Raw genomic sequence first — 144,179 nt, forward strand, 5'->3', positions numbered from 1 at the left:
CAGTACTTATTTTTGTGGTTGGATTAGTAAGGATGCTTGATGGTTCAAATGCTTATCAGCCATCGTCATGCTTGCTTGTCCTATTCTTAATGTTTTGGCTATTTTTATTACAGTGATTTCCATTAGGATTTTCATTAGGGTCAGTCTCAGGGAGATAAAAGTAAGAATCCATGTGTCTATTTATGTAGTGATTGGCTAAAGAAATTACATTTTTTCATTGCTATTTGATTTACCTAATTTCTGTTCTTTCACAGATATTTACTCTTCTGATTGTGCTAAATTGCACTACTGAAGTGAATGTTAAATCACATCAGGAATCCTGGTCAAGAAGAAAGGTAATGGCTACCAAAAATCCCATTCCAAAAGATCTTTTTATCCCACCAAAATAATCATATAGGGATTTTTCACAACTTAGGAAAAGAGAAGCTAGCAATATGTAGAAATTAACTTTCTGAGATGCATAAGAGAATTTATGCATAAATGAGAGACATGGGGATTATGTTTAGAAAATCCAATACTACACAGTCACTTATCTAGAGATGACTCTCAAACTTTGCCAAAAAATTACAAAGGAAGAAGGAAAACATATTAGCAAGGAAACTGCATCATCAAGCCCCCTACTTTCTTCTCATTTGAGGTATGAAATGACTCTTAAGCCCTTACCTGGGACCTTTTGGACTAAGAATTATTATATAAAAATACCACTCATTCCCATAAGCTTTGTGCTGTAGTCTAGGTTCTTACACACAGTAAAGGAGAAACAAGCGTGAGAATGCACAAGATAACAGACCCACTGGAAGTAATAAGGAGTGATAGATAATAACCAGACAGACAAGGGCCTGTCTTCCTTAAAGGAGTTGTGAAGGACTAGAGGAACCAGAATGGGGCTATTTGGTGAAGTGATTGCATGCAGCAGTGTGTTGCACTTCAAATGATCATTGGCCGTGAAAAGACAAAACAAATCGTGATTCTTGCATCTTATTTAAGTGGTTGTTGAATATGTAAAATACATTTAAATTCTATCAAAAACATCTCTTGATCCTTGATAGGGGAAGCTTCACTTTACTGGAAAATTCACTTATGTAGAAAATCTCATTCCCCCAATATTATATATGACTGAGATGTGATTATATTTAACAGTATTTAATGTTAATTACATAGTGTGTTGTTTGAAGCAATGTTGCCATGACTTTGATGTAGAACCATTATTCTTTACTGTTCCTGTGAAAGACAACCCAGGTACGTCAGATATTTCCATGCAAAGAGGGGAGCCTGGGTGGCTCATATGGTTAAACATCTGTCTTTGGCTCAGGTCATGATCTCAGGGTACTGGGATCAAACCCTGCACCGGGCTCCCCACTCAGTGGGGAATCTGCTTCTCCTTCTCCCTCTGCCCTTCCCTCTGCTTGTACTCTCTCTCAAATAAATAAATAAAATATTCAAAAACAATTACTTCCATGGAAAGAGATCAAATGGTTCACATCACCATACCTTCAGTAGTTAGATGGGATGTGGCAACAGGTCTAACTGTATGCCAGCACTCTCCCAACCCCTTCCTGTAAGACCCTCAACCATAGTCCTGTTTTCATTAAAAGTAGGGTAGGAAAAATGTAGAAAAGCAGCAGGAAGAAATGAACCTGGAAGTCTTATAGCCAATTATTACTGTTGGCAATCTCTGGGCAATCTGCAGGAGGTCAGTTGCCTGTTTGTTGAAGTGCTGATTGAAACTCTGGGACACCGGTTCTTTCCCTTAATACAAAACCAATTTCAAGCCAAGTCACTTAAGACCTTTTGAAAACCTTCTCCAAAATAGCATGTGATATCCTGAGGAAAAAATAAACCATGATTTAGTAAACGAAATGATCCACGTAGTAAGGATGGCTTTATATGGTGTTCTCACAGAAAGAGAAGGCACAGATGGTCAAGTGTAGCCAGGAAAAAAAATCTTTGGCGCACCCATGTGAGTTCCAACTTGTAATGGACTTCTCCAGATTCCCAGCCCTACCAGTTCTGGGAAATGGGTGGAAGCCAAGCCTAGGAAATAGAAAGTCCACTTACCTGATGATGTTCTTGGAGAAATTAAGGAATGTTTATGGCATTTCATAGTGACCATGGCATTAACTGTTGCTTCTTCAGATTGATTTTGCAATAGGCACACTGTCATTTCCCTCCAGATGGCAAGTGTCAAAGCTGGTGAACAATGCTGGCCTAAGATTCCACTTCAGTTTAATTGATGATAATCATGATGAGAAAGACAACACAGTAAAAAGAAGGCCCACAGTAATGAAGATTTGGCTTTATGGTGGTTGGCAGTTGACTCCTATCCTCTGCTCAGGCCCTGTTCTCAGTTAACCTTACATAACTTGACCTCGACCTTTTATTTTTTTTATTTTTTATTTATTTATATTTTAAAGATTTATTTATTTATTTATTTATTTATTTATTTATTTATTTATTTATTTATGATAGACATAGAGAGAGAGAGAGAAGCAGAGACATAGGAGGAGGGAGAAGCAAGCTCCATGCCAGGACCCCGATGCAGGACTTGATCCTGAGACTCCAGGATCACGCCCTGGGCCAAAGGCAGGTGCTAAACTGCTGAGCCACCCAGGGATCCCCCGACTTTCTATTTTTTTAAAGGATTTTATTTGTTAATTTACTTGAGAGAGAGAGAAAGAGAGAGAGAGAGTGAGCAAAAGAGAATGTGAGCTGCGGAGGAGCAGAGGGAGAGGGACAAACAGATGCTGTGCTGAGCACAGAGCCCAATGAGGGGTTTGATTCCATAACTCTGAGATCACAACCCCAGCTGAAATCAAGAGTTGGCTGCCCAACTGACTGAGCCACCTAGGCTTCCTGACCCTGATTTTTATATGAATGAACATTTTGGGCCTCACTTCCAGTGTTATACATCAGAGTTGTTCAAGTAGCAATGATGATGACAACACTTCTTGATTGTGCACTATGTGTCATGCATTTACTGTGTGGAGGCCTTCACAGAAGTTATCTCATTTGGGGATCCCTGGGTGGCGCAGCGGTTTGGCGCCTGCCTTTGGCCCAGTGCGCGATCCTGGAGACCCGGAATCGAATCCCACGTCGGGCTCCCGGTGCATGGAGCCTGCTTCTCCCTCTGCCTATGTCTTTGCCTCTCTCTCTCTCTGTGTGTGACTGTCATAAAAAAAAAAAAAGAAGTTATCTCATTTAATCTTTACAACCACCCAGATGCAAATCCTCTAATGACTTCCCACTGGACTTAAAAACCAGATCCCAAACTGGGGCCCCTAAGGCTCAGCATAATCCCACCTCTCTCTACGTCATGTCCTGCTTCTTTCCTACTTACTCTGCCTCATTCTGTTCTTGAAACACACCAACGCAGTTCCCTCCTTGGAGCTTTTCCATCAGCTCTTACCTCTGTCTGGACAGCTCTTCTCCTAGACCTCAGCATGGATGGCTCCTTCTTGTCATTCATGTTCTGGATGAAATCTCACCTCCCAGAGAGGGTTAGCCTGACAACTCTGTCCAGAGTACCTCCTTATACCTCTGTCACATCACTCTGCTTTATTTTCACCCTAACACCTAATTCTCCCCAAAAATGTTCATGTCGATTAATTTCAAAAACTTTCTATCTCCACCCATTTGAATGTAAACGTCCTGAGAATTTGGACCATATGTGTTCTTTAATTTGTTCCCAGCTCTTAGAAGAGTGCTTGGCACATAGTAGGTATTCAACAAATGAAGAACTCCAGTTTCCAGAGCAGGAAGCTGAAGCACTGAGAGGTTAAGATATCTGCCGTAGGCCACACAACTCCTAAAGGCGTATGAAGGATTTATCCAGGCTCAATTCCAAATCCCATTTTCTTAACCACCATGCTATGACATAGATTAATAGATCTCTTTACATCAAACCTGGACTCATCTAAAGGTTAGAGTGAAAACAAAACTTAGATGCCCAAGAGGGAAATTCTGGTTGTGTTAATCTACTAAGTTAATTGAGTGAGTTAAGAACTTCTTTATTGAACCACTATGCACTTTTTAATGAATCACTATTAGCTAATACCCATATTTCCCCAAAGTGCTGAATTTCAAGACTGTGCCCTCAGGAGAGAGCAGAGCTGTGAAAATATTTCACTGGTGTCCTAATAACTCTGATCAAGATAGATGCTTTTATTTTTTTCAGTAGTTTATGCAAAGTGAACCTTAAATAGACACACAATGTAGGCTGTTCAAATATTCTTGATTAAGAAGTTTAAATATAAGCATAAGAAACAGCAATTAATAAATGCTATCATCACCTTTGTTGCAGTCTCCTGCATTTGCTTATGTTAAGACATGTAATCTGTATCTGACAAAAAATACGCAAGTTTGCAGCCTTGCACTACATTTTCATCTTGTTTTGAATTATGTGTAAGGAATAAATATAATTTCTGGGTTCTTCCAATCTCCTTTTCTAAAGCTCTCCTTAAGTTATTTCATACCCTGCAAAGTTTAATTTAACCATGCTAGTTTTATTTGATAGGTTAAATGGAATTAAATTGGTTTTATAATAAATTATGCTGCAAATAATAAAAATGCTAATAGGAAATATATTCCATAACACTAATGCTATATTTCTTGAGGCTACTGAAGCGCAGTTATTATTATCATTACAGACAGCGTTAGCCTACAATTGACCAATTTATGGTTGGATTTTGGTGACACAAGGAAAAGTGTGTATGCATGGGCGTGTGTGTGTGTGTATGTGTGTGTGTGTGTGTGTAGAAGAAGGCAGGACAGTCTACGTTTTGTGGTTCTGCTTTCTCTGATCCCATGAAGATGAGAAATTTCCTTCATTTCTTTTGGTCTCTAGTTTGGAAATCTTGGAGTGGGATTGTCCCAGTGAGCTAGCTTCAGTTCTGGGAAGTCTGCTCATACTGCTTGAGAAAAGAAGGACGGGCTCGTGAGAAACCAAGTTGAGCCTCATATTTGTCTTTTCCCATAAGAAATACTGATATTAGTGATATATTACTGTTTGATGAGGTAGAAATCATGGTGTTATTAGTGTAATGTGTATTTGTATATTTGCAAACTTGCCCTGGGAAAAATGAGAAACAGATTCCCAATTCTAAATGACCAGTGAATAAGCTGCCTTTGGGAAGATAACCCCTTCCTTAGTTGGGGGCTGCTTACCATTATGCACTTGACTCTACTAAGTTTGTAGCTGGTGAATGTTTGTGGTCTTACTGCATCTTGATCTTGTCTGTGAAGTTGGGCTTAGAAACATAAAATGACATATTAACCTCATGAAGACATCATATAGAAATAAGCAGCATGCCTCTCTAAGTTGAATTTGACCTTATGGCTCTGTCATAAGAGAATTACATAGAATTTATCTAACAGGTGTGTCTGGGGGTTTCAAAGAGTGAAAGAAAGAAAAAAATGAAAGGAAAGAAGGAAGAAAGGAAAGAGGGCAAGAGGGAGGGAAAGAAGAAAGGTTTGGCATGACCTAATACTAGTTTCTCATTATCAAACCTGTTTTCTTGCCTTTATTTTCGTCATTATTGAGTCCATGGTGAAAACTGTAAAAGTAATAATGTGAGATGCAATTCATTCATTCATTTGTTCATTCTTCATTATTTTTATAGACTTCTTCACTGTGCTGATTTTTTTTTTGTCTGAGTACAGTATTGATCACACATGACAAAGTGGAGCTCCCCAAGCTCCTCCCCTTCTTCTGGGGGTCTGGGGTGGAAACTGTGGATGTTGGGAGATTCTCAGTATGTTGGGGGAGGAATTGGGGCAACAACTTTCCAGCAGCTGAGGGTCTCTCTCTTCCTCTTGCTGGGGCTGGTGGTCTAGGGGGCTCTTACTCTTTGGAGACCATGTGGACCATAAGGTCCATCATCCCATTGCTGTAGCCAAATTTACTGTCATACCAGGAAATGGGCTTGACAAAGCAGTCATTGAGAGGAATGGCGGCCCCAGCATTGAAGGTGGAAAAGTAACTGTCACTGTTAAAGTCACAGGAGACAACCTGGTTTTCAATGTGGCTGAAGATGCCCTTGGGAGGGCCCTCTGATGGCTGCTTCACCAAGCTCCTTGATGTCATCATATCTAGCAGCTTTCTCCAGGTGGCGAGTCAGATCCTTGACTGACATGTTAGGGGTGGGGACCCGGAAAGCCATGCCAGTTATCTTCCCATTCAGCTCAGGGATGACCTTGCCTTTAGCCTTGGCAGAGCCAGTAAAAGAGGGTATGATATTCTAAGCATCCCTTTGGCCATGATGCCACAACTTCCCAGAGGGACTGTCCATGGTCTTTTGGGTGGCAGTGATGGCATTGACTGTGGTCATGAGTCCCTCCCTGATGCTGAAGTTGTCATGAATGACCTTGGTCAGAGGGGCCAAGCAGTTGGTGGTGCAGGAGACATTGCTGACAATCTTGAGGAAGTTGTCATACTTCTCATGCATGGTTCATATCCATATCTGCACATGGGAGCATCAGCAGAAGGGACAGAGATGATGACCATCTTGGTCCCATCCTTCAAGTGAACCCCAGGCTTCTCCATGGTGGTAAAGACCCCAGTGGACCCCATAACATACTCAGCATAGTCATCACTCTATTTGATGTTGGCAGGATCTCGCACCTGGCAGATGGAGATGGGCTTTCCATTGATGACAGGTTTCCTGTTCTCAGTTCTGACTGTGTGGGGTATTTGCCGTGGGTGGAATCATACTGAAACATGTAGACCATGTAGTTAAAGTCAATGAAAGGGTAATTGATAGCAACAATATTCACTTTGCCAGAGGTTAAAAGCAGCCCTGGTAACCAGGCTTCCAATATGGCCAGATTCAAATCCGTTTACTTCAACCTTCACTATCATGTCTTGGGGTCACAGGGCTGATACTGCACCAGAAGATGGTCTGTACAACCAGAGGAGCAGAGCCACTGCGCTGATTTGTCTTTCAAAATTCTACTAAATATCCTGCAGAGGGTGCACTTTCCTTAATTTAGGTCCTTCCAACCACTTACCGACCAAAAAAGGACAAATTGTTTTTTAAGATTAAAAATTGTTATCTTGTCATTTATGACAACATGGATGGACCTAGAGGGTATTATGCTAAGTGGAATAAGTTAGACAGAGAAAGAACAAATACCATATGACTTTATTCACATATGGAATTTAAAAACAAGACAAATGAAAGAACAAAAACTAGAAACCGACTCATAAATACAGAGAACAAACTGGTGGTTGGGGGGGTGGGTTAGGGAGACGGGTGAAATAGGTGAAAGGGATTAAGATGTACAAATTTCCAGTTATAAAGTCAATGAGTCACAGAGATGAAAAGCACCGCATAGGGAATATAGTCAATAATATTAGGGACGCTTGGGTGGCTCAGCGGTTAGGTGGCTGCCTCCGGCTCAGGTCATGATCCCGGGATCCGGGATGAGTCCTGCATGGGGCTCCTGCGAAGAGCCTGCTTCTCCCTCTACCTATGTCTCTGCCTCTCTTTCTCTCTCTGTGTGTGTCTCTCATGAATAAATAAATAAATCTTTAAAAAATTATTATAATAATCTGGTATGGTGACAGATGGCAACTACACTTACTGTGCCTCATGAGCATTGCATAATGTAAAGAATTTTGAAATCCCCATGCTGTACACCTGAAACTAATATGATATTATATGTCAACTAAGTGTCAATGATAAAAATTTAAAAACTATCCAATAAAAATAGGTACAAGTTCTATTTTCTTTCCTCTACCAAATATTAGAAAATGAAATATGTAAAAGGCAAAGGAAATATAGTCTCTTTTACCCTTTTGCTAATAGAAAAATCAGTCTCAGTATCTTCCTTGGTTTATGTGGGGCTACGATCGGGAAGCCTGTGTCCTCCCTCATGAACAGAGGCTTTTAAAAATTTGCTACATCCTTGCAGCTTCCTTTCTTCCTCACTTCTGTGTGTATATGTGTATTTCCCTAACTAAAAACTAGCAGAACACAGTGTACTACAAAATAGTGCTATCTGTGCAGGGACTCTGTATGTTTAATTATCTACTAATTTGGAAGCAGGAAACAAAAGAAATGGCCTATGTTCCTCTGAGAGACTTATCTACAAGTTCTGAGAGTTTTTAAACAGAATATAAATGTTTCTTAGCTGGTCAGTTTTTAAGTGGCTCTCATTCCTTCTGTCAGAATATGAGGTATAGATTTTAATCAAAACTTTCAATTTTGGGGGTGCCTGGGTGGCTCAGTCAGTTAAGTGGCTGCCTTTGGCTCAGGTCATGATCCCAGAGTTTGAGCTGCTCCCTGCTCAGTTGGGAGTCTGCTTCTCTCTCTGCCCCTCCCTCTCCTTATGCTCTCTTTCTCTCTCATATAAATAAGTAAAATCTTTAAAAACATCCTTCACTTTTATTTTTCTGAGTGTTGATTTTCAAGCGTGTAATAACAACCCCCATTTATTTCCTACTTCCTATGTGCCAAGGAGTGTGTGCTCATTATTTATCTGTATGATTCCATTTAATAGTTACAATAGCCTTTTGGGCTGGGTACTATTACCATCACCTCTATTTTAAAGACGAGGTCACTGAGGATAGGAAGGGTTGGGAGTTGTCCTGTATGGCCCAACTCACACAGCAGAACCGGGATTTCATGCTAGGTCTGAATGACTCTAAATCCTGGCTTTTTAAATTTTATACACGATGTTTCCCAAGGTGTGGGTATATTAACTACAAATTTAAGATGTTGGTAAAAAGTATTATACTCACGGAAGGAATCCTAGATTTTCTGTAGTCACATATCTCTGCTTTATGGAAAAAAAAAAAAAAAAGCCAAACCTGATGCCAAAGCAGGTCTTAGTGGTTTCTCCATTGAACATCCAGGACCAGAACTCAGGCCTTCTGACTCCAGGCCCAGTGCTCGTTCCTCTGATTAGAAATGTTTCCAAATTTAAACTTCAGTTTATAGGACCATTAATAATCCTCTCTAAAGAAGAGGCAAGAGGTTTCAAATTCTTCTCAGAGCAAAAAAGAACTGACATCAAAAGGTTTCTTTGGGGTCATTTGTCTCATTGTGACTTTGATTTGGCCTTGATCTTTATTTAGAATTTCAGTTTTATGCTCTGCAACAAGTTTGGCCTTGTTGGAGGACCGTCCAAAGGTCAGCAAGTTGGCTGCTGGTGATTGGATGCTCACTCAGAAGCCAAAATCTATTACTGTGCCCATGGAAATCCCCAGTTCGCCTCTGGATGAGTATCACATCCATTCTCTGGAAGCTGTGGGCCTTGCGGGCTTTTTGCACACTGCTCCCTAGGAGCCTAATGCTGGTTGAACAGCACTTCATTCTGCAAGGCCGGGTCACAGCGGGACAATGGCTGTTCGGCCTTCTGGATTTTCTCTTTCTTCTCTCAGTCAGCCAATGATTCTGATTCTGTTTCATTTTCTCCAAGAAGGTGTGGTTTAGAGGAGAAAGAATCTTCCTGACTTTGTTTAGCTGTGTTATTTTGTTGAGTACAAACATCCCCAGTATCTCCAAGGCTCACAGAAACTGTCACAAAGATTTTCTTTCCAAGTAACAGCCCATGCTATCGATGAATAGGCTTACCCTACTCTTGCATACACAGCACGTTTCTTTTTTTTTTTTAGATTATTTATTTATTTATTCATTTATTTATTCATGAGAGACACAGAGAGAGAGATAGAGGCAGAGACATAGGCAGAGGGAGAAGCAGGCTCCACGCAGGGAGCTGGATGTGGGACTCGATCCCGGGACTTGGGGATCACGCCCTGAGTCAAAGGCCACCCAGGTGTCTCCAACACATTTCTTATATTGAATATTCTGTTTAAGTGTTCCTACAACGATAATTTCTCAGCTAATATTGAATTTGTTCTAAAAACAATGATATTTTTCAAGGATAGAAATAGTCCCTCTATAATCCATCTAATAAGATGTTTCTCTTTATTTTTGAAGAGGAAAGATCTGGGCTTGAGTTCCACCCCAGCTATTTAGCAGGTAGTGGTCTTGGGCACAGCAAGTAACCTCTTTGAATCTCAGTTTCCTTATCAGCAATAGAAGGGTGATGATAATTACCTTCTGCATAGACTAATGTGAGGACAAGTGACATATATAGGAAAGTGCTTTGTAAACTATCAATGATTCAAACCTTAGTTTATGTCACATTGTCACATATCTGTGAACATTTGAATGCTCATATGTTATTGACATGATTGTTTATATGTTATGATTTAGGCTTGGACTAGTCTTGGATCATAGTTGTCACTCTGGGGCAGTGGTTCTCAACTGGGGACAACTGTGTCCCCAGGGGATATTTAGCCTTGGAGATTTAGTCTGGAGATATTTTGGGGTATCACATTAGGAAGATGGCGCTGGAAACTAGCAGGTAGAGGCCAGAGACTCATCTAAACATCCTACAATACATGGGATACCTCCCTACAACAAAGAATGATGTGTCCTAAAATGCCAATTGTGCTGAATTTGAGAAATTCCCCTCTATAGCGGTGCCTCTCAAATTTTAGCATGCATCAGGATCACCTGGCGGCTTGTTCAAACACAAATTACTGGGCCCCATCCCAGTAATAGGCATTTTCTGATTCAGAAAGTCCAGGATGGGGTCTGAGAATTTGAATTTCTAAGAAGTTTCCAGGTAATGCTGATGTTGATGATCCAGGGACCACACTTCGAGAACCATTGCTGGAAACAATTCCATCAATAAAAATTGGTTGATTTGATATGCTTCTTTGCTTAGTCAATGCAGCAAAATAATGTCTTTACTTGTTAAATGGTGTAAAATTCATATTAGCTAGTTTGGCTCCAGGTCTAAATCCTTTGTGTGATCCATGTGTGATTATAGGCAATGACAAGACTTTGCCTGGCAGGCCTCATGGAGGGAAGCTGCTGTCCCCACATCAGAAATGGTACACAGCCAGTGTGTTACAGTTTTCAGGAGGGAGTAGCGTTTGAGGACTCAGATCCCCCCCATTCCTCCATGCTCACATGCATAGCCACTTTCCTAGCTCAGATGCCTCTATTTACTGCCTTTACTAAGACACTTCTCCTGACTCATCTTTCTATTTCTAGCCTTTCCTATCTTCTCCCCAGCTTACGGGGCTGGGAAGTCCATGAGTGGAGCTGGCCCAAGGGGAATGACACGAAACCATCAGGGCTGCCCCTCTTAGAGGTATCAGTTTAGCTACTACAATGAAAAGTGCATAAAATCCCATAAGAATTCTGATCCCATCATGTGCCATTCTAGGCCACTGATTATAGCTGGGGAGTGGGAGAAGTACTGTGATTGGCTGTCCCACCAAAATCACAAGTGAGGGGCAGGGATATCATCTTAGGAAGAAAGCAGTGGCAATTATCAGACAAAAGGGCAAAATGGGGATCCCTGGGTGGCGCAGCGGTTTAGCGCCTGCCTTTGGCCCGGGGCACGATCCTGGAGATCCGGGATCGAATCCCACGTCAGGCTCCCGGTGCGTGGAGCCTGCTTCTCTCTCTGCCTGTGTCTCAGCCTCTCTCTCTCTCTCTCTCTGTGTGACTATCATAAATAAATAAAAATTAAAAAAAAAAAGGGCAAAATGATGCTGGACAGACAGAGCCAAAAAATCTTCAAAGCATCTAATAGGAATATGGATGGAGTATGCATGCCATGGTAAGAACTTGGACTTTTAATGCAGCTTAGGTGATAAGTTTGGTTTTGAACACATTGTTTAGGTGTATATGGACTACATGGTAGCCAACAAATATTTGGATCTTGCCTAAGGAAAATAAAAAAAGAAAAGAAGAAAAGGAAATTGGAGAGATTACTATTATGCATAAAACATGAAATAAAACAAAATTAAAAATTTCAATTTTAACAATGACCACTGCTATTCCCTGTAAGTCAACCTTGAGGTGTCTGCTAAGTACCTGCGGTGTGATGAACACTTCAGTTCTTAGGCTAGAAGACAGTGGGATTTATTTCCAGTTTGTTTAGGTCATAGCCATGCTTCTGAATCCTCTTGAAATTAATAATTTTTCCTATAAGCACCATGGCCAAGCAACACGATATACAGTTTATATAGCAATTGACTTCACATAATTTAGGCAGAGGACCAATATTTCAGTTTAATCAAAACATGTAGAGAAATAATTTTTATAATGATCTTTACAGTTGGTCAAAATATTTTACCCCTTAATATTATGATATTGTGATGAACATCAGTGGAAGAGTCTTGATAATTTTTTCCTCAGGTTTTCACTCAGTCAGTAGGAACTGGTCAAATGGTTAAGATTGGACGAGATCATAAGAGTGAATGTGTATATGGAAGCAAATTGTAGTTGCTGTAAATTGTGTCTGTATAATTTGAAGGAACTATAGTGGGAAACATGTAGGGGGCATATTACCCAGACTTGCACTGTCTAATATGGTAAATATATAAACTTGACCATAGTGCCCATAGGAAAAATGATTGATTTCAAGGGGATTCAGAAGTAAGTGGGGGAGGGGATCAATGAATTAGGTAAGAGACTAAGAGTACACATACCATGATGAGCACTGAGTAATGTATAGAATTGTTGCATCACTATATTGTACACCTGCAATTAATATAAAACACTATATGTTAACTACACTGGAATTAAAATAAAAACTTAATAAAGATATTAAATAAAATTTAAAAATCAATTTCTTAGTCATACTAGCCACACTACAAGTGCTTAAAAGGCTTATGTGGCTACTGTCTACTATATTCAGCAGCACCTGCATAGGACATTTCCATCATCACTGAACGTTCTATTGGGCAACGCTAATCTAGACAGGATGGGGTCAGTTCCCTTTCTTTGGGATGAAATAAGCTAAATTTAAATTTTAACAGGGATTTTTCTCTTTCCTGGCGCCCTAAACTAAATCCTGTCAACCCTACACTTAAAACACATCCCAGATCTACCCGCTTCTCTCCTTTTCCACTGATATCATCTGAGTCCAAGCCACTAATATCTCCCTTTTGTAACTGCAATAGCCTCTGGACTTATCTCCCTGTTTCCATTCTTTCTATTTATATATGGTCTCCAGAGACCACTCGCTGAGCGCTTTGTACGGCTCCTGGTACTCCAAGCGCCAAGCAGACTCCAGAAAGCCTGAAAGGCCATCATGGCAGTGAAGCCCAAACTCCACTATCCTAATGGAAGAGGCCGGATGGAATCCATAAGATGGGTTTTAGCTGCCGCTGGAGTCGAGTTTGATGAAGAATTCTTAGAAACTAAAGAACAGTTGCAGAAGTTGCAGGATGGTAACCACCTGCTGTTCCAACAAGTGCCCATGGTTGAAACTGACGGAATGAAGTTGGTGCAGACCCGAAGCATCCTCCACTATATAGCAGATAAACACCACCTCTTTGGCAGGGACCTCAAGGAGAGAACCCTGATTGACATGTACGTGGAGGGGATGCTAGATCTGCTGGAACTGATTATCATGCATCCTTTTCTAAAACCAGATGACCAACAAAAAGAAGTGGTTAATATGGCCCAGAAGGCTATAATTAGATACTTTCCTGTGTTTGAAAAGGTTTTAAGGGATCATGGGCAAAGGTTCCTCGTTGGTAACCAGCTGAGCCTTGCGGACATTATTCTACTCCAAACCATTTTGGCACTAGAAGAGAAAATCCCCAATATCCTGTCTGCATTTCCTCACCTCCAGGAGTTTACAGTGAAAATAAGTAATATCCCTACAATTAAGAAATTCCTTGAACCTGGCAGCAAGAAGAAGCCTCCTCCGGATGACATCTACGTGAGAACCGTCTACAATATCTTTATGCCATAAACATCACATACATCTGTGAGTGAGAGCTAGCCCCTAGAGATTGCTGTGTCCACAGTAGCATCTTAACTGATGCCAGGCTGCCCTGATCCCAGCTCTGTCATGGTGCTATGTATAACTGTTCCTCAGTTGGGTCTTTCATGTCAAGATCTTTTCTAGAAACATTGACCTTTTGTTTTGTCCGGTGGATAATTGTTATGCAACTTTTATCTGAAAGCCTTTTCGGAGAGGCTTGCATTTAAGTTAGATCTGATGTAGTTATTCATTTCCTGATAACCAGAATGGGCAGGACCTTGTATTCTCCCTTGAGCTTTTTCTCCCCTGCTTCTTATCACTGTCTAAAAGCAGTATCCTAATTTTTGGTGTTTTGTAACAACCCAGAATATCTAGTGAATAATTCCTCTCAGCTATGATAAATCTGTGGTAGTAATGAAGGCAGTCAATATTAGCCAAAATAAAGAATTTACAAATCAAAAAAAAAAAATATATGGTCTCCATAGAGCAGTCAGGGTGATTTTTAACAATGTAAATTTCTTGAGAGAAAAAAACACACAAAAGAAGAAAATCAAGCATTTATTGAACTCCCACTATTTGCACCACTGTGCACTGTTCTATCTTCTTTAACCTTCACAAAAATACACGAAGAAGGTATCATAATTCCCTACTTCTTGCAAAGGTGGAAATTAAGGCTTAGAAGAGGCAAATAACTTGTCTGTGTTTGCCTAGCTAGTAAGTAGCAAAGCTGTCGAAGAAACAAATGAATGATCAGACAGCACAATCCATAAGTTTCCAACTAGACTGCCTTGCAAAATACTATTAAACCCTAAGAGAGATTTGTTATGGGGCCCCTTTATCTACCTGTTTGTTTACCTGGGCTTTGTGTCTTCAGTTATGAGGAGAGTAGTCTCCTCATCAGGTTAAAGTGGAAGTTCTTTATTCCTTTAACTCTCAAAGATACCAAAGTGGCAGGTGGAGTTTTGATGTGGCCTCTGCTGAAAGGTCCCCTCCCTGACCAAGTTGGGCCATTGTCCTAGGGTTTAGCAGGGGCTTCCGTGTTATTGGATTTGAGGTTTAGCTGAAAATGCTGGCTTTTGAAAGCACACTGGTACAGATTCAAGGATTCAAAACAGAACACACACAAAAAGCCAGTAAAAATGATAGCAAAGTGTGATAAAGTAAAACAGCATCTCGGATTGTGTAAATTGGGGCACCTGGGTGGCTCGGTCGGTTAAAGTGTCTGACTCTTGGTTTCAGCTCAGGTCATGATTTCAGTGTCCTGAGATTGAGCCCTGATTTGGGCTCCGTGCTGAACGTGGAGCATGCTTAAGATTCTCTATCCTTCTCTCTCTGCTCCTCCCTCCAATTCATACTTTCTCTCCCTCTGTTTCTTAAAAAAAAAAAAAAAAAGAAAGAAAGAAAGAAAGAAAGAAAGGAAGGAAGGAAGGAAGGAAGGAAGGAAGGAAGGAAGGAAGGAAGAAAGAAAGAAGAAAGAAAGAAAGAAAAAGAAAGAAAGAAAGAAAGAAAGAAAGAAAGAAAAAAGAAAGAAAGAAAGAAAGAAAGAAAGAAAGAAAGAAAGAAAGAAAGAAAGAAAGAAAGAAGAATGTGTGAATACATCTACGGTTATCACATTGTTGATGATGGTGTCCTTCTTTGCCACTATGCTACCTCTTTCTCTGCGTTGCTTCACAATATTCCGTCTATCACATCACTCTATTAAGAGTATGGATGTGAGTTGCAGCAAAAGTAAGTTTTATTATTCTCATTACATTTGTTGCAGCTAAGGGATCTCTTTTAGTCAAAGTAAAAGCTTCTTCCTTTCCTCCAAAGAAATAGATCTCATCTCCCATTTATCCTCTGAGTGGCAGCACTGGGACATATGGGAAGCTGTTGGCATCAGCTACAGAAACGATGGAGATTTGTAAGCCTCAGTGGTTTTTGATTCAACGAATTTCTTCAGCTAAATCAAGTGATCTTCAAACCCTCGCCCCTCACCCCCAACATTCTCTAGCATAAAAATCATTGAAACTCAGTTCTTGGGCTGTGGATAAAGCAGAGGAGGGGGGTGAAACTTTATAATATTAGAGATGAATAATTTGTTTCAGTCTCTAATTTTACTAAGGAGGAAACTAAGAGGTTGATGTTACTTGTTCAAGGTCATAGAGTTAGATAAGGGGATAACTTAAGTGGAAAAGAGCGTGGATTTTAGAGCCAAACTGGGTTCAGCCTTTGAATCCTGTTATTTACTAGCTGTTTAAACCTGGGAATGCCATTTAAATATGCTGAGCCTTTCTTTATTCATCTGTAAAACTAGGATACGAATACCTAGATTGCAGGGTTGCTTGCTGTTGCAAGTTAGGGGATATCTATTAAAAATCACTTAGAATTGTCTATTAGTTATCTGTGTTACAAATAACTCCCAGACTTAGCAACTTAAGACAGCAAACATTTTTTATCTTACAGTTTCCGTGGGTCAGGAATCTGGGGATGGCTTGGCTGGACACCTCTGGCTCAGGATTTTTACAAAGCTGCATGATATGTCATGCAAAATGTCATTTACGTGGATGTGAAAAGTAGGAGCTGGGGACCATCTCAGAGGTTGCCTAGGATGGTCTTTCTGTTATAGAACAGTTGATTTGGCTTAGATGCTAGGTCAAATAGTATTAGTACCCAGTCAGCCTATTGGATCAATGTTCATCTCTAGGTTGTATTCTCAGCTTGGCCTTATTTAAAATTTTTATCAGTCACTTAGATGATGATATAAAATAATAGTCTTTAATATTTCTCGATCATGCATCTATAAAAACTTCTGAGCATCTACCTCAATATACATACATTTATTTATAAATGTAAACATCTACCAACCATAATTTATAAACATCAACATTAATTTGTTAACCAATAGTAAGGCTTAAATTCTTTCTTTCTCTAGATGAATAAAAACCCCTAGAAAAAGTTCTTTTTTTTTTTTTTTTTTAAACCTGAACCTGAGAGTATTGTCTCATGTATTCTCTGGGTATATTTAACCCCCCGACATAGAAAGGGGTGGAGACATAGGGAATGTGGTGAGTATCAGAGTCAGGATCCAAATAAATCTCAACAGGCTGGAGTTACAGACAAATATACCAAGATTGGGGACAAATCATGCAAAAAATCAACATGCCCGGTTGTAAGTCACCTTATCTAGATCCTTGCACAGGTGACCTTTCCAGGCAAACGAATGACAAAAATTGTTTCCTTCTTCAGGGAATAAGACCTGATGAGCTGAGTGCAGGAAGGATTTCAGTCCCAGTTTTTCATCTCATCTGGACCCCTTACACAGTGTACACACTGTACAACCATGCATGGCAGACCTGTGGCTTCTCAGTAGCACATGTAAAAAATAGTCTTGGGGGATGCCTGGGTGGGTCAGTTGGTTGAGTGTCCAGCTCTTGGTTTGGGCTCAGGTCATGAATTCATAGATCATGGGATCCAACCCCAAGTCAGGCTTTGCACTAAGCAGGGAGTCTGCTTGAAGATTCTCTCCATCTTGGGAGTTTTAGGTCAATTAACGGAGGCCCAGGGAAGAAAAATCAAGTTCATGGTAGAAATAGGCTTCAGGAAAAAGGCTAAATGTCAATTATTAGAAATGGTGCACACATTTGGCCGAAGACATTGAGACTGATTTGATGCCATCATCTTGTTATTTTTATCTTTTGACCCCTTACACTAGAGAGACGCTAATTCCCTACCTCTTGAGTGTGGGCTGGACAAATGACTCCATTCCAAAGACTAGGATATGGCAAAATATGTATGATTTAGTTGTAAAACGATGGAATGGCTTTTCCTTACTCTCTCTCTTGGGTCTCACATTCTGGAGGAAGCCAGTTGCCATGTTGTGAGGACACTTAAGCAACCCTATGGGAGGTACACGTAAAGAGGCGTCTTGCTAACAGCTATATGAAGGAGCCGTCTTGGAAGCAGATCCTTCAGCTTTGATCAAGACTTCGGATGACCACTGCCCCAGCCTGACTGCTGCCTCATGAGAAACTCTGAGCCAGAACCACCCAGCTAAGTTGTGCCCAGATTCTTGACCTACAGAAACAGTGTGAGGTAAAAGACCTTTGTTATTTTAAGTCAGAACTTGGCAAACTATAAATGGAAGGCCGAATCCAGCCTGCTGCCTGTTTTTGAAAATAAAGTTTTATTATTGGAACACAATCATTATTGGAACACAATCGTGTTTATTGATTTATATATTGTCTATGGTGGTTTTCCCATTACAGTGGCAGGGTTGAGTAATTGTGATAGAGATTATGTGACTCACAAAGCCAAATATTTACTATTTAGTTCTTTACAGAAGGAAAAAATTTTCAATCCCTGCCTTACTGTTCATTTTTGGAGTGATTTTTTAAAATGCAAGAGTAGATATGTAAGACAAAGGAATATGTCAAAGATTGCTAAGAGAGATATACAAGAATAGACATTTTCTTCTTTTAAAGATTTATTTATTTGAGAGAGAGAGTGTGTGAGCAGAGAGAGAGAGTAGAGGGAGAGGGAGAGGGAGAGGGAGAGGGAGAGAGAATCTTCAAGTAGATACCTCACTGAACATGGAACTTGACCCAGGGCTCAATCACAGAAGCCTGAGATCGTGACCTGAGCCAAAATCAAGAGCCTGCTGCTTAACTGACTGAGTCACCCAGGTGCCCCAACATTTTCTTCTTTATATTGACTTTTGTTACACCTGGCCATGACCTCTGGAACTGCTAGTGCCATCTTGTGACTATGGCAAGAGTCAGTTGAAGGATAAAGCCAACATAGTGAGAATAGCAGAGCTTAAAGATTATTTATTTATTTATTTATTTATTTATTTATTTATTTATTTATGAGAGAGAGAGAGAAAGAGATAGAGAGAGAGAGGGAGAGAGAGAGAGGCAGAGACACAGGAGGAGGGAGAAGCAGGCTCTATGCCGGGAGCCCGACATGGGACTCGATCCTGGGACTCCAGGATCACACCCCAGGCCAAAGGCAGGTGCTAAACCGCTGAGCCACCCAGGAATCCTGAAGAGGCAAAACCCACAAGAGACTCTTAACTATAGAGAACAAACTGAAGGTTTCTGGAGGGAGGTTGGAGGGGCATGGGCTAAATGAGTGATGGGCATTAAGGAGGGCACTTGTTGTGATGAGCACTGAGTGTTATATGTAAGTGATGAATCACTAAATTCTATACCCAAAACCAATTGTACCATATATACTAATTAGAATTTAAATAAAAACTTGAAAAGAAAAGAAAGAGGAGCAAAACCTGGGTGTCATATTAATTTAATGTATCAACTTGACTGGGCTCAGGGATGGCTAGATGACTGGTTAAACATTATTTCTGAGAGTCTGTGAAAGTGTTTCCGGAAGAGATTAGCACTTGAATCCGTAGTCTAAGTAAAGAAGATCACTTTACCAATAAAGGGGAGCATAATCCAATCTTCTGAGAGCCTGAATAGAACAAAAAGGGGGAGGAAGGAAAAATTTGCTTTCTTGCTTGAGCTGGGATATACATCTTCTCCTGCCCTTGGCCTTTGATGCTCCCAGTTCTTGAGTCTTCGTTTCAGCTTGGAACTTACATCACTGCCTTGTCCTTTGGGTTTGGAGTGAAGTTGGGTTTTTATCAACTTCCCTGGGCCTCCTGCTTGCAGATGGCAGATTATGGGACTTCTTAGTCTCCATAATTGCATAAGCCAATCTCATAATAAATCCTTTTGATGTATCTATATGAATCCTAGTGGTTCTTTCCCTCCGGAGAATCCTGACTAATACACTGGTCTGCCATGAAGTCATCATGCCACTAAATTAATCAACACTGGAACTAGTCTACCTCAACTCTACAGATTTTCTTACTGTTTTAGTTCTTTGAGTTGGGATTTTGGTTATACGCAGCTTAAAATAATCTTAATTGTATCATTATACAGTTGAACAAAGTAGCTCTGCAAGCAAAAGGAGCCTAACTCCACTCAAAAGCATATTAATTTGTCTAGGCAACTGGGCAATGGGTCAGCGGAGCTTGATACATTGTAGGATCCTAGTAGCCGAACCCAAATTGCCTCCACCTCACACTTTCCATTGTTTCCTCCTCCCCTCCGAATCTGCAATGGTCTCTACAGGAAGAGAGCCAGAACATACTGGGCTGCCCTGGATTCCTGGTGTCTTGTAGGCCATGAGCCTGGGAGAAGAATGGACCCAAAAAACATACTTACTCACCTATGGCATGTCCGTTGCTTTCAGGGTGGCCTTAACACCTGTCTGCACTCTGACCAGTGAGTGGTCTAAGGAGTGCAGAGTGGGCCTGATCTCTACCAGCATCAGAACTGTGCTGTGGGGACCCACTCCCACCTTTAACCTGGCACTGACCAGGTGGGGGTGGGCTTTGTATTTCGTACTTCCTCTTTTCATTTCTTGGATTGGTGTTTGACACAAAGCAGCTCCAAGGTTCTTTCTCTTGCATGGGGCATCTCTTGCCCGTGTTCTTGGTAACTGAGCTCTGTGGGTCAGATGACAAAATCAAGGTACAGAGGATATTTCTATATGTCTCAAGTAAGAACTTTCGCCCAATTCCCTTGTCTTTAGGTACTTATTACTACGTAGCAAGTTAATTCTAAAGGGCCATCCTGGTCTCATCCTTCATGGTTTTCCAGCCCACTGGCCCACTGTGTTGAATTCCTAACAACACAAACTCCAGCCATGATGCTGTTTGCATTTTTTCTTCTTGATACATATTTTCTTGTAAATCATTGTCCGGGCTTGTGTGCCCCAAGGCTCTGCTCCTCAAAGGTGGTCCTTGGACCAGTGGCATCAGCATTGCCCTGGATGATGCTTTATTATTTTATTATTTTAAAAAGATTTTATTTATTTAATCATGAGAGACACACAGAGAGAGACAGAGACACAGGCAGAGGGAGAAGCAGGCTCTCTGCGGAATCCTGATGCGGACTCGATTCCAGGATCCCCAGAATCCAGACCTGAGCCAAAAGCAGATGCTCAACCACTGAGCCGCCCAGGTGCCCCCCAGATGATCCTTTAAAAACAACACATTATTTTCCCTTGAGGTTCCCTCTGTTCTCCTTCCAGAAGCATTCTTCAGGTCTCCTCTCAGCCAGAGCTATGGTTTACAATTAAACTATTGTCATCCAGCAGAACAACCCCCATTCCACGATTCAGTGTGTCCCCTTCTCCCCTTCCCACTGTGTGGGGTCATTTCATCCTCAGCCCCCCTGTGGTCTGAACAAGCAACTCCTCCACGGGGAGGCGAGCTTTGCTGTCTTCCACTCCTCACTGACCTGTCTCACCCACATACTGTGAATTTGAGAACCTTCTTTGCCCAAAGGGAAAGCTTGTCTGGATTAGAAAAAGTCCTGCGTAGAAACTTGACACTGTCCTGAGCCGGGAGTATTTGGAATCACACACAGGAAAGGGCTGCGAATTTGTTGACCTGCCCAAATGTCAGAATGTGTGTGTGGTCATCTCTAATTACGGCACTCCCGGAAGCATCACCCCGAAAGTACGACTGCTATGAACCACAGCACGTCCTCCAGCTAATCCTCATTAACCGAGGTGGACATTCTCTTTCTGCACGCCCTGGCTTCTCAACCGTGCCCTTCCTGCAGTCTTCTCATGCCTTGGGGACTCATTGATGTCCTCTGGGGGCACACGTCCCTAGCTCTGCCCCCGACTAGATACATTTAATAGTTTTTTGTAAATAACCAGCTCTCATCAGCCAAACTCTGGGTCCCATTGAAGGACCCGTGGGTGGTCCTTCAGGCCCTTCTCAGTGTGAGATAGGACTTCTCACACTGAGAAGCACCTGTTCTCTGATGAGAAGGCAGGAACTCTCATTGGCTGCCTCCTCTTGTGCCAGGGAGCTTTTGATTTCCACCCAGGTATCTGGCCTCAGTTTAGGGGTGCCACCAGTTGCAGATTATTAGTCTGGACCAGGCCTAATCTTTTTGCTTGTTTTCTTTCTTTCTTTCCTTTTTAAAGATCTTAGTTATTTATTCATGAGACACACACACACACACAGAGGCAGAGACACAGGCAGAGGGAGAAGCAGGCTTCCTGCAGGGAGCCCAATGTGGGACTCGATCTCAGGACCCCGGGGTCATGACCTAGGCCAAAGGCAGACGCTCAACCACTGAGCCACCCAGGTAGCCCGCTCTTTTTGCTTTCTGTCTGTGGGACAACACCACAGGAAGTAGAGCTTGCCCTGGGGGATTCTATGCTTAAAGAAGGACTTTCTCTCTGATCTTCCTTGGCCTTCCTGGAGGTGTTCATCCCTTCTCTTTCATGCACCTGCTGGCCATCTGTACCTCTTCTTTGGAAAAACATCTACTCAGATCCTCTTCAGACTGTGCTTCACAAAGTGACAATTAATTAAATGTATCAAATAATGCTCTCCCTTTTTGGAAAATAAAACAATATTTTCCCTATGAATTAAAAAAACCACTCCATACATCTATACATCCATACATCTATGTATAAATGAATAATTGTGATCAAATCTTGCCTCCTTATTTAAGTACATTTCTTTTCTTTCTGGCTTGGTTTCTCCTCCCCCCATCCCTAGACTCCCCACTGCTCCTCCTCCCAACCCATGTTAATGAAAGTGTCCTTTCATATTTCTTTCCATGCCCATATAATCATATTCAAACAGAGCTATGCATAAGCCTATTTATGACTATGTATATGTTTTATTCAAAGATATTGTATTATACATGCTTTTCTGCATCTTGCTTTTCCACTCAACAACCTCTGGAATAATCCCTCCAAGCTAACTTCAATGGCTCTAATTCATTCTTTTGAATGGCTATATGACAATCCTTTGTATGACAATACTGTGATTGAATCAGCTTTCTCCTGCTGATGGGCACTCGCTTTGTTTCCATTTTGGCCATTATGTACCATGCTCCAGTAAACGATCTTGTCCTTGTACTCTCTGTACTGTAGTTTTCATTTTTTGTAGGGTCGGCTCCCAGGAGTGGGATGTTTGGATGAAAGGGTGTACAGAATCTTTAATTTTAGTTGATATTGTCAGTTTGCTCGCCAAGAAGACATTAATCTAGCAATGCACAGCTGTATGTTTTCCCTGCAACCCTGTCAACAGGAGACATTATCTGTTTTTAGGAGGTTATCAATCCGGTGACGTGTAAAGTGATATCATATTGTGTATTTAATTTGCATTTCCTGAGTCAGCAAATTTGAGCACACTTTCACTTTTCCTCAAAACTTCTACAACTTGTACCCATTCAAGTTTTTTTCTTTTACTATCTTCAATTACGTCTTGGAGCCAGAAACATCTTTACTTTAAACACAAAATTCATCTTTTTCCCTCATAAAAAAAAACCCCTCACTTTCATTATACAAACACACATTCATGTTTCTTTGCCATTATGTACTTTGATCACCCATAATTAATTAGTTGTACATCTTAACTAAAGCCCTTATCTTTGAGGTACATTTTCTACTTTTTCACTTCCTGGAACTCCTATAGTCAAACGATGGTGGGATTGGTGCTCTAATTTTCTTATCCTTCACCATGTTCCATTTTCCATCTCTGTGCCTTTTTGTTCTACTTGCTAGTAGGCCCTTAATTTTCTTTTCCACCTTTTCTATTGAGTTTTTCATTTCTACTTTCATGTTCTTAATTTTTTTAAGTGAGTTTTACACCCCCCCTGGGGCTTTGAACTCATGACCCTGAGATCAAGACTCACACTATTAACTGAGCCAGCCAGGCCCCCCTCATGTTCTTAATTTCAAAGAACTTCTTTTCCTTCTCTGAATGCTTCTTTGTTTTATACTATCCTATTTTTCTTTCATGGATGTTTCATCTTCTTTTAAATCTGCATATAAATATATATATATATTCTGAATATATATATCAAATCTGAACATATATATATTAATTAAAGCATAAGTAACATACAATGTTATTTTAGTTGTATTAGATGTACAACATAATGACTCAGCAATTCTATACATCGCTCAGTGCTCATCACAATAAGTGTACTCTTTTTTTAATAAGTGTACTCTTAATCCTCTTTATCTCTTCCATCTATCCCCTCCCACCCTCGTTCTACATATATTTTAAGACATATTTTTTTCCTCTTTCAGTAGTCTCTGCATCTTCCAAATTGCTTTAGGCCTTGTTTGTTTTATTTTGGTTTTTTTTTTTGGTCTTTATTTTCCATATAGAGATGTTCCTAAGGTGTCTTGTGATCTCTGGTTCTCCGCTCTCATTTAAAAATAAGAAGGTAAATACTGGCTGGAAGCTCTGAATGCACAGGCCTGCCTTACACTGAAGGCTGACCTGGCTATTATACTTGTCGGGAGCTCCTCCTCCTCCTGATATCAGAATCTTTAGACCTGTCTTCTTGGGCCTGGCAGATTTTCCTAAGTAGAATCTTCTAATCTCCTTCCTGCCTGTACTGTGGAAGGGAGGATAGAAAGACCTGTACTTTCACTTAATTCACACCCACACCCCCTCACCCCCACTCACCCCTGCCCTGCCCCACTTCCAGGCAGATATTCCAAGTCATCTTCTCTTCTTTCTCTAGAGAATAAGACACTACTGTTCTACTGGTAGTATGGAGTAGAACAGGAAATTTAAGGGTCTATGTCTCAAACAAATTTCAAGCCATCCTCCTTATTTTATTTTCACTTTATCCTTCCTTTTAGAGGTCCCTGGGGCCACCAATTTGTGAACCTTTGGAGGATTCTGTTTTGTAAATCGAGTTGGTTTTTGACTTTCCCTGTTGATGGCTTATACCTTCTCTGTCATTCTCACATCTGGATATTTCCAGACCCAAACTTTGTGTTGCCTCCTTTCCTTCTCTTTCTCCTTAAGGTTCCATGCTCATTCATGACAGAATCTTTTGCTGTAGTTCTGGAAGAATTGAAATACAATACTCTATCCGTATGAATGCAAATCTTTCTTTTATGTGTCTTCCTTGTACTTAGTCCATACAATTAGGATTTCTTTGTTGACCCAATCTGACATTCTCTGCTTTGTAGTTTAAGGATTGCTGCATTAGATTTTATTTCTTATAACTGATTTTATAGCTATCTTTTTTTTTAGATGGCTATTTTCTCTTTTTCTTTCTTTAGTAGGTCTGATCAAATTGTAATTCATTCTCTTTCCCCTGATAATTACTATGCTTTTCCAATCTATCTTCCATTTTTGGTTCTCATAATTATATACCTATTTCTCTACCATTGTTGAAAACAAGACATCAATGATTTCCCTTATCAAGATGCTCTTTATACTTCACCATATGTCCCTGCCATCTTGATTAGCTGACTCTAGAATATTTTTACTCTTCCTTCTGCCTTTACTCCAAGCAAATGAGACCTTTGGAACTTTTACACTAAAATTTCTCTACCCTCCTCCCCCTAGATTCAACTCTCAATGCCAATATTTTTTTCATGGAACAGTTAACTTTTGATTGTATGCTCTTGTTAGAATTTCCCCTTGCAGTATGTTTCTTCTTCAAAAGTCCTTGAGGACAGTTCAGTTCAAGTTTTATTGCATTTAAGAACTTAGGATCTGGCACCAGATTCCCTGGGCTTTGATACTGGCTTTGCTTCTTTCTTGTTTTGTGTCTATAGGTCGGTTACTTAATCACTCTGTGTCTCACTGTCCTTCTTGGTGAAATGGGGTTAATGCTAGTATATCCTCATTAAGATTTTGTGAGGGTTAAGTTAGTTACTGCACGACAAGTACTTGAAACACTGCCTCTTTCATAGTCTTTTTTTTTTCATAGTCTTTTTTTATCATCATCTTTCTTTTTAAAGATTTTATTTATTTATTCATGAGAGACACAGAGAGCGACAGAGAGAGAGAAAGGCAGAGGCACAGGCAGAGGGAGAAGCAGGCTCCATGCAGGGAGCCCGATGTGGGACTCGATCCCAGGTCTCCAGGGTCACGCCCTGGGCTGAAGGCAGACACTCAATCACTGAGCCACCCGGGCTGCCCTCTAATCTGTTTTTGGACCCAAATCAGGACTTAAATACCGCCCCCGCCCCTTGGCATTCTCCTCCACCTCTATTTTTCTTGGCATGTGCTAAATTGGAACAATCTGATTCATTGCTTTCTCTCTCTCTCTCTCTCTCTTTCTCTCTCTCCTGAACTTCCTTATGTGTGTGTCTGTTTTTCTTTGTCCATTCACTGTGGCAGTTTTGCTCATTGGGGTCTCCAAATGGTGGCAGCCAAGTCTTGTGGGAAAGTAGAATAGACATAGGCAGGCTGCTCACCCATTGCTGAGACACCTGGAGGGAAAATCTCTCTTCCTTTTCTCTTAGGCTTTCCCAGCTTCCAGGTCAAGGAGGACTTAGCTCATTACTTGAAGGACCAGAAGACTGTTTACTGGGCGTCCATAGATCCATGCAGGTTTAGGTGGGTCCTCCAATGCTCATTCCCACATCCTCTCCCACCCCATTGAGAAGAAAGCCTGCACTAGTTCTCTGCTCTGCAATTCTCACAGAACCAGAAGCTTTCCTTGTTACACTTGTTGATTATGTGGTATTTGTGCCATCAGGAGAGACAAATAGGTTGGAATTGGTTGTGGAGGGGAGAGGAGTTTTGATTACCAACCCCATGAAAAGATACTTCAAATATCAAAATGTTGATAAAGTAGCTTCCTGGAAGTGAGAGGGTAAAGGAGAGATATTTATGGGGTCTGGTTGAAGGGGAGTCTTTCATTGTGGCAGAGATTGATTGGGATTGGGCAAAGTTTGTTATATGATAGTTCAGAATTGGCAGAAAAGCTGAGAATGACACCTGTCGTGAGACATAAAGAATCATCTGATGAGTCTGGTTGAGGTGGTTATTCATTGTAATGAGGACCAGTGAATGGTTTAGCGTTTGAATGAATGAATTTTAGGGAAGTTCCTGAAATGCTCAAGTTATTTACAACCTCCTCTTCCAAGTTTCCTGGAATAATGATGTGATGTTAATGAAGACTATGACCTGTGTGGTTGCAGATGGTTTTCATGTTCAGGGATCCAGGTCAGACACCGTCCTTCTAAGCTTCCCTGCTGCCAACTATGGCCTTCACAGGTGCATCCTCACCTTTGCTATTTTTAGAGTCATTGCTTCTGACTTTTGGTTGTACATGAAACAATGACGTCACTGAAAGGAATTCCAGGAGGGACAGGTTATCTGACACCAGCCCAATGTAAAATGGATGTGGGGACAGAGAAGCATGTTTGGGAATCCTTATGTGGTCCTTGGTAGTTCTGAGCAGGGAGACAGAAGTTGGGGACTTCCTAATAAGACTGTTGCTGGCTAATTGACTAAATATTAGAAAGTGAAGAGATCTTCACCTTCAATCAGAAAATCACAATAGTCTAAGAACTATGGGATCCTGTACTGGCTTTACATACTCCAATGAGAAAACATGCAGCTTTATCAGAGAATTCCAAGCTTCTTGAAAACCATTCATTTTATGTAAAACTACACTATCAATTACTGGATTTCTTCAGTCTTGCTCGCATGGCTCTGGTCTGTACTGGGCATGGGCAGTTGGCAATAAGGAGTGTGCTGGGTTCTAAGTAGCGGTTTCCAGTGTTCTCTTTGGAGATATCACTTCTACCCGAATCTGGGTCACCTTTTTATTGACCAATTTCGGAAGTTAGTTTTGAAATTTGTAAAATAAAAGAGTTTTATTCTGATTTTAAAAAAATCAAACATAGAACACAGACAGAAAACTAAACAACAGCCAATAATAATAATGATAATAACAATAATAACTCTCAGAGTTAATTGGTCTGGACCAGGCCTGGGATTAATGGAGAATGTCTGCAGTCCATCCCCTTGAGCTCATAGATTTGAGGCAAAATGAAATACCCACAGTTACCTTAGATAGAAGATGGGGATGGAAGAGGGTTGGCAGGAAACTCAGAGAGCCAAGGAGGCCAGATGCTTCTCTCCACAGGAGACTTGACCTTTGCCTCAGAGTCCCCAGGATATCTTGACCCTTTTCTTTAGTATTTGATCCTCAGCTGATGCAAACCTTTTATTTATGTTTGCCCATGGGGCAACAGGGCAGTTGGGCTGTTTTCACTTCTATAAAAGGCAGCACAGAGTGCTCCCTTTGATGTGTTCCGCCTCTGCTGTGGCATTGCCATTCCCAGCTAACTTGGTCTTTCCCATGTAGGGCTCTGGATCCCACTCCTAAAAGCTCTAATTTGGGGATCGGAGCCTGAAATAGCCCAAAAGGTATCTTGTTTAGCCTGTCATTTAAATAGCTAAGCCCCTGCCATGACCCTTTCAAACCCTCTCACCTTTCATTTAGCTAAGCAGTTCTTTTTTCAATTTCGGCTTGTTTGTGAACGCAACATCTCTTTTTCTTTATCCATCACAATTCTGTAACTATAAAAAGCCTTGATTGGAGGAGAGAAGAGTGAAAGCCACATTCTTTTTAGTAAAGGACCTAAATTAGAATTGAAGAACCAGCATAAGGACCCAAGCATAAGGGCTTCCAGCATCTCCCCAGGGAGTTCAGAGATGTGCAGGGTATGAACCTTGCTTCCAGTAAGGACCAGCTTTTTGACCTTGGTCACATTGCCTAATCTCTCTTTGCCTCAGTTCCTGCATCTGTAAAATGGAAGTGATAATAGTTCTAGCACTTCATAGACAGCATTAGTTACATAATTTATGGAGCCCTTTGCTCAAATTTCAGTGAAATGAAAATGCTGGGCTCCTTATTCCAAGTTCAAGATGGCAACAGCAGAACATTGAACCAAGTGTGGGGTCCTTCTGAGGCAGCTCTCTATCACTGCCCAGAAAGCTGGTCTCATTATAGGACTATTGTAATGAATTATCTTAAATTAAAACTCTTTTTAAAAAAAGATTTATTTTAGAGAGAGCGAGTGAACACAGGAACAAGGGGTGGGGGAGAGGAGAGGAAGAAGGAGAATCCCAAGTAGGCTCCACACCCAGGGGAGCCCAAAGTGGGACTCGATCTCACGACCCTGAGATCATGACCTGAGCTGAAACCAAGATTCAGATGCTTAGCCAGCTGAGTCACCCAGGAACCCCTGTATTTAAAGCTCTTATTTTTTTTATTTTCATTTTTAATTTTATTTTATTTATTCATATTTATTTATTTATTTATTTTAATTTAAAGCTCTTAAAGCAGCATTTAGCATATATGCAATCTCTGTAAATGGTAGTTAGATCTAAAAAATGACAGTTGGGTAATCTGAGAACTGAAGAGGTTGTCACTACTCGGTGAGTTGATGGTAAATCGAGGCTTAGGCTCTTCCTGTTTAATTGCTTCCTACATGGTTTATTTACATATGCTCTATGCTTTTCTCAGCAAAGGTCATTCATTCAATCAGCATTTTTGAATGCTTTTAATATTCTATGCACAGCAGTAGACCGTGGCAATATGCAGTCCATGAGTTTTGTTTTTTACTTACAGTGCTATAGGACTCTAGAATAGATCTCAAGTGGTACTTAGTGACTGTCATCGGATGAGCCTTGGGATTCTCACCTAATTAAGCTATGTGAATTTAGAAGAGTCAGGTAAATGACATTGGGATCTTGTCCTCAAATATGAATAGAACTTCTAAGTTCAAATTATTTTAAAAAGATAAATGCAAATATAAATGATGGACGAGTCTCTTCATGGGTTAAACCAGGAGGTGATTTAGGTTATTTAAAAGAAATCTAGTTCTAGCATTAGTAATATAATCACATGTGCTCCAATTCTTTGTTAATGTTCACGGAGACACAATTGGAAAAACCTAGTTAAAGTTACTCTATTTTTTACTGGTAATGTGTTCTTAAAGGAAATTATTAAAAACACCTCAGATCAATGGCAAATAATTTTTTTAAAATCCTTGTTTAAAAATGTAAGTGGAATACAAAATACTTTTCATTCTATATTCTCATTAATCTTCATTTACTCTTTTTCTTGGTAAAAGGGAACATAATTCATGTTCATGTGAATTTCAGAATCTAAATTTGAAAGGGAATTCTAAAAGCATGCTAATAAGGCTCTGCAGAGAGTTCTTTAAAAATTCGAATACATCTATTTGGTGAGCACTGAGTAATGTATAGAATTGTTGAATCGCTATGCTGTATATCTGAAACTAATAGAACATTGTATGTCAATTATACTTCAATAATATATTAAAGGTTTATATATATATATATAATTTTAGCATCCAAAGTATGAAGTAGCTACAGTTAGTCCAGAGGACATTTTATTTTATTTTATTTTATTTTATTTTTTTTAAGATCTTTATTTATTTATGATAGTCACAGAGAGAGAGAGAGAGATTGAGAGACAGACATAGGCAGAGGGAGAAGCAGGCTCCATGCACCGGGAGCCCGACGTGGGATTCGATCCTGGGTCTCCAGGATCGGGCCCTGGGCCAAAGGCAGGCGCTAAACCGCTGCGCCACCCAGAGATCCCCAGAGGACATTTTAAAGCAATGAACGTTTTTCATGTTCAGGAATGTTTTCCTGATAAATGGCTTCCATTTTCATGGAACACAGGCCATAAAGGACCCTGTCTAATTTGAATTATTTGGATTAATTTGGCAACCTGTGAAGTATCACTTAGATTCTTATCTTGGTCCTGCTAACCTTGAGTAAGGCTTTTTGTTAATGATAAATGCTCTCACCTCAAACACAGAAGCATTTGTGAAAGCTGTCCTCACTACTGATAGGTTTCTCATATTTAATATATTCTCAGATCTCAAAAGGAGATCATCTTCTATCCTTCACTGGGATTTTTCTGTCCCAGGAAAATGTCAGTTTCTATTTGTAGACTCTTCTAGGAAATTTTCCTCATTCTCAGCTAGAGCAATGATGGGAAGCTGTCCCTTCTCTGATGGACTTGGCAATGCTATTTCTGTATCTTATTGGAGAGGCTAGGCAGCCATTCATTTGTGGTTAATACTGTAATTCTTAAAATGTATTTTTAAAGGAGAGGATGGAAATATCTGACACTCCATTTTCGTTTGAATGCTATCACTGCATAAGCACACACAGAACTGTCAGCAAAATGCTGTTTGTGTTGGGCAACTTCTATGAATTGAAAGTAGCTAAGCTAAAAAAAGGGAAATTGACAGGTGTCTTATTAGGCTTTAGCTATTAGTCATTTTTTATCTGCACAAGTAATTGACACTCCACTTCTAAACAAGGATTGTGCATTTGCATGCTTTCAGGAAGAAGTCCCGCTGGGTGATTCTAATCCACTATTTTAGGATGTGATGGCTTAATTTGAAAAATGTTTTGATGAACAAAACATGATCTCTTCCTTGTCACTTTCCTCCGGTTTCACAGTATAATCAAGGACTGAATGGGTTTTGCTGGGGTATGAAATATCTGATGACTAAATGGGTTTGGCAGTAAAATTGGGGGTGGTGTTGGTAACTGGCTTCAACAGGAAAAAGGAGAGGGATTATCTTCATTCTGTTCTTTTCTTGACAGTTGCTGTAAAATGTATTTTTGGTTTATTACAAACCAGTTGACCCTTTACTGAATTAAAAGTGGGGAAGGAATCTTGAGGATTTTTTTTTTCACTTTTGGGGCTGCTCTACCTACCAAAATGAAAGAATTTGGAGTTATAAGAATTTTAGAGAGCCTGAATTTTAAATCTCTCCCCTCCAGAGCAGGGAAACTCTGGCCCTGAGATGTAAAGTAACAGTTTCAATGCGGTTCAGTGAATGAGAGACACAGAAAGAACGAATTGCTAAGCCATATCCTGCTCTCTTCTTTACTTCACTTCTGAGTCATTTTACTTTTCTCCCACCTCTGAAAACATTGAGTTGATGTAAGCTGTTAATGAAATGGAAACGTTTGGGTTGGTGATCTGATTAATTAAATATCTCCACCATCAACAACAATGTTTTTCCAATACCAGCAGCTTCCCATTTAGATGAGTCCTGCAATTCTCTGTGTCATTGGCCTTTGTGATATCATTCAGGAATAGTGTCATACTCCAAAGTGGCTGAGCCTTTTGGATAATCTCTGTTGTCTCCCCACAAGCAACTTAGAGTTCAGACTCACTACTTTTTTTTTTAAGATTTTATTTATTTATTTGAAAGAGAGTGAGAGAGAGAGCGTGCATGCGTACACAATGAGCAGAGGAAGGGGCAGAGGGAGAGGGAGAAACAGACTCCCCCCCCACCCCGAGCAGGGAGCCTGGCATGGGCCTAGATCCCAGGACCCTGAGATCATGACCTGAGTCAAAGGCAGACACTTAACTGCTTAACCTACTGACCCACCCAGGCATCCCCAGTCTCACTACCTTTTTACATCCTCAAAGTACACATGTCCAAAAGCACTGGTGGATGAGGTGGATTTTACTGTATGTTTCCTAGGGAGACAGATCATACTTCCCCGAAAAACGTAGACTGTCCCTTTGGAATCTCATGTTTTTCTTCTTGGCATCCTGTTTTCTGGTCTCTTTGCTCACTTCCTCTTTCTCACACAGCTTTTTCAATTCCTTTTGTTTTCCATTTAGCTCTGGCCTGAAGAGTGTATGGTAGTCCCGCCTTATTATATTCCAAGACCCTTGTGGATGCCTGAAGCCATGGATAGTATCTAACTAACCCTATGTATGCTACATTTTTTTTTCAACTATGCATATGTACCTAGGATAAAGCTAAATTTATAATTTAGGCACAGTAAGAGATGAACAACAATAACTGAGAATAAAATAGCACAATTTTGACAATATACTGTAATAAAAGTTATGTGAGTGTGGTCTTTCTCTCTCTCTCTCTCTCTTTCTCCCTCAAAATGTCTTATTGTATTATACTTACCCTTCTTGTGATGATGTAAGATGATAAATGCCCATGATGAGATGAAATGAGGGGAATGCCGCAGGCATTGTGACCCAGTGTTAGGCTACTACTGACTGACCTCCTGATGATACGTCAAAAGTAGGATCATCTGCTTCTGGACCATGTGGTGGCGGTGGGGGGCGGGGGGGACTACTGTGTGCTCCTTGGCAAAACAAAGGCCTCTGGTAAACAATCACTGGTATGTTCTTCAAGCATGACTTTTAGGGCAGGGGTGCCTCCATTCATTTGCTCATACCTGTGGCTTTTTGACTACTGATTCTTCACAAAAACAGGTCTAAAGTTAAGAGGTTGACTTAGATTCAGGCCAGGCAGTAGATAAAATTAGAGATACTGGCAGGGTAAACAGATATCTCTTAACTTCTCTCCTGAGATCCCTGGCTTCTCTGGGTGCCTTCTCCACTAGACACTTGGACCCCAGATTCAATTCAGTTCCAGAAATATTTATTGAGCTTCTGCTATAGACCAGGCACTATGTATGTGTCTTTGCTCTAGCAGTTTCATGGGGGAAAGGGGCCCAACCTGTGAAGAGATGGAAGCAACGAGTTGTTGCTGAGTGCTTTAATGTGCAGATGCTCAAGGGGCTTTGGGAAGAGAAAGCTTGAATGGCTACACAGAAGAGGTGACAGCAAAGATGACCTTGATCGCACAAAGCTGGCACCAAGGTTGGAGTGTTTGAAGGCACTGAGGGCTCAGTGTGGCCACCTTGCAGGGAGAGTGGGTCATAAGCTGAGCCCAGAGGAGAAGAGGCCAAGTTGAGCGGGGCTTCAAATGCCGAATGGTATCTTCTAGGCAAGACTCAGTCCATAATGGAAACTTGGACATCTTAATTTTTATCAGAGTTTGACATGCTCTTATACTGAAGAGCCAAGTAGTTCTGTAAGCTTTGTTGAAAAATCCCAACAATGCTCAGCCCTCCTTCCCATCCTCTTCATTTCAGAGCATCCATTTTCTAGAATGACATTGGTCTTTACCTCCCACTCCTACACGATGTGTCTGCCTTACAATTTCTTGCTTTTATCTATCTGTGCCATTATTTGCTGGCTTCCCCTCACGGAGGGCGAAGATTTGGCTCTCTTCCCCCTGTACCCTGGTGCCATCACACATACAAGTGTCCTTCCTACACCACCTCTTTTCAACAGTGTGAGTATAGTTAGATCAATATTCAATATTTACCTTATTAAGGTCATGTCAGTGCTATTCACAGCTGAGGCAAATGGTCAACCACAGTTCTGTCTACTTTGCTACAGGCGGCCCCTCTAGTTCATATTCTTGTTTGTTTGCTTTTTCAGTTCGTGTATTGTCACTCATGCAACCTTAATGTCTTGCCCTTCTGCCAACAGTATAAATCTCTTCTCATATGGTGCCAATAAAGTCTAATCATTTCTAATTCCTAAGGAGCTGTTCCTGTGGCCTTTAGACCTGGCTCTGTGGGGACTGGACATAGGTTGCCCTCTGCTTCTGGCACAAAGGATCACTCTTTTTTTTTTTTTTTAAACATTTTATTTATTCATCACACACACAAACACACACACACACGCACACACACACACACACACACAGAGGCAGAGACACAGGCAGAGGGAGGAGCAGGCTCCATGCAGGGAGCCCGATGTGGGACTCGATCCCGGGTCTCCAGGATCACGCCCTGGGCCAAAGGCAGGTGCTAAACCTCTCAGCCACCTAGGGATCCCCACAAAGGGTCAATCTAATTTCCTTTACTGTCATCTTGAAAGTATTCTACTCTCTTTGTGTCTCTTGTGTCCCAGGCCTCCTATTTCCTGATTTTTACATGGGTTGCTTTCTGAGAAAAGTGCACAGGATATAAATTATTGTTTTAAGATGTTGATCCTTGGTCTTGATGGAAAGTTTGGTCAGATATGAAGTTCTAAGTTAGAAATGATTTTCTCTTTAGAATATTCAAGACCAACTCCATTTCCCTGTGGCTTCCAGCATTGTGATAGAGAGCCCCAAAAACATTTCTGACCACTGAGTCTTTTATTTTCCTGTTACAAATATTATAATCTATTTTGATGCTCAACTTTCTTTGCTAAAATCTGATTCAGGCATCCCCAGGCTAGTAATAACTTCTTAGGATCCTTCCACCTGCTTTCCAGCTTGCAAAACTTTGTTCTTATTGACTCCTTTCCTGTTTTCCCCATCCTTGTGGATTTATGCCTAAAAGCAAAAACAAAACCAATAAAAACAAAAACCAATTACAACAACAAAACTTTACTATCATTTTAATAGGACTTTAAAAATAGAAAATATTTAAGCTGCCATCTTTACCTGGAAGCCCCTTTAGAGATGGAGGTGTGAATTTTGGGTTATTAGTGCTCGAAGCTCATGAAATATTGTTGGAGAGGAAGTCTAGAAAATTGTGCATACCCTCTAGACCACACTAATACCACGAGATGACCAATGGCTCTGCACGTTGGTGAGTTGTCATGCTGTGAGTTGGCATAGTGGGCAGTGGGGTAATATTGGAAGCCATTCTTACACCGGCTCAGCCAGACACATACTCTGTACTGAGACAGAGAGCCACATACGTATATGGATAGTCAACGTATCCCCAACTCAGCTTCCCTTTAACCAAATTTCCACTGAGACTCCATTTCTTTTCTTTCTTTTTTTTAAAGATTTTATTTATTTACTTGAGAGAGAGAGAGAGAATGCATGAGCAGGGGGTTGGGGCAGAGAGGGAGAGGGAGAAGCAGGCTCCTCACTGAGGAGGGAAACCGATATAGGGCTCAGTCCTAGGACCCCAGGGTCATGACTTGAGCTGAAGTCAAATGCTTAACCAACTGAGCCACTCAGGTGCCCCCACAACTCCATTTCCACTCAACACGAGATGTGACAGAGGGGCAGTTGGGTTGGTAAGAGATGGAAATCTTAACCAATGTAGTTAAAGTATTTCACTTTTGCAGATTTTATAAAGACATATGACCTTGTGAACCCATTGCAAGGGTCCCACCCAGGCTCTTGGAAGGGGTCTGTGGGAGTCAGGGTCCCCAAAAGCTGCCTCTAACAGTTGCTTTTCACCAGAGTATGATAGTGATTTATATCTTTCTTTTTAAAGGAAGGTAAACAATGATGGCTGTGCGCAGATGAGCTAGAGGAGAGTCAAGGTAGGAGTTTTGGTGATGATGTCACCTCCTGGATGTTGTGAAACACATCTCGGAAGATGTCACCCAATTTGGTGATCAGTTCTGCACGAAGAGGTGAGGGAAAGGATGTCTTGTCTGAGAAGGATCAGTGAGATTAGGAATTTCTCCAACCTCACTTCTGCCTTTCTTTCAAAATTTATATGTTATAAATCCCTACCTTCTTAGAGTCCTATTCTGCTTTCAAAGGTAATATTTGGTTGGTATAACTGTACTCCTCTATAAGTTGAAGCTCTAGAAGAGAATGATGCTGTTGGAACAGTTGTGGACTTTTAGCGCTCATCTCCTTTTTTGTTCTCCAGTTCAAAGGCATACCCATCTTTTTATGGGCCTCAGTTTCTCCAAGAAGGAGTTGGATTAAGATCCTAGTCCTGTCTAATAGCCTGTTTCTCTGACTGCTGACTATGGAGCCTTCATATTGATTCCTTGCACAAGGAACAACTCATTTTTATTCATTGAATGAGGTGACCAGATTTGCATCTGTTGAACAAACTTTGCATTTTTTGAGTCTTTGCATTTCTCCTTCATAAAGAAATGACTTTTTGAGACTCTCACTCTGGCAATGGGAAAAGGCATCTCCTACAAAGGCAACTTTAGCTATAGGGCTTCAACAGGATTTTAGTTTGTAGAAGAAGAGATTTATTTTGACAAAAAAAAAAAAAAAGTCTAGTACTTCATTAGCTCTGGAACTCTGAGCAAATTACTAAAATTTTCAGAGTCTCGGTTCCTCTTTAAGACAGAAATGACAGTAACTAACTTAAAGTTTTTTTTTAGCATTAAATGATGTCAATTGTATGAAAAGAACTTAGCCAAATGTCTGGAATATAGTTTTGCCCAATCAAGCTCCTTTTCACCACCATCTGGAAATCTGGGTGCCTCATGGGATACTGATATATCCTAATTCCAGAGGTATTAGCATAAGATTTTTTAAAAAATATTTATTTATTTACTTATGATAGACATAGAGAGAGAGATAGAGAGAGAGAGAAGCAGAGAGACAGGAGTAGGGAGAAGCAGGCTCCATGCCAGGAGCCCGACATGGGACTCAATCCTGGGATTCCAGGATCACGCCCTGGGCCAAAGGCTGGCACCAAACCGCTGAGCCACCCAGGGATCCCAGCATAAGATTTTTAAGTGGCCTCTTCTTTTCTTTATTTCCTTCCCTCCTTCCTTCTTTCCTTCATTTGTTCTTTCTTTTCTTCCTTCTTTTTTTTTTTTTTTTTTTTGTATACCAACATCAATTATCAGTTTGGGGAATAATTCCCTGCCCAATTTTCTGGGTAAGGTTGTGAAGCAGGCCTTAATTGTACAAGTACTTTATTCCTTGTCTGTCTGACCACAGTGATGGATATTGCCAATAATTTGGCAAATGACTATTGTACCAAAGTATTCTGGGGAAAAGATATTCTCTTTTGATTGGGCTTTTAAAGCTGATAACCATAAGAAACTCGCAACTGTAGGAAACAAACTGAGGGTTGCTGGAGGGGTAGTGGGTGAGTGGGGGTGGAGGATGGGGTAAATGGGTGATGGGCATTAACGAGGGCACTTGATGTAATGAGCACTGAGTATTATATACAACTGATATATCACTGAACCCTATCTTTGAAACTAATAATATACAATATGTTAGTTAATTGATTTTAAATAAAATAAAAGATGAAAAAAATAAAGCTGATCGGATGTGAGTTTAGATAGCTGATGGCCCCCTCATGGGGAGACTCCATTTGAGAGTGGAGTTAACACAAGAGAAAGATGACCCATGAAGTGAAGAGAGATTCCTGATGTCTCTGTGCCTTTGGATAAATCCCCTACTGAAATGAGAAGGTCCTTGGGGTTCCTAGTTATGTGAGCCAATAAATACCTTTTGTGATTTACACCAATATTAAGTTGATTTTTGACTGTCATCCCCAAAAGAATCTTAATTTAAATCCTAATTTAAAGCTAAAATTTCTTTTTATTTTCCCCTCAATCACATGGGAGGTTTGACTGGCATTTAGTCTGCTCTCACAATTGGAGGCTTCCAAAGTAAAGACACACACCAAGAGGACAGACAACCATGGTAATTTATGGACTGTTCAGCTCAGTGTTTGAGAGTTTTAGCAATAGTTCGCCGAGTTTCTCTAATAATTTCAGTAAAGATGTGACTTTAAAGCTAAAGCTCATTTGAGAAATGTCAGAAAGGTATTCAGGATATATCTGTTTAGGCCTTCCAATTTTAACAGGCTGTGTTCATGGGTTGATATGGTACAAAAGCAACAGTTGGGGTTAGAAAAAGAGGAGACCAAAGTCTGCAGACGCCAGGTGCTGAGCACTTTCTTCATCATGCATGCTTGTGTGTGCAGGGCAAGGATGTCACGGGCACCAGTGAAGCATGAGTTTCAAAGCAGGTCACAGAGGAAAAGCCCCAGAAGCAACCAGTCATCATGCTTGTAGCAGTGTGGACAGGAGGAACCCTTAATGAATCATATCCTACAAAATGAGAGCTATTTTCAAGTTGCACGCACTTGCTTATTTTCAGGAAAGCATTCTGTTACATTAAGTTAACGTGGTTAAGTAGTGCTTTATTTTTCTTTATTTGCATTTAATTTGTAAATTTGTTTTTGTAAGTGCTTTATCAATTTGTTTTTAATAAGAGTTTCATAAGAAGCTTACACATGGTTTTATGCTTGTACTTAGGTAACATTATTATCAAAAGTGATCTAAGTCAATATTGGAGAATATTTTTTCTTTTTAAAGAATAGTATTCACCGCCTATGAAGTAGTCCTAGGGATATAACAGTGACTATAGTTAACTGTATTGTATATCTGAAAGTTGGGAAGAGAGTAGTTCTTAAAAGTTCTCCTAACTCTGGGAAACAAAGGGTTGCAGAAGGGGAGGGTTGCAAAGGGTTGCAGAAGGGGAGAGGGATGGGGTAACTGGGTGACAGGCACTGAGGAGGGCACTTGATGGGATGGGCACTCGGTGTTTTACTATATGTTGGCAAATTGAATTTAAATTAAAAAATGTAAAAAAAAAGGTTCTCACTACAAGAAAAAGAATCAGTAACTATGTGTGGTGTGGACACTAACAGGATTTCCTGTAGTGATCACTTCACAATATATACAAATATTGAATCATTATGCTGTATACCTGAAACTAATATCGTGTTATATGTCAATTATATCTCAAAAAAAACCTTAAATATCCAAAAAGGAATAACATTTGGTGACATTTGGAAATTATATGAAATACCAATTTCATTGTCTAGAAGTACAATTTAAGAGCTTGGCTCTTAAACACTATACACGGTTCTGTCTCTTGCAATGAGGAAGCCACAAGGCTCAGGAAGGACCCACTGAATGGTTTAAAGTTTCTCATCCACACACCCTTCTCTTGAGCTTAGTGATGTAAAGTTGATCATTCTGCTATCTTAAGCCTGAATTCTCCCCCCTGACAAAATACGGTTGACCCTTAAACAACACAAGTTTGGACTACGCAGGTCCACATAGATGCAGATCTTTTTTTTTTTTTTTAAGATTTATTTATTTATTTATGAGACACAGAGAGAGGGGCAGAGACATAGGCAGAGGGAGAAGCAGGCTCCCTGCAGGGAGCCTGATACAGGACTTGATCCCGGGACCCTGGGATCACACCCTGAGCCAAAGGCAGACGCTCAACTGCTGAACCACCCAGGTGTCCCAAATGCAGATCTTTTTTGATACAGTTCTATACCATATGTATATTTCCTCTTCCTTATGATCCTCTTCATGTTTTCTTTGCCCTAGTTTACTCCATTGTAAGAATAAAGTATATAATACATATAACATAAAAAGTATGTGTTACACAACTGTTTATGTTAACAAAAAAGTTTCTTGGCAACAGGAGGCTATTAGTAGTTGAGTTTTTGGGGAATCAAAAGCTACATGTGGATGGTTGACTCTCAGTAGGGGTTTCGGCAATCCTCACCCCCATGTAGTTCAAGGGTCAGCCATTTCAGGACAGTGAAATAATTAGTCTTCCCCTAGAACCTTTGGTCAGGAGTGTTTTATAAACCATTCTCTAAACACTATGCATAGGTATTAGTATTTCTTGTTTACAGTTGCAAAACCCCAGGGCCAGTCCCAGCCCTCACTGCCATGGGCAGGGCCTGGGAACAGATATTGTTAAAAGGCATGAACCTAGTAATGAGGCAAGTTTGGGAAATATGAACCAGGAGCATATTAAATCATGAGGGGCACCTGGCTGGCTCAGTTGGAAGAGCATGCAACTCTTGATCTCAGGGTTGTGAGTTTGAGCCCCATCTTGAGTGTAAAGATTACTAAAAATCAATCAATCTTCAAATGCTTATTGAATTGTATCAAGACATTCAGACCACATTAATTGCAACAATGACCTATCCCATGAGCCTCTGTGCCTATTATAGACCACAATTCAGAAGCAAGTCTAGATTTCACTTTTTGAAAAGCTCCTTGAATACTATTAAAACTAACTTTTCACCTCACAATAAAATACATTTATTGCCGAAAAGAAGAAAATAAAAATTATACATAGTACTTTTACCCAGAGACATACTGTTAATCTGTTATTATTATTATTATTATTATTATTAAGATTTTATTTATTTATTCTTAAGAGAGACAGAGAGAGGCAGAGACATAGGCAGAGGGAGAAGGAGGCTTCCTGCAGGGACACTGATATGGGACTCGATCCCAGGACCTGGGGTCATGACCTGAGCCCAAGGCAGGCGCTCAACCACTGAGCCACCCAGGTGCCCTAATCTGTTATTATTTAGATGTATCCTCACAATCCTTTTTTGATTGAATTAGTACAATTCTATTGAATTCTTAAAATACCATGTAGTTATTTTGGGTTACAGTTGTGGGAAGGGATTTCACTTGGGTTTCAGAGTTGTTACTGTCTGGGAAGTGTTTAGATAAAGAGCCAAGAAATACACTGTTGCTCCTATGGGAATGGAAGAGCCAGTGAATATAAATTACTGTTTAAAACCTTGAATTTATATGATGAGATTTGGACAGAGCACATTTAGAGTATTTGGATGTATTCTTTTTGTTCTTTTCTAGTTGCTGTCAAATTATCCTTTCATGAAATCTTTCTCTTATAGCTCTTTACCAATTGGGCATCAACATCACTATGTTTTTTATTTTAATTTTATTTATTTATTTGAGACAGAGGGAGAGAGAGAGTGAGCATGAACAGGATGAGGAGCAGAGGGAAAAGTAGGCTCCCCTGCCAAGCAGGGAGCTCAATGTGGGGCTCCATCCTGGGACTCCAGGATCATGACCTGAGCTAAAGGCAGACTCTTAACCAACTGAGCCAACCCAGGCACCGCTCCCCCTCCGCCATCACTGTTGATGTAATTTTTGATGTTATGAGGATGGAGGCATTGACACCAAAGCCCACGAACTAGACAGTCCCCAGGATTGCTCTAACTGATGCTGGAGAATTCTCTGCATAAAGATCTATGCTACATCTGTCAGGTGCTTCTGACAATGTTATAAAGGATTGTAGTTCTACTGTATTTAATGTGTAACTTTCCCTTTCTATCTCCAACGTGGTTCCTCCAGAGTTTTGGTGATAAGGGAAGAGGGAAGGTGCTGCCTCATTCTGGATCTTTCCATTCTGAAGCGTCAGCTTCACATGAATCCAGACGCTCCCAATTGCTGATTCCCTTGGCAATGATGATGTGACTGCCAGCTTTTCTCAAGGTGCACTCAGGGGTCGATTTGGGAGCCAGTGTGGTTGTGGTATCCACTTTGCCATCAGCATAGATAAGATGCACAGCTTTGATTTCCTTGGGGTGTCATGATAAGTATGGCTGGTGTCAGATGAACCTGGATGCCAGACCATTGAAGAAAGTTATATATTTGTCTCCTCCAAGCCAAAAGGTAAGAGTCAGACATCATGAGTGAAACAATTCAGTCGGATATTTCATACAGAGTGCATCCTGGTGTAGTGGAAATAGCATGAACCCCAAATTAGAAAACCTGAATCCTACATGTGCTTTTATTCCATTTAACTTATGCGTGTTACTCCTTTTGTCTGAGTCTCAGTTTGCTCATCTGTCAGATAGGGATGACAATATTGACCATGGTTGTGTTACAAGATTACAGGGAAGATGAAGATGATAGTGAATAAGACTTTTGATAAATTATAATGCATTATATAAGGTAAAATAAAACAAAATAACGTTAGAAGAGTAATAACGATTCCTGAAAAAATTTGCAGTTAGAAATGCAAATAGGTTTATCTGTGAATGCTCTGCCTGAATCTGTGCAGTTTATTGCTGTGGCTATCACACCAAAGTAGCCTTTTTTTAAAAAAAATGTAGGCTTCATACCCAGCATGGGGCCCAATGCAGGGCTTGAACTCACAACCCTGAGATCAAGACCCGAGCTGAGATCAACCGACCGATCAACTGACGGAGCCACCCAGGTGCCCGAACAAATTAACCTTTTATTCATTAGATCAAGAGAACCTGCTATGTCCTTTTACTTATTTTAAAAATCTTTTTTGATCAATTTTAGGTTTACAGAAAAGAATGAATGAAAAGCAAGTTTCCATTAGGTCCTCAAATTGCTTCTTCAGGCTCATTTCCCTTTGTATTCACATCTGACATTAGTGCTGTACATTTGTTAACAATTGAGATAGGTACATTATACAGATACATTATTATTAACTAAAGTCCACACCTTGGGTTAGGGTTCACTCTTGGTGGTGCACATTTTGTGGGTTTTGACAAATGTATAGTGACACGTACTCACCATTACAGTATCATTCAGAATAGTTTCACTGTCCTACAAGTCTCTCCTGTTTAACCCTCTCTTCTTCTCCACTGAACCTCTGGCAACTACTGATCTTTTTACTGTTGTCTTAATTTTGCCTTTTGCAAACTGTCATGTAGTTGGAATCACACAGCCCGTAGCCTTTGCAGATGGGCTTCTTTCACTTAATAACATACACGTAAGTAAGTTTCCTCCGTGTCTTTTTGTGGCTTGAGTGCTCAATTCTTTTTGTCACTGAATAATATTCTACTACCTGGATGTCCCACTGTTTATCCATTCACCTTCCAAAGGACATCTTGTTTGCCTTTAGGTTTTGGCAATCGTGAATAAAGCAGCTCTAAACATCTGGCTATGGTTTTTTGTATGGACAGAAGTTTTCAACTCCTTTGGGTAAATACCAAGGAGCCGGACTGCTGGATCATGCGGAAGAGTTCACTTAGTGTCTTCCAAAGTGGCCGTGCCATTTTGCATCCTCATCAGTATTAGGTGTTGTCAGTGTTTTGTTTTTGGCCATTCTAATATGTGTGTGGTGGTGATTTGTAATTCTCTTATATGGTATTTAGCAGCTTCTTACGCACTTATTTGCCATCTATGCCTCTTTGGTGAGGTGTCTGTTGCAGATCTTTTGCCCGCTTTTTAGGTTGGCTTGTTTGTTTTCCTACTTTTGGGGTTCTTGTCATATTTTGGATACTAGCTCTTTTTCTGATACTTAATTTGCAAAGACTGTTCTTCCCATCTGTGGCTTGTCTTTGCATCCTCTTAATACTTGCTTATCTTTAATTATTTAATCTCAGCAGCAGCATCCACCTCTTTTAAAGTACTCCTGACCTGCGGGTTTATAGCTCCTCGAAAGGATGGACAATTCTAAGGCTCCTTTCCTTTTCACCATCGACTGGTTTTGCAGTCGGGTGCGTTTGTAGATGGGATCAAGTCACCAAGCCCATCAGTGGCTCCATCTCAAACCTCACGTCCGTAGCCGGGATCGCTGCAGCTCTCATCCGAGAGTCGGCCCCTGCCGTCTGTCCAAGTTGGCCGGGTCTTGCTGAGCTGATTGGAGCTGCCGACATTTTTGCTGACCGGAGTCATGCTATCTTTGCCAGTTTGCTGGAATAGACACAGACACCGATTGGGTCACGCTGAAGACATTCCTGTCTTGTGAAGCAAGTCTGTTTGTATTTTAGGTTTGCCAGGACTAATGAATTAAAACATTTGGACTCTCCACAACTTGCTGTTTATCCATGCCTCTGACAGGAGGAGGGTTTTCTTTTGCACTTGCTTTTTCTAGAAGCATGACAACATCCTGGCTGTTGGAGAGGCAAGGAAAGGAGAGAGGGGTTGTGGAGGGAAGCGGAACAGGGGAGGCCCGTGGGACGCGGGGGTCTGGGGGACAGCAGGTAGCAGTGGACTGCCCTGACAGCTGTCACTGCTCCTCAGATTGTCAGGGGCTGCTATGTAGCAGGTGCGGCCTGCGCTCTTGCTAGGTCTCCACTCCACAAAGGCAACGACCGGCCAAGGCAGTGGCTGGCCCTGGATTACACAAGTGCAGACACTCAACTCAGTGAGGTAAGGCAACAGGTGTCAACACCGACCCAAACGCTCGGGGCACCAGCAACTTAGCCGAAGCTCTGTCGCGGCCCGGAGGAGGGATCAGTGGTCCCTTTCCCCAGGCGGTGTGATGAAAAGGCAAGGCGGTTTAGGGGCTCTCCTGGCCGACACCGTGCGGAACTCGAAATCCACCCCACTTGGCTGCTGTCATCGAGGCCGACAGATGTTCCTGGTTGTGTGGAGGGGAGGGGCTCTAAACGAGCTGTGTCTATCAATTTCGTTTCCCTGCGCTGGGAACCTCGAGGCAAATTTCCACCTCTGGAGCTTTATTTCTAGGTGCAGGAAAGTGCTGGGAGACTGAGCCAAAAGAGGAGCGCTTTGCAGCCTCAGATGTTAGGATAAAATGGGTTGGTGATGGTGCAGGGCATAACAGCAAGACTTTTTTTCTCTTAGCTACGACTTTAAGGGTTGTTTTTTTTTTTTTTTAAATTGTTTGTTTTGTTAAATTTGAGACAGTCTGTTCTATTCCCTAGGAACAGGTGGCTAACAAGATGGTTGATTCTAAGCAGAGGAGACTACACAGAAATGTATGTCAGAGCTAAGATAAAACAAATCCTGAGTCAAGTAACAGCAATTTTATATTACCCTTTTCTTAAGTTGAATGTTTCATGTTATTTTCTCTAACTTAGAAGGACATGCCTCAGAGTGCTTTATGGTTCATTGCTATTTGTGGTTTTAAATGAATGGGCCAAATATGATTCTTACTGGGTGATAAACAGCTGCTGGTTTTTCTCCAAAGCTATACTAGGTGTTTAATATAAGCCTGTTCTCTTTCCATATATTGGGTAGGATAATTCCATATGTATATATGTCTAAATATGTGTGTGTATGTGTGCATATATATGCATTTGAGTTTGCTCTATAAATAAGTGTAAAAACAAAATTCAGTGTTCTAGACACTATTTTTAGATACAAAAAAGTTATGGGAAAGAGTCAGAAACCTTGCTATGAGAAAATGTCCTGCTAAACAGTTCCCAGAATCTTGCTGAGGATGGTTAAAGAGATGATTTATATTTTGCCATTTTTAGGCACGTTTTCCTAAAAATATCACTCGGAGGTTTTGGTTTTACTGTTTACATGAAGAGGAAAGTAGAGAGTTTAGGGAAGCATGATTAAAAATGGAAGAGTTGCACATATGTATCTAAATAATGAAGATATTGTGTATTTATAACAATCTCTTTTCCTTAGTCCCATTGAATAAAAATGATCAAATATCTTGGTTAAAATGTATTTGAGCTAAATTCTATTCTTATGGCAAGGAAATATGCATGTGTTTTTATCTGTCTCAACTATCTGTAGGAGGTTTTCCCATTCATTCGATCTTGGTTTATTAATGATAATTTAACAGGTACAGTAGAACAGCAGTAGGATGTTTTCAAGTTTTGTCTTTTGCTTGTATCATACATTGTTAACATGTATAATCTGATAAATGTTTGATAGATTTACAGGTAGTTAGTTAGATATTTAAAGCATATAATATTCATAATATAACTGTGGGATATTTAAAAATAGTCCTTGGTATTCTTGAAGTGGTCCTATGATATTCATCCTTTATCACTCGATAATTCAGATCAATAATTCAGGTCCAATTTTGGCTTTTGAGTGTGACAAGCTAATCTAATATGAAGTTGTCTGATGCCCTATTAGGACTTCTTTATCCTCCTTGATTAAAAATAAAACACTATAGAAGACCTTGAAGGGCCAGGATTGGATTAGTCAGTGTGAAGGGATACTAAAAAAGTGAGGTGGGTGGAGATTTTGCTCCATCTTGTATATGTTATTCTAGATATTGTATTTTCCAAAACAATTTTTTTATGAGCCAGAAAAAGAATTTTAAATGGGGCAGGTGAATGTTTTCCATGTAGGGAAAGAAAGCCAGGGACTGGGAGTTTCTTCAAAATAAGAAAGCAATGCATACTAACTTTCCCTCTAATTTCCAAGATCCTCTGAGTATTTGAGGGATGACTCGGGTAAGTGACAACGGCTCTCTCTTGTCCACACAGCTGGAAGACCCAGGGGAAGGCCAAGACTCAGGTGCCCACATGATCAGCACAGCCAGGGTACCTGCGGATAAGCCAGTACGCATTGCCTTCAGCCTCGATAATGCCTCAGGTACGCTCTGCACCCAGGGAGAGGGCCACCTCCCTGCCCGTCACCACTTTACTGTCATCTTTTCCTGAGGGTGTGTTAAAAATGCATGCCTGGCATGACCGAATGATGGGGTGTGTGATTTTTCATCAAGCATTGTTCAAGCGTGGCTTCCAGAAATGCCTCTGGTGATACTTCCTCCACCTCCAATCCTCTAGTTGTTTTAGCACATTTCTCCTTCCTTTTTACTTTCCCCATTTAACTTTCTTTTATTATAAAATTCACAGAGCTGTAACAATATCTAACGATTCCAATGTATGTCATCATTGAAACTGTGTGAAGAGACGTTTATTAAAGTGCTGGCAGTTGGTTAGGTCATATAAAAATATCACTGTCCTGGTTCCAACAGCATTTCCTGGAGCCCAAGTTGCAAATGCTGGTTTCTTACTGGTGCTCCCACACTTCTGGCTGAACAAACAGACTTTAGCCAGAGTGATGAATGGGACAGGTGAGGCAGGCTGTCTTGAAATAGTAAGGTCTGAGGTGAGGCTGCCATACTTAGAGCCCTTTGTCATGACTCCCTTCTGTGACCTCTTAACACACATATTGAATTACACCACCTATGACGGGGACCTCAGGTGGTGTGAGGTCACAGACATGAGGAAGGGAATGCTTGGATCTCTTTCACTGGCATCAGCCTTGGCTCTCAGTCTGTCATCTGTTAAAATCCGTAATCACATGCTCAAATAACATTACCTTTTCAACCTTGAGTCTTTAGAGGGCTGATTCTATTTATCTATCAGTCAATCAATCATCTCTTTTTCTTCCTACACTGTCCATGTAGGGATAATTGAAAAGAAGCAAGTTTATTCCTAAAATAATGCAAGATCTGGGCTCTGCGAAGTCTTTACACAGCCAATTCAGGCTTTCCTATACCAAGTGATTATGGTGGGATACATCTGGCCCCATTGTCCTGGACTGTGCAGCCCCCAGGGGAGGATTTGTTCTAGAGTAAGAAGAGTGAAGCCTTAGCTCTTTCTCATCTCTTCTTTCAACACTCTTTCATTGGCCTGCTGTTTTATATCTTCACTCAGGTGTTGCCTTGAAACACAGTGGTGAAGGGAAATCCTTCCAAAAGGCAAACCAATTCATTCTAACAAGAAACGACAGCCAACATTAATTGCATTCCTCTTTTGTATTAGGAATTCACATGTATTATTTCAAATCTTTAAAATAACCATGCAACGTAGGGGGCACTTGGCTGGTGCAGTCGGTAGAGCATGCGACGCTTGATCTCGAGGTCCTAAGTTCAAACCCTACAATAGGTGTAGAGATTACCTTAATAAATAGGTAAATACTTTTAAAAAAATGACCATGCAATGTAGACATTAGTATTGCCAATTTGCAGACACAGAGCTTGAGACTATCTTGTCAGTAGGTAACAGAGTTATGATTTAAATTCAGGTCTCTAGGCATATGAATCTGAATTGTCTCTATTATTCTATATCACTTCTCTAAAAAGAAAAAGAAAAGCCCTTCCTGCTTTTATGCATTTCATAAATGTAAGATTTTGAGGATATGGTTGATGCTTAAGTGGCTAGCTTTCAAGACAGATACATGTAAGCCCCAAAATCCAGGGAGAAAAGTAAAATTTTCGGGATCCCTTGGTGGCTCAGCAGTTTAGCACCTGCCTTTAGCCCAGGGCGTGATCCTGGAGTCCCGGGATCAAGTCCCATGTCGGGCTCCCTGCATGGAGCCTGCTTCTCCCTCCGCCCGTGTCTCTGCCTCTGTGTGAGTGTGTCTCTCGTGAATAAATAGATAAAATATTTTTAAAAAGAAAAGAAAAGTATCATTTTCTTCCTTATGATCATGTCCCATGAGAGCAGAACAAGTCTTGAAGTCTTGTTACAATCAACAATCTTACAAAGAAAATTTCAGAATATAAAGCTTATTTATTCCAAGCAATATTATTGTATCATAATTTTGGATGAGACAAATAAATATACTGTTTCCTCATCTTTATTTTAACAAAATTCATGTACAGAGAAGAGCCATGGAGAGGGGGATCTTGATCTTTGGGCTGCAAATAGACTCTTTCTTGAAGTCCAAGAGATACAACTTGTAATTAATTTGCCACCATCTTTTGAGTGATACTGGCCCCTGACTAGGAGTTGTTGCATGTTTTTTTTTATTTTTTAAAGATTTTATTTATTTATTCATGAGAAACACACAGAGAGAGAGGCAGAGACACAGGCAGAGGGAGAAACAGGCTCCATGCAGGAAGCCTGATGCGGGACTGGATCACACCCCAGGCTGGAGGCGGTGCCAAACTGCTGAGCCACCCGGGCTGCCCTGTTGCATGTTTTTTATCAGGCAGTTTAGATTGATTTGTTTCAATCTTTCAAATGTCCTAAAAATGCCCATTTTTTGAAATTCATGGTTTTTTGATATGGTAGTTTCAAAAAAGGGTTGTCATTTATTTCATGTAATTCCTACTCTCTAATTCCACAAACAGATGCTTGGGAAGATTTCTAAAGAAACTGCTAAAATTAAAAAAAAATTTCCCATGTGTGTCCTTATATCTCTAAAAAGGCATTGAACTAAAGAATCAAGGCAGGAAGGGTTTCTGTGTTTCTCAACCTTTCTTAAAATAATCATCTGAGAGCACTCATCAAAAATATGTGTTCCAGGGCACTACTCCTGTATATTCTGATGCAATAGGTACAAATGGAGGTCCAACAATCCATATTTTTGCACGTACATGAAGTTGCGAGTGTGTAGAAAGATGCTTTGCAGATATTTGGAGACACTCCCTCTGAATTCTTGAATAAGGAGCCTGTTGAGTGTCACACGGAGCAACACTTGCCATCATGCACACTATGCATGCCTTTTGAATTCCAGTGCATTCTAGACCACACATTTGGGGGGAAAACAAAGGCAAACATCCTAGATTTCCATAGCAAATGGGGAAACTAACATGGAATATTGGGAAGTAAATCTACACTTACGGATTTATTGTTGAGAGGTAAGCAGAGTCCATGGGAAAAGACACATCTTTGCCTATTAATTAATTTATTTCTTATGAACCTAATACAGGGCTTGTTTCTTTAGGCTTTTTTTTTTTTTCTGAGATGATTCGGTGTAGAGGTTAAGGACTTAGGGCTTTGGAGTCCTCAAGATGTGGTATCCAGACCCATTCCATCACTATTTGTATGATCTTGGGTAAGTCACTTAATTTTGCTAAACTTCAGTTTCCTACAAGACGTAAATAGTGATAATTTACATAGTGGTTGTAAGGATTGAAGAATACTACATAGGTAAAGCATTTAGCATAGTGCTTGACACAAATTAAGTACTCAACAAGTGTCTGGATATCATGGATATCAAGTATCCATGATAATTGATGCTGGAGTATTAAGGAAACTATAAACGACATAAGCAGTTTTATGTCCTACCTACATCTTTCACATCTACTTAATGTCAAGGTAGAATTTATATTATAACTGATCTGAGATTATTTAGAGACTAGTTATCCAATTGGTAGATTTTAGGATTCCCTGCCTCTCCTCTTATCAATTAGCTGAATTTAGTTTCTATGCTTTAGCGCTCCAAAGCTGGGTGAAATGTGCAAATGCAAAATATGGCATGATGCATCCTATGGGTTTCATAAGGCAAAGGGATTTGGGGAGAAATCTGAGTCCCTCAAGCAGATAGGAACGGCTTCTTGGGAGATGTGATGGACAACCTGCTCTTGAAGACAAGGATAGTATTGAAAGGGATTGTAGGAAAGGTGCCATATCTGGGTTGCAGGTACAAAGAATGGGGGCCATACAACTAACAATTCTTCCTTTTCCTTCCAAACAGAAAGGCTGAGCAAAAACTAAGAGTCAGGAAGAGCATGATATATTCAAGAAATAGTAGAATTCTTGTCAACTGGAGCAGAAGTCTGAATAGTGGAAGAGAGCCCTGCTTTAAGCTTTACCTTGAATATCTGCTCATATTCTAGACATAGACTAGAGTTAACAATATAATCCTAAAAGTTCAACAACAGAGTTTAGATTTGATCAGGAATAATCGAGTGTCAAAAGTTCTTGAGCAAGGGAGTAATAGGATGAAAATGGTAAATGTTTGATAGGTGGAACAGTCTGGAATGTGTAGAGATGAGAGAATGGAAGAGGCTTTGAGTACAGAGACAAAGTATGCAGTGCCTGGATCAGATGATGGTATGGGATGACTGAATTCAGAGTACATTATGAAGGAAGGGCTGAAAGGACTTGGTGACCACCTGGCCCTGGATGGGGAGCTTATTGATAGTAGAATGTGCCACAAGATTCCAAATGGACTATGGACCTCCAGGAGCTGAAATACAGGTAGCAAATTTTTTAGGGGGAAAAAAACCCCTTTAAAATACAATCACCACTTCCAGCCTATCATCAAAATCTGTCATTAAGTGGCACTAAGCTAACCACAATTCCTGGAGGCAGCAATGACTATTTTTAATAAACTAATGGTATGATTGACATTACTTCTAAACTAGGAATTCCAAAGAGTTAACTTTCTAAACTGGGACTTTCATGGAGTTAGTTTTCCCAATAGAAAATATGCAGAAGAGAAACATGAATCCCATCTCTTGGGTTATTAGAGAATCAATGGCTCTTCTCCAGTTGGAGAGAATTTAGGGTTGGACTGCCATGAGGATTTCATGTTCATTACTTGAGTGGTTTCTTTATTTCAGTCAAGCTATAAAATCTACACTCAACTGTGAATTTAGATCTTGGCTTTGGGGTTCTTTTGTTGTTGTTGTTAAGTTTTTCTTTCTTTCTTTCTTTCTTTCTTTCTTTCTTTCTTTCTTTCTTTCTTTCTTTTTTTTTTAGAAAGAGTCAAAGATACTAGTATCAGTAGCTTTCAACATTTTGTTTTTAAAAAATTCTTTCAGGCTATTAGATTTTTTCATATCTGGGCATGGATTAACCATATGTATGACATTTGGTTGAAAAAAAAAAACCCAAGACCTGTTCTGTTGGTATCTCTTTTAAGTAATATTATTCTCCTCACCTATCAGGGTGTTTGTATGGTGGTGGGAATCATGTGGAGCAACTGAGATAGCACCCTTTGAGTCTAATTTCACTGGGCATTGTGTGAACGTCTAGTCTGCACATGCAAAACTGGTTTTCAGCAAAACCAGTTGTGATGCAGGTGAAGTGTCTCTTGTCACTGTTGCTTTCCTTCAGCTTTTTCTACCCTTGGTACCTTTGGGTATTATTTCCCTCTCCCTCTTCAGGGCCCTCATGTTTCCTGTCTTCTCTTTGCTCCATGCTCTCAATCCTTGTTTTCTAGAAAGACTCCGAAAAACCTCTTTCACACTAAGCATTAAATGAATGAGTACTGAGATTTATTTATTTATTTATTTATTTATTTATTTATTTATTTATTTATTTATTTATTTAGAGATTTAGAGATTTACTTTTTAAAAAATCTCTCAGGGTGGTTTCTTTTTTTGCATACCTACAGCGGAATTGATAGGAAGTCAAGGGTTAAAGTTCCCCCTAGAATTTTGCCAGCTAGTCAGGGGTGAGGATGGCCTTTGGGAGAATACAGTCTAGGGGAACTTTTTGAGCTCTTTCAGGTCACCTTTCCTAATTCTGACCCTACCTCCAAAGCTGTCTTAGCAACCTGTGGTAATAAGTGATCAAAATCCCTTATAGATCTGGTGGGAGTGGAGAGTGGAAGGGTTGCCTATATTTTTACAAAGCACTGAATTGAGAACATAGTAGAAACATAAACATCACATACTATAAAATCAACAATACAGTATCTGTAACCACTTTGAGTTTGTCATTCTGGTATCAGATGAAGGTTCTTTGAGATACAGCTGGATTTATTGGTTGGTATCTATTGCTTAGGGCCACAAAGACTGGAAGAGAAGTCACTGTTTGTTGAGTACCTAGATGCTTTTACTTGTATCATTTCATTAATTTAGACTGGAACAACTCTGTAGGAAGATGTCATTATACCCATTTTACAGATGTTGACCATTGGCTGAGGGAGGTTAAGTAACTTTCCTCAAATCAAGCAGTTAATAATAAGTAGGAATGGATTCAAAGCCAGGCCCTTGGGGGCTGGTTTTGCTTGATCACCCATTTGAAGGTAGGGGCTATGTAATGAGAGGGGAGCATGATTGTTTCTGACCGCAAAGAGCTTCCTCAACAGTCAGGGGAAATGGTGGAGAAAGGTTAGTTCTGATATGTTTTCATAGGGCAGGAAAGAGGGAAAGTAGCAGTAAGTTTTATTTGGTGATGTGCTGAGGAATAAATATACCTCCAGCTGGCTCTTTTTGAAGCAACTGTTTCTGGACAAATATGTTACAAGCTAAATAAGTAAAAATATTCTTACAAAAGAATAAATTGATAAGATTCACAAACTGATAGCTACAATAATAGTGGCTAGATGAATATTTCTAAAAAACATAAAACCTGTCTTTTAACTGAGTCAGATCTCTCTGTGTGAAGAAATATCATTCAGTCTGTTTGATGTATGATCTTGTTTGTAGGTACTGGCTGAGGCGACATGATGATTATTATTGATTACAAAGAACTGGCAATCTGCTAGGTGTCATACTAAATTGCTGCCTGGATCTGTATCCATATCTATACTTTTAATTTTATGGGCCCTGAAAATCCAATGTGTATTAAAAGTTCACATGTCCAATGCTTAACCAGCAGAAGGCAAAGTTTCAAAAAGCTTTTGATGTGTCTCCAAACAATATGATGGTCTAACAAGAACCAAGGTATACAGGCTTTTTAAAGAAGTTTTTTTGATATATTAGTAATGTGAGTTGGCAGCCTTGTATCACTTATTTCTAAAAATAAAATATGAATCTTGATTTAGATTTATTTTTTTTGTTTTTTAAAAGTTTTTATTTATTTATTCATGAAAGACATACACACACACACACACAGAGGTAGAGACACAGGCAGAGAGAGAAGCAGGCTCTAAGCAGGGAGCCCGATGTAGGACTTGATCCCAGGACCGTGGGATCATGCCCTGGGCCAATGGCAGGCACCTCAGCGCTGAGCCATCCAGGCATCCCTTGATTTAGATTTAAAATGAAAGTACTCAAAGACCTTTCATGCATAAGTTAAAAAATAACTTTTTTTTTACAATATTTCATATAGAAAGTGTTTGCTTTGATAGGGAGGTAAAAGGGAAACCCTTCTTAAATTCAGATTTAAACGAAGAGAAGGGGAGCCTGGGTGGCTCAGTCAGTTAAGTTTCTGCCTTCAGCTCAGGTCATGATCCCAGGGTCCTGGGATCGAGCCCCACATTGGGCTCCCTGCTCAGCGGGACGTCTGCCTCTCCCTTTCTCTCTGCTATTCCCTCTGCTAGTGTTCTCTCATTCTGTCCAATAAATAAAAAAAAATCTTAAAAAAAATTAAGGAAGAGAAAAAACCTCCACGAGACCTGAGGTTGTGGTTGTACCAGCGAAATCTCTCTTAACCGGAATGAAGGGAACTAAGCAATCAGAAGCAGTGATTCTCACCCTACCTACTGTCTGTATTATCAGATGAGGAATAATACCTTCAACGCCCCCCCCCATCATTCTCCTAATCTCATACGCACACATTCACACACAGGTGACTTGCTCCCCATTACTCCTTTGGCTGGGTTTGTGCTGAAAAGGAACCCAAAGTAATCTCAGTTATATTAAGCATCCATTATTATTACTGATTATTTCCTAGGTGCCAGGCTTTGGGTGAAATGAATGGACATGTGCATTCTTTTACAAATAACACATTTTTGAGACAAGAGAGCAGAAACCAAGTCTCAAAGAGATTATGTTGGTTGTACATATTAAAAAGTGGCTGACCTGAGCCCTACAGATATTGACCGACCCACTATCCTTAGTGGTTAGGAGCCTTCACAGGCAAACAGTTCCAGGAAAATTTTTGCATGAGGCTTGGCACGGTAACCATTGCCCCATCCCATCTGCCTCCTAAGTGTGAATTTTCTCCCTGGTGCCCCGAAGGATGATCTCCAGAACATCAGCAGGCAGGATAGCTGCGTAATTTGTGAAGGCACAGTACAAAAACTACAGGGCTACTTGTCCAAGAATTTCAAGTACTCTAGCTAGAGCATTCGACCAGGAGCAGGGTCCCCCTGCGGAGGAGGACTCTGTGTGACTGTGTGGACACATGCCCATGCTCTGACTGCAGAAAATGCAGTCAAATGGAATGGATTCTGGGCAGGGCTGCCTCTTGAGTTTCTGGTTGGAGAGTGGGGTGGGGCCTGGGAATGTCCTCTGAGTGTGTCCTGAGGGCTTCTCTGTGTGGAAACCTAAACTCTGCCTACCAAGGGTTTGCCCCCAGTTATGCCTGGCTTGGAGACCACAGTGGGAGGGGGAGAGAACTGATTCCAAAGTCCAGGCTTTGCAGACCTGGTGTGGCTTTGATGAAGTTTTCACTTCTCTGATATAAAACAAAAGAAATAAGGGCACAACAGTGAGGTTTTCTTGATGTGTGTTTGCTTTTGTCTCTAAAGCGAAACGTATCCATTATAATGGACTCTTTTCTGATTATGTTTGTCTTGAGATTTGGGGACTAAAGTGTTCTCTGTCATCAAGAGATACTAATGATACATGATAGTTGTTTTGAGTCATCTTCACTAGCTGAATAAAAAGTCAGACACTCTAAGGCATAGTTCCCAATGTTTTGAGGAGAATTTCACTGTCTTATGAAATACAAGATCTGGGAGCCCATGGATCAGAGAGTGAAGAGGAGCAGAGTAGTATAGTGAAGAGCCCTGGGCTGGGAAACATCCCTTTAGTCTTATGAGCCTCCTTTCCTTTGTTGAGACCCGTGTCCTTGGCTTTACACCAAGTCCTGGACCAGAAGATGGCTCAGCCCCTTCCAGCTGCAAGCATTCTCAGAAGACTCCTACCACATAGCTCTCATTGCTTAAGAACAGTGAAGATTTTGGATTACACACCCAGTGGGTCCCACTTATCTGATTCACGGAGACAACAATTTAAGGAAATATGCAACAGAACAACCACAAGAGCAATTTGGCAGCTGCTCTAAAGATGCTGAGACGAGCCCATCATAAAATGTACTATGGCATGTCATAATGGTTGGGATACCAATAAGAAAGTTCTATCTTAAGTACCATTGACTTAGTCATGTTGTGTTTTGCAAAACAGACAGTGAACATCTGCTTATCCAAAAAAACACAAAAAACAAAAACACCCTTTAAATTCTTTCCTTAAAAATTCCTTAGGATACATTTTACTTGGTCCATTAAAGCCCACAGTGGCATTTTGAAAATGAAGCGGATGAATTATTTTTTTTTAAATAATACTACATTAAAAAAACATGATAAAGTCATTTGCCAATTTTGCAAGAGCCTCAGTTCCTGCCTTGCACATCATAGGCATTCAATAACTATTTGGTAAATAAATATGTTTTTATAAAAACGTACTTGCATTCTGATTTTGTTATATTACAAGCATATCTAGTAACTGCTCTCCTTAAAAATAAAAGCTGAATTTGCCAGAGAGAGGGTCTCTTGCATAGCTACTGTACAGTCCACTTTGTGCTTCTGAATTGTCAAAACAAACTTAACTGCTCCCAGGAACTCCGATCCAATGTCACTGTCAAAATGTTTTACAACGATTTGGCCAAATGTTGGTGGAACAGCTGTGCTACTAGTCTGCCTGAATCATTTTCCTTCTTTCCTTTTGGCCCAATCCTGTGATTCATCATTCTGCTTTTAGAATACTTGCCTATTTTTAAAACCAGTCAAAGAAGGCAGCCACTGTTTAAAAGTAAACACACCGCACATCAACCCAGGGCAGCTTTGTAAGCAGCTTCGTAAGCCCTGAAATTTCTGGCTGGCAGGGATGCCAGCTGAACCAGATGGCATCAGGCAGTGAAATGCAGGACTGGCTTTCAGACTCAGTAGTCTCCTGACATCTGTCTTTGGTTTTCTTATTTCCGCTGCCATTCCCGCTTGGATTAATCCAAAATCCAACGTAACCATTCTTTCGTGAAAGTCTTATCTTTATTTTGCTTGTCGTTACAACATCCATTACATGTTTCTATGTCAGTTAGTTAGGAGCTTTTTTTTTTTTTTTTTTTTTTTTTAACACAAGAAATCCAATCTTAAAGCTTACCTGCAAAATTACCAGCATACCTACATGTAAGTGCCAAGGTTTGACTATGGATAATGACACAGATTTCTATATTGCACTTTATGAATTCCGGGTCATACTGGTATTGGCTATTTATTGTGGTAAAGTAATTGGATAACTTTCTTCTTCTTCTTCTTCCTTTTTTTTTTTTTTTTTGTAATTAAGCAGGAAGGAGTGTGACTTGATGACTTGACAGGCAAAAGTGGATTAAATCCCAGGAAGCCTTGAGCTTCATTCCTGGCTGTCTTTTAGAATTCTAGAAGGCACTATCTGTTCTGGTACTTTACAGAAGTGGTTTCTCCTTCTAACGAGTGCTTGTTCATCTATGATTATTAGGGTTGGGATGCCAAAGTATAATGTGTTCCCATTTACCCATGCCAAATTATTCTGGCCATGAACTCAATGAAGTGACATAATCATCGGGTCTGGGTTACTGATATTTTATTGAAAGAAATTTAAATGCGCCCTAGACCAAAATCAGTTTTACAAACGGCGAGTTTCATAATGAAAGGCTCCCTGTAAAGGGTCAGTAGCAACAAGTGAATATTTCTGTCTTTTGTCCAACTCTTTGCAGATGAAGAGGTGGATTTAAAGACCCACAGTGTCTGGCGGAAGTTATTCTGAGTAGGAAGAGAGCACTCAGAGGGCTTGGGAATCTGATCTCCTTGTGTCCTCTTGATTCAGCCCTCCAGGCCGCAGCAAGGGTCTTGGGAAGATTTCCCCATTTCCACTTACTCTGTGAAGCTGAGTAGTGCTAGTGAACCTGTAGGCATCTGTTGTCTGGCAGAAGTACAGGAACAAGTGGATTCGAATTTGGTGATGCGTTATCATTGTCACAAAGCCACTTTTAAGTGGGAGTATTATTACATTGGTCTTGACTAAAATATACCAGAGGCTATTAACTGCTTGACCCTTAGAGGTGTTTGGCAGTGGCCAATATTGTCCTTGTTTGGATTATCTTTCTGGTAATTATCTTTGATGCCTTCAAAGAATTGTAATGCCTCAGAAGCCGGGATCCTGCTTTTTGGGTGATGTGGTTAATTCTGGACTGTGCTATCATTGGGTATGGCCCATATCACTTGCTCTTGTTCAAATAGAACAGAACATTTTTATGAACAGATTTGGTTATGATGGTGAGGACATAAAAGCCGTGAACTTTCCTTTCTTTGCTACAGTTTATTTTATTTTTAAAGATTTTGTTTATTTATTCATGAGAGACACGGAGAGAGAGACAGAGACAGAGGCAGAGGGAGAAATAGGGTCCCTGCGGACCAGGATGTGATCCTGGACCCTGGGATCATGCTCCACCACTGAGCCACCCAGGTGCCCCTCTTTGCTACAGGTTAAAACAGATTTGGGTTTTAAACCATTCTTTGGCTTGTCTTTTGCCTTGTTCCCAATAGTCATGTATCCTGGGGTAGGTGCTGTTGGCCTAGAGGGGATAGGAAATGAATGGCCCTGCAGAGCCTGGACATACAAGGTTCTGCCAACAAGGGGCTGTCCTCTAGTAGCTAGGCAGACTCACCGTATGTTCTCCAAGACATTTGGGGGGTGATTTGAATATTTTAGGTCAAGCTCCTCTCAGGTTTCCTCCGATGCTTCTGAGAATATCTTTTGATCCAGAAACACCTGCCTATTGCCAGTCAGCTGAAGGCGGTTGAGGACAGAATGGCCATGACTCCCGTCACTCGGGCTTTCCCACATCAAGGCCTCAGGTGGGGACTGCTGCCTGGCGTGTGGGGAAGAACCGCTCTGATTGGGTTGCTGCCTGTTACCCACTGTCACCCGGAATGAGGCTCTGGGTGACTGCCTGGCGGTGGTGGTTTGTGGTGAGAGCATTAAAGCTTTGCCACCGTTAGAGTCACTCAGAGTCGAACTTCTACTTTTCACTAACACATTCTTCTGTCCCATTGAGGTTGTTCTGGTCACCCCATTAGCGCCTTGTTAAAGCACTTTCCTGCATACCAGGGAATCTGGTTCTGGCTTCCATGAGAATATTGAAAGACAAGCAGTACTTCTTAATTGTAGAGCTACCAGACTCAACAGTTGAGGATTCTGGTATTTATTTGCAAAATTTGGGGCAGGCCAACTATGCTCTCCAAGCTTCTGTTTGTACCGGAAATGAACAAGATCACCTTCTGTATTCTCTGTGTCCCCACCTGAAGTGATGGGAATAATTGAAGATTGTATACTGATGATTTAATTGTGTCAGTCCAAAGATGGTGAGGGCAGGACACCTCCCAAGAGAGAAAGAACTCTGTAGTGAAGAATCCTTTTATTTTCACCTTTTAGATGATACACCTCCTGAAGATGCCATTCCTCTGGCCTTTCCAGAATTAGACCAGCAGCTACAGGTAAGGATCTATCCAGTCTTTCCTTTTGTCCTCCTTAGTTTCACAAGATATAGGGAATGCACAAGAGGCCTCACTGAGAAAAGACTGACTAGGAGACAGAGTGGGGATGTTTCAAGTCATCAAGGCTTGCATGTCTAGAGCTCCAAAGTCATGCCACTCACATGTAACATCCCTGTATGAGTATCTGGCTATAGCACCAGAATATCAATAAGTTATAGTATAAGCAAGCTCCTACTTTTAAGGAGTTCTGGAGCCTGGAACAGGGCTGGTCCCTGCCCTCCTTCACTGGAAATGTCTCTGTGACATTGCACTGGTGGCCCATTTTGAATTAGTGATTTATTGGTAAACTGTGCGGTAGTGACTAGTTGTGAGTAGGGGGTATGTGGCGGAGCAGGCTTCAGAATAATCTTTCTTCCACTCCCTCATCCCAACCCCTCCCCAGTTCTCTGCCAATTTTTATTTTATTTATTTATTTATTTATTATTTATTTATTTATTTATTTATTTATTTATTTATTTTTGACAATTTTTAATATAATATAATTATTTTAAGTTAAACATCCTGAATGCTGTCTGGTTTGATCCACTCCAGACCCCCATCTGAGTTGGGTCAGATGCGTTCAATCTGCAGTCGCATTTAGAAAAATCTAACAGGGCTCTTAAATTCTGCAACACAGACACTTACTTAGTCACTATTTTTTTTTTTCTCTAGGTATTGATTTTGAAAGCTTTTAGGAGGGGTTTGTAACCCTACTTCCTGTCAGGCCTGATGTTCTCCCATGGTCTTACACCCACCAGCTTTTCCCATTTGCCAGTGTGACTGGTATTCAGAAGTCATTCACATTTGGGACCTCTGGTCCTGAACAGCTCTCAACAGAGGTGGGAAGAACCAAGAATGAGCCCTTGTGCAACCCAACACAATGTTCTTTTTGGTTGATTCCAGTTCTTATCTCAGTACCCAGTGCGCTGAGTTAAAAACCTGGAAGTAGTCAGGTCAGATCTGAAGAGCTAGTGTAACAGTCCTGGAGTGGACTCTAAAAAAATCAACCCTGTATGACTCAGGTGTGACTAGGCTTCTTGACTAGGAGTCCTCATTCTTACCTCTGCCACAGTTCTTGGCATTGTCACAGCCCTCCAACAGCAAGCTCACTCAACAGAACTGGATCAGTTATGCAGAGATTTACTAAAGATTGGCCAGCAGGTGGGAGGGTTATACTGATCACCACACAGGTGTCAAAGGACAGCTCTGCTCTGCTCTGCTCTCCTCTAAAATTTCCTCTTCAGTTATCAGCCATCTTATCTCCTCCTTCTCTTGCCCCCATGCAGGGTCTTCAACCCAGTTCCTGATATATAACCATAACCCCAAAATCACCCTTTTTCACCATGGATGACGACTCCGCTCCATCTGCTTTTCAGTCTGGCATGCTCCATGACACATACAACTTTCCTCACTTATATTCTGTTCTCGTAGAAGGACTGTGTATGTGCTGCTGGTGGTATAGTTGGGATTATAAGATAAAAACTAGATTTCTTTCCCAGTCCTAGTTTCTTTTTTTTTTTTTCTCCTTTATTTTACTGTCACCTCAAAGCTATTTTATCGTCATGGGGGTTAGGTGAAAATAAGGAGTATACATACATGTTTTGAAAATAAAACAGTAAAAGTATATTCAGGTTCTGGTTCCTCCATCAAACTATGGATCATTAATTCTACTCTTTTGTATTGACAATTTTTTTTTTCCTTTGGGAACACTAATGGCCTTCCTTCCCTGGCTCATGGATCGTTCTTCACAGGCTGCATAGCACCCCTGGCAATTCTCCAGACAATTTTTCTTTTAAAGCATCCCAAGATCCATTTGGATTTTATGGTGTTAATTCCCTTTGACATATATTGCAAATTAAGTTTATATAATTATTTTAATCCAGGAGACTATTTCATCTTCATTGATTCTTAACAAGATAAGCAGTTGAGAGGCTGCTTTCTGGCACATGAGCTTTGATCCCCCCAGCTCTTACCCTTAGAATATGATATTGCTTTATGTCTTCATGAATGGAGGGAACATTTCCAGCTTCACACCTAAAATCATTTAAGTAAGTGCTTGTTTGTTTGGTGAAGGATATTATTGAATTTGTGATAAACATTTGCCAGTTGTCAAGCCATTTGGTTAGGGTCGCCTCTGTCTGGGGCTGTAGCTTACTTCCTTTATTCTATCTCCAGGGCATGAATGACTAAAAAACAAAACAGTGGGAATTGAGAAGGAAAAGCTAATACAGAATATTACATCTAAAAGCAGACTCTTCTTTCCATGCTTAGCGTAAGCATATAAATTTAAACCATTCTGCAGCAGGAAGTCTCTTTATTGAAAGCAATGAAAATGCTTTATGTAAGAAAGAAACAATCCATTCTGTGGAGCAGGACATCTTCACAGTCAGTGTCATGTGCTTTCATCACATAGTAATGGCTCTTGGAATTTTACCGACCATCATAATCCTCTACAGAAGAATAAAAGTTAGGTTACAAAGGCACATGAAGTGCCTTTTGGTTGTCACTATTTGCTTGAGGATAAACTGACTCTTGATTATCTCTACAGGAGCCTTAAAAACTTGCCAAATGAAAAATAAATGATGCCAGGTGATTATTGCCAGCCCTACTCTCTGCATAGACTCAGATTTAAATCCCACCATGCACATTGAGAATCGCTAGGCAAGAGACACTTCCCTGCAAATAATCTCATTTGAGCCTTGCTGTAGTTGTGTAAGCGAACTATTGTGTCTCCACTTTAGAGATGAGAAACCTGAGGTCATATTTTGGTCTAAGTAAATTTGCTATTTCCTGCTAGATCTCAGGATCTGAATCTTTGTAGCTTTCTCTCCCATATAGCTTTTGTGAAACCTATGGACTGCTTAAATTACTCTGATAGGTAGAGACTTTTTGTTTCTGGTTTGCAGGGTTGCCATAATGTGGTAATAGAACAACCTTGTAAAATCTGTTGTGACTTTCTGATATCCATTACACATTCTTGTGTTGTTTATAAAATGGAGCTATAAAATATCTATTTGGTAGATACTCTATCACTAATTTGACCCCCTAGATTTTTCTGTTGCTTTGCCAAGAATGTGGACATGTTTGAGCATGTAATTCGTGGTGCTTCTATTTTCACAGAAGCCAAAAAAAGCCCTGTGCAAGAATAGCCATGACAAACATTTCTCTTGATGTCTCTATTAATGCAAAATGTTGGGCAAGAGACTTTGGGGTAAGGTAGGTGTTAAAATGAGCATCTCTTTATAACGTTCATTTGTGGGCCTTAGGTCTCAGCCCAGGGGCAGTGGGTAGGTTGATTCTATTTTATGCAGATTCCTTTCCTAGAACTTGGTTTCTAAATTCTCTCTGCCTATTAGAGGAAGTATTTGGGTAGAGCTGGTTTAGCACACACAGTCCAAAGAAAGGAAGCTCAGCTTTATGTCCACTTCTAAGAATGATTTGAAAAATCACTATTTGTCTTTAGGCTTCGGCTTCCTTCCATTTGAAAACGAGGTCAAGCCCCCTTGCTCTGAAGGATGATCTGAGTCAGTACCACATTTGTCTTAAAATTTAACCATGTTGTTATGTTTTGGAGATTGTCGTTTGACCTATGGATGATCCAAAGCTAAGCTGTAATCTGGTCTTAATTGCATTGCAACGAAGAATATGCTTCTATAATCAGGCAGGGAACATGTTAATGAGTAAATTGTAACAAACTTTTTAATGAGAATTACAATGGCTGGAGCATGGACATTGGCATTAGACTGGCCTGAATTTAGATCTCAGCTCCATACCTACCAGTTTCATGATTTGGGGCATATTATTTACTTTCTTTAAACTTCACTTTTCTGAACTGCAAAATGGAGACAACAATATTGATCTTACACTGTTGTGGGAATTAAATGTGATAATGAGTAGATCTAGCACACTGCTTGGCAAAATAATTGCTCACTTAATGTTAATTTCCTTCTCTAGTGAAATCATTTTTTTGACTGAAGCACTTAAGAATCAGTCACTTATCTTTATATGTGTAAAATGACAAGAGAAGCATCTCTTTGGATATCTAAGTTAGGACAGAGGTTCTGATGCTCCCTTTTTTTCATTAAGCTAAGGTACTTGGAAAACAATACGACTTTTTTTTTTTAAGCCAAATTGAGCAATAGCTTAATCCTAAAGTCCTCCCCTCTGATCTGACAAGATAGTGACAGGTGTCTCTGTGGTACACATTGAACTTGCCTTTTCTCAGACAGAGTCTAGTAAGTCCAGCAACTGATGTCACCTCCACAAATAAACAGTTTCTTAGCTTCAGTTGTGTGCCATAGAATCTTGTTATCCGAGCAGTCTCTCCAGAAATTTCTTTCAGGTCTTACATCAGTGTATTGCTTGATGTCTTGGAAAGGAAAATGATAGAAAATAGAAAAGTCTTAGCATTCCAGGATTCTGCTACACTGGAATCCATCTGAAGATGCAATTAGGAAATAATCCCATAGAAAACATTGAAAATGTCTGCATTTTCTCCCTCATATATATGCATGTTGAAAAGTATCTTATCATTCATTGGCTGCTGTGACCACATGGAAAATATACATGGATACCTTGGAGCTTCACAGTGCTACCTTTAATTTTTTTTTTTTTTTCAGAAAACCAGTAGCCATCCAAAAAGACGCCCTTGTTGGAAAAGTTTGAGACACTCTTGAGTAATCTCTCCCTTTAATATTGCTTACATTAATAAAGATGACTTAAATATCCGTCATTTCAATGTTATAGAAGATACGCAGTACAATGACTAGTGTTGACTTTGGCCATCATGTAGATACTATAGAAATGCCAATTCTTAAAATATTTTCAAAAGTGTTTTCAATTATAAGATGATAGAGTTTTCAAATATTGCAATTAGTCCTGACTGTGTTTTTACATTTAGTTTTAACAAATTATGACTGTTAATTTGGGGACATTGAAATACGACATAAATTTAGACCAGATACATCCATCCCCTCTCCCCCTCCCCAAATAAAGATAATGCTGAGATTCAAGGAATAAATAAAAAGTCTGCTCAGCAACTGTGGAATATTTATCTTCCTAAATATAATCTTCAGTGTGGGAAGCTGGGAGAGGAAAATTAAATTCTTCCATTTTTTGAAGTGCATGGGGCCAGTAGTATTTGAGGAAGCCAAGTAGAAAACGGAAGCACTTAAGTTGGCTTTGCCCCTTGCAGAGAGATGCTTTTGGCTGGATTCTTTCCCACGGGGCGCTTTCCAGAGGACTGGAGTCCGTTTCAGGAGGAGCTTGCTATAAACCTGGGCAGAGAGTGGATATGGGATGGTGTGGCTCAAGCCAGCATTCTTGGAACAGAATCCTGCGGTTTCTCTCTTACTTCATCTTGTTAAATCTGTCCTGACGATTAGGATACCAGGGGTAGTAGTGAGTTACTCACACTGTGTGTAACTTGAAGCCCTTACAAGCTCCATCCTCAGGCAGCAGCAGGATAGGACTGGGAGGAGATGAGGAAAGATGGTGAGGAAGAAGTGCCCCCTCCTGGGCTCTGACCTCATCCCAATCCCAATCCCAATCCCAATCTGGGTCTTGGAAAAATGTGTTTCAAAGTTGGGATGAGTCGCTGTTAGGAGAGTATCTTAATTTAACCTTCTTAGAACTGGCTGTTTTGTGAGTAGGCTAGATACCAAGTGAGTCTGAAGAGTTTCTGTGATCCTGTGCAATCTGTACTCTAGTACATGAAGAACACCTTTACCTCTTAACTTTGAAATCAAGCATATTTGGATTCCTTGTCTTTGGAATGTGATATTTGATTCCTTAGGCATTTGGATTCCCTGTCTTTGGAATGCCATATTTGATTCCTTAGGCAAGAGTGTGGAAGAAGTGTATCCAGAGTGTGGGAAGATACAGCCTAATTATGGAGAAAATAAGGAAACTTTTTTCCCCTCCTGATGTGAGGATAAATTCACTGTCAACACAAAGTTTATTTATCACTTGACCATTCCCAACAGGGAAGCATGGCTACGAAAACCTCTTGGGTGAGAATAGTCAACACAAAGCAAAGAGAATTAAAGCAAAAATATGTGTTATTTTTTATTCCAAGAAGCTAATAGTTTTTTTTTCCCCCCATTTGGTTACTACTGGTATGCTTTTACATTATTTTTTAGTTTTCAATGTGAACATATGTTAAACACTATCTTTAATCCCTGCATGACTGATTAATTCATGAGTGCCAATATTTCAAATGTCATATGATATAAACCTATTTGATAGCTCCATTTTTACACGGGAAACTTGATTATTGTGCTTAAATTTTAGGAATCTATTTCCTCAGGCAAACACTTTCATTTTATTCCATAAATGCTATTGTTCATATGTATCTCTTATTTTGCAGGATTATAAGGTAAGAGAGTCACTCTCGGTGAAGATCTTATGATACTACACACACAGACATACACATTGTATCACAAAGCAGTGACCATGTTCTATGTTGTACAGAATAACATCTCATTACCTACAGTTCTACTTTTTTGGGGGATATAAACCTACATATCTTAGTACTCTTATCCATCAGAATTCCCGTTGGGATGAGAACCATATGTATTTTAAAAAATTCTTTGATGAGTTTCCTTGGCTGGCATAAATGTCAAATGCCTTCTAAGGACAGTGCCATCGTGCTGTCAGGGGACACTTTGTTTTGTGTAGCGACAATTAGGGTTTGTGGTGAAAGGCCCTAGATATAAAGAGGTGAGAAATTTTAGATTCCCTGGAGAATGAAATTTGTGAAGGAGAGAGCGTTTGGGTGCATATGAAGTGAGACTTAGGTAGTGAATTCTTGTCCCAATTCTTAGAAGATGACTTGGGGCAGCAGAAAGCTCAAATGGAAGTCCCCCCCCCCTTTTTTTTTGCATTAACTTTTAAAAAAATTGTGGTGAAAACACATAACATAAATTTTACTATCTTGATCATTTTTAAATGTACAGTTCAGTAAAGTCTGTTCACATTATTGCACAACTAATCTCCAGAACTCTTTCATCTTGCAAAACTGAAACTCTATACCCATTAAACAACTCCTCATTTCCCCCTCTCCCCCTCGGTCCCTGGCAACTAATGAAATGATTTTATAGTGTTGTGGTGGATTATGCAATATAACTTCCCTCCTTGCTTAAAAAAAATCTGCTCTTTTGCTTTTTAATGCTCTCATACAAATTGGGAGAATTGGAAGTGGTGCCGAGTTATATGCAAGTTGGGTGAAGACAGAGCTTGTAGGAATTAGAGGCTGAAGTGACACCTGGCATCCTTTTATTCCCTGAGATGCTGAACACTAAGTATTTTTGGCTTTTCCTTTTTTAATTGACACTACTTTTTAATTGTGAGAAATCTTGAAAATAGTGCTATGTGTAAGTAGCATGATCATCCTGCTAAGAGCATATGAGGATACTGAATATATCCTGAAATACTCCCTATCCTCATATACCCTTAGCAGCATGATCGCACTACCTCTACATAATATCTTCAAATTTCCCACAATTAAGAAGTGCCAAAAAAAAGAACAGATGAAAAAACTTCCCACTTAATAAAAGGATTGCAAGGTAGCAAGCTAAGTGGGGAGAGAGACCTCTCTCTTCTTAAGAAAATTATATATGTAATTTTGAGTTTTCCTTTTTTGATCCTAGCTGCAAAGGATATTTCTTCCTTTACATGGCTATGTTCATTTATTCCCTCTTAAGGACATAAACCCTCTTGCATCGAATCCTAGAAGTTTTAGCTGTCACATAGATGACTATGCTGCTTTTGTGACTCAGAGACCTACCGGTGATGGCAACTTATGGAATTAACTGAATTTAATTTACGTGATGTTCATAAGGACAGGAAATAAGATGCTTAAAGTCTTAGGACCTTCCAGTGAGGACACAGGGCACAGATGATTTAATAGCAACTTGGCTAGGGTGCCTGGAGTAAATTGTTTTCATTCTCTTTACTGTTATACCTGGTAATTTGCCAGGGTAACAGGTGAAAATTGATGAGGGGGGTGGTGATTTCTAGGACATAGACCACAGGAGCCAGGAGTTCTGAATTCCTTTGGCAAGAGCTTTGTCTCATGGGTGTGTTATACTGTAATCCTTCTGGGCAGTACTTTTCAATTTATTTCCATAAAGAAAGATGGTAATTATTCCAACAGGCTGTTTCTGCTATGAATGTGTTCATGGGACAGTAGGGAAAGATGTTCCATAATGCAATTATTATTAAATTTTCCATGAATTTGGACATGAGATGTTCCACATGAAAGCAAATTCCATGCAAATCTATTTTTGAATTTTATTTCCTTTAGAAAACCTCTAATCAGAGGCTGCATGATAAATAAGAGGGGTCATTTTATCTATCAATCAGACTTTATAGGATTTTATAGAACTTCTATTACATCCTAGGTGGGGTTACTGAATACAACACCCAAAGAAATCTTTGTTCTAGAAGAGTATAGAGGAACAAGCAGCAAGAAATGAATTATTTCCTAATTTCCTAATATAAAATCAGTGAAAATATGACCTAGCCATACACATACTTATATATATAGACTATAGTGAGAAAAGGATTAGATCAAAGAGCCTACCTAACAATGGAATTGGATTTCTCATATGTTGTATACCATTTTCTATAAATAATTGAATAGGGTAGTTAAAAAAACTCTTTAAAAGACTATTAGCTAGTGTTTCTTAAAGTAATGTTTTCAATAATGTGTTGCTAACTAGAAATTAAAATTATAAACTCAAGGAAGACTAGTTCTTTAAAAAATAATTTCTAAAAAAAAATAATAATTTCTAGAAAGGAGTAGAATTCTCAACATGTTATGGGTCTAAAGGCTTGCCCTGCTGGCATTTGTTCTCCTTGTGTATGGGAGAGAAACAAAGATATGAATCCACACTCTCTTTGGCCTCACATTTGCTAAGCATCATTTTACTTGGGGTTTCATCTTTCTTGAGGTTTGTTAATCCTTGCCAGCTTTATTTCCAGCCCAGGATCATTTCTTCAGTTTGGAAACATTTCTCAAAAGAGAGGCTTTCTTGTAGGGCTATCCATTCTCCAAGATGAGATTATGCCTCTTGGGCTACAGGCACTGAAAGCAAGGGGTATATAAAGCAGACAACTGAAATATTTCCCCATCATTACCCTTCTCTAAAGCAGAGTTTAAGTTTCTGGGGAGAAGTACAGAATTATGGGAAGCCCTATTTTTACTCTAATGCATGGCCCCTAATAGGCATGTCTTGAGCCTCAGGCTGGAGAATGCTCACAAATGACTGACACTGGAAGATGAATGTGGGGAACATCAGCCCACCTCCCTATTTGCAGTCAAGTAGAATCAGCCAAACTCTGTCCAATGTTGACCGATGATGCTATCCTTATGCCAAAAATCTCTCTCTTAAGAACATTGGTTTAGGGAAATTGTTGATAATGTATTCTGATGTGAAGAAACGGACTGATTTGTTGTTATTGTTGTTGTTTATGAAGCCTCTGCCGCCTTGTCATGACTCCCTGGAATCCATGCAGGTGTTCAAACAGCACTGCCAAATAGCAGAAGAATACAATGAGGTCAAAAAGGAAATCGCTTTGCTTGAGGAAAGGAAGTAAGTACCATCCCCCTGAACATTCTCACCTCTGAGTACTGTCTACTGGTCATGGACTGGGGAAGGCAGGGAAGGAATGGGCCGAATGTGAGGGGGAGAGGGAGGGATGGGGGCAAGTGACATTCTGTAGTTCAGAGGTTACTAGGCCACTTTTGTGTATACTATGTTGGATTCTTGAAAAGATCCAAACCCAACTGCTGAAGACAAAATGCTTTCCTTTATGGGGTACTGAGAAGATGAGCAGGAGTACTTCCTACCTGAAACTTAATTCTTTAATAAACATTTTTTAGCTCAGGAAATTAAAAATGCCAAAATAGCACCCGGAGCCACTCAGAGTGTCTGTGGATGCACCCAAAAGCCCAAGAGCACTTTGGCTTGGGGTGAATTTTGATTAAGGCTTACGTGGTGGAGTTCCTGTGTCCTGTAAAGAAGCTGCTGGGACAAATCTCTGGAATAATGTAAATGTATCAGTTGACTAACTGCATTTTATCGTCTAAGAGCCTGAGGAAATTTTTTGTCTTGAAAGCTTCATTACCATTCCAGTTCTGCTGTAGGGAATTACAGAGTTCTATTAATTCAATTAATTAATTAAAGCATTCTAATTTTACTCACATCTAGCTTTTTCTTTCAGAATTCTCCTCCTTTTTCATTGCACTCAGTTCTACTAGTGTCTGCCCCAACGATCCCCACCTTTTCATACTTTCAAAGCCTCAGGCACCTTTCCACCCTCGCATTGGTTAGTCTGTGCTCACATATTTATTAGTGAGATCTTTTGATTCATGTTTGCATCACCTACTATGTGGTAACTACTAAGTGCTTTTAATCCCCAAGAGCAAGTAGAGTCAGGTGTTGCTCACCATCGTATTTCTGAAGCTGAGCACGGTACACGGGATGTAGATACTGAATCAGGTTGTGTGACACATAATCAAAACATGTTTTGATTCTTTAACTTTCTGCTTTTTTTCCCCTCTTCCTGAAGTGATACGTGGATATTTATTACTTAGTTTTCAAACCAAAGCAAGTGAAATATGTTTTGAGAAATTTATAAAGTCCTTAGGACTCTTTGAAGACTGCACCCCCCCACCCTCCGCACCCCAAATGATGGTTGGACATCATTGATGGAGAACATGGTGGGATCGGTATGGGTTGTAGGGTCAGACTTTGTACTTACTGCAAGACCTTGGTTAACAAGCCTTTTCTTACTTCCTTGCTGTGTTGTGTTTCAAACATAAAATCACACCTAGACTTATGACTAAAGGAGATTAAAAGATGATTATGAGGAGATCAGAAAAACACAACTTCCTCCTCATACATTTGAGACTTCCTTTTTGGTCTGAGAGTTTTCAGAACATTTGCACATAATCTGAGTCCTAAAAAAATTTCTTAAAGGAGCTGAAGAAACTTATTAATAATGTGATCCATGGGGAAGTTAAAGGAGGTCTTGTATAGTCAGTAACCTATAAACGTATTTCCGTGTGTGTGTGTGTGTGTGTGAACTGTGCTGTTGAGACAGAAAAAAAGAAGTAATTATGTATTTATTTGTAAATTCTTCAGATGGAAAGTATTAGAGGACTTTGCTTATTTCAATTAACCCATGGGTGGCCTTTTTTTTTTTTTTGGCAATTATGAATCTCATCCACTAAACTGTATGTTTTGTAAGTTTATATTTTTGTATGTTTCATTAAGAAATAGAATAATGATGTAACAGTGACTCCTCTGGACTTTTATTGAAACACATCCTTGCTGCTTCTGCATAACTAATCTTCTTTTTTCCCTAGGCCTGTTTGAACTTTGGACTTTTCTTGATGTTATCTCCTGCCCCTCCCCCACTTTCTTCTTAAATAATTGGCTAGATGCAGGGCAAAGACTGAATTCTTTTGTTATCTTTTTTCCTTTCTTTTTTATAAAGTCTCTCAAATTCTTTTTTTTCTCCATTCCTGCTTCTACTATTTGGGATCAGGACTTACTGCTTCAAATCTTGATCAATGTTAATATTATAACTGGTGTCCCTGCTTATGGCTTCACATCGCTGGAAAACGACACCAAGTTCTTGGCCTGGACTGCAAGCTCTAGCTCACCATGGCCTTAGAACCCCTGCAGAAAATTCTTCCTCATCCATCGTCTTTATCTACATTGGCCTATTCATCCTTCCTGATCTGTGCCCTTACTCACACCAAGCTCTAGGTCTAGAGCACTGGTTCCTTCTTCTCTGCCTACCAAATGCTACCCTCAAGGAGAACTTAGCCAATAGCCCTGCCCAACCACTCCACGGGGTTCATCTCTCTTCCTGGGTAAAAGAAATTATACCAGAATGATTCTTTTTTTTTTTTCTTAAGATTTATTTATATATTTGAGAGAGAGAGAGAGAAAGAGAGAGAGAGCATGAGTGAGTGATCAAGGAGGGGGCAGAGGGAGCAGGAGGGAGAATCTCTGGTCGACTCTAAGCTGAGCACAGAACCCGCAATGGGGCTGGATCTCATGATCCTGAGATCATGACTTGAGCCAAAATCAAAAGCCAGAAGCTTAACTGACTGAGCCACCCAGGGGCTCCTGGAATGATTCTTTTGGCACATTTGTTGGCTGCTGTTATCAATAGTTATCTGTTTATGTCCTGACTTTCTGACTATGCATAATTCCCTACAAATGTGGACACCTTTTAACATCTCTTTTTGTCTCTATCACTGAATAGAGACATGTGCATAGGGTCAAACATAAGTGAGGGTGATTTCGAATGACTGGTTTACAAAACATGGTAATACCCTCTGTGTATACAATGTAACAGATGTGTCATTTGTAATTTGTAGGTCCATATTTAAAATAGAGTCTATATCAGCAATAAGGAATTGCTAAGATAAATTGCAAAAATAGGAAGTATGGTATATCTTATATTTACAAATAAGGGATACTAGTCCTCCAGGGGTGATTGATGATCATCATTTTCATGAACACTTTACTGAAGTGGGAATTCATTACATAACAGATATTTTCCTGAACATTCTTTGTGTTCAAGCAAGATAAATTAGGTCAAATGGATCTGACCCAAGTCATTAGTTTTCTGCTTTTTGATTATTTGGAAAAGAATTTCTTTCCCATCATTTCATAAAGTATGGGCAATTACTTTATCTCTGATTGGCTAGTGTAAGCTAGACCCAAAGAGAGATGCTAACTCAAACGTTTTAAAAGAGTTCTTTAGTAGAGTCATGTGGGCACAAGTTAAGCTGAACTTCTCTCTCATCTCCAGAGGGGGTCACCCTGGATCAAGTTTGGGAGACTTTGCAGAGGAGAGAGAAGAGTTGATTATAACTATTATTTTAAATCATGTCTATTAGATAGATAAAGAGAGTCAAACATTTTCTAGGACTATAAACTCAGCATGCAGTGAATTTAATTTAAAGAATCACTTCTGGCTTATTTGATGTATGAAAAGCTTGTTCTTACTTTTATTGGATTTTTTTTTTCTTCTCAGTTGAAAAAAATGACAATTTTATTGAAAGCTTTAAAAACTTACCAAGAATTCTGACATCCTTCCAAAATTCCTACCATTATTTCTGCCTCTTTCTAGGCCTTTTGAATGTGAACCAATATTTTTATAGAATTGCATATATAATAAAATGAAATGTGTACATACTTTTCTCAATAAATATTGTAACCTTTCAAAATATAACAGTATTTTATGGATGTAATGGGAAAAAGTGAGAGGTAGATATTTTATGACTTCTGAAATTTATCACCAATACTTTGACAGCAAGTTAAAATATACGATTAAGCTATAATTAGATCTACAATTAGATTTACAATTAGTAAAAGTTGCTTTGCTCCAGATTGGGTATTTTATCTTGTTCAAAGGGGGAACCATTTATCTTCTGCATATGTGAAACATTGTGCCAGATGCTCTGGTGTTTAGAAGATTGACTTAGAATGTCAGGAAGAAAGATAAACTCTTAGAAAAGGCAGGATGAAAAATGTTACATAATGAAAAAAAATAACTCTGGTTTTCGGCATGTTCACAGAATTGTGCCAACATCATCACAGTTTTAGAGCATTTTTATCACCCAGGAACCAAACCTAGAGCCCCTTCCCCCTTCTCCGCACCAGCCACTGGCCCCCACTCATGTACCCTCTGTTTATGGATTTACCTATTCTGGATATGTCGTATAAATGGAATCATAGAGTATGTGGCCTTCTGTGACTGGCTTCTGTCACTTGGCACGATGTTTTTAAGGTTCATCCACATTGTAGTGTGTGTCAATACTTCATTCCTTTTTCATGGCTGAATAATATTCCATTGTATGGATAGTCTATATTTTATTTATCCATTCATCAGTTGATGGACATTTGGGTTGTTTGCCCTTTGGGCTGCTTTGAACATTTGAATGCAAGTTTTGGCATGGACATATATTTTCCATTCTCTTGGGTATATACCTGAGAGCAGAACTGCTGGATCAGGTGATAACTCAATGTGTAACCTTTGGAGGAACTGCCAGACTGTTTCTGAAATGGCTGCACCATTTTATAGTTCCACTAGAAATGTATAAATGTACTGATTTCTCCATGTCTTTGCCAGCTCTTATTATGTTTTTTTGGTTATAGTCATGCAAATGTCTTACTGTGGTTTTGATTGATACTTCCCTGACAGCTGAAAATGTTGAACATCTTCTCACATGCTGTTTGGCATTTTTATGTCTTCTTGGAGACTTTCGGATTCTTTGCCCATTTTTTAGTTGGGTTATTTCTCTTTTGATTATGGAATTGAGAAGATGTTATATAATTTTTGTAGGTTCAGGCAAAACATTCGAAAAGGATTTTCATATGGGGATAACATAAAAATGTCAGACCTATATCTTCAGATCTTTTTTTTTCCAAAATATTTATTTATCTATTTCAGAGAGAAAGAACACCTGAGGAGAGGGGGAGGGTGATGCAGAGGGAGAGGGAAACAAGCAGACTACCTGCTTAGTGGGGAGCCCAATGAGGGGCTTGATCCTAGGACCCTGAGATCATGACCTGAGCTGAAACCAAGAGTCTGACCCTAAACTGACTGAGCCACCCAGGCACCCTTATCTTCGGATCTTTTAAAAATACATAAAATGATGATTGAAGGAGCAATAACTCATTGAGGGGAAATCTTAGGATGGGGGAAAGGGAGCATATTAATTTGTAACAGCATAGTCTAAAAATAGCCCTATTCTGATTTGTTTTCAATCGTGGCATTTAATTTGTTCTGGATTTTCCAATAACAATAGCTTTTTAGGTTTAACCAGAGATATTTATTTCTTTAGGACAATCCTGATGGCAGATATTTTTAGGCTATGTTCTGGGGAACCTTTCAAAGACTGGGGATGGAGGGGATGTCAGGCAGGGGACTGTCTGAAGGCCAATCAGAAAAAGTCCTAATTGGTTGGTTTTATTTGCTTCACATCAGGGTGAGATTTTCCTTGAAAACTGAGATTTTCTATCACAGCTAGAAAACACTGAAAACCAAACTGCACTTTTATATTCCAAGCATTTAAAAAAAATTTACACATCCCCCAGAAATTAGCAAATTTGACATAAAGCAATAACAAATGGAGGAGATACATCTCCATAAGTGTTTGCGTAAGCAGTAATATGGGGAGGGAGGCCTATCCTCCTCCCTAAGACATCCTGATATGGGTAAGATGCCTCTGTGTAGGGTATAGGACTTGCATTCATTTTCCAACAGTAGAGATATGCTTCCTGAGACCAACTTAGCTAGCAGGAATCAAGGAAAGTGCCTGGTTTGCAATTGGATTTCAAGAAAGACTTGAGTGGATGAATGGAAGAACTGAAGAACTCTCTTGGCTCTTTACTTTGCTCCAGAGATATAGCTGAGGAAATATTTCCACTTTAGGATTTAGCTTTGTGTGAAATCCCAACGTTCCAAACTTCTTCAGGCTTTGAGATTATACTTTCCATTCATGCCCCAGGCATAATGATTTGGGCCTTTTATGTCACCTAATTACCTGCTGTTCAGCCTTCTAACTGGAATCTCATTCCTCAGTATCTCTCCATCTAACCTCTGCCTGGAACCATATTAAAAGGGACATATTAAAAACCATATTTTCAAAAAAAATAAAAATAAAAAATAAAAACCATATTTTCCACTCCTCAATGAGAGTCCTTTCGGTAGGTCTCCCTTACTAAGGAAAGAGACTCCAATCTTTAGGGAAACAGAATGAGGAAACATTTTGCCTTTCATCTATTTCTATTACAGGATTAACCCTTTGTGGGGTAATCTATATGAAAATCTCCATTTCCTTTGGAGTAGCGGTTCTTAACTGGGCCAATTCCTCAGTCCCTAACCCCCCAGTTACTGGCAATATCTGGAGACATTTTTGGTTGTAATGATGGAGTAGGGGAAGTAGGAGCAGGGGAACTGGCGTTTAGTGAATCGAGGTCAAGGATGTTGCTAAACCTACGATGCCAGTGCATAGGGCAGCCTCCAATAGCAGGGTCATCTGGCTCAAAAGATCAATTGTGCCAAGAGAACTCTAGAGCAAATTTCACTTCTTCCTGCAAGAAGTGTTGCCCTTTGGCTCCCAAATGATATAATACATTTATTCCTTATTCATTATTCATTTGTAGGGCTTCAATTACCACAGTCTAGACTGCTTTGCAATTGCATTTCAATACCATTGATTGTTCCCCCACCCACGTGAAATGAAGGTAGACTTTCACATCCTTTTTGCCATCTTGAGACATCTGCTTCTTCTCTCCTGTGTATCAATGCTTGTACTAGAACACACATCTTTTAAGAACCACCGATAGTGCAGTCTGAATCACAATTTAAATAAAACTATCCCCATGATGAAGATAAAATTTTGTTACATTATTATTCCACATTCGCTAGCTCATTATGGCCAAACCATCTAGGATTTAATCTTTTCCAAATAAAAGTCTTAGTCAACTTTGAAAGTCCCAAGAACCATGGTAGTGGTTTTTCCAGAAACAGAAATATTTGTCCTAATGATGAATTCATGTCCCAACCTCCTTTATCTTGGAATTAGTTTCCACAGAGTTTCAAAGTTCTCTTTAACTTAGACTTTCCCTTCCTCAATTTGTTGTGGTGAATAAAAACTTTTCAAGGCATATGGCTTAGGATGGGGATGGCAGGTGGTCTGCAATGGACCCAAGGTTATGGCCTTTTCACTGTTGAAGTAGATCATGTTGGAAACTACATTGTAGGCTCTTGATTTTAGAAATAGGATTCCTATAATGATGGTCTTCTTCCCCTTATCACATTACACTGAAGGCCATGATAGAAATGATAAACACGAAATCAAAGGCAGGACCACATTTTAGCCAATTATAGATATTGATTTTTCCTCAGATCATCTATTTATAAGATTGTCTCCAAAGCTTGATTTGCCAGGTTTAATTATGAATTGCTAATGGGTGGACATAAATGCATTTATATAAGTAGGTCTTGGACAGGAGACAACATGCATTTTGACAGTATTCATTGAATATATGTATAATTGCTTATCAGAATCATCAGACTAATTAAGAAACCTATTAAGTCCTTGTGAGTCCAGTAAGGAAGAAATTATTCTTGATTTTCTCCAACACAAGAAAACTGGACTAGACAGTCATGACCATTACTTTTAGTTGTAAAATCTATGATTCTGTGGTTTGTCTTTTCTACCAGTCAAAACTGATAACAGATTTCCCTAGGAGTTTAAAATGAGGTCAGATATGGAACCAGGACAATAGCTATTGTTATATCCAGTACTGCCAATTCCCAGACCATGATTTGAAAGCAAAACTCTAATTCCATGTGAATTATTTGTGTAACACAGTTCACTTGAAAGGAAAAAAAAAAAAAAGGAATAAGAATAGATGATCTGATGGGTGGGGGATTTAGAGACATCTCTTTTTCATTTCTATTAAGTTTTACTAATCAATTTCTTTAAGACAGTCACATAAAGAACTTTACTAATACTTAATTATTGACATTTATTGCTTAAACTATGCTTAGAGGCAAAAAGCCATAAACATTTAATCAGAAGAATAGGTTATTAGTGGGTGACTTTCTCAATTAGGCATTTTGCATTCCTAGTTCCTCATCTTTAAAATACATGTGATTTGTCTCTGAGGTATCTTACTCTTTAATTATTCATTCAGCAAGTATTTAATGGGAACCTTTATATTCTAAGTACCATGTAAGATTCAAAGATCAATAAGATCCCCAAAGTACCTTGTGTTTATGTATATTGGTGTTCCAGCTTATCTTCCCTTTGTCCCTTTTGGGCACTTTCTTTCCAACGACTGGTTTTGCTCAGTGGTCATCAAAGTAGGTGCACAAGGCAGTCCGTTGGATGATGGAAAAATATGCTAGAACTTGAATTCTGATTTGTGTTTTGGCCTTTTCCTGGGGTAACTTTTGATTTTTATAGTTTCAAACTTACAGAAAAGTTGCAAAAATGGTATAAAGAACTCCCATGTATTCTTTCCTGGATTCAGTAATTATTAAAAGCTTTCCTACTTGTGCTTTTTCATCCCTCCTTCAACACTGCATGGTACTGGGGTTCTCTCTCCCTCTCTCAGTGAGATGAGGTATCTCTCTATTTATTGTCTTTCTACCTCTCTTTCTCTATCTCTCTATCCTCTGTCTAATCATGCCCCATTGCTCTAAATACTTTAGTACTTCAGTATTGTCCAAGAAGGACATTCTCTCATTTAACCACAATACGGTAATTACAAATTAAGAATTTTAGCATTGATGCAGTACTATTGTTTCACAATCCACGTTTAAATAGCATCAATTTCTAAACAATGTCCTTCACAGCAAATTTTTTCCGGTCCAGAATTGCACATTGCACTTAGTTGTCATTTTTCTTTAGTTTCGTTAAATATGGAACAGTTCAGGCTAGCAATTTGAAAAGTACAGGCTAGCAATTTTGTAGAATTTCCCTCAATTTGAGGTTGTCTAGTGTATGCATTTTTGGCAGGAATACCAGAAAAAGGATGTGTCCTTGGTGCTGGCGATATCTATTTATCTCCTTACTGGTGATGTCAAGGTTGATCACTTGGTTAAAGCATTCTTCCAAGTTTCTTGTGCTTTTGCCTACAGAGAATGAAATGTGATACATGCATATATACAGAGAATTTGGTTAGATCTAGTTTAGGATTAACTGCTCCACGTGAGGGGAGTGGACCTGCTTTGAGTGGTCATGTTTAGTAAATCTAAATATGGGCTGGGAATCTTGACCTCCTTGTTATATGTATTTATTTCAATGAATTATTTATATGTAATTACTGAGACCTGAATTTGTTTGAGACCGTATTACTACAAGTTCCCTCCAATAACCTTAGCCTACTTCCTGAATTCTAGAGTCAGGCTAGCATAAAATGTGGTTATATTGCTTTTGTTAAATAAGGCTGCAAGATATATATAAACAGCAGAGAAGGCCATGGAAAGTAATATTTGCAGGAAGGAGTTGGATTCTTTAGTTCAAAGAAGCCTAATAAAGATTTGTTAAGTTCTGAGTAGAAAATAAAGGAAGATAGGAACTGAATTTGGAAGGCAAAGCCAAACTATAGTCCTACACATAGGGTAATAGATCACACCTTAAATTATAAGCTGACTTTCTGGGTTTTATTGCCCCTGAACTAATTGTAACTTTTACAATTTGTTATACTCTTAAAAAAATCCCATGTGAGTGAAGCCATATAATGATTGTATTATATTCCCCATGTGAGTGAAGCCATATAATGATTGTCCTTCTCCGATTGACTTACTTCACTCAGCATAATACCCTCCAGTTCCATCCATGTCGTAGCAAATGGTGGGTATTCGTCATTTCTAATGGCTGAGTAATATTCCATTGTATATATAGATCACATCTTCTTTATCTATTCATCTTTCGATGGACACCGAGGCTCCTCCCACAGTTTGGCCACCATGGGCAATAGGGGAAAGGAGAGAAAATGAGTGGGAAAAATCAGAGAGGGTGACAAAGCATGAGAGACTCCTAACTCTGAGAAACGAACAAGGGATAGTGGAAGGGATGGTGGTGGGGGATTGGGGTGACTGGGTGATGGGCACTGAGTAGGGCACTTGATGGGATGAGCACTGGGTATCATACTATAGGTTGGCAAATCAAACTCCAATAAAAAAACATACCAAAAAAATTACTTTTTTTTTTTTTTTTTTGGCGGAGGACTCACTGAACTTTTTCGGTCTATAGTTAGTATTTTGGACGTGTCTGGTTGAGATATTAGAATAAATCCTAGTGGCTAAAACATGTGAAGCTTGGAAAAGCTAAAAGTAAGTCATTGGAAGCAAGTAGAGATAGTGAAATTCAGAAAAGCAGAATGAAACCTTCTGTTTTCATTATGCTGTTACTGCATCCTTTTATTTGTTTAAATTGTGTGCTTTTCCCCCTCACCTGCCCCCTGGATCTTCAGAAAGGAGCTCATTGCCAAGCTGGATCAAGCAGAAAGGGAGAAGGTGGATGCTGCTCAGCTGGCCCGGGAATTCGAGGCTCTGATGGAGGAGAACAGGACGTTGAAGTTGGCTCAGTCCCAATGTGTAGAACAGCTGGAAAAACTTAGAATACAGTATCAGAAGAGACAGGGCTCGTCCTAACTTTAAACGATTCAATGTGAGCATCAAAGGTCGGTGACTGCTGTGTGCTGGCCAAAGATTTTTATTTGAAAGGGATAGTGTGTAAAACTTTATTGTTTCTTTATTGTAATAAAAATTACCCACGTGACAAATGTCTATCATGAATTTGACGCTTGCCAGATCGAGTTTGAGAGAGGGCATATTTTATTCTAAATAAGATGATGAAAGCAAACCTATTGCCAATATATGTTTTCGGAGATCATGATTCATTTCCAATTTTTTTCTTTTTCCAAATTCATTTCCATTTTTTTCTTCTTTAGGAAGATGCGCTCAGACTGTACATCAGGGTAGAAAATGATAAAAATAGAGTACTGGCTGACTCGGCTGAGAATCACGAACAGAATTGAGCCATGAAACAAACTAGTAAGATGCTCACTGCAGTTTCCTATCTGTGTATTTTTAAATTTCACATCTTGAATATTTCAACTGTGCCCGAACCTGAAGTCAGAAATGTCTGAGCACATATTTATGTTCACCAGAGTTAGGTTTAATCCCTCAACGATGGATTGTACTAAGAATAAATGGTTGCATATCATAAAAGCTTTCTCATGAAAATATTAGCAGAAAGCATGTTTGTGCCAAAAGCACATCTGCCAGTGCTGACTTGCTGTTGTAATAAAAAGCTGATAAGGCTGCATTTTTTTTTCACGCCACGTTACCAGCCAGTAAACATCTCTGCCTTTGCTTGTGTGTGTTCTGGGGCCATGGGGGGGGAATGAAAAAGTATTGTTTGGACATTACTTTGGTGAGTTCCCGTGAAAACATCAGTAAGACTATAACTATGACTTTGTTTTGGACTTAAGGAGATATTTTGGATAGGTAATAATTAATAGGAATATATGAATAAATTCAGGAATGAAATGATTTTTTCTCTTGTTCTACCTATCACCATATTTCCCCAAATTGATCTCTTTGTTTTATGTCCATTTCTATTGATGTAACTTCTTTTTCATTAAACATGAATCAAAACCGTCAGTGTGTGTTTTGTCCCTTTTTGAACTTCTCTTATGCTAAAATTAATTGGGATTGGCTAACCTGAGTCAGACTGTGTTCTTATTGTATCTGTGAGTGTGAAATAAGCAGTGAAGTCCCTTTTCTTGAAAGACTGTGGTTTCTCACGTAAATTATCTAGAGTTCTAATGCTCAATATGATGCGTTAGTGGCTTAAGGTATTTTCCCAGGAACCATAGAAGAGTTGATTAAAACAGTAAGATGGCTTTGGATAGACCAGTCGTTAGAGACTAGAGGTCTGCTAGACATCCTGCAATGCACAAAACACACCCCAACTACAAAGAATTGTCTGGCCCAATGTGCCAATGGTGACAAGTTTGGTACACCCAGGACTAGACCAGGCACTGGGCAGGTGGGAAAATGCCAAGTGGAAGCATGTTGCAGGGTCACAAGTTTCTTGCCATGTGGTGCAGCGTCCATGAGGTCCTTAAATCTCCTGGCTCTCAGTTTCCTCATTTGTAAAATAAAGCTTTTTGATAGATCTCAAAGTTTTAATGTTACATGTGCCTCTTTGCCCTGAAGCTGCTTTTAACATTTGACCAAAGATGAAAGTCCCTATTATTCTGGTGGAACCTTCTTCTTTAGTAATCGAAGGCTTATAAATACTAATATAAAGGAGAGATTGTCCACTAAATTTCTATCAACCCAGGGTTAATGGATGGGGAGGATGAAGAGTACATGACCAATGTTTATATACAAGAATTAGTTTTTGATCACCGCTCGTCTGAAGAGGGTTATATGTGTTTACAGAGCTCAAGTAGTCATGGCCCCTTAGATATGGAGGGGGTGGGCAGGGAAATATAGTTCCAAAATATCTTTGCTCTACCAGAATGAAAATCATTTTGCCGGTTCAAAATGTTTGAACACCATTGATAATATATTAAGGAGACACTGAATAGTTTTCATGTCTATGCCAGTCTCAGCCTGCAATTTTACTATATGTTTCCAAAAGCTATCTCTTCATGACTCAAGAGCAAGAATTTCCCTAGGTGTGTGTGGTTTAAGTAGGCTCTTTATTCATTGAAAATATGAAAACATCATCTACTTTTGAAGCATTATCATGGAAATCTAAAGGCAAAATGTCTTCCCTTGCCAGTCTCTTCTTTTCATTCATTTGACAAATTTCCCCCAATCTTACTTACCGCTGCATATTACTTAGATAACACAGAATCATTTAAGAATTTTCTACCTTCAAATATATTTATGGTATTCTTGCTATTAGCAATAATGAAAATGTTACAGAGCATTAAAAATGAGCACAGAGGTCCTATTAATATTAAGGTGAAGATACTTGCATTAAAGCCAGAATTAAAGGAAAATGTAACCCATATTATATCCTGCAATTGCTCTACTAAAGATTTGCTATTTGTGGGTCATTTAGTTTATGTAGACATGAAAAGAATGTGATTATATGTGGCTAGAAGTCAAATCTCTAATCATTGGTATGGGTAGAGCATGTTGCTCTATCTTGTTCTGGTACCTGGGCTTGGATGTATCATTAAGTCAGCACAAATAAGGAAATAAAAGCCATCTAGAATCCAAATTCAATTCAACAGAGTTTATTATACACTTTCTTAGTGCAGGTCAGAGGAACAATAGTAGAGGCTATAAGAATGAGTGACATAGTCCCAGCCTTCGAGATGCTTCCAATTTAGTAACAGAAATAGCCTACACATTCTAGTTCTTGGAAGACATGGATAAACATAAATGCAATAAGATAAATGGAGTTTACAGTAGGAGCTCAGAGAAAGAAAGAATGGCATGAGCAGAAGGACAGTGGTTGGGAAACACAGACTGAGGGCCACACATGTGGGGGCAGTAAATAGTCTTCCTGTACAGCATATATAGGGGGAGAGTGAAAAATTAAGTTGGCAAGTTCCACTGGGCTCTGGTTGTTGGGGGAGTTCGGACAAAAATGTTTTGAAATGAGGAGGGAATGATCAGGGCAGGGCTTGAAGATAATTCGTATGGTTGCCGTGCATGGAATGGATCACACGAGACAGAGACCAGAGGCACGAGGGATTGTCAGGAGGGCAGTAGAAAGGAGTGAGCCAGAAGGAGAGAGGTCGCAATTGAACTGGAGTGACAGGCTAGGAGGGATGGAGGGGCATGAGAAGTAGACCCCAGGTCGCTTGGGAGGGATTGCATTTGTAGTGGAAGCAAAGAAAATGAGAGGTAACATTTAATGAGCCCCCTTTTGTGCCAGGTGATGTTAGGTGCTTTACACAGGCTGTATTGTTTAATTCTTATAACAACCTGAGAGGTAAAGAATCATTCCCCTTCTCCAAAACCAGTGACTAAATGTTACATGGTTTGTCCCAAGTTCTCTAGCACTGGGATGGAAATACAAATTTTGTTCATTTATCATTGCATTCATCCTTTTTGCTATTTCCTGCATGCTTGTTCTTTGCTAGGCATTCTGGAAGATGCCAGGGACACGGCAGTAAACAATAGAAACATGGGTCTTATTCTCAAGGCACTCTTAGTCCAGGAAGGCAGGTAAACATTTACACAAATGTAGTGTTGGGTTAAGTCTTAAAACACATCCAAAAATCCCTTCCAAAGGGAGAGTCTAATTTCTCTGCTCTTTAGGGTGGGCTACACTTAAAGACTTGTTTCTTTAAGTTTTTCTTTAAGACAAACAATAGAGAAGGAGTGGCAGTATGTGACTTCTAAGATTAGGTCATAAAAGACATAGGAGCTTCCGTTTCATCTGTTCTCTTGGATCACCTGCTGGGGGTGAGCTGGCTGCCATGTTCTGGAGACCCAAGCAGGCCATGGAGAGCCCCGCATGGTAAGGAACTGAGGCCACACCAGTGAACTTGGAAGCAGACCCTCCAGCACCAGGCAAGACCTTAAATGGCAGCAGCCTGGCTGACATCATCTTTTTTTCTTTTTTCTTTTCTTCTTTTCTTTTCTTTTCTTTTTTTTCTTTTCTTTTCTTTTCTTTTCTTTTCTTTTCTTTTCTTTTCTTTTCTTTTCTTTTCTTTTCTTTTCTTTTCTTTTCTTTTCTTTTCTTTTCTTTTCTTTTCTTTTCTTTTCTTTTTTTTTTTTAAGAGAGGGAGGTGGGGAGGGGCAGAGACGGAGAGAGAGAATCTTAAGCAGCCTCTCAATGTGGACCCTGATGAGGGGCTCCATCTCGCAACCCTGAGATTATGATCTGAGCCGCAATCAAGAATCGGATGCACCATAAAAAAAAAAAAAAAAAAAGAATCGGATGCTTAACCGACTGAGCCACTCAGGTGCCCCCTGGCCAACATCTTGATGCAACATCATGAAACTGAGCCAGAACCACCCAACCATGTTGTTCCTGTTTCCTAATGAGCAGGAATCAAGAGATAATAAAGGTTTGTTGTTTTAAGCCATTAAATCTCAAGGTGATTTGTTATGCAGCAATAGATAACAAATACCATATAAATGAGGTAAGTGCCAAGCAGAAAAGAAACATAGTTTATGAATGTACATAAGAAAGAGAATCTAAGAGATAAGGAGTCTGAGATGGTTTCCTTAAGGGGGTGACTATTGAGCTTAGATCTGGAGGATGGGTAAGAGCTAAAGAGGCAAAGAAGGCAGGTGGAGGAAGGCATCTAGACAGAATGAAAACATGTACAAAGGCCCTGTGGCATGTTCAAAGACTTGAAGGAAGACCAATGTGGCTAAGCATGAAGACGTACAAAGAGTGTGATATGAGATGAGGCTGTAGAATAAGGCAGAAACTTGAAGATCACATGAAGCATTTTGGCCTTAATCCCAAAAGCAACAGGGAAGCATTGAATTTTAAGCACAGGGGGTACCGCATGAACACATTATCTTCTAGTGTGACATGTTTTAAGTGTTTTCTTTTTTATGTCACCTCACTTTAAGTTGCTGAGAGTGCCATATAGGGTTATTTATATTGTATATATTTAGCTAACTGGCTCAATAGACTGATGATAGGGTTAGTTATATGGGATTATTACACACATTTTACTTGATGAGTTATTTTATTTTTATCCTTATTTTTTTTTTGATGGGTCATTTTAACGAATATTTTTCTCCTTAGAGAATAATAAACCTTTAGTAGGATCATGTGGCCTGGCAAAAGAAAAGACAAACTGAGTCGACCTCCACAGTCACCACTAATAAATTTAATTGGGTGACACTAATAATCCTGCTTTTTAATGAATATTTCTTTTTTGATGAATATTTCATCCACCTGTTTTAAAATGTTTATCTCATGTTTCAAAGTTGCCAAACCTAGAACTGGCAAGAGAATATTCTTAAGCAAGTAGAATTTCTAAGACAGTAGTTTTCACCCATCTTGTTATTTTAAAGAACGAGAATAATCAGAGCTGAGCGGGAAGTCGTATCACATGTGAACACGGAGTCTCGAAATGCTCATGGGCCAAGATTAAATAACCATGAAGCTGATAGCATGGACCTTTGGATTCTTTGAATACCTTTCCAGTTCTAACTGTCTATGTTCAATTAACTGGGAATATGCTATTTCTCATGGTTACCAGCAAATGTTCCCTAAAAGAGAAATGCCTTATAAAAAGGGTTTTAAGTTACAGTGTTAAAAGCATCTCTGTTTCATTTTGCTCTCTGAAACCTTAAAATGTTCCTTCCTATTCAGTCCTTGTGTGTGGGTGGCTTTTGCGAGTGTAGATAACATGATAATGATGGCGAGGTGATGGCCTGAGTCACACAAGCCAGGAAACAAGAGTTGTTCCCTAAGGAGTTTAGCTTTTAAAAACTTTTTATTGGTGGCTTTTGGACTGAGGTGTTCAGGACAAGAATCCTGAGCAGAAGGACCACGCCAGTGTGAATAAAGGAGGAACCAAGTTTTTCAACTGCTGAATGAGAGGAAGAATTTGCATCTACAATCAGCTGCTCTCAACCAATTTTGTCTGTCAGTGAACATGTCTGGGCAGTGGCTGTTCTCTCAGATCTGAGTCTTGGAAAGGGAAAGATAAAGACATAGCAGGACACGGTAAAATTATGTGTGAAATAGGTTGTCCCCGCCACCACCTGCCCCCCTCCCCCAGCTTCTTAATTGTCTGCTCACTTCTCAAAAATGGAGTAAATACTGAACATGCTGACTTTCCCCATCATTCCTGTAAATAAGGATATGACTCACAAGCCCTGCAATCTGCAGAATGCCATAGATACTATGGTGATTTGATAATTTAAAAATAGCTGGGAAAAAGCAAGAAATCAGCCACGGGTAAGTTGGGATGGTTTTTTTCTTTCGTTTCTTTTTTTTTTTTTCCCACTCTTTTTTTCGTTTTTGTCAGAATCCTGAGTATTCTGACAACATCTGATTTCCCAACCAAATTTTAGGGTGTTCTGATTTCTGGGAACTAACACGGTGAGCACAGGGGTCAGATCTCAGGTCCCAGGTGAGAAACAAAGACCCAAGATTTACCACGTGTCACTGCGGTCTACATGCGAATCTCTGTTGGGTATACGTTCTTCTCTTCACAGAGGGAGAGGAGTGTTGGTGGCATCTGAATACACTGACCCCCACCCCCAAACTGTTACACAACCATTGCAATATTATAAATACAGATATTTAGGGTGCTAATTATATATAATAAGAGTGGTTGAAGTAGCCATGACTGTAAGAGCCTACTGAGTGGCATTCACTGATTTTTAGCTAGCTGATCCAGAAAAGGGAAGCAAGGAACCTCTTAATTATTGCTGTTAAAACCCCTAAAGCAAAACTTTCTGCAAACCTAGTTTTAGCCTGAGATTTAGGATTAAGGTACAAGTGAAGAATTTCTGTATCCTCCAGATTTCAGTTTTGCCTTTTATAATCAGTGTCCTGGTAGGGAACAAGAGCGTGTTCAGAAGGGGCCAATTAAAGAGACCTAATGGGGGGGTTCCTGGGTGGCTCAGTGGTTGAGCATCTGCCTTTGGCTCAGGTCGTGATCCCAGGGTCCCGGGATCCAGTCCCGCATCAGGCTCCCTGCAGGGAGTCTGCTTCTCTCTCTGCCTGAGTGTGTGTCTCTCTCTGTGTGTCTCATGAATAAATAAATAAAATCTTAAAAAAAAAAAGAGAGAGAGAGAGAGAGACCTAATGAAGGGAATATTTACAAAGTTAGGGCAGTTACGGGAAATTGGGAAAGCTGATGAAGCCCTGGGGCCTGGCAACCCTGGGAAAGTCTCTCCTTGAAGATGAAGGGGAGAAGAAGGACCAGGATCTGTAGAAACTGCCTGGAGGAGAGTGTTCTCCCCATCACCTCTGAAAGCCCTTGTGCTTGGGTGGGGATGTGAGGCCACAGCCTACCCAGGGCTCAGCAGGGAAAGGCCTGGAGGATAAATTCTTGTACTTTCCTCTTCTGCTGGTGGCTCCCACTGGGCAAAACCAATCACAAGTCAGAGGGCAAAGGGAACTTTGTGCTGTGGTCCATACAGCCAGGCTCCTGGGGGAACATAGCAGGGTGGAAAAGCAGGGACAGGGGGTCTGCAGGGCCACATGGAGGGTCGTTAGCACAGACGACCAACAAGCTAAAAAGGTAGAAATACCTCAGAAGCTCATAAACAAAGCAGGATGGCCAAGCTTGTGATTTTAACCCCACGTCCTTTCTAGTTTGTAAAGCCCCATTAAATGTCTAGAAATGTGAACATGGAGGGCCATCAGCTCCTCCTCCCTGAGGGTGGATCAGGGACAGGGTTGCCAGACAAAATAAGAGATGCCCAGTTAAAACTGAATTTCAAAAAATCAGATAAACAATGACTGTGTATATAAATATATATGTAGCATAAGTATGTTACAAACATTGCATAAAAAAAGCTGTTTATCTGAAGTTCAATTTTAACTCAGAACTCTGTATTTTTATTGGATAAATCTGGCAATCCTAATTAAGGAAGGTGGTGTGGAGATGGCTCTGCAAGCCTACCCTGCCCCTCCCAACCGCATCCTTAACTGCTGTGTGTTTAGAAGAAAGTGTTCTGGAAGTAGAATGTGGTATAGGATTTCTGAAACCACGCTCTTGCAACATCAGAAATGTTAAGCATTAAAAAAAAAAAAAAAAAAAAGGAGAAGAAAATGGTCAAGTAAGTTAGAGTAACAGTGGGCTGGGATAAAGTTAAAGAAGTTCTTGCAGCTTTAGGTTTTCTTCTGGCCTTTATTTGTTTATAGATTTTATTTTTAAGTAATTTCTACACCCAGCATGGGCCTCGAACCAACGACCCCAACATTAAGAGTCGCGTGTCCCATTAACTGAGCCAGCCGGCCACCCCTCTCGTGACCCTTAATGCTAACACGCATTGTGACACCAATTGTAGTGTTTCCTAGCTTTATTGAAAACCCAGTACCACAAACAAATGACAGGCCCAAATCCTTTTGTTCCACAGTGACCAGAAGTTTTCACTGAAATGCAGTTTAAATTTAACATTTGGACGCCCATCATGTTAAAACAGAATTTTACTGGTATTTCAGAATCTTGCTTTAAGGCTTAATTTGCATTTATAAGAGGTGTTAGAGCTCCTTGTAAATGTTTGCAAAGTGATAGCATTCTGTGTAACAAGATACTCGATGGTCCACTTGATACTGCATGGTTTTGCCTAGTTTGAAATGAGGAATCAATTAAAACCAAATTATCATCCAAGCAGGGGCAATCCTGGATTTTTCAGAGAGAAAAATGAGGATAAAAACATCAGCTTTCTCTGCTTCACAAGGTTATTTTTGGAAAGAAATGAAATGTGAAAGGCGCACAAAAGATTACTGTGCTGAATGAAGTTTTATGATTATCCTCACTGTACAGGTGGTGAGCTACACAGCTCTTACGGTTTTCTTTCTTTCTAGCTGTATTTTAGCTAATTTTTTGTCCAATCCGTAATCCTATTCTGTAATGTGCAACAGGAGAAAAAGAGAGGCGCATCATTTAGGATTAGAATCAGCTGTGAAGTAAGGCAGGCAGCAAAAGACAAATACCATATGATGTCGCTCATATATGGAATTTAAGAACAAAACAGATGAACAGAGGGGAAGGGAAGGAAAAATAAAATAAGGTGAAAATTGAGAGGGAAGCAAACCACCAGAGACTCTTAACTCTAGGAAATGAACAGGGTTCCTGGAGGAGAGGTGGGTGGGGGGATGTGGTAACTGGGTGGTGGGCATTAAGGAGGGCATGTGATGGGATGAGCACTAGGTGTTATATGCAACCGATGAATCACTAAACTCTGCCTCTGAAACTAATAATACATTATATGTTCATTAACTGATTAAAAAAAAATCAGCTGCAAAGGGCAGATTTCATGCTTGTCCCCCACTCCCAGCCACCACCACCAAATAACAACGGGAAGATTTTTTTCTTCTATGATGTGAAAAACTGGGGATGTAGAGTCCTGGGTTGATTTAGAGATCCTGCTCCATAAAATCTTCAGAGCCTCCAATTTCTCTGCTGTGACGGAGGGATGTCCCTCATCATTATGGTCCAAGACGACAGCAGCTCATTGTTATGGTTCAAGATGGTTACAGTGAGGAAGGGACACAGAAGACGAGGGGCCACCAGGATGGGCTGGCTATCCTGGAAGTTGCCGCAAGATCCTTCTGGGCCATGGGGTGCCCAGGTGTTTGGTCAAACATTATTCTGGGTGTGTCTATGAGAGTGTTTTTGCATGAGATTTACTTTTAAATTAATAAACTGAGTAAAGCAGATTGTCCTCCCTAATGTGGGTGGACCTCATCCGGTCAGTTGAATAGAACAAAAAGGCTATGAATAAGAGGGAATTCCTTCTCCTGCCTGCCTGCCTGCCTGCCTTGAGTCAGGATGTTGGCTCTTTCCTGCTTTCAGACCAGACAGAAACATTGGCTCTTTCTGACTCTTAAGCCTGCTGGCCTTCAGAGGAGAATCGCGCCATTGGGTTTCCTGGGACTCTAGCTTACAGATGCCAAATCTTGGATGTGTCAGCTTCCATAAGCACATGAGCCAATTCCTCATTATAACCCCCCCCCCCCACCCTTTCTATCTCTTGTTGGTTCACTTTCTCTGGGAACTCTAATAAAATCCTATTGTCTGGAACTTAGTATGGAAGAAAAAGAGCAAGTATATGGAGTGAAATGTGCGGGGGTGAAAGCAGAAGATCCTGCCACAGGAAGGAAATGCCAACCCTCCAGGGGACGTGTGAGTCAGCAGTGATGGGGGTGCAATCTTTTATTTGGGGAGCTGACCCAGAACATGCCCATATCAGCAGGTCAGGCTCTCCATTAATCAGTTTCGGCAGCAGCACTTTCCTCTGTCCTAGCAGTTGAGAGTTCTTGGAAAATATTAATCATATCCAAATTCTTTCATTTTAAATATCTATCCAGAGTATGTTAATTATTAAAACAAATATCTCTACAAATAGGAAGCTCTGTCACCTTGTGCAGCGATGCACGTCTGTATTGATATGAAAATGTGTGTATAAAACATGGAAATAGGGTATTAGGTGTGTTTTAATGCCTGAAATGCAAGTAAGGGTTAATAAAAAGATTACAAAAACCTAATGAGAGCATTTTAGAATTAATACAATATGTTTTTAAAACTTCTGATACTTCTGTTATTGTGAGTACTCTCCATACGTTGCTCATTATTAATCTGATTAGGAGATGAGATAATATTGTCAATCACTACTCAAGCATCCCCTACAAAGCCATTCCTGATGCCCATAAGACAGAATTAGATGTTCTTTCCTTTCTGCTCCTACAGGGTGTGTGCCATAAGGCTCAAGGGTTGTTATTTACCCATGGGTCTGTATCTATAGGTGTGATATAACGGAAACAACACAGATGTTAGAGTCGAATCAGATTTGAATTCCAAAATAACTAAATTGCTGGTTGAGTGACCATAGATGAGCAAATAAACGTGAACCTCAGCAAGATACACATAACAATTATTATGCATACACAATAGTGTTATAGTATTATTGTATATGTTTATAGATGTAATAACATTATAGTAGTGTTGTAGTTAAGAGTAAGGGAAATTGTCGGGGCATCTGGCTGGCTTGGGCAGTGGAGCAGGCAACTCTTGATCTCGGGGTTGTAAGTTCAAGCCCCACATTGGGTGTAGAGATTACTTAAAAAAATAAAATCTTAAAAAAAAAAGACTATGGGAAATTGTATATACTGCCTCCTGGAACATAGTAGGTGCTCAATAAAGGTTATATAAACATATCCACCTCTTACCTAGATGCTAAGTAAGCTTTTTTTTTTTTTTTTTTACCAATTTCATTATATATTTACCACATAATGCTAAAGAAAGTTGTAAGAGCAAAGCAGAAAAGACTACATTATAAATATCTTCCAAGTTGCTAGTATTTCCCATCTTGTTTTCATAAGTCATTGTTAATACTCACTTTCTCCTTGACTTGGCTAGAGATGCTGTTTTGACACCAGCATTTGAAAAAATGCAAACAATTGAGCAATGTACAACCTTTGCAAAATGTCCCTGGTGCTTCTTCTTCATTATTGACAGGGAGAGACTAATGTCCAGCACTGCTCAGCTGGGCAAAGATGAAACATTGGCCCGGGCAGCAAGATCCTGCCCAGCCTGTACACAAAGTCCAGCCAAAGCAAGGGGTGGGGGCACGGGGGTAGCTGAGGCTCTGACACATGCAGAGTCACCAGATTCAGCCCAACCATCTAGCTGAGTTTTTCACCACCCATGTCACACCTCCTCACACTGGCCAAACCAGATTGCAGCCAGTCTCTGACTCTGCACTGACTTTCCACCCAAGATACCTCCTGCCTCAACTGTATTGCTTCACGTTTCGGCTTGCATCCTTTGCAACCAATTCGATTCCCATTTTGCCTAGAAAATCTTTCCTGAATCATCTCTTATGTCCCCGTATCACCCCCTAACAGACAGAGGGAATATCATCTCTTATAAACCATGTTCCTCTCCCTCAGGGCCGATAAATTACAAGAGGCCAATTCAAACCTTTATTTTAATAGACAATGCGTAACTATCAGCCTTAGTATGCCCCCAATAGTCCACGAGATGTATATGTACTATTAGTTGCTTATCTGAGATTCAAATTTAACCTGGGACCCTATATTTTTATTGACTAAATCTGGCACTCTGGCTCTCCCGTCTTGTGCTACAGTATTGTATTATTTCACCTGCCTTGTGTCATACCCTGAGTCACAGCTGTTACCAGGCTCTCTGAGGCCAGGCCGAGTGTCCATTTGCTTTGACTCACCCCAACTTCTACCCCACTCTTCCCAATGCTCCACCACCAAAGGCCCAGCACAGCACCTTAAGTGCTATTGAGAGAGCCTCAGTAGGGTCCTTGCGCATTCTTCTACTCTTTCAATTAGCAAATAACTAGTAAAGTGGTATACGGTGCCAGGCACTGAAGGATATTCTGGAGATACAACTTTACACAAAGCACAATCCTTGCCATAAAAGAGCTCCCAGCCCCTGCTGGAAAACAGGCACAGCAGAAAGCAATCCCAATCAGTACAATAAGTTCTAAGACAGGGTGAGTTGAGAACATGGGGGAAGGCACCAAACCCTGTCTCCTGGGGTCAGAGGTGTCTTCTGGGAGGAAAAGCAGCCAGGTGGAGACCTAATAATTAACAGGTGTGAGCCAGGTGACGGCAGACAGTGAAGGCATTCCAGACAGAGAGAAGAGCGGGAACAAAACCCTAAGGTAAGAAAGACCCTGGCATTTGTCGTGGTTAACTATTTAATCAAATCTGCCTTTTAGTTCCAGCTTGTTTGACCCATCAATGCCACTGTCTTTTAAGCCCTAAGCTTCTTCTTAATAGTTTTTTTCTCAAGGAATTCAGTGATGACAGCTCTTTTTCCTCTCTTATCACCTGAGCCTTCTCCAAGCTCCAGGTTGGCTTCTCTCGCCTTGGTGGAATTGGAGCATCTTCTTCAGGAATGTAGAGCTTACCATAACCAGCCCACCTGGCTCACCCCAATTTTGCCCTCCAGTCTCTCCCTCGCTTCTCCTTCCAATGTTCTTTTCTACCTTCCCCTTGGTTTTCTCCTCCACTCCTGTTGCCCCAAGGCCGCGGGTGCCTGTGCCCACAGCTACTTTCCCATCCACTTGCAGTGGTTCACCCTCATTCTGTATCCTACCCAACCCAACCTGTTCCATTCGGCAGCAGTGATGATCCTCGCACAGTTCCAACCCTAGATGGGTGACCACGAGAGAAAATCACATCCCTAGCAAGAGGGCTAAAAAGTGAAAGAAGGAAGTTCCTAGGTAAAACCCACTTAAATAAAGCTGCTTCTTCCCCAATATTCTTTGTATTAATCAGCTATTTTGGGTCATTTTTCTCCTCCTGGGCTTATGCCTCGCACTCAGCAAACTGTTGATGTAAGAATTTACCTTTTGTTCTAATTAACTCTTCAGTTATGGCCAGATGGTAGAATTGAGCAGATATGATGAACAGTAGCTAGTTTTCTGTCCTGAGTGGGAAGCCAGGAATTTTAAGGGCTTTATAGGGTTTGTGACATCAGGGTGTCCGTGATGGTTCACTTTATGTGTCAACTTGCCTGGGCCCCAGGATGCCCAGCTATTCGGTCAAACATTAGCTTAGGTGCTTCCATTGGGGTGTTTGGAGATGAGAGTAACTTTTAAAGTGATAGACTGAATGACCCAGATCGCTCTTTCCAGTGTGGGTGGGCCTTACACTGCACCGAAGGCCTGAATGGGACAAAAAGGCTGACCCTCTTCCAAACAAAAGAGAATTTCTTCCTGCCTGAAAGCCAGCTCCTCGTAGGTCTCCAGTGGGCCTGCCTTCAGACAGGAACCACACCGCTGGCTCTCCTGGTCCTCAGGCCTTCAGACTCCAACTGGAAATAAACTGTCTGCTCTCCCGAGTCTCCAACTTACTGATTCACCCTAGAGATTTGGGAACTTGCCTGCCTTCATTATTGCATGAGCCAGTTCCTTGTACTGGTTTTGTTTCTCTGGAGAGCCCTGAAAAATGCAGTAGCACAGGAAATAAAACAATCAGAAGCTATTTTGATTAGACTATGTGCCTTTAATTTGCCTTATAAATCTTTTATGATCCAGGTATATCCCATCTTCCTGAGAAATTAGTTCACTCTACACTATATATGGATGATGTGATTCTTATAGGTCATTTTTCCATATTAAATGTCAAGGGCCTTTGACAAATATTCCTAGTTTATTTGATAGGAATCAATCCCCTACATACAAACAGCCCCATGAATGTTTTCCATGTGTATATGCATGGCAAGGAAGCAACTCGGGATACTGCTTCATATTAGAGGCAGTCAAAAGTCAGGGAAATGTCTGTGAACCCTGATATTCAGGAAAGGGGGGAAAATATCTAAAACCAATTAATGTTTTCTCTTTAGGCCCTCTCATTTCTTATATTGTTATACAAACTAAAGATTTTGAAAGAAAGAGAAGATTCAGGGGTACCTAGGTGGCTCAGTGGTTTAGCATCTGTCTTCAGCTCAGGTTGTGATCCTGGGGTCCTGGGATCGAGTTCTGCATCGGGCTCCCCACAGGGAGCCTGCTATTCCCTCTGCCTATGTCTCTGCCTCTGTTTCTGTGTCTCTCATGAATAAATAAATAAAATCTTTTAAAAAATATATAAAAAGAGAAGCTTCGAGGGCATGGAGGAAGGGGATACAGTGAGAGCTTTGTGGAGACTTCAAGGACATCAAAGTGTTAATCATACAATGCTAAGAGGGGTTGGCTTCATAGATGCACCACCTGGGCAGTTGCCCAGGATCCACACTCAGAAAGGCCTTGCACTGACTTTAAGTGCTCTATCATTGGCATCTTGAGATTCTTAATTTTTTGTAGTAATTAGTCATATTCATTAGATGGTCATTATTTGTAATCTCTAGATACTTATATGATTATAGTTTGATACCACTTTTGTTAGAACACTACACATTCACATAGAAATAAGTTTTAAATGTCTTAGTAATTCTATAACCTTATGTGAATGGTAACACAGTTGGGTTGACTAAAATCCTCCCACATAATTATTTCAATTATATAAAAAGTTACTTATGTAAGTGGAATGGTATTATAGTTGTAAAATATTCAATTCTGTAATTATGTAAGATTAAAGTAAGAAGAAAGCCCTGAAATTTTAGCAACATACTTCCTAGAGAAAATCTGAATGGTTCTATTCCTATATTTCATTTTTAAAGTTTATTTAAATAATCTCTACAGCCAATGTGGGACTTGAACTAGTGACGTCAAGACCATGCCCTTCTGACTGAGCCAGCCAGTGTCCCTCTGTTCCTGTATTTTGAACAACTATAATGATAAAATATGAAAACAAAATACTTTTCAATACTTTGCTTTCCTGAAAGACATTAACCAAATTTTAGTTTAAAACCTCAAAGAGTGTTAGTTTTACATTCTTGTGAGCTTAATCCTCTTTGAACCCAAATCTAGCTTCCATATTTTTTTTTCCAAGAAGCCCTCTAGAGGGATCTTACTTCCTGGGGTTAATACTTATTTTCCCTCAGCAACTCATTGTACATTGCCTTAGAAACCTTGCAGTCTTTTCTTGTATGGAAAAAGCTATTTAAAAATGCCCAGGACATTATTCTTCACTTGGTAAGCTTCGACAGACATCTTTGACTGACTTTCTACAATGACTGTCCAGATGCAACAGGAAGAAGGGCATAATTCTGGCCTTGACTAGCATATGTGTGGGCAAAGTTCTTTGTTTGAATTTCAGATGTGTTCCTCAGGGAGTCATATAAACGTGATGCTTATACTTATTGAAGGAGAAATTTTCAATGAAGATAAAATTATGACTTCCATACAATATAAAATAAACATGTATCAAAGATAGTATTTAGCTCAGGAATTAATGAGGGGCCAATAGATGTTGCAGCCAGTTGAAAAGAGAATCACATGTTTATAGTCAGAAAAGGAATGTGACATGAATTCTCAAATACATGCACAACTGATAAGACTGGTCAATAGCCACAGGAAAACAATTTGCATTTTTTATGGACAGGAATTGTTTGCATTATAATAAATTTTCTACAAGTTAACTTCTGTATCTAGGTTGTGAAATGGTCTCATTGGAGGCAAACAAAGGCATAGATAACCTAGATGGTTGAGCTAGAGGATGCTTAGTAAATCAAAGTCTGTCCCATTTTTTTCTCATGTAGTCTTTCTTTACAGGGTGATTTTGGGGGGTGTCTGGGTAGCACCCAGATGTTAGTTAAGCATCTGCCTTAGGCTCTGGTCATGATCCCTGGGTCCTGGGATGGAGCCCCATGTAGGGGCTTCCTGCTCATCAGAGTCTACTTCTCTCTCTCCCTCTGCCCCTCCCCCTGTGTTGTGCTCTCTTTCAAATAAATAAATAAAACCTTTTTTTTTTTTTTTAAAGGTGCTTTTGGGGCATATGACATGTTTATAATGATATAAACTCAGGATTTAGAAATTAACTGGTGAATAAATTAGTTGTTGGGGTCAGAGACTCACATACAGGAATTTGGCACCGAAATTAATTTTGGATAATAATGTAAAAATTAAGGATTCTTTTGAGAATCTGGCACTAATTATATTATGACACAAAATCTGAAATATTCTATTTTCTGTACATGTCCGTGAAATCCCACATAAGCATTCTGAATGATTTGGATCAGTTCACTAACTACCAGCAACTGTCACTCACAGATCTACCTCTATAATAATAGTAATGATAATACCAGCAATAATAAAAACTATGGCAGCCAAGTCTTACCAATCCCTTAACATGTGCCAGACACTGTGTTAGGTCTTTTACCTATAAATTTTTAAGTTTAATTATCATGACACCACATACAGTGTGGTATAATTATGCCTATTTTATGGGATGGTAGCTCATGCATTCCCTACCCGAGGTCCTTTTTTAATAAAGAAAAGGAAATTTTAAGCAAACAAATTTCATTGACTGATCTGAATTATAGTATTTCAAAAGCAGCATGGTTCAGTGAACTAAACAGCAATTCTTTTTTGGCTCTGGTTTCCTCAACGGCTTGGCTTCTTTCCCTTCAGTTTTAAGTTATGAATAGCTTTACATAATTGCTGATGTTTAATCTCTGTGCAAAGCTTCGAGAAATCTCTTAAGGTATAAAACCCTCAATTATTCCTTTTTTTTATGAGTGGTGAGAATTGGAAAGGACTTGAGTGCTTTGCTTTAACAGACAGATTTACAGTCTGGAGCTGTTGACTTCTAGCCATTCAGAGAGAAAACATCTGAAAGAGTAATGCAATGAAATTACAAAGCAAACAGTGTTTGGGGAACTGAGATACTATCTGGACTACCCATGCTGGAAAACTATGTTCACACTTACCCCTCTTTGCACTCCTTCCTCCTCTTTTCTTCACCGCTGTTCTCTTTATTGGCCTTGTATAATGAAAGAGCCATTTAGTACCTGACCACACAAAAAAAGAAACATGCTGAGTTTGACTTTCTCAATGGTATATACTAAGGAATTCATTTCAGTATATGTTACATTTATTTTACAGATGACTCTTTCTTGTTGTCCTATAGTTTTAAGCTCTCTCTACTTTGGTCTGCATTTTTTATTTCCTTGCTTTGTCTTGTGGCAAAAGGAAAACAAAAAGCAATCACTACACCAAGAGGACCCTCTAAGTAAAGATGGTTTCCCCCAGGCCTGACTGTGAGCTTTCTCCACCTCACTGATAGGGTTAGAATAAGGAAGTAGTATGAGTCATTACAATTGCTACACATTCAGGAAAACCCCTGCTCCATCTTCCTCTCTACCCTGGGTGATAGGAGGTAAATTTGCAGAACATATGTTCAGGAGTTTTCTGTAGGAAAGCAGCATAGATCTGATTAAACACAGCAATGGAAAGAAGGACACACGTAAAACAATCTTTGAAGAACAGAAGAATGGGTCTGATCTAAGTTTGTGTATAAGCTCATCCTTTGGAAGTAGGAATGCCGTTGCCATTTCTTACATATCTTCTAAAATTGCTCCTAGATTAGCTCACCCAAGTGAATTCCACCCCCAAGTGGCTGATATACAAATAATATTGCTTTTGTGGAGAAGACACATTTGGCCTTGCAGTTTAATTACCAGGGACATGTTCGGCAAAATGAAAAGACAGCCTGTAGAATGGGAGATAATATTTGTAAATATATAGGTAATTTTATATAGAGTGTGAGGTAGGGGGTTCAATTGTTATTCCTTTGCATCAGTTGTTCCAATACTTTTTGTTGAAAAGATTGTTGTTGTTGTTATGTGTGTATGTATTTAAAGTATACCCTCCATTTTATGTTTTTTTTTTTTTTTTCCAGAGAACAGTGTTTCCTCAGTCCTTAAGGACTTAGCTCCTCACATGGGCTTTGTTGGAAGTCTTGGGGTAGCACCCTTGGGTCTCAGTCGGGGTAGGAGTGTTTGGTCCTTCCTTGTTTCAGGAGAGCAATTCCTGACTACCTTGCTGTGCACAGCGCAGCTCATACAGTGAAGTAGTATCACACTGGGAAGCATATAACATCAAAGACACTTGCTTAGGAAATGTCCCTGATGGCAGCAGCCTCTGCTATGTTTTGAATAACAAACTCTTTTTTTTTTTTTTTTTTTTTAAGATTTTATTTATTTATTCATGAGAGACAGAGAGAGAGAAGCAGAGACACAGGCAGAGGGAGAAGCAGGCTCCATGCAGGGAGCCCGACGACGTGGGACTTGATCCTCGGTCTCCAGGATCAGGCCCTGGGCTGAAGGTGGCGCTAAACCACTGAGCCACCCGGGCTGCCCAAATAAACTTCTTAATGGCCTTGCCTTGGGCATACAATGGATGCAGTTGGTGCAACAAGCAGGCTGCACTTGGCCAGAGCCCTTTCTGGCATGACCATTATTCCTTCTTTTCTTTGTTATCTTGGAAGCGAGGATCCAAGAAAGATTATTGTTTATCCATTGAATTATGCCAGTACCAAATTGTCTTTACTACTTTATTATTGTAGCTTTGTAGTAAATACTTTTGAAACTGAGAAGTCTAAATCCTACAAGTTTTGGGATGCCTGGGTGGCCCGGTTGGTTAAGCATCTGATTCTTGATTTTGGCTCAGGTCATGAGATGGAGTGGTGTGTTGGACTCCACACTGGGTGTGGAGCCTGCTTAAGATTTTCTCTCTCCCTCTGCCCCTCCCTTGCACCTCTCCACCTCTGCTGGTGTGCTTATGCTTACACTCTCTCTCTCTCTCAAAAAAAAAAAAAAATCCTACATGTTTCTAAATCTTTTTAATTGCTTTGAATATTCTTTTTCCATATAAATTTTAAGATCAGCATGTCAAATTCCACAAAAAATAGCAGCTGGTACTTTGAGAGGGATTGAGTTGAATGCATAGATCAATTTGTGGAATATTGCCATCTTAACAATAACAGTGCCTTCTGATTCATAAATATGGGATGTTTTCTCATTTATTGAGATATTCTTTCTTTCACTGACATTTTGTAGATTTTCAGTATACAAATTTTGTGCTTCAAAAAATTTATTTCTATTTTTTTCTTTTGTAAATGGAATTGATGTCTTGATTGTATTTTTGAATTGTTCCCATACTTTCCTTTAGTTCTTTAAACATAGTTTCCTTTGGTTCATTAGGTGATTTAAAGTCTTTGTTTAAGAAGTCCAAAGTCTGGACTATGTTAGGGAGAATTGACTGGTTGTTTTCTTTTGTGTGGGCTATACATGCCTATTTCTTTGTGTGTCTCATATTTTTCTGTTTTAAACAATATATTGTGGCAACTCTGGAAATCAGATGCTTTCCCCAGGGTTGTTGTCATTGATGTTTTTTTGTTTTTGTTATATGGTTGCTGTTTGCTTATTCATGTGCTTAGTGACTTTCCTGCACTCTTTCTATAAAGCCTGTGTTCTTTGTCATATGTGGCCATTGAAGTCTCTGCCTGGTTAGCTTGGTGGTCAGCTAATGATTAGACAGAGATTTCCATAAACACTTTGAACTAATAACTCTCCCAGCCTGTGTGTGTTGCGCTAGATCTTCAGTTATCTTGTTGGCAGTTCACAACTCTGCCTCAGCTTGTGCAGAGCCTCAAGGCAAGGTAGAGATGAGAGATTAGGACCTTTTAAGGACTTTTCGGTGTATGCACACCCCTGCACATGGTGTTCTAGACTTCCAAGAAAGCATGTGAGCTTTTCAAAGTCCCTTATGGACCTCAAATTCCCCTGTTGTTCTTTTCAGGTGTTTTGATTAGCTTCATTCAGTAACATCATCTCAGACAGCTGCAATGTTAAACAATTGCCACCGATTTTTTTTTCTTTCCAATTCCCTAGAATCAGGGATGTTGGTACAGAGCCTGATCTGAGTCAGGTGAAATAAAGACACGTCCTCAGAATGGGGATTTTCAATAAGCTTGCCATAAGCTGGTCAAATGTTGGCAATTATGGGGCTTTTGGGAAGTTCCAAACCCATTCTGTCCTCTTCAGTTAGGTTGCTGGTTTGCCCAGCTCTCACAGGTATGAAATATTTGGCCCTCTAGGCTACCATGTAGCTAGGGAGGGAAAGAGGGTTCTTACCAAGATTCAGCCATTTTTTCTTGATAAACATGACTTGGAATTTTGTAATTCTTTGGTTAATTTCCAGAATATGGAAAAAGTTAGTTTTGACTTTTGCCAGAGATTTTATTGCAGATTTTTGGAGATCCTTATTTTGCCACTCAAAAAGCACTACTAAACTGTTACAAATTCAAGAGGGTGTTGAAAGTACCTCCACACATGCACACACATGTGCACACACAGGTGATTGAGAATGCTGCCTAGTATTACATATGATGCATGTTTGGTGAGTACTGACAGCCCAACAGCCAATTGTATTTCACAGATCTCAAGTCACTTGCATTTCTTCACAAAATAATCATTTGCATTACGATCAGTTCTCTACAACTTTCATGGTTGTAAAACAGCTGAAAGGCAGTGGAAGCAAAGATACATTAGAAGAGTAGATGGACAGGACACAATGGTCATCTTTTGCCCACATCAAAGTCTTTCACAATTTTTCTCGATACAGGAGTGGAGATGGCACACAGACTTGTGGTCAGGGGAGCTGTTTGTGGTCCCACCTTAGGAGATAATATCTTTTATATGCCCCAGACTCTTCACCTGTGAGGGAAATTTCATTCCAGCAGAGTTCTTTAAAGTAAGGATCTTGAACCAGCAGTGGCAGCATCAACGGAAAACTTGTTAGAAATGAGAATCCTAAGGTTCCATCCTAGTCTAACTGGATCAGAAACTCCATGGTGGGTCCCAAGAATCTGTGTTTTAACAAGCTCTCCAGGTGATTCAGTTACAGTTACATTTTGGGAACCATTACACCCCAGTTTCATGAGATGGGTCTTTGATGTCAGGTAGACTCAGTTATCATAAGCGTATATTTGCTACTTCCTTGTGAAATTGGAAAACGTACAATTCTACACTTGTGTAAAAGAGAAAGTCAGTTTGGTTGAGTCTTCTTTGCCCTAGGCAAAACTTCAATCTACTATTTATTTCAACAAAACCAGTTTAAAGAGAGGTCAAGAAGTATTTCTTGAAGCATTAGGTTTCATGTGTTTTGTATAGTTAGAAGATCTCTCCTGGTTGTCATATTGGGCAGAGATGAGATCAATCTTCCCACATCTTGTGCTGGAAAACATTTCCTCTTGCTCCCCACATGGAAAGGCAATGATCACAAGGCACTTGTGATGACTGAAAATCTTCTATTTAAACCATGTCCCTGGGTGGGGCACTTCTGCTCTTACTTGTGATGAGCCACTCTCTTTCTGTTTGGTACACAGAGGACTAGTCTATCCTGTTTGCTACTATCATTTCCTTAGAGGGTACAGCTACACTGTGCCATGTGAAAAGGTGGTTTTCCACATCCAAATTCTATACCATGCCTTCTGTACTTTGTCAGCATCATGTTCTTTCTGGGGTTTTCTACACTAGCATTCTCTGCTGAGCTCCATCTGATTGGTACAAAGACCATCATTATTTCTAACCTGGTGCCTTGACCATCTTTGAAAACTCCTTTATCAGTGACTTACTCTTAAAAATGTGTCACTAATTACACTGACCAAAGTAGTATCTATGAATCTAAGAACCATTGAGACGTCAGAACTTGTCATTACATCGCTCTTCACCACGTAGGCAAGTTTCTCCAGGAAGTATTCATAGGTTAACCAGGAAGAAAGCATTATGTGTGGTCAATTCTCCCTCTTGAAGATTCATTCATAATGTACACTGTGTTAAAGACTCTGAGAGTCTTATAGTAAAGAAACTTATCTGTGTTTGACTTAACATTTTCCAAACTTCTCTGAGCATGGAATGTTTGTACTACTGGCATATCTAATGCCAGCCAGCTTGGGAGAGACAGGTGTAGATTTGAGTTGATGTATAAGACAAGATATTTCACAGAATCCTATTTCATTCATTTATGATCAAATGAGGGAAACTATTTGAGGATCAGTCTTCAATATCAAAGCATCAGTGTAAATGTGGGTTATGTACTGATGATAATAGTTGAGTCTACCGTGACTTTGTTACTTAAAACCTGGGAGCTTGTTAGAAAAGCAAAGTCTCAGTTCCTAATCTAGATTTATTTTGTCAAAAGCTTCATTTGGGTGAGATGTAACTCCCTTGCACTTTAAAGTCTGAAAAGTCCCGATTACAGCATTTTCCCTGTTATTTCCTTTTCTCACTGCCTATTTCATCTGGAATTTCTTGGGATGCTTCCCATCCTGGAAATTCAAAGTCTTTACCATTATTTTTACCCAAACTTTTGTTTCTCTTTCCCTTCTCTGAATTCTAATATCCTATGTGGTTTGTTTTATACCAATATTATGACTAGGTCTTGGAACATCCTATGAGGATCATAGTAAACTTTTGAAAATTAATAGCATTGCCTAAATTGTTGAACACTATTAATTCATTTTCTAGAGTTGGTCTCTCTAAGTCTTTCTTTAATTGTAGGAAAGGATAGGAGAATATATTAATGATCTCCTTCCATTTAAAAAAGTGCCTTGTTAAAAATATAAATTTTGCATATATTAAAAATAACATTCTTTATCATAATAATTTATTTTCAGATGTTTGACTGTCAGAACCATGCAATGGTAGCCACAATAAACATTATACAAGGGGTGCTTGGGTGGCTCAGTCAGTTAAGTGGTGGACTCTTGATTTCGGCTCAGGTCATGTTCTTGGGATCCTGGGATGAGCCCCATGTAGGGATCCCCAGTCAGCACAGAGTCTGCTTGAGTTTCTCTCTTCCTCTTCTCTGCCCCTCCTGCTCTGCATGCACATTCTCTTTCTCTCCTTCAAAAAAAAAAAATTTAAAAACTACAATGAGAATCTACAGGTTAAATATCTATTTTTTCCACTGTAGGCAGATTAACATATTTGGGCTAGACATTAGCTAAAATGTCTGAGATTTGATCATGTTTTCATTAGACAATGAATGTAAGGTCTTGATGACCCAGTCTACCAAGTATTTCCAGAGAAAGCAATGAGAGGAAAATTTAAATTCTGACAAAGATTTATTCAGTTTGATTTTTGTGGGGAAGAAGAGCTGTATAGCAAAATATCAAACATTTGAAACTCATAATTGTTCTTGTTCCAAGTAAATACTAGGTCTCTAGGTTTATTAGTCTGTAAGATCACAGAATTCCAAAAATTTTCCTTGAAAGTTCTCTTTTCTTCAACCCTTGCACTCATATATCTATTCATGTCAGTGAATAATGTAGCCTTAATATTTTAAAATTCATGTATCATGTAAAAAGGAAGTGAGAATTACAAATATGGGAAAAGAATGTGATACAAAGAAGTGCATTCTGTGTTTAGCAGAAAAACCATGAAAGCTTTGGAGAACCAGCTAATTGTATGAGGTCACTAACTTAACATTTTAAATTCCCCAGTGCTGAATTTTTATGGTTTGCAAGCAATCTGAAAGGCATTAAGCTTCTAGGAAAAAGTGTTGCAACTCTGGATTTTTGCCCGTCTTTGACCCTTGTAAGGCTGTTTAAAAAATAAAGTTATCAAGGGAACTTGATCTGTCTCTAATATGGAGAATAATACTCTGTTTTTACAAGCCTCTGATATACCTTCATACTTTACAAAAGCTCAGATTCACTGAGGATTAAAATATTAAGAATCTAGTCATGCAGAGAAAACAGGAGTTGTTTTCCCAGTGTCAAAATGATTGGCTCTGAAACTCTAGAACAGCGTTGTCCAATATTGCTTTCTGTAATGATGACAGTGCTCTGTATTACAGGTCCAATATGGTAGCCACTAGCCACATGTAGCTGTTGAACACTTGAAACATGGCTAATGTGATGGAGAAACTGGATATTTGTTTATTTTTACTTCGATTTAAATTTCAATAGCTACAGCGAGGTGGGTGAGCTCCTGGGTGGCTCAGTCAATTAAGCTTTAGTCTTGAATTTGGCTCAGGTCTCTGGGTCTTGAGATTGAGCCCTCCATCGGGCTCTACACTCAGTGGGGAGTCTACTTGAGATTCTCTCTCCCTCTTCTTCTGCCACTGCTCCCTGCCTGCCCACCCCCTCACCAATGCAGACGCTCTCTCTCTCTCTCTCTCAAAAATAAATAAATAAATCTTAAAAAAAGAAAATAGCTACAGTGGTCAGTGACCACTGTGTTAGACAATTCAGCTTTAGGAATGTTTTCTTTCCCTTGTGAATTTAAAATTTATATGAATAATTTTATTTCTTAATGTTATTTTCTAGTTTATAGATTTAGGGAAAAATGTTTTGTGCCTCAGATGGAAACAAGTTTTATAATATTTGCAGTGCTATTTCTTATAGATATTTTCTTGGAAATAATGATGCAAGTGTCCCCTAGACAATGTGGTATAAGTGATAGAAGTGCTTGACGTAATGTCCAAGAATCCCTCACGTCTGTAGTCTATGGGGAAGGCTTGATTGGTTTATAGAAAAAGGACCCAGGAAAACCTGAGCACAGTGAAGAGAAATTACTGCTCATACTGTGGGTCTGTTATTTTCTTTTTTTATTTCTAATATATTTTTTAAAAGATTTATTTATTTGAAAAAGAGAGACTGAGAGAGAGTGTGTGTGTGTTTGCGTGTACAAGTCAGGGGAAGGGCAGAGGGAGAGAATCTTCAAGTAGACTCCCTCTGAGTGCTGAGCCCAAGTTGGACTTGATCTCAGGACCCATGAGATGATGATCTGAGACAAAACCAAGAGTTAGCATAACCAACTGAGCCACCAGGCATCCCTATTTCTACTAATTCTGAGTGACTTTATCAAGTCATTTGATTTATTTTATCCTTTTCTGACTGGCATTCGAAACTTGAGGCTAGTCTAAATGAAGGACTCAGTTTTTAGATGTGCATACCACTTACCTGCCACCACCACCAGGAAAGACTACAGGCGATAAACTAGCATGAGTGGTGGCCCACAAAGAAGCCCCCTGTGAGCTCTTTCTTTATTTTAAATATAATGCTAATGGTGTTTCTTGAAACATCATCTTTTTGTTGGGTCTTTCCTTCAGGGTTGGATTAATAGGCAAACCAGTTTCATTGCTGAAAAATTATGCTTTAGATAAAAAAATCATTTTTTGAATAGGCCAGGCATATTAGGGAGCAAAGTAGAAGACAATACTCTTTCAAGCCCTCTGTCAGCTCTCCTTTCTTGCCTCTAGATAATATCTGTATCATAAATTTTGTTTTCCAGTACTAGAAAGTTCAGCCTGGAGTACTACCAGAGTACTTCGGTCAACAGAAACCTTCTCCCATCTGCCACAGCTTGGGTCTGTGGGGTCTGGGGGGGCCTGGAAGTCCTCAGTGGGGGAAGGGTATCTGGTCAGCTTCTTTGCTCTTTCCTGTACTCCTTTCTCTTCCATCAGCATGTTTCTCATGCCTCCAGGGTAGGATGTAGGAGGGTGGGAAGTGTGAGAGGAGTGGCATAGTCTTAGTTGGCTGGAACTGCTGCAATTTTGTGTTTTGGGCCCTCTGGGGAGAGATGCCCAAGGTACACTCAATACTTTCTCTCATGGAGTGATTGTGAGAATACCCGAAAGGCCCTCATGCTGCCTCATTCCCTGACTTTGACTATCAAAGTCCTTCTAGTTATGAAGTAAGCCATGTGCCTAGATGACTGAGTATGAGCCCTGCTTAGCAACTTCCTCTGATGGAACACCTCGCACAGCTTCTTCTCCAAGGATGCCCTTGCCCTGTCAAGTAGACCCCATCCATAGGGTCCTTTCAAGACTTCTAAAGATGGTTGCCTTGCATAGTTCTCATTTAACCCATAGAACACCCAGCACCGGGCTCCAGACAGTCTGCAGATGTGGGCCTCTCTTCACTTTGCTTAGGAGGAACTCTAGCCAGGCTCTCATCAGACTTAGCTAGATCAGAGAGTCAGGTACCTTGTCCATGTCCCTCCTGACAAATCCAAGAAACTCCAGCCTGATTTTCCCAAGAACCACCACTCAGGGCCCATGCCATTGTGAGGCCTAGGTATTGGTCTGACTTAGCTGGCATCCAGATGTCTAGGGATGAGGGATGGTGGGGAGGGAGTAAGGGTGGAGAGACGTCATACCCCCTCCTGCCAGACACCCCAGTCCCTACAGTGGTTCTTTTGAAGAACCATTTGGAAAGTGATATGTGCTAAATGTGTCTTCCCCTAAATTATATGAAGCCCCAATCCCCAGTGTGATGGTATTAGGAGGCAGGGCCTTTGGGTGGTGACTACATCATGAGGATGGAGCCCTCATGGTGGGACTAGTGTCTTTATAAGAATAGATAGGCGAGGGGATCCCTGGGTGGCTCAGCAGTTTAGCGCCTGCCTTTGGTCCAGGGCATGATCCTGGAGTCCTGGGATCGAGTCCCGCATCGGGCTCTCTGCATGGAGACTGCTTCTCCCTCTGCCTGTGTCTCTGCCTCTCTCTCTCTCTCACGAATAAATAAATAAAATCTTAAAAAAAAAAGAAGAAGAGATAGGCGAGAACTCGCCTGTGATAACAAACCCAGGAAGAGGGCTCTCATCAGAAGCTAAATTGGCTGGCAACTTGATCTTGGACTTCACAGCCTCCAAAGCTGTGAGAAGTCAATGTCTGTTGTTTAAACCACCCAGTCTATGATATTTTTGTTATAGCAGACTAAGCTAAGACAGCTTGAGAAAGGGAAAGGAGCCCTCCTCCCACTCTCCCCTGGGGAGGCAGGATGAACATACAAAGGAATCCTTAATAATCTTACTCCAATTGTATAAAAGCTGTAGGGAGTTGGTGTAGAGAAGTTTTTAGTCCCCCTTAAAGGATCATGCACAGGTGTTCTATTGCTTCCCTTCAGGACTTGAGATATAGTGTACTGTGATAACCTCACTGAACTGAGAATTAATTGGCATCTAGTGGAAGCAATCTCAGGAGGCACAAGATTTATAAAAAGCAAGGAATATAAATACATTAAAAAAAAGACCTTTTCTAACCCTAAGGGGATGATGCTTAAAATGGAAAAATACCAATATTCATCTCCTGTTGACCACAAATCACCTCCAAATAGTTCACATTGTATATGCTAATATGTGGAAATACCTCCACCAGGCTTAGCATATATTTACACTTTAACTACAGAATTAAGATTATTTTTTTAAATGGCTAAGCAAAATTTGGAATGTGGGCAAGTTTATCTCTGATAAACTCTGCCCACCTGTTCCTCCCTCTTTTTGGTTCTATCCCACCTCTCTTCCCTCTGAAACCCCTGCCCCTGTCAAACATAGAGACACAAATACACCAACACAGACACACATTCACAGATCCTACATATGGAAAAACAAATCCTCAATCTTTATGCTTCTTATTTGTTTGCTGGCCTTTCTTTTTCTTTTTTTTTTTTTTTTTTTAAGATTTATTTGTTTGACAGAGAGAAAGGGTATGTGCATGCGCTTGACCAGAGTGGAGAGGAGGGACAAGGGGAGAGAATCTTTCAAGCAGACTCCCTGCTGAGTGCAGAGCCTGATGCAGGGCTCCATCCCACAACCCTGAGATCATGACCTGAGCCAAAATCAAGAGTCCAATGCTTAATGGACTAAGCCACCCATGCCTCCCTCTGGCCCTCTTTTTAGAACATATCCACTTAAGTCTTCCAGTGCAATGTCTCATGCTCAGGCTCTTTCATAACCTCCTAAACCCTGACAGGATTTGTGGTCTTTTTGTCCTAGTAAAACCCTTAGGCTCTACATTTTAGTAAGCAGTCAGAAAAAATAATTCCTGCTGGTGTTCTGGGTAAAAGGAAAGACATTAATATGTGATACCTTTCAGGTACCAAATGTATACTCCTGAAGAGTGCGTGGCCTTTGAAAATTAACTGTGCTAACCCTCAGGAGTGCCTCAAAGGGCTGCAATTTAAGGCATGACGGGGGCAGGTGGAAGAGAGAGATACTGCTGGAGTGTAGGACCTTTTCTGTTCTCTTCAACTCACACCATCTAGACAGGTTTACAAAGAAGTTCTTCTAGGGGTCTATGTGTCACTCATTGATTTGGTTTTGGGGGTGCAGCCCAGAAATGAGACAGGAAAAGCTTTATGTCATCACCTGTTGCATAATGGATATCCCCTGATTTTTGTACATTAAAAAAAATGTTTATGGTTTTTTTTTTTGAGTAGAATTATTTATCAGTAAGTTCTAGATGGCTTTAAAAATTATGATTAGAATTTCATGGAGACAGAAGCTTCATTTGGCACAGGTTTGATATGAAAGGTTTTTTTTTTTAAAAAAAAAAAAGAAAGGTTTTCATTTTTTCCTTCATTAGTCTTTAAGTAGCAAGTTGTTGTGCAGTGAAGTATGGGAACTCTGTAACAGTTCCAGACACTCCTGTCTCCCTGCCTGCTGTGTGCATTATCTCCACAAAGATTGTTAAGGCAGACATGCAAAGAGAAGGAGCCAAATGTTGGCTTTTGACTACCAGCCCGGGCTCTTAAGTCCTCCTATTTCCCTTGAGCCCTTCCCATTGGCTAGCTGCTACTTGGTCTTTGTCACTTGGCTGCAGTCTGATATCTCCAAAAGGCGTTATCCCTTTCTGGTAAGTTCTCCTATTTTGGCTTCCTAGTATCAGAGCCCACTTTAATCTCAGTATTTAACACACCTTGAAATTACTCATGTTACCTCTTTCTTGGCAGAAGCCTTATTTATCTCTGAACTCTCCTCCCCCACCACCCCACCCCCTCAGTGTCTACTTCCGTGACTACCACACAGTAGGTGCTCAATAAAGGTTTATTAGAGGGGATGAGGTAGGACTGGAATGTATTCTTAATCACACTTTGTAGTAACAGGACTGAGACTAACCAGGAGTTGGCAAACTCTTGGTAGAAGGCCAGATAGTAAATATTTTATGCTTTGCACACCATCCAGTCTCTTTCACAACTCCTCAAGTCTGCCATTATAGCAGGAAAATAGTCATAGATAATACCTAAATGATTGGGTGTGGCTGTGCGCTAAAGCAGTTTTATTTGCCAAGACAGGTGGCACATAGATTTGGCCTCAGGAATCTAGAATGCCAGCTCTCCCACTAAACCCAAGAGTGGGTTCTGACTGACTACACTTAGAGTTTATTTGTACAGGGCTGTTCTTCCCCAGAACTCAAAGTATTTTTACATATTTGAATGAGAGTGTATTATGGGGGAATAGTAATCTTCTCAGTAGTTTGCTAGTGGCCTAAAGATTTAATGTCCGAGCAAAGACATATAATTTACAACCAAGAGGTAGCTTCCTCACTAAGAGAAAGCAATTTAAGTCCCACTAGGCCTAATGTACGTGTGAGTGGGAAGAAACAATATCAGCTGTTCAAATAAATAGTACATTTTTAAGAATGATCTGTTCCCCTAGTGTCTCCCAGGTCATCAAGACAATGGGCTCTTTAATGGGCAGGAATTATGTACTTAATAAAATTGTAATACTGGCTCTGCTTGTCAGAGGAAGCTCATTATTCACAAATTATGTTTCTCTGCCTCCTCCTGTCCTCCCACCGTTTCTTGACATTAATGATGTTCTCTGGTAGGCCTGTCTCTCACAGGGCTCCACGTGGTCCAAGCTGGATCTTAGCTTCTATGGCTCTCTGCCAGGACTAAGCTGTGGGAGTGGCAGGAGGACAGACTCCAAGATCTCTAGGATCCCATTCAGTCCTCAAATTTATAAATTTCTTTCTCTTCTCTAGATGCCTCTTTTCCATCCCCTCCCAGCTCTGGCCTTGGCACATATCCTACATTTAAACAATCTATCTGTTCCTTCTCTGAACTCCAATTGCCTCTTTAGGTGAGTTAGCTTGAATATTACTCTGATTTCTGTGTCTTTCCCCTTCCTTCTGTGTTTTACCTTCACTTGAACCCTGGGGAATCCCCAGACTTTAATCAAACACCATCGCAAGCATTTTCAGTTGCTTACTTATAAACACTTCATAAGTTTGGGGCCGAGACTGTGAGAAGGGTGGCAGAAGGGCAATGGGACTATAAGAAGAAGATGTGGAGGGACAGGCCCAGCTGAATGGAGCCAGGGAGGGAAAGGAAGGACCGGGATGCAGAGGGAGTCAGCACCACACTGTGCTTGAGATCCACTTGCCCTCAGGAACCACTTGCCTTCAGGAACTAATGGTTATGCTCATGGACAGCCCACAGTCTAAAAGTACTGGGTCCTTATTTGTGCTCTGGACAGATGTAGAATATTTGCAGGGAAGAGAAAATATTTTTTCCTACTACTTTCCTAGGTTCTCTGGCTGAGGCCCTATAAATTGGGTAGATGAAAGACACATTAATAAGAGAAAAGTAGCTTGGGGGCAGCCTTATTGTGGTAATGGTGGGAGTCTCAGGTCTTGTGGGTTAGGTTTAACGCTGGGGTGCTCCCCCATGGAGGAGGGAGAGAGCACGGAGCAGCCCTAGATTGCTCTTACCTCTTACTGCCCAGTGATGAAGGCGCTGGCCATATGAGCCCAAGAGGGGGCAGCGCATGTAGGCTGCGTGAGCCTGTGAGTGGAGGTGACCAGGGCCGGATAGTGGAGGGACAGCCACATGGCTGGCCTCCAACTGGGGCCTGAGCTACTCTGCCAAGGTTTAAAACTTTAAATCAGAATACTGAGTGTTACTTATGAGGAAATGAGAATGAATAAGTCATCTCTAACCTCTCCTAGCCTTTTGAAAATAAGAGAGACCATGTTAAACAAAGACTCTATAATCCTGCCTCCAGCACCAGCGGTTTCTCTGTTTCACAATTCACAAGAACTTCGTCAGTAACAAATGAAATGATCTAGGGGTGTGGAAAATATGACTTTTTCATTGGTCTGGGATTGGCTGTAAGCTCCAGTATTTTCATTAAAGGGATTTTCATTTTGAAGGGAAAAAAGGGTCTTTTGTGCTTTTCCAGGAAAGGATCCCATGAGAGCAGGTCAAGGTGGCCATTCATACCTTAAAAACTGGTTATGGTGGGCTGGGTTGCTATTGAGTATGTATGCAAAGCATTTCAAGAAAATACTATAGTTGTATATTAGAATATTTGCACATAATATAACAGCCTCATATTACTAGTGCATTTTAAAACTTTAAATAAATCCTCGGTTGTTTTGTTTTGCTTTTTAGAGAATGAGCGATCACAAGAGGGGAGGGGCAGAGGGAGAGAAAATCTTAAGCACGCTCCAAGCCCAACACAAAGTCAGAGGTGGGGCTCCAAGCCCACCCAGAGATCAAGACCTGAGCCAAAATCAAGAGTCTGCTGCTTAACAAACTAAGCCACTGAGGTGCCCCTATAAATCCTTGTTTTTTGAATGAACAAAACTCAAAATATGTAAAATTTAGCCTGTTTTTTTTTTGTTTGTTTTTGTTTTAAAATTTAAGCCTGTTAAAGTCATCTAGCAGTTGAATAGGTTACTTAATTAACTATTAAATAGTTTATTTAATTTATTTATTAAATTAATTTATTATTAATAAATTAATAGTTTATTTAATTCAAAAGAGAAGACTTTCTTTTACCTGTCTGATTAAAACATGCCTGATATATGTAAAAAAAAAACCAAAACAAAACACAAGAAAAACACCAGAAGTTTATTAACATATGCATTCTGTTTACATATGGTGGCACTCAGAGGTGAGTAACTCATAGGGTTGGTTAGAACTTGGGCTTATATAGCATCTTAGCAAAGGAACAATATATTTTTGGAAAAGTGACAAGGAAAAGAAAAAGGACTCGTGAGTTTTCGTGGCAGCAAATTGCAGGAACACAGATAAATAGGAAACTAATGGTAGATAATGCTTGTTCAAGCAAGGTTTGTGATGTAGTTTCCTCTGGTGCCATCTCCAGGCTGACAAGGATCTAAAGTTGTCTTGGTGATTAGCTCTACTTCTTGGAGGAGGGGGTCCTTTGTAAGTTTATCTCATGCTTTTAGGCAAATAGGAGAGGGCAGAGGGCTTTTCTTACATCTGTTTCCTCTCATGTGCTTTTAACTCAAAATACTTATTATGCCAAGGTGACATATTTGGGGGTGGCATATTGTGCTACCATATAGTTGCCTTGTCAAAGCAGGAGGTGGGAAAGAAAACCATGGTGTCCTGGCCTAGATGGATCAGAACAGTTGGGAATTTCCCTGTGAAATGGAACAAATGTGACCCATTCTTATCATTACACACTCTGCTCGGCTGCTAACATTTATTTCTTGTGACTTAGTCTTGTTTTTAATTACTTTTCTTTTAAAAACAGTTTTTTAAAAAAATATTTTATTTATTCATTTGACAGAGAGAGAGAGAGCGAGCAAGTAGGCACAAGCAGGGGGAGCCGTAGAGGGGAAGGGAGAGGCAGGCTCCCCACTGAGCAGAGAGCCCAATGTGGGGCTCCATCCCAGGACCCTGAGATCACGACCTGAGCTGAAGGCAGACGCTTACCGGACTGACCCACCCAGGTGCCCCTAATTACTTTCTTATTAATAAATTTCTCCATCTCAAAATGGGTAGAATAAAACCAACCGGTTATTGTAAGGATAAAAGAATGTGTTTAAGGCTTGCGAAATTAATCTGCTATACCAAAATAAAGAATTAGTATTACATTAAAAGCTCTCTGACGATCAAGTTTTATTCTTTTCTTATACCACATGATGACTCATATGTTAGAATATCATCAAGATATGAAGTTTATGGTAAGTGGTTCCTGAATTTTCATCATTTTGGTCTTATATTCATGAGTCATTGAGGTTACAAAATTCCTCCAGCATTGAATGTTCTCACTCTTCCTTTGCACTTCAACTCAAATGTCCCTTTCTCTGTAATCCCTTTGTCAACACTCCTCTGCCCCAGCCTCCTCCGCTCTATTCATTCCTCTCTCATATACAATACATTGTGTAATTATTTATTTACACATCTGATTCTTCTGCTAGTTTTTGAGCACTTGGAGGAGAGAAAAAAAAAAAAAAAGAGCCCATGTTTTGTTCATCTCTGTATCCTGAACATTTGCACCGTCTGATAGCATACATGCTCCATGCAGTCCTGCAGCTTCTGGATCTCTGCTCATGTTTGTAGGACAACCAAAGTTTGGAACTCTGATAAGAACAGTTGAATGTTGGGGTCCCTGGGTGGCTCAGTGGTTGAGCGTCTGCCTTTGGCTCAGGTTGTGATCCCAGGGTCTTGGGATCAAGTCTTGTATCAGGTTCCTTATGGGGAACCTAGTTCTCCCTCTGCCTATGTCTCTGCCTCTCTCTGCGCATCTCTCATGAATAAATAAATAACATCTTAAAAAAAAAAAACACAACCCAGTTGAATGTTTGTTAGCCTATAAGTGCAGCTTGGAACTAAAGACATCTGGTCTACTGTAAAAAATCTTGAGTGGTCTCCATTTTCCATTCTTGTCTCCTTTCACTCATTTTCCAAGTACTGCCAAAGAGAACATCTTAAAACAAATCTCTTCATCACTTTCTTGATTAAAAATCTTTAAAGTCTTTTCCTTGCTGGGGGGATAAAGTTAAACTCTTTAGGGTGGCACAGGACTCTACATAACTTGATCCTGTCTACCTCTCAGGACTTATCTCTTTTTCTTTTTCAAAAGATTTATTTATTTGTTTGAGAGAGAGAAGGAGAAAGAGAGATAGCGGGGTAGAGGAGCAGAGACAGAGGGAGTTTTAAGCAGTCTCTGCACTAGGGCAGAGCCCAACATGGGGCTCCATCTCACAATCCTGAGATCATGAACAGAGCTGAAAACTGTCTGATGCTTAACTGGCTGTACCACCAGGTGCCCTAGCACTTATCTCTTGATGCATCTTCTCCATTCTCTCCCCACATTTCCCCATCCCTCCACCCCCCCACCCCACCTGCCACTGTGGAGATGCTGAGCTCTAAGTAATTATCTAAGTGGAGGATGCTGCATACTTTCTGCTCTTTGTCTTTATTCATCATCATCCTGTTCTTTCATTGTTGTCTCTAGTTCCACTTTTATCTCCTTGATTATTTAAACTTTATTTATTTTATAGTCTTTTCCACATCTATTAAATCCATTTTTTGTAAAGTGAATTTTCCATTTGTAATACTGACTCTGTCTCATGATGGTGGATTATTTCCAAGAGTCTCTGTGTGTGTGTGATTTTTAAATTGTTTTCGTTGTGAGATCATCTTCAGTAGGGGTTGATTTTTCCCCATGAGAGTAGTGCCCTCAGTAGTGGAAATACCAGTGTCACTAGTTTTGTAGTGGTTTCATGGATCTCAGACCAGCTTTATGTTAATGTCTTAGGTTGGGATTTTGATGGGGAAAATATAAGTTGGACCCTCATATGCAAATGTCTTAGATGTGGGGTTTTCAATTTTTCCCTATCCTAAGTTCCAGGCAGATGGCAAGTTTCCTTGCAACTTCTCTGGGTGGTGGGAGGAGTATTTCTAGTTCCCTCTTCCTAGATGGGCCTTGCTAAGTGCAGAGATCTCAGTTCCAGCTCTCTACCTCACATGGGCTGTGTTCTTTTTCTTTTTCCTGCCTGAGTATTAACACTCAGCCTTCTCTCTAAGGAGGGCTGACAACCCCTGGGAGGTTGCTACATCAGTTTGATTTACTACTCTGCATTTGATCATCCCCTTTATTTCTTGAAACTATGGGTTGTTTTCTGTTTCCTTCTTTCAAACCCGTCTATTTTTTCTTATGCTATTTTATCTAGCATGTGGAAGAATTTGTGTCAATTTTGTACAGGAGGTTGCTGGAGGGGTTCTGCTTTACCCAATGAAGCTGTCATCATGTCCTTCTTTACGTGTAATGTTCTGCCCTCAAATTAACTCAGACCCCAGGTGAACTTTGCTCATCTTTTAGTACCCAGCTCAGGCACCCTTTCCTCCGTGGAGATTTTCCTAACCCTTCTCCAAGGGGAAGTTTGTCTTTCCCTCACTGATACCACCACTGTGCACTTCATTCTTCTACCATAGACATGAGACAATAATGAGCCTACTAGCATCTATGACTCTCTCTTCTTCCCTGAAGATTGTCCTCAGGGTCTTGCACTATACAGAGTCCATAAAATGTGTTCAGTACATGCCAGATGAATGGATGAATAAATGGATGGATACATAATGTGAGTGGGTAAGGAATAATAACACTTACTAATGTGTCTGTCTTTGCTTTCGTGCCAGGTTTCCATAGTAGGTTATTTCTAAGTAGGTTATTTCTATAAAGACATTAAGAAAGTCAAATTTAAATGCAGCATTTTATCCTGATAAGAAGCAAAATGTCAGATGTGCAATGAGACCAATAGCAGCAATGACAGGTGGTGTTCACCATGTGCCAGGCGCACTAAGTTAACACATCTAATTTTTATAGTAATTTTTTGAAGAAGATACTTTTATAGATAAGGAAACTGAGTCACCAAAAGGTTAACTTGACCAAGCTCATAAATAACTTGGCCAAGCTCATAAATAACTTGACCAAGCTCATAAATGGCAGGCTTAGGATTTCCACTCAGGTGCTCTGGCTCCAGAGACCACGCTTGTAACTATAACATTAGACAGACTTTTAATACCAATGAAGAAGACGTTTTGAAGTTTCTGTGCCCCCAATTTTTTGAATCAATTACTTTTAAGTCCAAAGTAAATAGTTGTTTTCTAATAGCTGCTCAGGATCTTAAAACCATGCTATGTGGGAAGTTAACAACCTCATCCAGTAAACTATCTCTATATTTAACCGATCAGTCTAAAAATCCTTCCAGAATTGAATTTAGATCTCAGATGCTGCTGTTTAAACACCTGCCTTCCTTATTCATAGGTGAGAGAGAGAGAGAAAAAAAAGAATAAATGTAGCAACCTTCTTCTTGTATTCCCGGAATGAACGTGAAGGCTTGATAAAAATTTATTTAGTAGTACAACCATTTTTTTTGAATCCAGAAAGCACCTAAATATTTTGGATATGCTGATACAAATTCACCATGACCCTTACTCACTCTTGTCCTTATCACTGATCACAACGTAAGAATCAAGACATTCTGCAGAAGAGCAACATGCCCCACTGGCCCAGCCTTTCCGACTCCCATGTTGGCTTTGCGTAGTTACCACCACGCTTACCCCTGTGCATGCAGACAGCAGTGATTCTTGCATTGCTAATATGATCTCATCCTCTTATCTAAACTCCTTTAATAGAAATCTGTGGAGAAGCGATGACTTCCTCTCTTGCTATAAGCAAAACGGGAATAAATTTTTAGAGGGCAGAAGTTTCTTCGGGTTATGAAAGAATAAGCTAAAGAGAGATAAGCAACTTGAGCGGTTACTAAATATACCTAGCATGCATGGGGCTGAGATATGTGAGGTTATGTGCAGCTGAACAAACAAAATGACTATTTCTGTAGGGACCCTGACTGTTTGGCGCTTTGCTTCTGATGACGCACCTTGCTATTTAAGGAGTGCGGGAGAATTATCCTATCTGAAGTCCAGAATAGATTTTTCTCTTCAAGAGAAATTTATTTTTAAATATTTGAATGGCCCTTGAGTAAAATACACCTATCATAAAAACTATCCAACAAGTTACATTGCCACCAAGATGACACAGCCTAAGAGCAATGACGAGATCAGAAAAATAGGTCTAATCAGTACAGTACAAGGAACTTCATTTCTCTTTTTCTTCAAAACACTGACTCTATTACGGTAACAGTGATTTCCAGAAAATGGATGATTATTGAGATGAGATTTCTCATGAGGGGTAATGTGGATTAACCAGGGGCAAGGTTTCTCTTGTCTTCTTTTTAGGCCTGAACTATCATATTTAGATTAATGTTCAAATAGGTGGTAGAAGTGATCACAAGTATTAAAATGTAAATGACTGGCATTTAATTAATGATCAGCAACTGCGTTTAAGGTGTTCTGGCCACGCACAGAATTGTAGTAAGATTTTTCAAGAATTAAGAAAGAAATTCATACTGAAAGACAATATCTGATAAAGGGTTCAGGCGGTTTGAGTTCATGTTTGAACAAGTATCAGGCAAAAGATTTATTGTTTTAGAAATAATCTCCCTGTAAAAGATATCTGAGTTGTTTATGAGTTACTGGCACTTTCTTATAAAGCTCCAGTTGTTGCTTTTCTCAGAGAACTGGGAAGTCCCTTTTGACTTTAGTTGTGTTTGGTGGACAGCCCTCCATCCACAGAGACTGATGATCTCTTTTCTCCGGAAAGGACAAAAACTGGAGCATATATGATGATTGGACACAGGGGCCTTGATGAAAGGATTTTCCCACCCCAGTGCTCTCCATGCCTGAAATTTGTTATAATTCTTTAGTTTGGGAACTGGATACCTGTCAAGATGGCTCAGAAAGAAAAACACATTCTTTGATTTTGCAAGGATGTATTTTTAGGGTCAGATGATATGAGAGGGGATCACGCAGTATCAGGACAGTTGACCTGAGTTGACCAAAGAGAGTAAGCCGAAGAAACAAAAACAGTGGCCTATTTTAAAGTGTAGCTGACACTATACCGAAAAATAGTGGGTAACTCAGGGAAAAAGCAGAGAGGCCCGATAGGTCGAATCTAGAGACTATTGAACTGAACGTGACAGATCGTAATGATAACATAATTGCTTAGTTTGTACTCTGAAGTTTTCAGTTCCAAGTGACATCGATGAACAAAAATATTTTTCAGTGGCCATTTTAAAGAAATGCACTCATACCCATTTTTTTGGTATGTGGTTATAAAAGAGTTAAAAAGCAACAGGGAAGGAATATATTAATCCCGTAGCATAGAAAATAATTGAGTAATTTATTAAAGTAAAAAAAAAAATTCAAAAAAAGTAAAGTCAAAACCTTTTTTTCAATGTAATTTGAATTGAAAATAAACAGATAAAACAAAATAACTGAATTTTAGGGATGCCTGGTGGTTCAGTGGTTGAGCATCTGCCTTTGGCTCAGATTGTGATCCCGGGGTCCTGAGATCGAGTCCTGCATCAGGCTCCCTGCCTGGAGTCTGCTTCTCCCTCTGCCTATGTCTCTGCCTCTCTCTCTGTGTGTCTCTCATGAATAAATAAGTAAATAAAAATCTTTTTAAAAAATCCCTGAATTTTAGACGGATTTTTAATTTTTTTTTAATTGCGTTTTTAAATTTAAATTCCAGTTAGTTAACAAATAGTGTACTATTAGTTTCAGGTGTGCAATACAGTGATTCAACACTTCCATACAACACCTGGCACTCATCATGGCAGGTGCCCTCCTTAATCCCCATCACTTATTTCCCCCACCCCCTCCACCTCCCCTCTGGTGACCATCAGTTTGTTCTCTATAGTGAAGAGTCTGTTTCTTGGTTTGCCTCCCTCTCTCTTTGTTTCCCCTTTTGCTCATTTGTTTCTTAAATTCCACATATGAGTGAAATCATATGGTATTTTTCCTTCTCTGACTGGCTTAGTTCACTTAGCATAATATTATTTAGCTCCATCCATGTTGTTGCGAATGGCAAGATTCCATTCTTTTTTATGACTGAGTAATATTCCTAGACTGATTTCTTAATCCCCAAAGATACTGCGTTCTGCAAAAACTCCTCTTTAAAGGACAATGTATTAAACGAATTTAAAGAGGGGATTTTTAAATGTTTTAAAAACAGTATATTTCAATTTTAGATAGTAGTTTTAAAACACTCAGTAAAGGGCACCTGGGTGGCTCAGTGGTTTGGCTCAGGCTGTGATCCCAGGGTCCTTGGAGGAGTCCTGTATCAGGCTCCCTACAGGAGCTTTTCCCCTGCTTTTCCCCCTGCTTATGTCTCTGCCTCTCTCAGTGTCTCTCATGAATAAATAAATAAAACCTTAAAAAAAAAACACCCACTAAGAAGATGGGGATTTTATCATATTACATTTCTTTTCCTTCCCCTCTCTTAGAGGGTTAGGAAACTACAATCAAATCTGGCTTGGTGCTTGTTTTTATAAATAAAGTTTTATGGTAGCTTGCTCAATTGCCAATGTTCATTTGTTTATATATTATCTTGCATTTGAGTTAGAGCAGTGAAAGGAGTAGTCCTGATGGGAACAATATGGTTCAGTTTTGGTAAATATGATGTTAGTATTAACACAGCCACACCACATCCTTTTGTTTATGTATGGACTATTCCTGCACTTGAACTATAGCAGCGAAATTAAATCATCTTGACAGAGACCATGGGGCCTGCAAGTCTAAACTATTTCCTCTCTTGCTCTATTTAGGAAAAGTTTGTTGACCTCTGTTATACTGTTACTTTTTATAGTATCAAGATATATAATATGATCTCCTTTGCAACCATAGTTCCACTTTTTGGTATATTTAAATGGATGCAGTGCTCATTTGTAGTCCACTTTGCCGTGACTTCTCCAATTTTGAGTTTTTTATTTTGATTCTTTTCTGAATTTCATCAAGCAGTTTCTTCAATTAAAGGTTATGAGAGCTGAATTTCCCTTCTTACATGAAAAAAGTGTATACATGTTTAAAACATCTAGGGTAGCTATAATATTCTTTCCTAAAAAGCTATGTAGATCAAAATAGTCTCATAGAATTGTAATTCTGGTTGTCACATTAAAAATATTGTGTAGGAGGGATAAAATTAATTTTATTTATTTTATTTTTAAAAATTAATTTTGACAGTATATTTTATTTAATCCAATATATTGAAGTATCATTTTAACTTATAGTCAACATAAAACTTTATTAATGAGATTTTGGGGGGGCACCTGGGTGGTTCAGTCCATTGAGTGTCTGACTTGGTTTGCTCAGGTCATGATCTCAGGGTCCAGTGATCCAGTAACACACCAGACTCTGCACTCAGTGTGGGTCAGCTTGAGATTCTCTCTCTCTGCTCCTTGCCCCACTTGTGCATACTTTCTCTCTCTCAAATAAAGAAATAAAATCTTTAAAAAACATATAGCAAAAAAGTTATTAGATTTTAAAATTATTATTATTATTTTTAGAGGGAGAGAGAGAGAGAGCGAGCACGCAAGTGGGGAGGTGCAGAGGGAGAGAGAATCTTAAGCAGGCTCCATGCCCAGAGTAGAACCTAATGTGAGGTTTAATCTCTTGACTGAGATCATGACCTGAACTGAAATCAAGAGTTGGACACAACTGACTGAGCCACCCAGGTGCCTCTATATTATTATTATTATTATTACTTATTTATTTATTTGTGAGAGGCACAGGCAGAGACATAGGCAGAGGGAGAAGCAGGCTCCCCACCAGAAGCCTGATGCTGGACTTGATCCCAGGATCCTGGGATCACGACCTGAGCCAAAGGCAGAGGCTCAACCATTAAGCCACCCCAGTGCCCCTAAATTATTTCTTTTATAGTAAGTCATCAAAACCCAGGATGCATTTTATACTTACAACACAACTCAGTTTGAATTAGCCATGTTTCAAGCATCCAAAGGCCATATATAACTAGTATTGTCATACTGGACAGCACACTGTCCACTATTCTCATTTATAGTTGAGTATAGAATATTGCTATGCCGAAATCTGAGATTTATCTGATAATTGTTTTTCTCCTTGGAGATGATTAACTTGTCCTGATGCTTGAATGATTGTTTCTTCCTTATTTCTTGAAATTCATTAACCTAACATGGACATATACTAATGTAAAGAGTTCCATACCTAATTTTTATGTTCATTCATTGTGCAGATTTGAGTTTTTAGTTTAATTTTTTGATTTCAAGGATATTTTCTTGTAATATATCTTGTAACGCTTTTCTTATTTCATGTATTATTTTTCTTCAATTATGCATTTGTTGGAGGCCTATTTTGGTAGTAGTTTCTCTACGATTATTTAAGCAGTCACATTTATTTACATTACTATGCTGTTCATAATCTTTTTTCTAAATGTAAATAGGTCAATTTTGTTTTTTGCTCTTTCAATCTTATTTGTTTCTTAGTGTTTATAACTTGATTATTTTTAATGACATTGTTTTGGTTCTCATTTTATTTTCTGAGAACAGTATTTTCCCTTTTCATCTTATAGTGTTTTTTATGTTCTAATCATTGTGCTCTTATTTTATCAAAGTCAAATGGTGGTTGTTGACTCTTGTCCTATTACTCAAAGCTCTTTTGAAAAGTTTCATCCTGTTTCTTGTTTGCTTTTTCTTCTATGTTAGTTTCTTTATTAATTACATATTATATTTTCTTTTTTCTTCTCCAATTTGTCCATGGTTTCTTTTCACTGCTCTCATGCCATTTATTATTTTTAAAAATCGCATCTACTTTTATGGTTGGCCAAGGTTCTTTACCCCTCTAACCAGCAGATTCTTTTCTTTCTTTAAGATACTGATACCATTGAATATTAGCTGACTTGAGGAGCATTAGGATATATTCCCACCTACTGGAAACCTTGATGTATTGTACTTGCTGACTTGATTGTGAAACAAGTGGCAGTAATTTACATAAAGTTTGAATAGTAATGTAATTTAGTAATTTACACGACCTAGATCTGGATAAGACTTTGTGTGTAGCCTAGCTACAAATGTTACCCCATTGATCACTACCATAAGTGAGCTTGCCAGAAGTATAGACTAGCCGAAGGGTATGATGTGTGTGTGTGTATGTGTGTGCGTGCGTATGTGTGTGTGTGTTGGGGGGGGGGGTTTGGACTCTGCTTTCACTCTGAGGCTTTCTCTAATTTGGGCACTTGAATTGTCTCTACCTGGTCAGGATATATTCCATGTGTAGACCTTGGATTCACACTGGTCCTCAATTTACAACATCTCAGCGACTTTATCTCCTTCACAGAGCTATGTTGTTTGCATCTTTTGCTTTTCTTTACTGGAAGAAGATAGGCAGTATACTATACTTCTTTCCTAATGTGAGTGACGGTATGTTAGTGAGAATTCTCAGAATTTTGTTAATGGATCAATGTGGCTTCCAAGAGAAGGGTAGGAGACAAATTGGGAGCTGTGTCATCATAGTCTTCACCATGAGGCACATCTGCTTTTTAAAATTCTATTTATTAAAGTTAATGACACTGGGTTGTATCCCTTAACTTCTTTGGAATCTGCTGGTAAGCTTTTTCTTTGTAGTTTCAGAAAGAGTTAATATTTCTTACTAGCTATTAGGTGAAAGTTATTGTAAAGCAGCTTCATTTCTCCCCTTAAGCAGTAATTTCTTTTTCTGAAACAAAACAAAACAAAACAAAACATGCTTATCTGTGTGTGTGTGGGAGAGAGAGAGAAGGAGAGAGAGAGAGAGAGAGAGAGAGAGAGAGAAGAGGAACACAAGAATACTCTGGAGTATTTTTGAGAGTTTCCAATTCAGAAGTTATTCTCTTCTTTCCAAAAGTCAGGGACTCAGAATGTCTCCAAGACTGTATTCACAAAAGGCGATGGGAAAAGGAGAAAAGCAAATTTTTATGGCCTTTGCCAGATTTGTAATTTCTAAAGTTCAAGCACTGGTACATATTTGTGTAGTTGCTGCAACTATAGACAGAGGATATTACACATTCTATTTTAAGAGCTTAACTGTAGGCTATTTTCAAACAGGGATTTTTTAAAAAAGATTTTATTTATTTGTTAATGAGAGACACACAGAGAGAGGCAGAGGCACAGACAGAGGCAGAAGGAGAAACAGCTCCCTGCAGGGAGCCTGATGGAGGATTCGATCCAAGGACCCCGGGGTCATGACCTGAGCCAAAAGCAGGTGCTCAACCACTGAGACACCCACGTGCCCCTCAAATAGAGATTTAAAGAAAAAAAAAACCTCTGAAATTCAGGTAAAATTTACAATAGGGAGCAAATTGACTAATATTTTATTGGGGAAAAAAACCTTCTAAAATTTTTAAATCAGTGCATGGTTGACCATTGTGACCTAGCATATGATACTGAAGGGATAAAAGGGTAACATAGAACCTAGATATAAACAGAAGAAAATGACCTAGGGTAGACCCAACAGACATTTAGGAATAAGATTCTGGTAGTCAGCCCAGGAAAGTGACTCCTTTTAAAGAATGGGGTTCAATCAAAGCCAGTTCTCATGAAGGTCTGTGTCTTTAATGAAATTTGTAAAATAAATACATGCCCTTATCTCTGTTTCTCATAATTTATGTGTGAGAACGCTGGGCTGCTCAACGCATACACCATATTGCTAAACATTTCTGTCAGTTATTTTCCTGCATCCTATAAAGTATGTTTAAAGTTTCTATTTTACAGGTAAAGAAGCAGAAGTGAAATATCTTTAAGTATGTCTTTTTATTTCAGCACCAAGAAATTTTTAATTAGGATTATGGTAAAATTGACCTTTATCTTTTGGTGTACAGTTCTATGAGTTTTCATACATGTCTAGATTCAGGTAACCAATACTAAAGAAAGGATAAAGAATAGTTCTCTTACCCCTAATATTTCTTAGAGCTATGCTTTTGTAGCCATAACCTGTCCCCACTCTGAATCTCTGACAACCATGATCCCTTCTCTGGGTGATAGTGTAATCTTTTTGATAAATGGAATCTTATACTATATAACCTTTTGGGACTGGCTTCTTTTACTCTATACTGCCTTTGACACTCGTCCAACTTGTTGCATATATTGATCACTCAGTGCTTAGTCTTTTTGTATTTGTTTAACCATAGCTTGTTTAACCATTCACCCATTGAAGAACATTTGGGTTCTTTCTGGTTTGGGGTAAATATGGATACAGCAGCTCTAAACATCCATAAAGGATTTTTGAGTGAACATAAGTTTTCATTTCTGTGGGCCAAATACCTAGGAATGGGATTGCCAGGCCATATGGCAAATGCATATTTTATTTTAGAAAAAAACCTGTAAAACTGTTTTTCCACAGTGTCTTTATTTTACATTCCACCAGATACATTAAAGTTCCAGTTGTTCCACATCTAAGCCAGGACTTGGTATCGCCAGCATTTTTTATTTTAGCCATTCTATTTGATGTGTTTTAATACTTCATTTCTCTAATGGCAATTGATTTTGAACATCTTTTCATGTATTTATTTGACAACCTCTTATCCCCTCTGATGAGATGTGTAAGGCTTTTGCCTTTTTTTGAACTGGGTTGTTTGATTTTCTACTGTTGAATTTGAGAGATTCTTACACATTCTGGATTCAAGTATTATGTCCAATATATGATCTTCAAGTATTTTCTCTCAGTTAATAGCTTATCTTTTCCTTATTTTAATGGTGTCTTCCACAGAGTAAAAGGTTTTAATTTTGATATAGTCTAATTTTTTTTTCTCTCGTGGATGTGCTTTTGTTGCCATGTCTAAGAAACTTTGTCTATTCTTGATACTGAAGATTTTTTTTTGTGTTTTCATATAAAAGTTTCATAGCTGTATGTTTTACATTTATATCTATAATTCATTTTGAGTTAATTTTTGTGTAAGGTATGAAGTTTAGGTTGACATTCATTGTTTTTCATGTGAATGTCCAATTATTCCAGTACCATTTGTTGAGAAGATTACCTTTTTCTTTTAATTTTCCATGGAAATTTGTCAAAACTAATGGACATATTTATGTAGGTCTGATTTTGGACTCTATTCACATCCACCTATAATTATGTCTAAACTTTCGCTAGTCGCACATTGTCTTGATCACTGCAACTTTATAGTAAATCCTTGAAAAAGACAGTGTGACTCCTCCAACTTTATTCTTCTTTTTCAAAATTGTTTGGCTCTTCTAGTTCCTTTGGTATTCCACAGCAATTTTAAAATAAATTTGTGTATATTTACAAAAGTCTTGCTGGACTTTGAGACTTTATTAGAACTATTGATCAACTAGAGAGAATTTACTTCCTCACAGTATTAAGTCTCTCAATGACTACATGTAGTATGTCATCCTGTTTATTTAGGTCTTTGATTACATTCATCAATATTTTATAGTTTTCAGCATATAGATCCTGGACGTATTTTGTTAGGTCTATATGTGTTTTATATTTTTAGAACTATTACAAGTGGTATTATGATTTTAATTTATTTTTTTCATGAGAGAAAGAGAGAGAGTGTGAGTGGGGAGTGAGGGGAGAAGGAGAAGAAAGAGAATCTTAGGTAGGCTCCATGCCCAGCATGGACCCTGACATAGGGCTGTATCCCATGAACCTGAGATCGTAACTTAAGCCAAAATCAAAAGTCATACTCTCAACTGACTGAGCCATCCAGGTGCCCTTTAATTTTGGTTTTTAATTGTTTATTGCTAGCAGGTGGACATACAATCGATTTTTGTTTGGCCACCTTGTATCATATGACTATGATATAGGGAGGTTTTTGTTTTAATTTTATAGAAATCTTGGGACTTTCTATGTAGATAATCATGCTGTAAATAGGGACAGTTTCATTTATTTGTTTCTAATCTGTATGCCTTTTATTTGTTTCTTGCCTTATTGTACTGGCTAAAACTTCTGATATGATGTTTAATGGGAATGTGCAAGTGGATATTCTTGGATTGATCCTAATCTTAGGGGGAAAGTACTAAGTCTTTTGCCATTAAGTATGAAGATATCTGAAAATTTTTTGCTGATTCTCTTTATTGGGTTTAGGAAGTTTGCTTCCCTTCTTAGTTTTCAGAGAGTTTTATTTTTGTTTTCAATCAGGAATGGCTGTTGAATTTTGTCAAAAGCTTTTCTGTATTGGTTGATATGATCATGTGGTTTTTCTTCTGTAGGAGCTCAATATGATGGATTACATTGATTGGCCCAGATTTGCATTTCCAGGATAAACCCTGCTTGGTCATTTTGTATAATTATTTTCTATATTGCTGGATTTGCTAATATTTTGCTAAATATTTGCTAATATTTTGTTATTTATTTGGTTTACTTGTATATTTTCATTTAATTCTTATAGTAACCCTGTGAATTAAGAGGTATCTCCAATTTATAGAGAAACATAATGAGGACTGAGTGTGTTGGTATTTTGCCCAGTTACATAGTGAATAGGTTTGATAAATGGATTTCTGATTCCAAAGTTATTCTCTTTCCACTGTATCATCAGGCCTGGGATTTGGAAAAGGAGAGTAAGAGAGCCTCAAGAGATCTGAATGTGGTCATGCCTTCAATATTAGATAAATTACTTCTCAGAGCATAAATATCTTCTGGATTTGTGTCAGACATTAGAGAATTGGAGAAGCAAAAGAACCCTGACAATGTACAAATATTTAAAAACTAGATTTAAGAAATTCTAGAGTCATTTATTATATAGATGGCTGATGAACACTTGGAACAGAAGATGGTAATCAATGGGAACTGACATACACTTAGTAAGATAAGGTCAAAATAAACTCTCATTTTCTTTTGCCATAGATTTCCTAGATTGTATAATCTCCATAGGATAGCAGACAAAGCATATATCTTATTGGCTCTGGGACCCCCAGTTGTCATCATTGGATGAAAATACTCATGGGAAAAGATAAAGTAAGAAACAACTCCAAAATAAAACTAACTTATATAACTGATAAAGACTAGCCTGGGATGCTTAGGTGGTTCAGCGGTTGGGTGTCTGGCTTTGGCTCAGGGCATGTGGTTTGGGGACCAAGTCCCACATTGGGCTCCCTGCGAGGAGCCTGCTTCTCCCTCTGTCTATGTCTCTGCCTCTCTCTGTGTCTCTCACGAATGAAAAAATAAAATCTTAAAAAGACAAGACTAGCTTAATGTTACCTAGTGGAAGAATTACCAAATCTCAAGTCAAAATCTGCAAAGACTTCATCCATGACCCAGGTAGGTGTCCTCTCTGTCTGTGATCATTGTGTCTATTGTATCCTATAATAAATTTATACAGCGTGCTCTTTTCATACATCCTAGATTATTCCACAACATTCCTAGAGGAGTGAAGAACCACATTTCCTAGAAATATGTGAGTTTTCTAAGGGAATAGGGATTTCTGCATTTTCATGACCACTGGGACATGATTTGGTAATTGTGCCCCTCATCTGAGCCCTGTGGTTTCTTTATAGACAATTTCAGCTATTGTTTTTGTGATTGATTCCTCCTTTGGCTTTTTTTTTTTTTTTTTTTTTTTGTTAGTTATCTGTGCAGTTCCTCTTTTTCTTTTTTTCTATAGAAGTAACTATAAATAGCGCAAATAACCACCCCCCTTCAATCTTCATTATTTTCTTGCCTTGGATAAAGCCTATCTAAGGAAACTTAGGAACAAGATAGAGACATGCAGGATGGTTAATACTACAAACAGATGACTTTTCAAGTAGTTGGACAATCACATGACAGGGTATATTTAAGGGAGGTCAACCTGGAAGGAAATTTCTCCAGGCATCCAAGCATGCCACAGTTCTTTGTTCTTGTTTTCCTTCGATTTTTTTTTTTTTTTTTAGCTTGCTCAAACTAATGATTCTGAGATCAAGATTTGAGCTAAGACCAAGAGTCGGACACTCAACCGACTGAGCCACCCAGGTGGCCCTCCTGGTGAAAGTTTTTATCAGTGACTTGGACATAAACATAAAAGCCATGTTTATCACACTGACAAACTTATAGTTTATAAAGCTGGAGGTAAAAGATGAAAGATCTCACCAGGCTGGATCACTGGCTATGAAATGACATGAAATTTGTGAGTCCCTATTGTCAACTTCAAAAGGTCAATTTTACAATGATAAGATATAATAAACAAACCTTTTGACAACAGTTTTTATGAGAATAAAAATAAAACATGAAAAAATTAATTATGAATTTGCAGTGAGACAAAATACTAGATGGCTGCCAAAAACAACACAGTCTTATACTCAGATATTATCCATAAGATCTGAGTTCTAAACACCATGTTTTATGCCTTTCTATATCCCTAGTGTCTTGCACTTAATAGATCTTCAATGATTATTTAATAACAGCTACAATAGTGAAGATGTAGCTTGTACTATACTGAAATTTGACTGTCACATTTTAAGGGTCAGTTGCTAAACTGGAGTGCACATAAGTAATGATGGTTCAACAGAGAGGGTCTGAGAATTACCTTCTAGGAGAGCCAATGGAAAATTAGGAATGTACAGAAGAGATGATTAATGAGAGACAGGCTAATTATTTTGGTACAGACTCATTTTATCCTATCCCAAGGGAAGAATTTGATTGGTCCTGTGGGGAGATAACTGTAAACTCAATATTAAGAAGAATTTTCTATAATTAATGGAGACAGTGGTGTGGACTATTGGATGAGCATTGGTTAGAAATATTGCAGAGGGAATTCTTACATATGTATATGGTGTGGTGATTTAGCATGAATGGCCTTTCTAACTCAAAGATTTTATGTAGTTAAATAGTAAAATTTAGTCTAATTTTTTGAAAAATGATAATATGTGTGATATATGCATTTTTTTCTATTTATGACAGTACTTCACTAAAAGATCTTTCCTTTTATTTTTTATTTTTAAAGATTTATTTATTATTCTAGAGAGAGAAAGAGAGAGAGTGAATGAGGGGGCAGAGGGAGAGGATCTCAAGCAGACTCCCTGCTGAGTGTAGAGCCTGTCCCAGGGCTCGATCCCATGACCCTGAGATCATGATCTGAGCTGAAATCGAGAGTCAAACACATGACTGAGCCCCCCAGGTGCCCCAAAGACCTTTCCTTTTTAATGATTTAGCCACAAAATAGGGTTTCAACTTCTTTTTTATTAGACAATAGTTTTATCTTTTCAATTTGTTGCAGGTGAGGTATCACTAGACAATTTTATTACTCATATCCATTATTTTGTCAAAATGTAGCTATCTGTTGGTTTTTTAAGTCCTAAATTTTTCTGAATTTAAGTAATTTTACAGCATTTTTTCCATAGTCAGGTCATTGTAATTATTTGCAAAGCCAATAATATGTTTCCAGTTTCATGTAGTTTACATTTTTCCCATAGTTAAATAAACAATGAACATTAAAATTTTTTAAATGCTAATTTTTATTACACAGTGACCCCAAATGCCCCAATAATGAAACGTTGAGTCAAACCAATTGCCTGCCCTTAAAATAGTTAAGTGTAACACTAATTTCAATTTGCTAACAATGCAAGTCAGCAGCATACTATTCAGCTATTCAGTGGATTTACCGCCACATTCTTAACATTATTTTACCCTGGATCCCTGGCACACTGTGTTTTCTGGTTCTGTTCTGCCTCTCTGGCTTCTTCACAGCGGCCTCACCCCCATTCTCATCTTAATTATGGCTCTACTTAAATGAAGTCCTTATCACTGTCTTGTTTCTTTAGGATTTTCTACTTTGAGGGCTCACCTTCCATGCCTTATACGGTGGAGTCCCATTTCTCCTACCACCAGCCATGCCTGGCTCTCCAGCTCCTACTTAAGCTCTCCGTTGGATTACAGATCTAAGATCCAACTGAAATAACTTTTGTTTCTCCCTCAAAACAATACTTTGGGATCTTCTCTGTTTCTGTCAGTGACAGAACCTTTCTCTCAGCCATTAAACCTCAGAATTTATCATACTCACCGCTCCCTGCTTGCAGAGGTAGTGCCCTAGGATTGTGAAGAGCACAATTTCTGATTCAGACTAACTAGGCTGAAACCCAAGTCCTTCCCTCTTCCAGTTGCACAACCTGAACTGATTCTTGAACCTTTTGAGTCCTCATTTTTCACATTTGTCAAATGGAAATGATAGGAATAAATTGTGGATGTTAATGTCCACATAGTTGGAACAGGTATTATGGATTTAAGAGCCCAAACTGCCAGGCTACCAGGTCATTATTTTGGTTATTCAGACATGTCTCTGAGGAAATGTAGATATCAACAAAACAATAAACATAGGAGACAGATTATATTTAGTTTTTAAGTGATTCTCTAGTGGTAAGTTTTTAATACACTAATATATTCACTAGGATATGTGACTATATCAAAGTATGGAAAAATTAATATATTATATTAGTTTACCATGGCTGCTATAACAAAAGTACAAAAGACTGGGTGGTTTAAACAATAGAAATTTATAGAGTGCCTGGGTGGCTCGGGCGGTTGAGCATCTGCTTTCAGCTCAGGTCATGACCTCAGGGTCCTGGGATCAAGCCCCCCATCGGGCTCCCTGCTCAGCAGGTAGTCTGCTTCTCTATCTCCCTCTACTATTCCCTCTGCTTGTGCTCTCTCTCTCTCTCTCAAATAAATAAATAAAATCTTAAAAGAAAAGAAATTTGTGTCCTCACAGTTCTGGGGACCAGATATCAAGATTACAGTGTCGATGGGAAGGGTTGGGTTGTTTTTTTTCAGGTCTCTCTCTTTGGCTCATGTATGGCCATCTTCTCCCTGTGTCTTCACATCGTTTTCCCTCTGAGTATATCTGTATCCTAATCTCCTCTTCTTATAAGAATACCAGTCATATTGGATTAGGGCCTACTCTAATGATCTCTTTTTATCTTAATCACCTTTTTAAAAGCCTTATCTCTCCCAAACAATCACATTCTGACTTACTGGGAGTGAGGGCCTTAGCATCTGAATTTGGGGGATGGGGGCGGGGGGGAGGGGGGACAATTCTGCCCACAGTATATACCTACCTGAGGCCTTAACAGGTGAAAAAAATGAGTAGTTTTAAATTTGTCTTCTCTTCTATTTCCCATGAGGTAATCTAAAATAACCTGGGGAATCTAGGTGGTTTTTAAAGCAGTTACTTTTGTGATGTTTCGTCGTTATTTCTGAGTGGAGGGAAATGAAACTTAAGTTGGCCTATTTGGTTTCTCTGACACCAGCTTTACTCACCCTTCTTGGGGAGGGTGATTTTGAAACTACAGACTAGAAAGGCTTTTGGATTGTGTGAGTCATGCTCATTCTGTGACCCTTACCATGCTTGGTGATCAGGAGTTGGCTGTAAAGTTTACTGCTCCAGGCAAAGACCAAATTTCTATTCTGATATCAATCCTAATACCAATATCGCTCTGATATATCAAGTTTAAAATCAAACCACTTAATATTTTCCCTTTTGTGGGTGGAGTTTAGCTCCTTTATGGATCAGGTTCATAGTCTTGGGTGGGGACCCAAAGTGGGGGAGTAGGAGTCTGGAGGGAATCACAAAGAGTTTGCTTCTAACATGAATATGGGCTCAAGTGCCCTCTTGTGTCTGCTTTAGCTTATTTTGCAGAGGAAGAGCCCAAGTTACATGGAATCCCATTGCCCATCTAATTTCTTTCTCTCTTGATATTCAGACAGGTTTTAATCCTGATTAGATAACCTGGTGACAGAATCATTTTCAGTAGGATTCGGTTCAGCTCGATAATTCTTTGAAATCTTTAACTCACACTGTTGTTTGAGTTGTGTCACAGCTCACTCAGCCCTGAAAGCTATTCTGGCAAGATCATGGTTTTGTGTGGTTTATGCAAAGAGAAACTCTGGCCATCATCTGCTCCAAGTAGCAAAACTGGGTACTGTCAGAAGAGACGAAATGAATCTACCAAGTGCTGGAGAAACATTTCCTCCTGAGAAGTTCACCATTTTGTGAAGCCCAAGCACAACAGAGTGATAATGGAAAGAATATCTGCCGCTGAAGCCTGATAATATTTGCAGAATGGAAGTTGCTCTTCTGATAGTTGAAGATGTCTGTTGACGATGTCATGTATTCTATTTTGCTGAGTGGGTATTTAGGATCTGCTTTGGGAGGAAATGAAAGTATGACAACTGGCAAGGGGGAAGGAAATCTATAGAAATTTGCCTTTTCTGTATATTTCTATGATCTTCATGTCAATCTAGTGTTTTGAAACAATGTCCAGTCTACCTACAAGCATTTTAAATGAGTCCTTTAGTCTGTTTCTCATATGAAAACCTAATTTAGCTGCACCCACTCGGCCAAGTTCTTTGTTTTCATTATTTGTCAGTAAGTATTTTTGTTAAGCACTTTCCTCATCTTCCTTCCTCTTCTGAGTGCCTTCCACTCCACCCACCTGCCTTTCCTATCCCCAGGTCCAAAGGGAGAGTGATGCATTTTACTCATGCTTTACGCAATTCTCGTTAGGGAGGATCCTTACCACCAACAATAAGATCAACTTGTAGAATTTTCAAAGATGAAGTTTCAATGGTTAGGGGAGATCACATGGTTTGATCCCCCCCAGCCCCTCACATGCAGATAATATCTATACAACAGTACCGTATACCTCTATTCTGTATGGAAATCTTGAGCAGAAAGTTCAATATCCTGGGCTGATCACTTGCTAATTGCATCAAGCTTCAGAAGGCCTTGCTGTTGTAGTCACACCTTCTGTCTGCTGACCTGGACAGGATGTTAAGGGTTCCTCCCAGGCCCTAATATTTATTTTGGAACAGACAAGTGTGGAGACTGAGGAAGAGCGAGAGCTGGAAAATTGAGCCCCCAGCCCTGCCCTGCCTCTGCCATATGCTCACTGGTTGTGTGGCCTCAGGTAGATCATTTAGCCTCTCTGGACTGAGTTTCCTTATCTATAAAAGAAGAACACTGGCCTGATAGGGGAACCTGGCTCTGACCTCCTTTCCAGCTGTGGCTGCTCTGTGTTAACACATCCTTGGATGATCATTATTCAGGTCCCATTGAGCTTTGCCTTTCATGAGTTCCTTCTGTTCATCCTTTTTCCCAGACTCCAAAGTCCTAGAGGGTGACTCATTCCCTCAAATTGGTCTTGCCAAAGAGTGAATCTTCTTTGCTGCTAATCTTCTGAAGGATAATTCATTCCAGGGACAGCAGACATCATCTGTGATTGCACCAGTCAGCTTGCTGCTGGCTGTCTTCAGGAGGCCTGGGCCCCACCACCAAGCTAAGCTTGCCAAGAAATGGGGCGTAGCTCCCACAGCTATGCTTGAGGTCTGCTTCCCAGCCCTGTCTGTCCTTGCTGGATTAGGAGGCAGCATTCTAGGAACACATGCCCTCTGCTCAGCCTGCTTTCCTGCCATCCTACTCATTTTCTGAATCTCACCATTCTTTCCTCTCTGCCAGTCCTGGCAAGACTGAGTTTGTCAGGCCCTGAAAGTCCCTGTGGGCCTGTCCAGGTGGTTAGGGCTTTGGTTGCTCTTGGCTTCTTCCCTAAATATTTTTAAATGTTTCTAACTGATCTGAAAAACATGCTAACTTTCAGTTTTAAAGTATTTGTAATTGTACCCCAAGGCCAATGGCTTAGCAGTCGAGTTGTCAAACAGCCCATAAATAAACAACTTAAAAGGGAGAGGTAGAGCCATGAAGGCAGTTGCAGAACTGGGAGCCCAAGAAGCAGTTTCTAAAAGTCCCGACTGCGTGTATTAATTCCTCAGACTCCAAGGAGGGAGGATGAACTAACTTGCTTTGGGTTCCCAGAAATGGGTTGCAGTGGGACAGGTATAATAAACGTATGTTTACCTGACTCCTTCAAGGCTGATCTGTGTTATGGGCACTCCCAGAATTGTAAAATGATTTTACAATATGACTCCCTAGGATAATGATGGCTTACCTTGTAGCAGCCCAGCTCTTCTAGGATGGCACGATTACTCTTTTATCCCTGGTACATCTGACCACAGATAACATAGATCTGGAACCAATCCTAGGTAATCTCTGGCTCCTCTTTAGATTAAAATTCAAACCCCTTAAGCGATGGGATGGCCTTAGAGACCGGAAGCTTATCCCAATGCAGCTGTGTTACTACTTTGTGGTATCAGATGTATTAATCAGCTTAGTTGTAGTTACACACATTCTCCAAATCTCAGGTGCTCATGCCAACAAGTTTTCATTTTCCACTTGCATTGTGTGGCAGTAGCTGTGAATCGCTTGCTATATTTCTGCTCCAAATGTCTCCTCTTTTCAGGGATCAGCAAAAAAGCAGCACTTAGTTGAGATAAGCTATTTTTGTGGCAGAGAGAAAACAGAGAATTGGCTAAAAAAACGTGATTCTTCTAAGTGTGTGCTGGAACTGGGACACTACACCTCTGCTTGCATTTCATTTGCTCAGGCAAGTCATACAGCCAAACCCAATCATGTGGCAGAGGAGTGTACTCCACCTAAAGAGAGGTACTACAAGTCACCCGGAAATGGGTGGGGATGTACAATCACCTTATAGGAAAGAAAGCCAATCTGGGGAACAATAACATAATCCATCATATTGGGCTGACAATGCCAGGCATGTAACTTCATGAGAAAGGCAAGGCTTTCAACTGAAGTCTCAGACCCATAAATCTACCTTTCCTACCCTTGAATGCTATCATGTGAAGAAGACAGAGAAGAGCTCTTTGATTTTCACACTTGGGAAGCCTTTTACCAATGTTCCTTTTGTGAAATGAAGTCTGGCTTTGATCTCACTCCCTTGAGGTTCACTGATTCCTACTTTAGACTGTATCTCCTCTCCTATGAGTTGCTTCCATGGCTTTGACTTCATCTTTTGATTTCATTTGGCCACTTTGGTGTTGATAAAAGTCCGCTTTGCTCTTCTTTGGGCTGACTTTGAAACAGTGCTCTTGTAGCTGCAAAATCACTGTGACTGGGAGCTGGGCCAGAAGATGCAGGAATCAGCATAGGCAGAGACCAGGGTGTCCTAGCTCTGACGCGGGTTCATGAAGTAGGAGATGACAGAAGATGGAGACATAGAAACAAATGCATCAATTTCTCTATTTTAACTAATTGATTGGTTGGTTGGTTAATTATTAAATTACCAAGGGAAGGGGCACCTGCGTGGCTCAGTTGGTTAAGTGTCCAACTCTTAATCTCAGCTTGAGTCTTTTTTTTTTTTTTTAATTTTTTTTTTAAGTTTTTTATTTATTTATGATAGGCACACAGTGAGAGAGAGAGGCAGAGACACAGGCAGAGGGAGAAGCAGGCTCCATGCACCGGGAGCCTGACGTGGGATTCGATCCCGGGTCTCCAGGATCGCGCCCTGGGCCAAAGGCAGGCGCCAAACCGCTGCGCCACCCAGGGATCCCCTCAGCTTGAGTCTTGGTCTCAAGGTTGGAGGTGGCATTGGGTCCCATGTTGGGCTCCATGCCTAGCATGAAGCCCACTGAAAGAAAGAAAGAAAGAAAGAAAGAAAGAAAGAAAGAAAGAAAGAAAGAAAGAAAAAACAATTTTCACATCCCTGCATACAAAATATAAAAAATAATAGGTACCTCTTACTGATATTTTCCTGTACACCAGCCCCTGTGCCAAAGCCTCTGCAGACATGAGAAATGGGACTATGCTCTTCACGTAAGAGATGTCGAGTTGAGGCCTAGAGGGAGTTACTACTTGTCCAATGCCCCACAGTTGGCCAGTGGTGAAACTCAGAAACCAATGATTCTCTGATTGTGCAGCTCCTGTTTGTAAAGAAGATATTGTTAACCAAAGAGATTGATTTACCATAAATTTCCCTTTCTTAAGAGTCTGTGAGTTGCCTTGCTGACACTTGCTGGGTTGGCATTGTTAGAGTCTGGTTGCCTAGGTTTTGTGCATTTGCCTCTAGCTGTAGCTCTTCCACCATCTACACATTGTTTTGTTTCAAAATGAGCACAACTCTCTTACTTGTAATTTTTTCCCTTATATTGTTTCTTTCTTTCTATCTATCTATCTATCTATCTATCTATCTATCATATTTTTGAATTTAAGTTCAATTTGTCAACATATAGTCTAACACCCAGGGCTCTTCCCGTCAAGTGCCCTTCTTAATGCCTGTCACCCATTCACCCCATCCCCCCACCCACCTCCCTTTCTGCAACCCTTTGTTTGTTTTCCAGAGTTAGGAGTCTCTCATGATTTGTCTCGCTCTCTAATTTTTCCCACTCAGTTCCCCTCCTTTCCCTTATACTTGTGATTTTTTTTCCATGGTGATGCTGCCCATATCTTTCCCATCCCTCCTCACCCTAAGCTTTTCCAGAAAGTATGATAGGCAGGTGGAGTTTCCATCTCTAAGTACAGAGCAGTGGTTATGGATAGTGTTGACACCTGCAGCTTTATTGGTCTGTCTCATCTGAATTCCCAACATTTTCCATTTTCTCAGTTTCTCCATGAATCATCCTGTCCCTTAGTGCCTTTCTTCCACCTTACCAATCAAAGGAGTAGTCTCTTAGAATTAGGGCTATACAAAACAAATATATTGATAATGACATAATGAGGAAGTTTTCCTCTAAAAAGAATTATGCTAGCACACTTTACATAACTATATTCTCTTTTGGGGGAAAAAAAAAGACACTGTGTATTAGAGGTTGCCAAGATCTATCCAAAAGCAAGGAAAATTTATTTTAAGTGCTGCAATTATGTCAATTATATCATGGAATCATGAATTGTGGCTCTCTGTCAAAATGTGCTGTATTTCCTTAGACGTGCAGAAGATGATGAATTCCCAAGATAACTCACTGAGGTGTCTTTGTTAGGCTGACGTATTTGATATCATTCCCAGATAACTTACATGGTCAGAGAGATCCTCATTATGCAACCCAACCTTGAGCAAGAGACATTAGGGATTTTGCTCAATTGCTCAATGTTCAGATGAGTTGTTGATTGCTTAGCTAGCCAAATCAAGTTAATCCTCTATCCATATAGGGCAGCATTTATTTTTTAAAAAATATTTATTGAATGATTTCTAACTGCTAGACACATTTCCAAGTGTTGGGGACTCCCAGAGAATGAAACTGATGTGTACCCCTGCTCTTGGCGAGATTATACTCCAGCATTAGATGTTAAAACAACACATTCTGAAAAATATGCTTGGTAACTGTTAAGGTTAAATAGTTCAAAAGGATCAGAATATAGATTTCTAATATTAAGCACCTTTTTAGGCACTTATCTGAGTCAGCTTCCATTATTCATTGACTGCATTTCTTTTTTTTGTTTTGTTTTTTAAGACTTTATTTATTTGAGAGAGAGCTGTAAAGCAGGTGTGAACCTGACAAGGAGAGGAGGACGGGAGGCAGAGGGAGAGGGAGAAGCGGGCTTCCCTTTGAGCTGGGAGCAGGACCTGAGCTGAAGGAAGACATATAGTCCACTAAGCCACCCAGGCACCCCCATCTACTGCATTTCTTGACAAATAATTCCTTGCTGTTTTTCAGTCTACATTCTATAATGTATTTGCAAAATCAGAAAGCACAGGATATATTTCAATTAAAACAATATGTTAGGTAAATTTTCAAATAATAGGCTCAAAATGCTTATCATGTGAGGTGGATGTGCTGTTTAAAGCAACAGGCCTAACTGCTAATCTGGGGGGAGAAAGAACAACTTAGTAAAACACTACTGACCAAAAATTCTGGAAGTGCAGGAAACAGTATAATCATTATACTTTTAAAAGGATCTGAAAGTTGAAGAAATACAGACTGAGTATACTTGACAATATAAATGATAACATTGGTGAAGATGAGTTTACCCTGTTTCCTGACTGTGGGGTACTTTGTGTTTTACTTTTCTACCCACCGCAGTAAGGAAGGAGCCCCTTCCTGATGCTTCATGCATATCTCTTGTTTGACCTTCCCTTTATTCTTCCTACCTTGTGAAACAGAAGCAAAGATTGGATGCTCAGGAAAAAAAAAAAAAAAGGTGAAAGGGAATGCAGATTTTCTTCTAGAACACCATTAATTTACCTCGACTGAGGCAATGGAGGTCTGGTTTAATGGAAAGAGCCAGGAAATCTATCTTCTGGTTCTGCATCAGTCACAAAGGGCTTCCCTTCGTGTCCTCGTCTATAAAATGAGGAGTGTGTGTGGCGAAGGATGTAGATATTTTCTAAGTCTTTTCTTATTCTAACATGATGTGTTTCCATTCCATATGTGTTGTTGTGACTTTGACAGGGTGGGAGGGTATCATTTCTTCCCATTTTTCTAATGTCTCTGCCCATAATTACCATCTCTTTAAGGATTTGGATGTATCATTAATGGCAATAATTCTTTCATGCTTTGTTAATAAAAAAAACTAGAACATCAATGGATCCCTCTCTTAATCAATTAGAAATTGTATGAAATAGTGAGAAATGCATAAGTTGCGGGAAGAACAAGGGCAGTATCTCATTACTTGTTAGCCGATTTTATGACTTCTTGTTATTTTTGAATATTTTAGGTACTCAAAAAAAAAAAAGGGTAGTGTTAGCCATTCTGACAGGTGCAAGGTGGTATCTCATTATAGTTTTGATTTGTATTTCCCTAATGATGAGTGATGTTAAGCATCTTTTCATGTGTCTGTTAGCCATCAGTATGCCTTCTTTGGAAAAATGTCTTTTCATTTCTTCTGCCCATTTTTTAACTGGATTATTTTTTGGGGTGTTGAGCTTTGTAAATTCTTTATATATTTTGGATACTAACCTTTTATCAAATATGTCATTTGTAAATATCGTCTCCCCTTCTGAAGGTTGCCTTTTAGTTTTGTTGATTGTTTGCTTTGCTGTGTAGAAGCTTTTTATCTTGGAGAAGTCTCAATCATTTATTTTTGCTTTTGTTCCCCTTGCCTCTGAAGATGTGGCTAGTAAGAAGTTGCTACAGCTGAGGTCAAAGAGATTGCTGCCGGTATTCTCCTCTAGGATTTTGATGGATTCCTGTCTCACATTTAAGTCTTTCATCCATTTTGAACTTATTTTTAGGTATGGTGTAAGAAAGTGGTTGAGGATGTGGAGAAGGGGGAACCCTCTTATGCTCTTGGTGGGAATGCAAACTGGAGCAGCCACTCTGGAAAACAGTATGGAGGTTCCTCAAAAAGTTAAAAATAGAATTACTTTATGATCCAGCAGTTAGATGTTTACCCAAAGGATATAAAAACACGGATTTGAAGGGAGATATGCACCCCAATGTTTATAGCAGCATTATCAGCAATAGCCAAGTTATGGAAAGAGCCCAAATGTCCATCGACTGATGAATAGATAAAGAAGGTGTGGTATATATGTTCAATGGAATATTGCCAGCCATCAAAAAGAATGAACTCTTGCCATTTGCAATGACGTGGATGGAACTAGAGGGTTTACGCTAAGCAAAATAGCTCAGGGAAAGACAATAATCATATGATTTCACTCATACATGGAGTTTAAGAAATAAAACAGATGAACACATGGGAGAAAAAAGGGGGAGAAGGGCAAACCATAAAACAGACTCTTAACTATAGAGAATAAATTTAGGGTTGCTGGAGGGGCGGTGGGTGGAGGATGGCTTAAATGGATGATGGGGATTAATGAGAATACTTGTGATGAACACAGGGTATTGTATGTAAGTGACGAATCACTAAATTCTCCACCCAAACTAGTATTTCACTGTGTGATAACTGAATGCAATTTAAATGAAAACTTGAGAAAAAAAAAAAAAGTAAGTGCTTTCTGGAAAGATGGTTTCCAGAACTCACAACCACATTGAGTTCTTATATTTTCATGTTTGAAAAATATAAATCAATTCTGTTGAAGATGGCAAATTAAATTTTAGGAAGAGGAGTCTAGTATATTTCAAATATTTTGACACTTTTCCTCAGGAACCTTTATGTAGGTGTCTTATAAATCAAAATAAGATAAATTGGTAGCCTCCAAAAGAAGTATATGTCCAGTCTGTGCACAAACCAGAATATATGGCAAAGGGTGCTGTTTCGATGCATTACTCTATCCAGGAGGAAAGCTGAAATGTTATTTTCATAGCAAAATGATTAAAATAGTAATGGTTTATTTACTCTCCCCCAGTGTGGTTGGGAAATACACTAGATTAAAACTCAGGCAACTGAGTTTCTGTTTCTGATCCACCAACTACCAGGGTAAATTGGCCTCTCCATGTGAGCTTCTTGGCAAATGTCTCTTCAGGCCCTTACTGGAGAGACAGGAAACAATGATGACAGAGCCGGGCAAGCCCAGACCCCACGTGAGCCTCCTCTGTAATTTTGGATAGTTCTGGAAACTGGACCATCAGCTCTAATTACCTATGTCGGGAAACCTAATGCGCACTAGGCCATGTTTCTCAACAGCTTGCCGGAGCCATGCTCCTAAAAACAGCTCAGACCTGCTCCACAGGAGCATTAATCCTGGCAGCCAAAGAAGGTGAACTCATTTTGGGCATACGTTTCTGTAAACAACAGAAAGATCCACTGTTATAAGCATAGACCTGACCCAACTATGTGGTAGCTGTGAATTGTTTCACTTTTGCAACTTGAGAAGCTACATACTTTCACCTTATAGCAGATCTTGGTCAGATAAATTGCAGTGAATTTGGAGCTCTCTGCTCACTTTCTGCAAGCTCAACTGCCGAAACCACAACCACCTCCACCACCATTACAACAAAATGAATTTCGGTGGTTGAATGCCATTCCTAAGCTCTTTCTCAGAGCCATCAAGCTAACTGGAACAAATGAACCAAGCTTGTTGTGTCATCAGTACCAACAGTTGAGTTGTTAAGTGGGAGTTGCATGCTTTTTCCACCCTTTGCACACCAAACTATGAGGGCCATTTTAGAATGATGACCATTTTTATAGAAAGAAAGCCAAGGTAAAAAAAATCAACTGCCCAAAGTTACACCTTAGTGATAGAGTCATGAATTCTTTACTATTTCATTCCATATGGTGGGAATCAAATGTTAAAAACAGGCACAAAATATATATTTCTCTAAATGTTTTATTTTCAACTTAAGATTTGGAGCTTTTTTTGTAGATATTAATTGACCTATGTTTTAGGATAAGAATACTACTATTAATGGTAATATTGTGTTACTACATCTGAGTGATTGCATGGTATAAAGACATAATGATGCTGTGACTTGTAAATGATTTTGAGAAATGTTCCATGAATATGCCTAAAATTTGTTATTTCTACCTAATTCAAATTTTGTGTTCATGAGAAATGGTTTCAGGAAGAGAAAATGTGCCACGCAACTTTATTTGATGCTTTTTAATAATTATGATGAGAAAAACTGATGAGAAGAATTGTAGACAATGCTCTTTAATACATGTCAGCAAGTATTTATAAGAACTGACTGCGTGTTGGCCACTTGGTTAGCTAAAGGGTATCCCTTGCTTAGGAGAGAAGTAATTACCTTATACGTTTATTAAAGGATCTTATCTTGAATGAGTTAAAATGTTTAAATAAATGATCTTGACAGGAGATATCTTAAAAGAAATCATACCGCCAGGCTGTAAGGCAATCTTCACTTGAGCTTGTAAGAATATTCTTATTCTTATTCTTCACTTGTAAGAATAAGTACACAATGCAGCCTGGCGAGAATCATAGGGTGTTATCACCACCTGGGACCTGTTGATGTTTTACAGATGCAGCAATTGCCCAAAGCTTCGAAGAGTGAGCAGTCTGAAACTCAGGTTTCTTATTTTGAGCCATTTGCTGGTTTCAGCAAACCTCTGGTTCTCTTCCAAAGGAAAACTGTTCCTCCACCTGGCAGCTTTGCAAAATTTATGCAGGGATGTTAACTTGAGGTTGGCCACTCTCAACGTTATGCCGCTGAAGAAATATTTTTTTCCCAGCAAGAAATAATGCTGAACATCTCACAAAAAAAAAAAAAAACAACCATATAGATGACAAATAAGCACATGAAAAGATGCTTCACATCATATGTCATCAGAGAAATGTTAATTAAAACAATTAAATATTACTACACACTTATTAGGATGGCCAAAATCCAGAATACTGACAACACCAAATGCTAGCGAGGATGCGGAACAAAAGGAAATCTTGTTCATGGCTGGTGGGAATGTAAAATAGCATAGTCACTTGGAAGACAGTTTTGTGATTTCTTTCTTTTCCTTTTTTTTTTTTTAAAGGATTATTTATTTATTTATTCATCTGGGAGAGAGAGAGAGAGTGAGAGAGCGAGCACGCAGGGGAGGGGCAGAGGGAGAGAATCTCCAGCAGACTCTGCTGAGTGCAGAGCCCAACTGGGGCTTGATCTCATGACCTGGAGATCATGACCTGAGCTAAAATCAAGAGATGGACACTTAACCAACTGAGCCATCTAGGTGCCCCAGTTTAGTGATTTCTTCCAAAACTGAACATACTCTTACCATATAACCCAGCAGTTGTGTTCTGTGGTATTTACACAAAGGAATTAAAAACTTGTCCATTCTAAAATCTTCACATGGATGTTTATAGCAGTTTTATTCATATATGCCGAAATCTGGAAGCAACAAAGAATGTCCTTCAGTAGGTGAATGGATCCAGACAATGGGATATTATTCAGTTTTTTAAAAAGTTATTGAACCGTGAAAACACATGAAGAAACTTAAATGCCTATTGCTAAGTGAAGGAAGACAACCTGAAAGGTTATTATATACTATATCATTCCAATTGTATGATGTTCTGGAAAAGGCAAAACCATGGAGACACTAAAAGAATCAGTGGTTGTCAGGGATTGAGGGAGATGAGAAGATGAAGCACAGAGGATTTTCAGGATAGTGAAACTGTTCTGTATGATGCTCTAATGATGAATACATGTCATTATAGTTTGTCCAAACCCATAAAATATGCAACACCAACATTGGACCCTATTGTGAACTGTGGACTTTGAGTGATGATGTATCAATAATACGTTCATCAATTGTAACAAACATAGCACTCTGATGGGGGATATTGGTAATAGGGGGAGACTATGCAGGAGTTGGGGCAGGGAGTATATGGGAAATCTCTGCATCTGCCTCTCAATTGCTATAAACCTAAAATTGTTCTAAAAAAACCCTAAAAGTCTATTAAAATAATTTTAAAAAGAAATAACACTGGAAATCATAGTCAAATTCATATTTTGCATTTAAAATTTACATTTTATACAAGATAAAAAATGGGAAATATTTTTTCTTTGGTCTCAAGAATGTCCATGTGAAGATTTCTCACACTTTAAAATCTTAACAGGGGTGCCTGGGTGGCTGAGCATCAGTTGGTTAAGCATCTGACTGTTGATTTCAGCTCAGGTCATGATCTTGGGGTCGTGGGATTGAGCCCTGCATCACGCTCTGTGTTCGGTTGGGAGTTTGCTTGAGATTCTCCCTCTGCCCATCCCCCTATCTCTCTCTCTCTCTCTCCCCCCACCAAAGTAAATAAAGAAATCTTTTTTTAAAAATCCTCATATAAAGAAAGTTAGTGTATGTCGATAATGAACTTTGATTTAACACCTGATAAGAATGTGGGTTCTACTATTTCCCAATGGAAAAACTTGGGTTTATGCTCAACATCTCAATTCCTTATAACTCTTCATTCCTCGAGTTAATTAAAAATAAAAATGATCCAGTGTTATTTCATGTACCCATTTCCCCTTTGCTATATAATGGCTCTTGTTACGTAAATACTCAGCAAAAAGCAGGATGCATATTTCTGAATGGTTGCTTTTTGTCCAATAGAAATGTGTCTTTTGGTCACATGAACTTCTAATCTGAGTACTCAGCAAATTTTGTTTGACTTCTCTTTCTTATTTTAAGAGACATTAAGATCTCTATTAAACATTTTCTATTTTCAGTTTATTCACTACTAAATACAGTAACATTGAGTTTTTATTCACAAGAGGAAAGGCTTATTTCCCCATTTCCTTCATAGTTCACAAAGTGCTTTTTTGGGATGATTTCATTTCTTCTTCCAAGAAGAAAATTGGCCAACTTTCCTTTAAAAGTTATGTTGTACAGCAAGTGTTCCAATACTTCATTTGGTCGCAAATGAGAAACAGAATTTTTACAACATGACTTTCCTTCTGTGTGGTGAGCACAGTGGGTGGGAGTCCACATCACTAAAGAAAAAGACAAACACTCCTTTGTCTTCTCCTATTACAGATTCTAGAAATCCAGGGTTCCATCCAAGCTCTTGAAATCATATAATTTATATCCGTTTCTCCTCTTCTGATGAGAAGGCTATAATGGAGAGATTTTTAGAACTAAACTCCCCCTTATGCTTGAGCTAGGACTAAAATTTCTATTTCTATAGTTAAAGTCAACTTTTCCAGCTTTCAAATTTTTCCTATAAACTGATTCTTTGTCCAATGAAGAACAAAACTAAGGAATCAGAACTTGGCTTAAGAAAGTGCTAATGATGTACATTAAAAAAATTATTAGGAGTATCTGGGTGGCTTAGTTGGTTGAGTGTCTGATTCTTGATTTTGTCTCAGGTCATGATCTCAGGGTTGTGAGATCAAGCCCTGTCTTGGGCTCCATGCTGGGCATGGAGCCTGCTTGGGATTCTCTTTCTCCCTCTCCTTCTGTCCCCTGCCTCCCTTAAAAAGATCAGTGATGACTGGCAACAGTATCCACTTTCCTGTTGTTTTTGTGTCACGAGATTGAAGATGTTTTAATATCTTATTATGTTTGGTATTCCCAACTATATTTAACTTTAAACATTCAAACTTCATCTAGAAAATATTTAAATGTCTTCTTTATGATTGGGGTTCTGTATAAGAATTCATTAAAGAATGATTTCTACTTCTTTAAAAGTTTGGAGCCATCATTTTAAAATATTTCCCTTTTCCATTGAAAAAGTACCATCTTCTCATTAAAAACATTTAGGAAATGTAAGAGTGTTAAAACATGCCAATCATAATCCCACGTATATACAACTACTGATAACTACTGATAATGTCTGAGGCTTCCTTTTTTTTTTTTTTTTTTTTTACCAGTTTTCTCCCTATATATATTTTCTAAATATTTTTATAATCATATTGTATATGCAATTTTCCATCTTTTAATATTATATTTATTTTACATAGTATTATTGTATCTCTGGTAGACAATGTTAAAAATAGTTTTGCCAAAGTAACCTTTTAAATTACTTTTATTTTGTTATAGGAGTGATATAAAATGAAAATATAGTCTCCTCGCTGGTCCTAAAGTTTCTTTTTTTTAAATTTATTTTTATTTATTTTTTATTTATGATAGTCACACAGAGAGAGAGAGAGAGAGAGGCAGAGGCACAGACAGAGGGAGAAGCAGGATCCATGCACCGAGAGCACGACACGGG

At 39.5% G+C, this 144,179-nt stretch overlaps 1 protein-coding gene and 3 pseudogenes across 4 annotated transcripts; 2 read left to right on the forward strand and 2 right to left on the reverse strand.

Annotated features, from left to right (window-relative positions):
* The first annotated feature begins 210 nt into the window (after positions 1 to 210).
* MAP3K7CL (MAP3K7 C-terminal like) lies at positions 211 to 79,313 on the forward strand. 4 transcript variants are annotated; one of them, XM_077878693.1, is made up of 6 exons: positions 43,598 to 44,138; positions 44,654 to 44,707; positions 46,184 to 46,292; positions 58,747 to 58,808; positions 68,328 to 68,443; positions 78,872 to 79,313. In XM_077878693.1, exons 2-6 carry the CDS (start codon positions 44,672 to 44,674, stop codon positions 79,050 to 79,052), a joined length of 504 nt encoding a protein of 167 aa, XP_077734819.1. In that variant the 5' UTR covers positions 43,598 to 44,138; positions 44,654 to 44,671; the 3' UTR covers positions 79,053 to 79,313. The 4 variants fall into 4 exon arrangements, with proteins under 4 accessions (XP_077734821.1, XP_077734819.1, XP_077734820.1 ...); XM_077878695.1 differs by lacking the exons at positions 43,598 to 44,138; positions 44,654 to 44,707 and adding an exon at positions 211 to 335; XM_077878694.1 differs by lacking the exon at positions 44,654 to 44,707 and having other exon boundaries at positions 43,602 to 44,138.
* Positions 5,840 to 6,856, reverse strand: LOC144301563 (glyceraldehyde-3-phosphate dehydrogenase pseudogene; annotated as a pseudogene).
* On the forward strand, positions 13,093 to 14,272 carry LOC144301627 (glutathione S-transferase A4 pseudogene; annotated as a pseudogene).
* An 18,074-nt stretch (positions 79,314 to 97,387) lies between the features above and the next one.
* On the reverse strand, positions 97,388 to 104,936 carry LOC144301564 (small ribosomal subunit protein eS26 pseudogene; annotated as a pseudogene).
* Between the last annotated feature and the right edge of the window lie 39,243 nt (positions 104,937 to 144,179).

Source organism: Canis aureus, chromosome 30 (assembly GCF_053574225.1).
Source record: "Canis aureus isolate CA01 chromosome 30, VMU_Caureus_v.1.0, whole genome shotgun sequence".
NCBI classification, from domain to species: domain Eukaryota; kingdom Metazoa; phylum Chordata; class Mammalia; order Carnivora; family Canidae; genus Canis; species Canis aureus.

Excerpts from the sequence above, each read along its gene's own strand:
- MAP3K7CL (XM_077878693.1), top strand. The coding sequence starts at position 44,672 with ATGGTTGATTCTAAGCAGAGGAGACTACACAGAAAT. Across the intron at positions 44,708-46,183 it reads AGAGGAGACTACACAGAAAT|CTGGAAGACCCAGGGGAAGG; the intron begins GTATGTCAGAGC and ends TTGTCCACACAG. Across the intron at positions 46,293-58,746 it reads CAGCCTCGATAATGCCTCAG|ATGATACACCTCCTGAAGAT; the intron begins GTACGCTCTGCA and ends TTCACCTTTTAG.